Source organism: Calypte anna, chromosome Z, assembly GCF_003957555.1.
Source record: "Calypte anna isolate BGI_N300 chromosome Z, bCalAnn1_v1.p, whole genome shotgun sequence".
NCBI lineage: Eukaryota > Metazoa > Chordata > Aves > Apodiformes > Trochilidae > Calypte > Calypte anna.
In genome coordinates, this window is record NC_044274.1 from 13,254,828 (window position 1) to 13,376,723 (window position 121,896).

The 121,896-nt window shown below is 37.2% G+C and overlaps 1 protein-coding gene across 4 annotated transcripts; it reads left to right on the plus strand.

Annotated features, from left to right (window-relative positions):
- Window positions 1-62,834: 62,834 nt before the first annotated feature.
- SLC1A3 (solute carrier family 1 member 3) lies at window positions 62,835-121,406 on the plus strand. Of its 4 annotated transcripts, XM_008493454.2 has the most exons (9): window positions 62,835-63,044; window positions 80,436-80,573; window positions 104,407-104,611; window positions 106,026-106,068; window positions 113,528-113,823; window positions 115,647-115,880; window positions 118,214-118,408; window positions 119,811-119,945; window positions 121,202-121,406. In XM_008493454.2, the coding sequence occupies exons 1-9, from the start codon at window positions 62,864-62,866 to the stop codon at window positions 121,404-121,406; spliced, it is 1,632 nt and encodes a 543-aa protein (XP_008491676.1). In that variant the 5' UTR covers window positions 62,835-62,863. The 4 variants fall into 4 exon arrangements, with proteins under 4 accessions (XP_008491676.1, XP_008491677.1, XP_008491678.1 ...); XM_008493455.2 differs by lacking the exon at window positions 119,811-119,945; XM_008493456.2 differs by lacking the exon at window positions 80,436-80,573.
- The last annotated feature ends 490 nt before the right edge of the window (window positions 121,407-121,896 follow it).

Genomic DNA, 121,896 nt, shown 5'->3' on the forward strand with positions numbered 1-121,896 from the left:
GAAGGATAGACTCTAGGTCTATCCTAGGTTGCTGGATCACTGGGCAACCATCAAAGGCACAAAATGTAAGAAGATGAAATATCCAGATGCTGCACCTGGGGCACAATAACTAGGGGTGCAATTGTAAACTAGGAGAGTAGGAGCTGGAGAGCAGCCCCTGGAGGTGCTGGGCAGCAGCAGGCTCACTCAAGAGGAGTCAGCAGTGTGCCCTGGCAGCCAAGAAAGCAAACCCCTGGCTAGCTGGCCATGAGGTGATAATGCCACTGTATTTGGCACTGGTGCAGTCTAATCTTGAGGACTGTGTGTAGAGCTGGGCCCCACAATTTAAGAAGGATGTGAGTTATCCTTGCCCAGAGGAGGGAAGAAGAGATGGTGAAAGGGCTGGAAGGAATGTCCTTTGAGGAGAAACTAAGGACTCTGTGTTTGTTCACTCCTGAGGAAGGAAGCTGAGGGCTCCTCATGGCTCTCTGCAGCTTCTGAGGAAGTGATGTGGAGATGGAGGTGCTGAGCTCTTTTCCTTGGGATCTAGTGTTAGGACATGTGGGAACAATTCAAAGCTGCACCAGGGGAGGCTTAGGCAGGCCATTAAGAAGCGTTTGTTTACGAAGAGGTTGGTCAAACACTGGGACAAGCTTCTCGGAGACGTGGTGAAAGCCTCTCCTCTCCTCTCCTCTCCTCTCCTCTCCTCTCCTCTCCTCTCCTCTCCTCTCCTCTCCTCTCCTCTCCTCTCCTCTCCTCTCCTCTCCTCTCCTCTCCTCTCCTCTCCTCTCCTCTCCTCTCCTCTCCTCTCCTCTCCTCTCCTCTCCTCTCCTCTCCTCTCCTCTCCTCTCCTCTCCTCTCCTCTCCTCTCCTCTCCTCTCCTCTCTCTCCCATACTAAGAATCACCAAAGAAATGTGAAACACACAAAAGGAGAAAGATTTTTTAAATATTTAATATTAATCTAGTTTTACTAATCTTTCAACAAAAGGATTTTACCTTTGGGAGATTTAAAACTCACATCTGAGCTGTCCGTATGACTTTATTGTCATTAATAGTTTATAATTTCCTTTTTTGGTTTCTATGTCTAACCAGATCTACAGGGCTGTGTAAGAACCAACTTTGTGTATTCTGGAAAGACACATGAGGAAGTATGATTACAGATCAAAGAGTGTAAATGATAAAGAAGGCTCAGACTATATTTAAATTATATGTAATGCATTTTTATTTTTTTAAGTTTTGTTTTTTCTCTTTGTATTATTTAATTTCACATAGTTTTTAGGGACTTAATAGTCTACAGGTTGAGAATCCAAAAAATTATTCTGGAAGATTAATGGCAAGAGAACATGGTTTAGCATTCAATAGTTTAAACAGTGTGGGACACTGTTTCTTGTTACTGCAAGTAAACTTTCAAAAGCTGTTTGCACCTATGAAAATAAAAAATAAATCAGTATTATACTGATTTTGAGTCCAGGCTGATGTAGCAAAAGGGACAGCTCATGTAACAAAGCTGTGATGTATGGATATGGTAACCATTAATGCAAATTGACATTGTTGTTCCTCTACCTTGAAAAATAGCATAATAGAACTTGACAATTTTGGTGCACTCAGCACAGGTGATGAGACAGTTACTGCAGAACTGGAGGTTAAATGCGAGATGAAACCTGGAAAAAATTAGAGCTAAAATATGAGGGCTATGAGTAAGGGCTATGAAATTATGACTGTATGTGGAAAGTGAACATGGAATGAATGCCCAAAATTTCTCCTAATTAAAAAAGTTGCAACATATATAATTAAATTAGGCAGAAGTCTACACAGACAAAGTTTTCCATACAGTGAATAAATAAGTAATAGAATAATGAAACAATAAAACTGACTGCAAGAGGATTGCCTGAACATAACACTATAAATTATATTTAAAAAACAATTAGACGGAATGATGGAACAAAGAAAAGTCAAGTGAAAACTTCTATACACACAGATATTTTTAAATTCCTGTTGTAAGTCATAGAATCATATAATCACAGAATCATAGAATGGTTTGGGTTGGAAGGGACCTTAAAGATCATCTAGTTCCAACCACCTTGCATAGGCAGGGAAAACCTCCCACTAGCCTAGGTTCCTCAAAGCCCCATACAGCTTGGCTTTGAACTGTTCCAGAGTTGTCCCAACAACAGCTTCTGTGGCAAACCTCTACTAGTTGCTCTCTCTAATCTAAATCTCCCTTCTTCCAGTTTAAAGCCATTGCACCTTGTCCATGGTATTGCAAAAGGTCCCTCCCCAGCTTTCCTGTAGCCCCTTCAGGTACTGGAAGGCTGCTACAGTTCTCCCTGGAGCCTTCTCTTCTCCAGGCTGACCAAGCCCAACTCTCAGCCTGTCATCATAGGGAAAGTGGTCCAGCCCTCTGGTCATCTTTGTGGCCCTCCTCTATACTCATTCCAACAGCTCTATGTCCTTCTTATGACGGGGCTCCAGAACTATTACCTAAAGCTAGAATGGCATATCAGAGGAAACACCACTATAGTCCTGTCCTCACCAATTCTTCCCCTAAGCTTCCCTGCTTTGGCTGCCCACAGGGGCAGGACTCTGGACTTTCTAACTGACTTAGTACAATATAAAGATAATTATTTCAGCTTTTCATATCATTTGGTCATGCTGTTTATAGAATAGTCATCAACTCAATATGAGTAAATTAATCATTTCTCAAGATAAAAAAAAAAAAACTCAGGTCTACTCTGCTCATCTGACCCCACCTGGAATACTGTGTCCAGATCTGGAGCCTCCAAAATAAGAAAGTTATAAAGCTGCTTGAGCGTGTCCAGAGGAGAGCCACAAAAATGATCAGTGAGCTGAAGCACCTCCACTGTGAAGACAGCCTAAAGAAATTGGGGTTGTTCACCCTGGAGAAGGTAAGGCTCCAAGGTCACCTTATAGCAACCTTCCAATATCTGAAGAGGCCTACAAGAAAGCTGGGGGAGGGCTTTTTGGAGAGCTGTGTAGCAAGAGGACAAGAGGAAATGGTTTAAAACTTGAAGAGGGAAGATATAGGTTAGAGATTAGGAAAAAATTCTTACCTGTGAGGGTGGTGAGACACTGGCACAGGTTGCTCAGGGAAGCTGTGTCTGCCCCATCCATAGAAGTGTTCAAGGCCAGGTTGGGTGGGGCCTTGAGCAACCTGGTCTAGTGGCTACAGGAAAGCTGGGGAGGGACCTTTTACAATACCATGGAGTTATAGGACAAGGTGCAAAATGGAAGAAGGGAGATTTAGAGTTAGACACTGGCAGAGGAGAAGTATACAAAATACCAACACAATATGGGGTTGCAAAGCTGCCATTGCTGAATGAACCAAGTGATGATGGTTCTGGGACAAAAATCAATATGGGCACAAAGAGTGGTGTTCCATGTATGATCTCATGTGTCCCTGATACGACTTGTTCTCCCAGCTGGCATGCATTTGTATGTGAAGAAGACCTAAGTGGAACACAGGATGACTGTAATTTGGCCTGTAAGAAACTAACATTACACAATAATTACACCCAAGACACACAGTCAGGACATAAATAGACCAAATAAGTCCTCCACTGTAATGAAATTTCAAAAGAAATTGGCCAGATAGACATCTAACTTGAAAAATGCAAATCTTCTGCTTGGCATTAGTTCTATTGTTAGGAAATCGGGAAGAGTATTTCCATTCTCTTTCAGAACTGGTACTAAACATGGCTAGCCACAGGTTAAGGAATACATTCCCATAATACAGAAGTAAACCAGTGGGAAAGGAAGGTTATAAGTGCTGTTATAACTCAAGTAAGTCCTTCCCCTTGGATCATCATGTAGTGCCACTCTACATGCTTTTGCAAACAGAACTATTCAGGTACAACAAGGTTTCTGCTGAGAGACAGCAATGTCATAATCATATGTCTAAAGAAATCTGTGTACCTTTGGGTCATCAAGAGTTTACTAAGCATTTGGTAAAGTAACACATTAAGCCCTCTGCTATTACTAATGAGACTTCAACATTTTTTTCAGGTCACTTAGAATTCTGTCGTGTTGAGAAAAATAAGGCAGAAATATAGCAAGAAATCTTTGTGATGTGAATGCTAAAAAAATAGTAAAAATTACTCTAAACTGGTGAAAACAAAGGTCAGAAGACAACACTGAATTTCACATTGTATTTATGCTGTCAAAAGAAGAGAATGGATTTATTTTGAAAATTAACAATGTGGATATAGTCACTTTTATCTAAGATTAACCCTTCTATGTTTTGGAAATTGAGACAGGAACAAATAATTTGTTTTGAGTTCCTGGTGTTTGGAAGATCTAGACACATTGCACTTTTCTTCTTGAATGTGAATGCCAGGCCCTTGGTGTTCTACAGTATCTTTTGAACTGGTAAGATTTGTTAAAAACACCTGCAACTATAAGTAGAACTAAGATAATGGCAAATACTTCTAAGAAAAGATGCGATCAGCAACCAGGACACACACATACATCCCCCTTGGTAAAAAAGTTTTACATTAACTGTAAAAATCCAGATCTCAAGAGAGGTGCAGTGACAGATTCTAGTTCACACTGACATTTTTATCAAAAGGTCAGAGGCAGACAGGGTGTTCGGAGCTAGGGCACATTAGAAACACTAATTGCTTGTGGTAATGACAAAAGCAATATCCAGTGGATGCACTTGAAGTTGGCAAATATGTCTACTTGGGATTAGGTTTTTCAAATCTTTAAGAAATTCAAAAGAAGCTATTACAAAAATGCCTTAAAGGGTTACACCTGAGATGGTTTTTAAGAGGTCACAAGCATCTGATTTACCTGAAGTAATTTGCCCTCACTGCAGTGACTGTTCAAGATTTGTATTGGTAACATTGGTGTTATTCATTCTGATTTGATCACACATGCTCAAACATGTTCCTGCCGTGACAATGGATGACTGACACCCAGAGGTCCTTTTTGAGCATCAGCGCTTTATTCCTGAAACATCTCTATTTTTACTCTTGTCATTATCTTGTCCACAAGTACAGGCACAGTTCGTGCTACTTTATAGTTGGTCATTATGAGCTGATCATACATACTTGTTGCAAGCTCATAGGCTACAACTACTTTGCTTATGAGAAGCAGAGCCTCCTTTAACAACTTAATGCAATCTTCCTAAAAAGCAAATCGTGCTACTCTGTTCTTTTACCAAGGTCTTGTTATGTCTGTTGCCTACATTCCTCTTACCCAAAGTTGCCAATTGCTTTTGCTTCAAGGGTAAAGCACTAGTACATCTAGGTCAAAGTCTTCAGAACTTAAAACATGATTTGATACGTGTTCCACCCCTTTCTGTTAAAGAAAGGCTGCCAGATAGTACCATCTTTTTGTTAATTCAGTACATGCTGTGACTATGAGCATCTCTCACAAAGGGTCACTTTGCATGTTTTTATTGTTTACTGCACTGAGTGGCCATAAAGACAGTTAAGAGTTTGGAGTTTCTAAATACAAGGAGATGCTGAGAGAGCTGGGACTGTTATCAATGTGTATAAATACCTGGGGAATAGGAATGTTGGACTCAAGAAGATGGAGTCAGACACTTCTTAGTGTTGTCCAGTGAGAGGACCAGAGGCAATGAGAAGAAACTGAAATACAGCAAATATTGTTGAAACAAAAGAAAAAGTTTTTTACTGTGAGTTTGATAAGGGAGTAGAACAGGTCACCCAGAGACATTGCAGAGTCTCTATCCTTGGCAATATTCAGAACCCAAATGGACCCAGTCCTGGGCAGCCTGCTCTGAGCAGGGAAGCTGGACTAGACAATTTCTATATGTCTTTTCCAACTTCAGCTTTGAATAGTTGATTCTGTTGTTTAATTCATGTCATATATCCCTCTGAACAGGCACCTTACTGTCCTCTATATTAATAAAGCATTGCATGACTATCTACATAAAATTCCAGTGACTGATTCAATTACACTCTGCACTGATCTAGAGGTCTTCTGTCAAGTTTCCCTAGTGGGATACTGGAAAGGGCGGGTTTTTTGCTCCCGCTGATATGCTTTTTTTTCAAAGGCTGAAGAGTTATTACCACCTGCAAAACATTAACTGAATAAGCAACACCAAATAATTTAAAACATCTGTCTTTTGTGAGGAAATCTGAAAAAACAAACCAAAAGCTTTCTAATAAAAATGCTGTCTATCAGGATAATCTTGAAGCAGTCTGAAAAGTTTCCCAATTCTTTCATGGCTGGTGCCTTTTAAAACTACTCCCTGTTGTGCAGCTGTTTGCTGAAGTTGCTGAAGTCTGTTTTGTCTTGCCAGAGTTTCTCTCCTTGCTCACAGTTCAAAGACATGCCATGCAAAGCACAGCATTTTTATGACATTAGCAATTAAAATTGTTTATTATTTTACCTTGCCCTGAGTGTGCTAGATATTTCTCTGAAAATGTATCACAGAAACACTTGGGTCTGCCTTTATCCCTTTAGTGATGGTCTTTATGGCTAATAGGGCACATATTGTTTTTGCTGTGTTGGATATTTGGTGATACAGTAACAGCAGCTTCTTGTGTTCATGAAATAATTTCCCTTATCAACTAGTAAATTCAGGACCACTTCAGCCCTCTCCCATGAACAATTGCAGTCTGCACACAGAGCTATAGACTGGAGCGATATAGTTCTTTTGCCCCATACATGACTGGTAGCAAGCTCAGCAGACCTGAATTACTGTGTACCTGGGCATCACCTTGGGCTCAGACTTAGTTCAGGGAGGCTTCGCAGTCTTAGACTGAGGCTATGCTTGATTGCCACTGTTTCTGTTTTGGTTTGGTTTGTTGTTTTTTTTTTTTAAGAAGAAAAGATTCCCCTTCTCCTGGATAGCAAAATTCTTCAACCTTTATTATCACCTTTCCTGCTGATAATAAAAAAGCTTTTCTGCCTTTTTTGACAGGTGCTATGTTGTCCTGCTCATGTGTATGAAGAAAAAAAAAACTTCAACTTATTTTAGCCCCAATACAAGCTTCTGAGACATTTTTTCACTGACATTTCTTTCTTGTTCTTTGGAAAATTAAAAATATAATCCATTGTCCTCTTTCTAAATCTCTAAGACTCTTCTGGGCCCACAGTCCTACCTATTATTTCCTATTTTTACTGGGTTATTTATTTCAGTATTCCATCAACTACCTACTCTTGGAATACTTACGATGCTTATAAGCAGGACTCCAAAGCAGTCTTCACTAGATTGCCTGCAGAAGCATGATAATTCAGTTTGTGGTTTGTTTATCATACTGACCAAGAGAATCTCAATGTTCCCTTGTACCTGTGTGATGGTAATTAATGTCACTTGTTTTATGTTTTTATATTTTTGACAATGTATTACATAGCTGACTGCTGGACTAAGAAACATGTTTATTGGCATGAAAGTAATGATGCTTATTATTATAAAATCCCTTTATCCGTGAGATAATTTCTAACTATCTATGAGATAATTTGATTAATTAGGTAATAATAGTGATTACAAATACTGTCATTATTAATACCAAGACCTTTATTTAAGCTATTCATCTTGCTATAGTGTAAAACGTGACAGTGCCGTATTTCACTGGTAAATACTATTTTTTACCAGGAGGTGGTGCCAATGTGCCACTAAATTAAAACGAGACAGTCCTTCAATTGTCCACTTCGTAGAAATGAAAATAAAAACCATCATTCATGATTTCTGCGCTTCTTTTGGAAAAGGTGTATTGAACAGTCAAGATAAGGAACCAGTATTTTATAACATAGAAGGTGTTTTAAGTGTAGATTATCAGCTTTTGTATACCTGATGAGAAGCTGTGGTTTTGATAATTTTTTTTTAGTATTCTGAATGAAGAAGTTTTTTAAAGTCCCAGAGGGAAGATTAAAATATATTCACAAAAATTATCTCAAAAAGGATGCCTTGAAATTAAACTCTGAGTTTTCTGGGTATAACTAGAATTTATAAATAAGCCAATTTCTTTTAAAATATTTTCAATTATGCTGTATCTTTCATCTTGTTGGAACACGAATTTTTTGTGTATGCCTTGGTATTTAGTATTTGGAGTCTCAGCATATTTTTGAAAATCAGAATTTAGACAGTTGTTTGAGAATATTTTTCTTTCCTTATTTTTTCCTCTGGAGAGCCTAACGTGATTCAGCTGTCAGCACCTGGGGTGAAAGGACTGTATCCACACTGACTGGATGTACACAGGACAGAAATGGAGGTGCTGTCCTGCTTTTTCTTGACCTGGGAAATTTACTACCTCTAGCTATCAGTCACCTTCAGCTGCAGACCAGGCATAGGATGTACTTAAATTGCAAACAAAATAATTGCAAATGTGGACCTGAGAAGAGGGAGAGAGGTGCCTGGCAGGGATGTGGCCCTGCCTCTCATCCCAGCCTGCCATCTAGATGCTGGAAGTCCTTCAATAGTGAGCTGTAGGGATTTCTTTCCTGAAGTTTCCCAGGAAGTGTGGCCTGCATGGTCACTGTCCTTTCCTCACAGCTACTTGATCTACCAACATAATGGGATTGTAGCACTTGTTCCTCTTTAAAAACATGGACTGGCATATATGCAGCTTCTGCACAGCAGCACCTCAGACAGCAGAGTTGAAATCTCTGGCCAAGAGGTTGGCATCATGCATTGTGAGGTGGTTATTGCAGAGCTGCTAAAAGCAAAGACGTGTCTGCACTGGAGTTACTCAGCCCACACAGAGCTGAGGACATGCTGCCTCATATGTGGAGGCCTTTTGGGGTCCTTTCTAAGGAAAGATCTGAACCACAAATCTTGATTTCTCCAAGTGTACACACACACCACTGCTGACTAAAGCAAAAATCATAACCTCTGCCTTAAATAAAATACAGTATTTTACAAAATAAGGGCTCTTCCATGGTATTGTACTCTCAGTAGAAAAAAATAGATTAAACATTAATATACATCCTGTCCTTCTTTAATTTCAAGATTCTTTCATCAGTAGTTCTGAAAGGAATGATAGCGCTATACATTCATGGAGCAGCAACATGAAGGTTACAAGACTACCCTGCATTGGGCAGTTATGGATCCCAGTTTGCCAAACACCTACTTCATGTGTTTACATAGTACTTTATATATTTTTTACTGACTTCAAACATCTAGTAATACTATATTTACATAGCACTCAGAATTCTTTTTCATCTTCAAGCACTCTGCATATGTTGACCACCCTTAACTTCTTAATGCTCTTACTAATCACTTCAGTACTTTTTGGTCTTCCCCTTCCCTAAGAAATGTTAGAAGACCTGGCTGAAGAGTTGCTTCTACAGCATTGACTCCACGTCTTAAAGAAATCAGCACAAAGCTCAATAGCATTCATGTAAAACATCTGATTCTACTGCGGAAAGATTGAAGGGTTTGCATTAAACCAGTGAACATCTGCAGACATTGAAAAAAAAGATTTTGTAAGACTTCTTAATTTAATAAGTTTTCTTACCACATACAAATAATGAATTTCTGAGAATAGGTTGTCATTGTAAAAGACTTAGAGAAATTATTTTTAAAATCTCAAAGAAAAAGCCTAATACTTACGGAACACTGGTGACATATGCAAGCATATATCCAAGGATTTCTTTTAAATTATGACTGCTGTATGTGCATCACCCTTTACACCCTACTTCAGTATTGAAAACTCTGAATACTGAAGAAATAGGCTCATTCTGTAACAGATGTTTCCCTCAGAGGTAACAAAGATGAACATGGAGTTAAAAGAGAGAAAGGACAAGTACAGTTGCATGGTTAATTAGGACAGGCACAATTGCAGGTTTTTCTGAAATTGTAACTTGAGCTCAGATAAAATGGATTAATCTTTTAAATACAGAGCAGGTTTGATTGAAGAAATTCACTTGAGGAGAAAACGATTTTCAGAGAAGTCATGTGCTTGGGGAGAAAACAAAACAAAGCTAAATCTAAGAAGAGTTTGAAAGGTGAGAAAAGAAAACCTGTCTATTTTAACAATGTTGAGTGCTGGCAGTGGGAATGTTAATTTTCTTCTGCTTATAAAATTTGGATCAGACTGGAAAATTAAGTGCTTGGTTTTTAAGGACTGAGTCAATCTTTAGAATATTTTCTGCAATTATGTTCTCCCTGTAATTCCTTCTTGAACTTTATCCTGAGTAATCTTCACATGCGTGCATTGCATTCTAAGTCATTAAGGGTTTTTTTTTCACCTTGTTTTGAATGGACCAAGGACCTGCTCCAAAGAGCAACTGCTGTACTCTAAATCACCAGCTCTCAAACTATTGTTTGCAGTCATCCACAGAGAGCTGGCTTGTCACATGGTGCTGGCTGTAACCTTGTAAACATAAATAAAAGACACTAAAAAGATGTATTAAATACTTTCCCATGACACGGTCCAAGCAAATAAAACTGAAGTGACCATGCAGTGCTCTAAGAGAACTAGAAGTGTTCTTTGACAAATCTTGGATGCTGGATGTGATTTTCTGTACCTCTAAACATTCAGAAACCTTCCACTGCCTTCCTTGGAGTATCAGAACTACTTACCACAGAGAAGAGAATAACAGGAGAGAGCAATGAAACCAAAAAGAGAAAGGCAAAATAAAACCAACAAACTTCAGGAAGGTTGATTCCAGTAAACTCATGAAAACACTGGTTAACAAATTATGGCAGGCGAGTTCATGAGGAAAAGGGGTTAAAGAAACCTGGCAATTCTTCAGAGGAGAGGTATTGAGGCACAAGTACAAACTGGCCTGAAGCAGAGGAAGGATGGAAAATGTAGAAAGAGACAAGTCTGACAAAGTCATGACCTTGTTATTAGCCCCAAACACAGGAAGAGAGTACAGAGAAAGTGGAAATCAGATTGGAATGCTAGGGACAAGAATTTTTCAGAAGATACAAAATACTGGCCAAAGTACAAACAACTCCAATTAGCAATGGGAACCCTCCAGCAGACCAGGTTGCTCAAAGCCCCATCCAACTTGGTTGTCAACATTTCCAGGGATGAGGCCTCCACTAACTCTGGGCAACCTGGGCTTCCCAACATCTAGACGAAATCTACCCTCTTCTATTTCAAAAAACCCCTCCCCAGATTTCCTTCAGGCCCTCTTCAGTTGCTGGAAGGGTTCTGTAAGATTTCCCCAGAGCCTTCTCTTCTCCAGGCTGAACAAACCCAACTCTTTCAGCCTGTTTTCATAGGAGAGAGGCTCCAGTCCTCTGACCATCTTTGGGGCCCTCCTCCAGATTCATTCCAACATCTCCAGGGCCTTTTCATGTTGGGGGCTCTAGAACTGGATACAGTACTTCAGGTGGGGTCCCACCAGAGTAGACCAGAGAGGGACAATCACCTCTGTTGACCTGCTGGTCACTCTTCTTATGATGCAGACCAGGATATAGATGGCTTTCTGGGCTGTAAGCACACATTGACAGCTCATGCTTAACTTCTCATCAATCAACACTCTCAAGTCCTTTTCCTCAGGGCTGTTCTCAAGCTATTCTCCACACAAACTATGTTTGTGACCCCTATCCAGGGTCATGACCTTGCAGGTGGCCTTATTGAATTTCTTGTGGTTGTCATGAGGGCACCTCTCCAGGCTGTCAAGGTCCCTCTAGATGGCTTCCCTTTCAGTGTCTCAACCACACCACACAATTTGGTGTCATCAGCAAACTTGCAGAGAGTGCACTCACTTCTACTGTCTATGTCACCTGAAAAGATGTTAAACACCAGTCCCAGTACTGACCCTTGAGGAACACCACTCATCACTATTTCCACTTGGATGTTGAGCTGATGACCACAACTCTTTTAAGTGTGACCATCCAACCAATACCCCACCCACTGAGTGGCCCATCCATCCAATCCATATCTTTCCAATTTAGAGAGTGGGATATTCTGCAGAGCATGATTTGCACAGGTCCAGGTAGATGATGTTTGTTTGTAGCGGGAGGAGCCCTTCTTGCTCCTAGGGCTGATCCTGAGGCCTCGGGGTTTAGCCCATTCCTGGACGATGTCCTAGGGCTGTTCCTGAGGCCTCAGGATCTACCCCTTCTTGCCTGCTCCTGGGGCTCCTCGAGCTGTGGGCTTCTCCATCCTCACTGAAGAGTGAGAGCCCCCTCCGTGGGTGTCAGCTGCTCTCTTATTGGCCCCCTGCTCCTGCACATGCTCAGGAGGGAGGCCAGACACAGGTGAACCCACACCCACTCATCAATAACTCAGGGCACCTGGTCCTGTCTCACTACATTTGTTGCTCTCCCCTTATCCACAGATGCTGTGAACTCATTGTAAAAGGCCACCAGATTTGTCAGGCATGTTTTGCCTTCAGTGAAGCCATACAGGTTGCCACCTCCACATTTTCCATGTAGCATAGCAGAGCCTTCAGGATACTCTGCTCCATGATCTTGATGGGCAGAGAGGTGAGACTGACTGGCCTGTAGTTCCCTGTTTCTTCCATTTTTACCTTTTTGAAAATGGGGGTTATGTTTCCCCTTTTCCTGGGGCAACTTCACCAGACTGCCTCAACTTTTCAAGTATGATGGAAAGCAGCTTTGCATCTTTATCCACCAGCTCTCTGAGGAGCCAAAGATGGATCATCTGCCATGGACTTGTGCACTATTGGGTTCTTTAGACTGTGCTAATGGAAAATCTATCTGAGTTGACAGATTTTTGCAGCTGGGCTTTTCCACTGTACAAAGACACTGAACAGCCAGGTTTCATGCAAGTATAAAGCACTTAATAGTACCAGATGAGCTGCTTTTTACAACATACTATTCTTCAGTTCTTAAAGTGTTTTACAAGGCATAACTCCAATAAGACATCTAATCAAGGAGCTCACCTGTGCAAAGCATAACCCTCTTATAGCTGAAGGCTAACACCTCTTTTGTATATTAGTGTGAAAATCCCATTGATTCTCTCGTTAGGAATAATGCTTGGTGTTGTTGTTGTGGGGTTTTTTTTTCCACGAGAGAATGAGAAAGAAATACAGATCTGAAAGACATTACTCTTGCAGCCATTCAAGTTGAATTACTTAACTTCCACAGCACCTAGGCTGACAAAGTCACTGATACATTTCACAGAGGATGCAGAGAAAGAAATCTTGGAAAGACACTTTGATTCATTACTTCTTTGAAACACTATGGTCAGAAATGGTTCATATTTCATGGAGTCAGCACTAGAATTAAACCAGAATAACTTATACTGTGTTTTGGCCACTGAGACTGAAATTTTTCATTCTAAAAATGCCAATGCTAGAATCTGAAAGAGATTTGGAAACTATTTAGAAGAATATATTTTTTAAAAAAACTGTTAAAACATTTATTGCCCTGTTAAGAAACCAAGACTCTCTGATCTCTGCTACTACCTTTTGAAGGGTTTATTAACAGATATTGAGCTGGGTACTACAGAAGAATTTGTGATTTTAAATATTGCATAAGCCATAACTTTTTCTGCTGTCACCAGCGGGTAGTATAAATTCAGCCTCTTACAATATGTAAGTGCAAGGGTACATACGAGGGTAGCAACATGAGTAAAATAGGTATAAGAGCACAATAGAGCCCTATTCATTGCATGAGTGCATGTTATTGTGTTCTTGTGGACAAGGGGCTTTAAATGCTTACAAACAGTACCTAAACAATAAGATAATGGGTTAGACACAGGAAATAGCTACAAAAAACTTAATGTTCCAAAAATCATGCACAGAAAAATTAGGAAAACCCCTCTGCAAACTTAGTTTGTACAAGTTCACACTGAATACCTTCACAGATATCCTGCTCCAACATATGGCATGTTCCCCGTCCAAAATGTTTTTGAATTTCTGTAATACGATGTGATAAATATGTCTACAGTTATTTTTGTAACAGCTAATCTGACACTCTTACAATAAATTTCATCCCCAAACACCTAAAGTTGGGAAAAATTCTGAGCATTGAAAAAAAGATTTTATATAGTTTTATGTGAGGTGTAACTATTAAAAACATTTCTGTAACACACAGATGCAGGCACAGACAGACACACACAATTTTTCCAGATTGGTCTAGAGGAAATCATTCCATTCTGGCAGTTACAATACTACTAAAATTTGCGAAGTTATTTTTTGTAATTCTATAAACATCCATGAAGCACCCCTAACATAGACTTGTTGACTTGTTGTCATGACACTTTAATTTTGATTGGATATAATTATTTTTTCCGGTTTAAACCCATGATACTTTTATCATGCAGTGATGTGCATAATGCAGTTCTCACATTATTTTTTGTGAGGGATTATATCTTTTCTTTTCCCTGTCAATATCTTTCCCTTCTCAGAGCACTGTTCACTTTTTCATGATGAATCACTTGTAAATCCCCTAGCAATGCTACATCTTGCAACTAACTGTGGCCTTATGTGCTACCTCTTGTTTGGGGGGTCTCTAATTTGCATTTGGTGCACAAGGGATGACAGTAACTGCAAACCCAACTGATTTTTTAAGGGCACACTTACTGATTGCCTAGGAAAGGGTAAAATCACATAGCTGCTAGTAAGTGGGTCCTGATAAAACACAATCTTGTTCTCCTTCAGACATGAGAACAAACTGCAGCCATTTCTAGTCAACAGTAACTGAAGAGAATAGCAGGGCTCATTTGAAGTTTAATGCAGGAGGATCACAGTAACGACTCCAGTGCGCTGGTAGTGTTTCTGTCCTCAGAGTGACCCTGCAGGGCTCCAATTCCTTGTCTCAGTGTCAATGCAGGCAGTCCCCTGAGGATAGACACTCCCTAACTCACCTTCAGGAGGCTCGAAGGATTAAATAATAGATGTAAGATTTACTTACAGTTAACTGGGATGCTGCAGTGTTACATTTCTGTGTCACATCTTTCAGAAAGACTCACAAAACACCAGATGATAAAGCTGGTAATCAAGGGAGGCAACTTAAGTAATTTATCTTAAAACGAAGTAAATAGCTTTTTTGAGGTCAAATCACAGTTTCTGCAACATCAATTGATTCAGTAAGATCAGCTATTCACTCTTGTAAGGTAACTTTAGTTTTCTGTAATGTTAGCACTAGTGCGTATTTACAGATTGAATAAGTACAATTGAAGTTCATATTCTATTGTTTAGAATTTTCCCACTGTCTGGTGAACGAATACACACACTATTCCATTAGACCCAATTACTTTATCCATTAAAGCACATTTTTAAGATAAGAAATACTTCATTTTTTCAGTAGAATTTTATATACAAAGACTTCTCTTCAAGTGTACTCATAACAACATAACAAGTACAGAAAGTCTCTGAGCTGAAAAAACACTGTGGGGTGGCAGAGAGCATGTTTTCTTGCATTTTCCATCCTCCTGGCTTTCATTTGTGACGATTGCTGGAGACAAGAGTTTGATGGACACTTTTGGTGTAGCACAAAATCTCCATTCTTATATTCTGGTGTGGTGGTCCATCCTGTACAGGTGCAAAGAAGGACTGATGCATTTAGGTGCAGTTTAGTAGATGGAAACTGCATGACAATTTGCTGGTGTTTGATTCAGCTCAGATATTTCATCTCGCCTTAACACTTCTCTTAAATCCTGTTCTATAACAATGCAGATTATATATCTGGGAGGCATAATTCAATTAATTGTATGATCACAAAAACAGAGGTCCTGCTGGTGGTTTCCTCTACTGTTGCTATAAAACATAACTTGCCATAGGACCACAAGTTTATATCTGTCTACACAATTGAGAAGTAAAAAAGTCTGTAATACACACAGGAATGTTGATTTATTGTATCTGCTTCTTGTGGTGTCATTTTAGCAACATACTTTTGTTGCACAACTGAGCTGAAGATTTTAAGATAACTATAGGTAAAAAAGGTAGAGTACAAATTAATCCTTAGAAAATAGATCTGAAAAGTTCCTTAACACATGGGTTACATACCCACCTTTTTCTTAAGAGATTTCTGAAATATTTACTCCATTTATTTACATAATCATTGGAATTTAGAGTGCATCTGTAGACATACAAAGTTATCTGTAATGCCATTGAACACTGTCTGAATCAGAAATGTTTAGGAAAAATAAACTAAAGAGTATAACATAGGAAACGGAAGACTACAGGAAGCTTTATAGAGGTAGGCATCGTGAAAGCAATATAGTCCTAGTGCCTGAACTACAGGTGGGTTTAGGAAAATATTTTTCAGTGCAAAAGGAGTGTACTGCTTCATATCCTGACTAGCATGTCTAAAACTTCCAGTCCACAAGCAGTAAGAAGAAATACCTGAAGGGTCCTCTTTGTTTGTCTTGCATAACAAGTGAGAGACTTTTATCATTTGTTTGAATGATGTATTTGAGTTGCTTTTATTGCAAGCATTTGATGCCTACAGGATTCAACTTCTCAGTTCCCACGGTGCTGTGTACTTTCTTAAAAGACGTTTCACACGTACAGCATCAGATGTTTCTGTGGTTGCTATGGTAATGAAAATACTTGTCTTTTACAGAATTACAGAATGAAAAACAGAGATGTAAAACAAGAAGACTAAGCAGCAGAATTTTAAGTTAATTTCTGAGGTAGTTTTGGCTAATTTGGTAATTCACATACCAGTGGGCTGTCCTTCTGTTTCGATATTAACGTAAAAGTGAAGTGGAATAATCAAAACCACTCCTTTATCTAGTCAACAGAATTTCTGCTTATTTGATTTTTACGCTATTTGCACAAGTGCACACTTGAATGTGTACCTTTGTTAAAAATGTGTCAATAATGAATCAGAAAACAGGTATTTAATTATTTCTGTGGTTTTGTGTACGATATACTCCATTACTTTCTAACACAAATCATTATCAGCAGTTTTACTGAACAAATGAAATATGGCTATCTGTGTCCAAAGATAGAATAGAAAGCAATCTCTGCACTGTAAAACTAGCATTTTGAAGGTTAAATGCCCCATCCAGTCTCATGTAAAGAGGGCAACAGAGTTCCCTGTGCCAAAGGTTACCAATCTACAGAGGAAGAGAATCAACTGGGATGCTCTATTTTGCAATAAATCCAAATATCAAAGGTGTCAGGGAAACAAAGGGCAGGGACTCTGAAAAAACAGAAGTATAAACACAAAGTGACAAAACAAGATCGACTTGGGGAAAATAATAGCTGTGGAAATGATTCAGCCTCTCATACACATAGTTATATCCCTTCTATACAAACTCACACAGGCACATGTAAACATAATACTCTACACACAAAGTATAAATGCAGCATATACCTGGGAAGGAATGAGAAAAAGTGGCCACACATCCAAATCAGATAACAGATAGGAAATAATCTATGATTATGCAAAGAGGTAATGCATAAAAAAACACTTTAGAAAGGGTTATAAAAAATTAAGCTGACATTAAGCAAAAAAGGACTATATACTCTCTGTGTAGTTCTATTGCAACCATGCCTGTCATATTGGATTCACCACATTTGCCTAAGTAGCACGTTAAACCCCTTTTCAACAGTTGGAAACATATATTTCAAACTGTTAAATTCCTAGAAATGTTTTCAGTGGTCTAGAAATACATTACCTTACACTTAATGCTATCGCATTTCTATTTCTTCAGTCTCAAGGCCATTCAGATCTTTCTCTATGTCCGTAATTAACGTCGATGCCTCCCAATCTTATGGTAGTGCATACAGTTATTATAGAGGTTCTTGCCTTGAGTTTATGGTCTGAAATTACTATGTATAAGAGGAAAGAAATTACACGAGAAACCAGATGAAAACTCGGGCCACTGAGTCGATGTGAGTTAATTATAGTGTCATACAACATGTCTGTAACCAAGCCAAGACATGATCTCAGATCACCAGGGTAAGTTGCAGTCTTCTGTGGGGGAGAATAATGCTAAACCAGCCAGATCCTAATATCCCTAATACCATCACTGACATGAAAAGCATGTTTAGCTAAGGTTTTTTTTTTGTCTCAATGATATCAATGTTAACAATTTAATTTGCAATAAAACATGTATCATTGTTTATGTCAGAAATATTTTTTCTGCTTGTTCAAATAATAAGGGGAATATTGCTTGCTTAGTAGTAGTAGTTCTAGAAATTATTTAGCATATACTATTAAAATTGTGCCTGACAACAAGAATTATTACTTTCCATCCATGTTTTTCTCTGGCATTTATTAATATAACAAACAAGCTGCTAATTCCTGTTAATTTATCTTTTACAACATTTGTGTGAAACGAAGGAGGGACGTATGACTTTACAGATACAGTAAACTGGCTAAGCAGATTCTAGGCACAGATGATCTTCATCTTGGTTTGCTCACTCTCACAAGGAGCTATATCCTAAATCTTACTTGTATCTGTGTACCTCAGCATTTTCCTGCCATGTTTCTTTTGCATTCCTTGCCCATAACACTGTGTCTCCTGTGTGTGTCCCCCACCTCCAATCCAGAAATCTCCTTGAGTTTCTGGCCCTAGCAGCTCCCCATGCTGCCCCCAGTTCAATCCTTTTCTCTGCTGCACTGCAGTCAGGTTTTTCTGCTCTGTCTGCACACCCAAGTGCAGGAGAGACCCTACTGCTCCTGGGTTTTGCTCCCACCAGCAGCTGGGAGTGTCTGTGCTGAGCAAGGTTTTATGCCTTGGCTACTGCACAGCATGCACAGCTGTGTTTTTGGAGTGACATGTACAGGCTGGCCAGGGTTGAGAACTGAGAGAGGCCATCTCCATCAATCTTCAGACCAAGGTGCTGAATCCTTAAGAAGTATTGGAGCATATTCCAAGTGAGAAAATTCGAAGTGTAACTCGGCTGTGTGTGGGTGGAGCTCCAAGGGAACAGCTATAAGGACGCTCCGCCAGACTGCAAATACCATGGTACAGAAGTGGCAGGGATTTTTCAAATAAAAGGTTGATAGGTATCTTTTTTTGATCTGACAAGTTTTCTTCCATCTGGATGGAATCATTTCGTACAAAAGCATTCCTCAAAACAATTGGTTTATGACAGACATTCAGTCTGAGCTGTCAATAAAAGCTCAGAAAAGTTATAAGCAACCAAAATTAGATACTTCATAAAAATGTCAGTCAGCTTTCATAAAAGAAAGTGCTGCCCAGACCTACCTATAAGTATTGTTGTATACAGTACGGCTACAGGGATGTATGTTTTCCTACAAGTTTATACAAGTTACAGACTATTTCTTGTAAGTTCAAGGAAGTAGACTTCACAGAATTATCTGATCGGAGAAGGTAATTCCACAGGAATTAGTTTAGGCAGCACATTCACACAAATTAAAAACAAAACAAAACAAAACCAAAAATAAAAAAAACACCCAAACAAAGCAAAACAACAAAAAAAAACCCCCAATGTAACCATGATGTTTTTCGGAACATACAAATTCTCAGTAGAAGTTTCCAGTGTTTGTAGTGGGACAATATGATAAAGACTGTGCAGATTTTTCATAACTATTAAATTACGAAGGGCCTGAAATGTGAGGACAAGAACTGTAGATGATGAGCAGAAGCCAGCTAATGACTTATCAAAAGGTAAGTAATACAGTCAGACAGTGAATTAGAAAAGTTTCATTAATTTCTTTGAATGCTGTAAAGAGTTATACTGTATGTACTTAAAAGCCTTGGTTTATTACCAAAGAAATATAGCCTAAAGCAATTTATGTAGCATACTAAGACAACAAGACTTTTAGACCTCCTTAAAACCAGACGTCCCTCCAACTTTTAATAGCTGACCTTCAACATGATCTGGCAAACCAGCCTTGATATGTGAAAGCTTAACCTCTCCTTTTGCCTTGTTGCTTTTAAAGGTTGTTCATCCTTATAGATGAGTTTATGAACACTAGACACCAATGACAATATTTTTACATAGGCATAAATGAAGGCAGAATTCCAAACAGATCTCTAAAAACTGAATCAAAGTGACTGATTTTTAATAGCATTGACTGATTTGTAAATTTTTTTCAAAACCGTTTATAGTCCTGGAATGTTTTTTTCTTACCTGTCTGGCAGAGCTTGTCCTTCCCCATCATGGCATAAGGTCAGTCTGTCGGAGTGAGTGAGTAACTGATCTTTTGGTTCACTGAACAAACAGAAAAGAGAAAATTTTGGATGGATCAAAATGATTTGTTGCCTAAAATAAAATTCTATTGCTTTCCTACAGGTGTTTTACTTTTTTTTTTCAGCTCAATGTATGTGTGAGGTATTTCAAGCCAATTAAAAAAAAATACAAAATACACATATAAAAAATTGTATTTTGTTTTCAAAATCCCTGAAATAACTTCTTTAGTTGGATAAGTTGCACCTGAGACTACACTTTCAGATTACATTTTATTTTCAATTTTTTCCTCTCTATAACTAGTTGTCCACTTATGTTTAAGCCTTAGTTAAGCTGATCAATTGTAAATTTTACAGATTTCAATGAATTCTATTTGGAAAATATTAAACAGTAAATTTTTTTTTTTACTGCTTTAAGAATTTTCTTCACCTGCAAGCAGTAATAAATGTAGTAGATGCAATCCAAAAACATCTAAAGAAAACACAAAAATCCCAAAATATTGCAAAAACATTTGTTACATTGATTATCTTAGTTCTGCATATCTCTGAAGAAATATATAGTGAAGAAAGCTAACAGAGACAAATACAGGCAGGCATTTTTTCTGAAAAATAGCCAGCATTATATAGCTGAAATTAATTTTTAGTGACAAAATCAAAAGCTGTATCATTATAATGTTTTTGGTCATGAACTATATCAAAAACCATAATGTGATCTAAATTGGTGCAGTCTTTTTCACATGAAAGTGACAGACGTACTCAAATGCATAACATTGTCTGTTGTGGCCAGAGTATATATGTTGTACAAATTCTTTTGAATTCCTATTTAACAAAACAACAACAACAACAACAAAACAAACAAAAACAAATCCACAAAAGAAATCTCCACAAAACAAAACATGATGGCGTGAGAAACTTCTAATGTTGATGCATATTTTTAAGTTTTAGTTTTTATTTAAAAAATAGAATTTATAAGGAGGCTCAGCTTTTTGAATGCGGTATGGCCAAACTATAACATGCAATTCCTTGCTCAGAAGCGTGAGACTGTCTTTCCAGCCATCATGCAGAATGAGTGTTATGCTCTCTGATTTCTTGTATGCATATGTTTCCAACATCCCTCTGCTACAAATATTTCTAATACTTAGACACCTTCATCCTCACCTTCCCTTTTATAAGGGACAGGACACAACAAGTACCCAGAATCTCAGGTAGTAGCTAAAACCAACTTAGTCATTAGATATTAAATGGGGTATTAAGTCATCATCCTTCACCTGCCCAGTAAATATCTCACACTGCAAAGCTTCACTGAGGAACAGCAAGGGAAGCTGGAGTCCATGCCATACATTAGCAGCATTTATGCTTGACAAATCTCCGGCAAACTTTTTGTTACTAATCGAGAAAAACCAGAATGACCCCGTTTACAGATGAATCCAAATAATTCTCCTGCTTTTGGATGATGTCTCACTCGTTTTAGCCACCAGTCAAAGAAGAGTAACTGTATTTGCTTTCACATTTTGACTGAGAGAGCAGCACCTGACACACCTATCACCTTTTGTGAAGTCTAAAACTTCCCTGGATCAAAGCTATACTTAATAGCAACCATTCAACATGTAGCAGAACAATTTATTTTCTCACTAATGAGTTACAAGCAAAGCCCCACCTGAGTGTTGAAAAAGTTAAAAGCCACAGGAAATATCTGAGAGAAATGCAGACTCAAGGTGATCCAAGTAATTCAATTGCTTAGGCCAAAGAAAACTTGATGAGAGAGAGAGACCCAGAGATGCTCAGAACATCTAGGGAGAAAACAAGTGACTACTGAAACAGAAGAACCCCTCTGTTCACCTCTGTTTCAGATCAGACTGATCTTTGAGACTGAATTGACATCATGGAGACTGCATGGGCTTGAACACTACTGCAAGTTCAGCCACTGACATTTTGTTGGATATCAGCACATGCTACATATCTGTTGTGCCACAGCCACAGAACAGCCTATGTGAGAAGATGGACTGGTCAACATACAGGTTTCTCATACAACCTCCTGTCCTGCAGCAGGACACAGTCTGATCCAGAAGAAAACTCCACTGCAGTGGTCCCAGCTGGCAGCACACACAGAATGGATGGTGCTGCCTTGTCCTGCAGGCACCAATAACCTTCAGGCACTCCAGGAGCCTTTTAGAGGCCTCTGCTGAATCTACTCAGCAGACAGGATGGAGAACACCTGGCTCTGATTTGTTCCAATTCCCACATCACCTGCAGATTGGCTGCTGCCAAGCTCAAGGGCTACCCTTCTAGAAGATTCTCCACATGCCAGCCAGGTCTCCACCTCATTAGGGAGGCAATGTGAGTGACTGGAAGGCCATCAGCGTTTGCACCTTTGTGCTCACAGGCTTCACATGAGAAGTACAGACTCTGAACTGGAGGGTTTGGGTTCATAGGTTTGAGTTACCTGAGCAAGTCTCTGCCCATTATCTAACTGATGGCGAGTGACCATTGTATTTCAGGCTGGTTTATAACTAGTTTAGTCATATTTACCACAATAAAAAAAAAACAAAAACCAAAAAACAAACAAAACAAAAAACAGAATAACTGCATTAGGGTATGCAATGCACTATGGATGAGGTGACCTGAGATCCACCTGGGCACTCATTAGCCTGGACATTATTTTTTTTTTTGAGTCATGTTCAATAGCACTGTTAGACTTTCTAGATAATATTTGTTATTCAATATATATTATGAACTGTCTTATTTCAGCTGTAGAAAATACAACATGCTTTTGTTGTATGCAAAAGTAATGCTTGCGGATTGTTATATTACTGTGTAACATATGAGAAACTTCCAAAACAATAAACAAAACAGTGGGTAATAAATTGCAATTCCTGTTGTAGGAAGGTGAACAGAAAGCTTTCGGACCAAGACTCAAAGCCAGACACTGTACTTCCTGTCTTTCAGATCTTCTAACATGTAAATCGACCATTACAAAAAGGATTAACTACGAGAAGTGTATGACTGAAGCCCGACATTCAGCCCTGCTCTTTATTTGCTGCCAGAGCAGACCAGGTGTCCAGAATCCTAATGCTCCACTCTGCAGTTGGGGTTTATGTGATCTGCACACTAAGCACAAGTCACCATTATTTTCTGGCTTTAATTTATCGGTGTCCTTAACAACTGGCTATTTTGTGTCTAATTGTACTTTAAATTGCTAGTACAAAATCAAACAGCAGTTGGAACTCAAAACACTCACTTTCATGAAGTACAGTTTTTTTAAAAAATATTTTATCTTATCAGAGAATTAAATTTACACTCAGAATCTTCAGGCTTTCTCACAGAAAATTACCTTGCGGTATTTTACTTACATTAGGGGCTTAAGATTCTCATTATTTTCTTAGGAAATCTTTATTATATGTACTAGAAATGGGGTAATGTTATAAGAAAGTGTTTACAAAAGCTGGAATAATAGTATCACAGGCATATCTGTGCCTTTGCAAAATGAAGCCTTGGGCATCTGAGAATCTCCCCTCTTAGCACCTCGTGCAAAAGCAGACCCAAGTATTCTGACAAATACCATTTTTGAAGATCTGTCTTATTTACCAAAAGTTATCTCATATTTTCAGTTCATAATGTGGGACAGAGCTGAGGGCTGTCAGGGAACACAGAGTCTGTAATATCTGACCACACATTTGTTAATCTTGTACAGTCCAGACCATGTCTTGTAAGAATACATTTCACCTGAAGGAAGTGAATTTAAACTACATTACTTGCCAAATATTTTGCAATCTGCTGTGCTGAAAGACACCATGAAATAGTAATAGCTAGCTTCTCTCCCTGGAGCTAAGAAAATTATACAGATCTAGAAGGAGATGTCTCTTATTAGCCCATTTTTTTAGATGAAAAACCCTGCAGGCTTAAAGATTATAAAGATTATAAAATCCTGGGACACACTAAGCAGCCTTTGCAAAGCTGGAGGCAGACATTCAATCTCTCATGTCTATCCCATGCTCCAATAAAAAGACCCCAATTTTTCAGTAAAAACTGAGGGCCTTCTTGACCTAGACAAAATGCATGGGTTGTCACCCATGCAAGATAGAAGCAAGATCCTTTCTACAGAGTGCAAGACTACATGCCTACTTTTCCAGGGTCTGACTTCATTTTTCCACTTCAAAATTATGCCCAGGCAGAGCTGACAGAGTTTTTCTGTTGATCTATGATCACCAGATGTGCAGTTGCCCATGATGAAAGTATAAATTCTAATGTTATGGGCATGTAAGCTCAGAAAAATGCAGTGAGAGCTATGGCAGCCGTATAGTCAACTCTCAGTTATGTGTATGTAGTTATTTGGGTTGCTCTGTATTAAACATTACTAAGCAAGTTCTGCTGTTAGAATGTATTTCCATCCTGTGAAATATGGTTCCCATGTTGCCAGCCATGGATTAGCCTGTGGTGCTTCTAACAGTAATGAAACAGTTTTAAGTGCTTGGAAAAAAAGAACAAACAAAATGAAAAGGTAAACACATTTTGCTGTGTTTAACACATTTTGCACATTTGTTTAACAGCAAGAAAAAGAAAACACTAAAAAAAACCACTGAAAAATTTGTTTTTAAACTCATATCATAAAAATAAAACCCTGGTTGGAAGTACCACTTTTAAGACTGTAACTTCATTACAAAATATTTTAGAAGGATGTTTAATGAAATTCATAAAAACATTAAGCGAGCATAGAAATCTATCAGCATTTGATGGGGTTTAATATATTATAAGCAGTAGATACAAAATTCTCTGGGCAATATGTAAGCTCAATTATACTCTGCTTTTTTTAAGTCCTGGAACTGAAATCCTCCCCAAATGCATTGGAATCTCTGTAATTTACTCGAATGAACGCACCCACTGTTGAAATGCAGAGCTCCCCCTTCGTGCCCCCACCACATGAAGAGGCACGCAGTGGTTGGTCCATGCCATGCAGCAACTCAGCAAAGATAGGGAAAAACTGCAGGGCTACTTCTATAGATAGTAATCAGGCTGTATCTTTACACAGATGTAAAGAACACTCTGTAAATATTTTTAGCATTTAGAAGAGGGCAGAGGCTTTATTAGTTCTTTCTAGCAGTACTAGCAGTTACTGTGCTACAACATTTACAACATTGCTGAGACAGTATGTAAGATAATCTGTAGCACAGAGAAACTGCTGCAAGCTGAAATGCTAAAGTTCTAGCAATTGCAGAGATACTTTTTCCAAGATATAGCATACCACTACTGAATTATCAGATACATTTGAGAGACCTATTTAGATTATAGACTGACACTGGATTTGGTCTATGATGCACCTACAGCATTTTCTCTGAGAAAGATTGCAGCTGCAACTTCAAACTAAATAATTGGAAAATCAGTATTAGCCTTGAAAAAACTTATTAGCCATTCTTTCTGCTACTTCACTTTCAAAGCAAGACAAATTAAACCATCATTATGTATAAGCCCTGGCAAATGTAAACGAAGTAATGAAACTTTACTGAACTTTATGTTTTCAAGATTGCTGTTCAGTTTTCTTTAGAAATTTGATACTGTCATGTGAGACAGGCTTGGCAGAGCTCTGCCTTGTGCACAGACATTCTTTTGTTGGTATCTAGAGCTGAATTAAGTTGTAAACACCAGCTTATGATTCTTTCCCATACATTTAAAGTGTATTGTGAGAAATTAATAGAAAAGCCTGGAAAAGGGCCTGTGATTCAACCTGCTAAGATTGAATGACACATTCATTAAATGAGTGCTTTATTTTAAAGATTATATCCATACACCACGTATTTACATTGCATATCAAGAGTTGGGCCCTTTGTCAACCTGTTCTACAGATCTGGGAAAAAAGGTTAGATTGTCAGTCTAGTAGATATGCATACATAGATTTATATTTTGATGGTGTTGTCACTTTTCCTGTTCTGTGTTCCTAACTTGCACCCAGAAAACCTTTACAATTCTTATGTCTAAGAAATACGGAAGAGATTTCTGTCTTTATAATATAGAGCAATACACATTTATGTGGTATTTCCAATGGAATAGAAGGGTCTAAATGCTTTTCCAATATTTGTGAGCTGAGATGAGGAAGACTTTTCACTTTCATTTTGTTAAAGAATGAGGTATAGAAATACTGGACTTCCAACACTTTCCCAAGTAGCTCTGAATGTTTCATTTTCCAGAAAACTTACTTGAGATATTTGCAGTGAGATCATGATGCTGAGCCTCTACCTCATTTCTTTGAGTGGTAACTGACTTTTCAAAATAAAAGAGCTCTCTCAAAAAATGTGTACAAATTTTGGGCAGTTCTCAAAATTTTGAGCCATACTGTATCTCAAAAAATACACACAGTTCTGTAAAATGTTCAGGATCAGAACATAGGTCTTCTGAGCATGATTCTAGCCCTAGTCCCAGAATTCTCCTCTACTGCCTGTTTATTTTTCTCAAAGAGCTTCTAAATTTGCTTTCTAATTTGTGGTGGTCATCAAAAGGTGCAATGCACCTGACATATACAGCCCAGCTGTTTTAGTGGGAGTCCCTTCTTTCCATTGTGACTTTGGGATTTTACTGCCAAAGACTGAGGGAAGAGCCTTCTTCTGAAAAGATGTTTTGTTTAAGAAGTCAAACAAAACAGAAAACATTTTTTTTTCTGTATATATAAATCACTTATGAAGGACTTATGAAGTCCTAGCTCTCACCAGTCAGTTCTAAAGGATGATTTCTCACATCTGCTTTTTGCAGCCCAGCAATAAAGCCAAGTCTATGAACATGGTAGTTTTGATAGTGCATTTGAAAGTACTCTGAAACGACCTCACCAGGAAAGTGTCTGTCTTATGCTTGTGTTATATGCATGCCCTAAGTTATTTATATGGTTGGGGTTAGCCCATATCTCATAGAAAGAAATAAAAGTATTCTCTCTTTTTTCATTCTCTAATTTACTTGACAAACACTGGCAGACTTCAGTGGGAATCATGCATTCATTCACACATGGAAGATCAAGAAATAAAGAATAGAGCCCAGAAACATAAAAATGGACTATATCTATCTCTATTTAATTATAAAGAATTATGTTAATAGTAGTCATCTCAACAGAACACTTAAGTGGGGAATAACTTAATAGACTAGCTAAATAAATGAGAAATAAATAATGACTGCAGAGATGAAATCTAAGTTTATTAGGGCCCTGTTGGATTCTAAGATATATGCATTTTAGTGTTACAGCTGTAGCTTCTATTTCACAACAAACTAAGCTACTTATGCAAGAATGTTATAATTCAAAAGCTTTGAAATACTGGATATTTAAAATAAAGAGGAATTCCTGATTTCCATAATAATTCCCTCCATGTAAATACTATTTCTGATTATTTTCTGGTTATTTTCTAAGCTGAAACTTCTTCTCCTATTTACACAACAGAAACAATCTTTGTGACATAAAATAAATGAAGCGACCTACACTAGAAAGCATAAAGAAATGCTAAGAAATAATCAACCCCAATTCTTTTCTCCTCCCTTCACTGTTGTTTCTCCATCTGTAACATGAGTAAAAGTCACTAAATTACTTAGTGAAATACTTTCAGATCTGCAGATGGGAAGCTTTATGTGAGACCTAGGTATAATTTTTTATGACTAGTGTTAGTAATATTGAGTAAAATCTACATTTGGGGAGACTAGCTTACAGACATAAATTCTGGTAATTTAAACATCCTACAGAGGTGCAAGTAAATGTAAATGTACATTTATTTCAGCATCTCCTTTCACACCAGAACCTGTCCCAACAGTTATGCACTAAGTGAGTATCTGACAAACTGAGCTTACAGTAACATTCTTTGAAAATCTAAGAGGAGGCAGGATTCTGGTATGTGATGAAAGACATTAGACAATCTGAAAAAACACGCCCGAAAGTTTGAAACCTTAGGAAAATGTTTACAATAATGTGGATGATACAGGCAATACATGTACACTTCTTTGCTCTATATGTGTCCCCTGACATCACATTGAAACTAAAGCCCTAATAAATGTTTCCAGGTTTCCATAGATAACACCACCTTGCAGTAGACTACACTTACAATACACTTGTAGACTACACTTACAATATTCAAAAAAACTCTTTTTGCCTTTTTCCTTTGTACAGATATCAAATCTCTTTATTTAGTTCAACCTACCTTTCACTAGAAGCAATCTGGTAGTAGTGGGCCACTGTGAAGGGATACTGACTCATGGTCACATCTGAAAACAAAATATAAATTAAAAAATTGTAATTCAGTCACTAGGCTTCCTCCATTCCACTTCTTGAGAGATGTCAAAACCACTACCTTTGTTTTAAACATTTTTTGATATATACTTTTTTGAATATACTTTTATCTGATTAGTACTACTTAAACTGTTCTCTCAAAATAAAATTAAAAAACTATAAATAACATACATCTCATTCCAGGTTCAGATTTAATTTAAGTCTATGATTGCAGTGAAATTTAAATTTATTTCATTAAATGCTTTTGATTCATTTAAGAGTTCATGCTTTGTTCTTTCTGAAGATCAAGAATATTTTTTCACCATTAGGTTGGTGAAGAATCTACAGCAAAACCAACACTGTAGTTCAGACCTCTCCTGGTAAGAATTATCTGTGAAGGATAAGATATTAACAGATTTGTTTGATGTTTTAGATACTAACCTCTCAGTTATTCTCAGGATTTCAAACTCATTGTCCACATGCTTCTGATACTTCCTCACTAGAATGATTTTTGTTATTGGCTGGTACAGAAATTCACACTGAATCATTTATGGATGGATATCTATGCTACAGAAATGCTTATAGAAGCTTCAAGAATATTTTGGGATGTATACTGGGGGAAATTAAACTGGGTGGATATGAATCTTCTCACTACTAAATTTTTCTCCAGAAATATTCTGATGAATAAATAAAAAATTTATTTCATGAGCCTGGTCAGGTAAACAGCAATATGGATATTTCATGGTGGATATTAAGAACTACCTTGGCTATATAATCTGCTGCATATTTTGTGATATTTTCTTCATTCTAAGCTTCGTAGACATATAGCACTTTCCTCCCGTCTAGCTTGCTAGCGGACTGTGCTAGTAAAGGATGGAAACAAACCTAAACAGAGAAAAGCAACATGCTGTCTGAAGCTGTTCTATGGCAGACCAATGCATATTATATAAAATCACTTCAGGAATTCAGCCAAAGAAGCTGGGTTGCCTGCAGCTTCTAAACATGACTGAAAAACCATAAGAGGTAGGCAGAATGAAAGAGGAAAATGAGACAGGTATGTAACTTCTTTCTGTGCTCTGAAGTGCAACAAATACCAACAGAAGGGTGGGGATGTTCTCCAGTAAACTTTGATGCACTAACATTTCAGTAAAGGAACAAGTGTGGTAACTCTTAGCAGAATTTGTGTGCTCCAGCAATGCAAAAATGGGTACTTTATATCTGCTGTTTATTAGTTATCCAAGCAATCAAATTTTACATTATACAAAGTATAATATTTTTATGCATTATATAAAGTATAGGAAAGATTTTGGGCACCTCTCTTGAAACTATGGATATAAATGGATCTAAAAATGGGCAATACATAGGAAGAGGAAATTTGTCTTTATTAGACCAAAAGATAAAGGTGGAAAAACAGATAAGTATTATCCTTCATTAATTTATGTTTACTTATTCTGAAATTATTTTTATAGAACTGTATCTGTTTAACCTTTAAAAATTTTATTACTTTCCCTTACCAGTTTCTCCTTTAAATAAATGGGCTTTTTCTGAGATCTTGGCTTAAAAATTAAATTAATTAAGCTTCAAGAAGTCTCTCAGATTGAATAAGATGTGGAAAATCTTGCCTGTGTGTGTATCTTCCAGATTTCTCTTTTTATGCTGACTTTATCAATTTTTATTGCGATATTCTGAAACCTTTCCTGCAATGTCAGCCTTATGACTTATTTCTTTAATAATTTTGTATGTAAGATTTTCATTTCAGCAGTAGGAAAAAAAAACTGGGACAGAACCATTCTCTATATGTAGCACTATCACTTGATATTAATATTCAGATTTGTGGGTCAGCTTCCCTTTTTCTGAGAGACTTTAATTCTGAGAGCAGTAGTTCCTGTTCCTGGCATGCTGGAGTGGGGTTTTTTTGATCCTTCTGAACTACAATTCCATGCAGACATACTTGTCTGCATTTTGCTGGTGAAGCAGGCACAAGAATCCACAAAGAATTCAGGTGTCTGGTTTACGCTTCTCCTCCATTCTAGAGAGGCTATCCAGACTGAGCAGCTACCCAGCTCTCTTCCAGTCCCTGCAAGACAGGAGGTTGAGGGAGGATGCATTGTGTTTGGATGTTTTCAGGTGCAGCTGTGATTCCTTGTAATTGATTTTTTTTCCTTCAGTTTAACTAAAAACCTTTTCATACTGAAGTCTGTTGTAACAGATTACATCTTTAATATAATAAAACCCTGGGGATTAAATGCATCTAAATTACCAAGGAAATGTTAGGTCTTTTTAGCTGTTCTTTGTACTGATAGAAATTCCAACTTCTGAATGTGAACCTTACAATCCCTAAAAAGAGATAAAAATGGAAGAATCATACATGGAAACATTTGGGCTACCCTGTCACACAGAGCACTACCACAGAGCAGGCTCTAAGAACTATTATTTTTTTCAGTGTACCTGTACATTAAAATCAGGCCTCAAAAGTAATTGCAGGAAAATGCAGTAGCAGAAATTGTGTACCATTTCTTGTGTACTATGACCAAAATTTTGACTATACTGCATTAAAGTGAGAACAGAGAACATCTATGCATTTTTTTCCCTGCCACTTATATATGGCAAGTACTCAATTCTTTTTTAAAAACACTTTCTTCACTTTCCAATAGAGACAGGAACTGCCCACAGGGCTGCTGTTTGTGTGCTCTACCACTTCCAACTTTTGCTCACAGAATTCATTTGTTTACAGTCACTGTGGCAACACGGACTGCTATGCCAACTAAAAATGCCACGGGAAAAGAGAGAAAAACAAGGGAAACAAAAGTGGAAAAAATAAAAAAGGGTAAGAAGGGAAGGGAAGGGAAGGGAAGGGAAGGGAAGGGAAGGGAAGGGAAGGGAAGGGAAGGGAAGGAAGGGAAGGGAAGGGAAAGGGAAGGGAAGGGAAGGGAAGGGAAGGGAAGGGAAGGAAGGAAGGGAAGGGAAGGGAAGGGAAGGGAAGGGAAGGGAAGGGAAGGGAAGGGAAGGGAAGGGAAGGGAAGGGAAGGGAAGGGAAGGGAAGGGAAGGAAAGGGAAGGGAAGGGGAGGGAAGATTTAAGCTAAAGCATAATACTAATCATGGAGAAGAGTGCAGAAAGAATCAAACTCCAGGATTACCCCATAAGCTTAAGTTTACCCTTTCCACAGAAGTCTGTTCAGCTTTCACTGTACTGCTGACTAAAAACCTTCTATTAAAAACAGAAAAAAACCTGCAACCTTATATTAAAATTTATCTTAGTTTAAAATCAGACATTATCATTATTATTACCATGTACATGGATCATACATGTAAGTACCAGACAATCCTTAATGTTCAAATGAATTCCAAAAAGCTCCTGTACAAAAAGCCCAGCAATCTGGGCAAGCATTTTGCAAGAGATACAGAAAGGGTAAAATATCAGACACTTGGCCAGGTGCATTCAGTGTAATGAATTGCAGTTGACAGCACGATACCGCTGCATGCATGCTCCTAGCCGTGGCAAACATGATTTAAGTGCATTACGTTACAGTTCAGAAATGATATATAAGAGACCTCATGGTATCTTAAAGCTTAACTTAAAGTCACAGAACACAAATCTATTACAGGAATACTTCATTACTATGATGTTCAGTCTCAGGATGTGTATAACCACACAAGTGTGTTATTTTTCTTCATATACTAGATCATTACCAGCATGGCCATTTTTATAAAAGTTCTAAGTTTCAATTTAAACTTCACATTTCATAGCAGATTGTGTCTGTTGCTCAGACAGAAGAATTTTCAACTTAAATAGCTACTGCTGGCTTTAGGTTCATTACACATTACGTGTAAAAAGTGTCAACATCCTGTTATGTTCTCAGAAATCCTATCTGAGAAGAAATAGGTGCAGATTAAGTCCAAGTAAGAAAGCAGTTTGAGGAAAGGGCACCACATTCTTGCGAGCCCTGCAAACAGGAAGGTCGGATCCTTCAGAGAGGATATCAGCAAAAGTCTTAAGGTTGCCCAGGAGGTAACAGGAGGATTCAGCCACCTTCATCGGCAAGCTGGAGGCTGCAACACACGAAAGGGAGATCTGTAGGTGAGTATACCAGCAGTTCTTTGGCATCTGTGTGACAGCAGGGAAAGTACCAAAACTCCAAAAGTGTGCAGTGGGTGATCTCTCTTGGATACAAAAATAGAGGGGGGGTTAGTCTGTCAAACAGGAAAACAAGAAATGTTTATTTTTTTTCTTCTTATAACCATTTTCAATAACTCTTTGTCTGATTTGAAGAATAAGCAGCTCAGGATTATCACACAAAGCTATTTCTAGAAGCACAATATGCAACTATTAAGAATACCTGTTTTGATATTGTATTGTTTAGTAGGTCTCTCTTCAAAAGAATATACCACTATGAACTAAAAAAAGAAAGCAATTTCACAGTCACAATTGATTCTAATGAAATTATAATATGTAAGGTGTCACAGAATTGCTTGCAAATGCATTACTCTCTGAGTTCCCAGCATTTCTGCAGGATGTCAAATCACACTGCCCAAACAGATGTTTTCTTCATTATTTATTTTATGTAAAGAAGCTAATGTTGTGAGAATAAGAAGCCATACAGAAGTGTGAAGTTTTCTTTCTGCAACAATTAAAATCCCTTAATAAAGATTGTCATTACGCATAAATCTTGTAAATTAAAACCCGTGTGAATGTGAAACAATTTTGCTGTCATTAATACCCACTCAGTGCTCAACAGCTAGTGTAATTCAGTCAGACAAGATCATCAGAAGAGCAAAGGTGTTTATGTGAGACCAGAAATGAAATCTGCAGCCTAATGCATGATGGCTGAGTTAATGCTGAATGGTGATGCAGGAGAGATTAAAGGCACAGAAACATGAAGGACAGAGATGTTTTATCTTCATGAAAGTAATTTCACCGTAGTCATGGCATCTTCAGAAAATATCTGAAAGTAGCTGAAACAAAATACTAAGTAATACACTGCAGGAGACTGCCCTAGATCCTAAGTGTGCATGCTCAGTATATATGAGAAAGCAGAAAAAGGGAAGAATAAAGAGTTGCAAATGAAAGCTACTATCATTACTTTCCATCTTGCAGAGAAGTACTAAAGCTGTAAAAATGGGGGCCCTACATGGAGCAGTCTTGTCAGCCAGACTGACTCCTGCACCTGTTGTGTCCTCTGAAACTCAACCAGAGGTGGGGGGGCATGGAGTCATGCAATCTCCATTGAGTCTTCCGTCTGTCCTTGGGTTTCTGCCATCTTCAGGGAATAGGCACTGTTCTCAATTTTTTCTCTACTAGGGAGCAGCACTCTCCTACAGTCCCTAAAGAAGAAGGGTTCATCTACACACATTCTTTTTCAAACTCTCCTATTCTGCCACCTTCTTTTGTAAGAGGATCATCTAAGCAAAAATGTCTCTCTTTGCATCTCATCTTTTAAAGTAATTTCTAGCCATTCTCCCCAGATTGCACATTGTGCCTCATTCACAGCTGGCTCCTATCAAATTATTTAAATGCTTAATATTCATCGCTTTCTTCATCAAAAGTATATACAAGCATCAAAACATGTTGCTTGCATATACTTTAGCTTTATTAGTACCACAACCACCACCATGAAACACACACACTACAACATTTTTGAAGGAAAGCTTGCATCTTTCCAGCATAATGCCAGGTACTTTCTGACTCTTCGAAGCTCTCATAAAATAAAAGGACATGTTACGTAATACTTAACATTTACCACAGGAAAACAAAACGTCAGAAGGCAAAACAATAACTGAAACTAGGAAAGTACCTCTGGCAGAATTGATTCTAAGACAGTGTAAGAGCTAGACAGAGAAAACATTTTTTACTCTGGATCTTCTGCCTTTGAACAGCTACTATGCCTTTATCATTTCATATCAAAAACTATTGGTGGCAAATACTGTAGCAAATCTTTCATCTTCACATCAAAAAAGGTGTTTCTAAGGTGTACTGATCAGAGAAGGAAAATCCAACTCTTTATACACAGGTTTCCAGAATGCTTAATTTATTTACCTAATTACATAAATTGAACATTGTTTTCCAAAGCCTTGTGGCTAAGGGGTTAAATCAGAACTTGGGATTTATGTTTAGGACTTAGGAAAGTCATTTAATCCACATACATTAGCAATATGGTTTTAGCAAACAGAGAAGAAAGAAAGAAAGAAAGAAAGAAAGAAAGAAAGAAAGAAAGAAAGAAAGAAAGAAAGAAAGAAAGAAAGAAAGAAAGAAAGAAAGAAAGAAAGAAAGAAAGAAAGAAAGAAAGAAAGAAAGAAAGAAAGAAAGAAAGAAAGAAAGAAAGAAAGAAAGAAAGAAAGAAAGAAAGAAAGAAAGAAAGAAAGAAAGAAAGAAAGAAAGAAAGAAAGAAAGAAAGAAAGAAAGAAAGAAAGAAAGAAAGAAAGAAAGAAAGAAAGAAAGAAAGAAAGAAAGAAAGAAAGAAAGAAAGAAAGAAAGAAAACCCAAACCTACTTGAGAAATGACTATGGTCAATAAGGAAAATGAGTTTATGTTTTAATAAATATATATATATGACATACCACATACTGGTATCAGTTAGCATTGTTTCAGGCCATAGGCTTATGCCAACAACTGTTCTCTCAGAAACCTGTAAGTGATGTCAGGTCTGAGCCACTATAATACAAATCAACTGAACTTCTTTACAGGCAAAAGTAATGACACAGAAATATTCAATTTCTTTTCTCTATCCCTCAAAAAGAAAAGAATCACTAAAGCTTTGGAATACTTTCTACAATCTTTCCTAAGCTGCCCTCTTATCTCATTCCTTGGGTAAGACACAAAAAAATGAGTTCAATATTGAGATGATTATTGCTTCAGTGCCTAGAAGTAAAATTCCATGATGTTGATAAATGCCCTCTATATTGACTGGGAGGGAGTCACATACGTAGACAGAAGCCAGTGTGAGTAGGAGGCAATCCCTATTCCAGGTGGTAGGAAATGCTAGGGAAAAAAGGAGTCTGGAAGGAAGTCCCTTGACTGTCTGAAAGCTTCAGTTGTGAAACTTCAGAGCTCAGAGCTCTGGGATATACCTCTGGCATTTCTGCATTTCCCTGGGGAGTCACTACCAAATCAAGGTGGTGACTGAGCTGGAAAATTGCAGTTCTGTTGTTGATGCCACAAAGTTAATTCTCAGCCTGATCACTTCCCAAAGCAGTCCAACTGTTTAGCTTGGCTGGAATTTTCTATTCTGGAATTTTCTGGATTTTTCTGTTCTGGAAAATAAGACTTTGGGCAGCAGCTTAGCAATGGCTTAATGAAATCAAGAAGCCACAGCCTAAGGATAGGAAATGAGGATTAGGTAGGGTAGCGTAGGGTAAGGTAGGGTAGGGCAGGGTAGGAGAACCAAGTGCATCTAACAGATAACTACTGCTACAGGGCAAAACACCTCTCCTGTTGGTCCCTGCTGGGGAGGGTTTCCACTCCTTTTTCCCCTTGTATTGGCAATGGTGCTTCTTTGACACTCCAGTGATCTGGGTCATGAAATTAAGCTGATTTACTGTAACTTTAAGGGGGGGGAGGGGATGGGGCGTGTTGTATTCCCGTCATATCTCACCACACTTCTCTGCATCCACTTAGATACTGTGCAAAACCATACTGAGGAGTGTGATGGGGCTCAGAGAGCTGAGGTGAGGGCAGGACACACGGGGAACAAAGTAGAGACAGGACGGAGTAACTGCTTGTGTGGCCCAAACTCTTTGGTGTAGGTATTAGATCACTTCAGATGGTAATAGCAGAAAGAAAAGTCATGCATTTGAGTACTGGCACACAGTTGGCTGCTTTCTCCTAGCACTGTGAATCTAAGCAGGGACTGGTAATTTGAGAGTTTTCCATGTGATTAGAAAGTGCTGGTTTTTCGGTCTCCCTCTGTGAGATACTCCGCAGTTGCAGGAGGTTTTATTTTGGCCTAACATCACACATTAAAGACAAATGTGAAACAAAAGCACATGAAATATTTATTTTGGAGTATTCTAGTAATAGTTGCAACAGTAAAGATATCTGAGTAAAGCATTCTACTGTTCATCAGAAGGTAAATGAATTAACTATGTGGGAACCAGAAATTAGATTTTTCTAAATGAATAAGCTTTGTAAAGATCAAAGCACACTCTATAAAACAAATTCTCTGTTCATTGAACTTTCTGTCCCAGTACAGGTACAGATATATATAAACAGATTTTTTTGTATTCTGTCCACTCCATGCAGCCAGCTACTTTATCTTCCTGTTCTTTGGTCTTTTTCTTTACTTTGGATACACAAACCCCTGAACAGTAGGTACAAAATAATGTCTCTTTTTTCACTTTCCCTCAGTTTTGCTACTTAATATGCAGCATTAGTTAGCCCTAAAAATGTTTCTCCACATTTCAAAGGGATTCAGACCACTGCCTTACTTATTGTTTGGAGTCTTTACAGACATATAAGTGCTAACAAATGCAAAATAAAAGAACTTGGTTTTCATGTTGCCAAAGGAAAGTTTCAGACCAAAGAAAAAAGCGGAAAAAGAAATATCTGTTCAAGATTCTCAAAACTTCATTGAAAATATGAGTCCTACTGTGTGCTAATAATGGTGTTTCCTGCATTTTTACACACATCTGTCAACAGAAAACTATGTAAGTGTAGGTAAAAGTATAGTTCCCAGGTATTGCTAATGTTTTAATCATGTTATGCAGATCCAAAGTCATGGCTGCTGCAATTTCTTATTTTACCCCTTCAGAAAAACAAGCAATACAAATACATTTCAAACATTAATAATCTCAGCTTTGGTTGTTTTCTGGGGGGAATTTTGCTTTGTTTTTTTTTTTTTATCTCTCATGACTGCAAGTGTGGTTGCAGGAAAAGAACTGTAGCTTTAACAATGTTGGTGAGGGCCAGTAAAACATTTAAACCTCTCTTCTTCTTAGTGTCCGCCTTTGGCAAAATCAAAACTAGAATTTAGGCGCTCAAAGTCTAATATTTGGAGAATTTAAAAGCTTATGTTTGCGACAGGCAACATCTGCAGTATCAAATGTTTCAGGCCAAAACCTTGTACCTGTCTAAACTTGACATACTCTGCATTCCAGATGCACTGTCATCTATCCAGCTCTCACCTGAGGCCACCTGGAAACTACCGCAAGACATCTCTGTGGCTAAGTCCTCAGAAAGAAAAGACAAGGAAAAAAAAAGTGTGTTCCACAGTAGAAAGAATGAAGCTAACATTTGCCCTTAGCTAGAAATACTGAATGAAGAAAAGAATTTGTCCTGAGGGTTTATGCAGCACAGAAGTAGGTGTAAATTGTCTCATTCTTAATAGTCTTCAAATTGCCCTAGTGATAGTAATTCCTTCTGGACCACTGAAGTAGGATATCGTAGGACTTATTCCTGCACCTTTCACAACTAATTTCCTAGCTTCTTTTACTCATAAGATCAGACTTTTCCTATGTTGTGCCATGATAAAATGCTTACAAAATACAAAGACAGAATAGAACTCTCTCTCTAATTCTGGCTGCTAAAGACCAATATTCTCCAGAAACTTTTAAGGAAATACAGGTGCGGAAGTTTTCTCTCTAAATTCTATTGCAATTTGACTTGTTCAGAGCATCCATTTGGTATATATCTTGATTAGTCTATTAAAAAATTGCTATAAACTATGCAAAACAATTATGATGTTTATGAATTCCATGTACTATTTCAATCTCCTTTGCACAAGTGGCTGAAAAGGATTCAGCCACATAATTTACTGCAAGAAGTTACCAGGCAACTGAAGATGTTGCACCTAATATTTGTTGTCTATCTGATGGAAGAACAGAGCAAAGAAAAAAGATGGTAGAATCACAGAACCATAGAATGCTTGGGTTGGAAGAGACTTTAAATATCATCCAGTTCCATCCCCCCTGACATAGGCAGGGACACCTCCCACTAGACCAGGTTGCTCAAAGACCCATCCAACCTGGCCTTGAACACTTCCAGGGATGGGGCATCCACAGCTTTGCTGAACAACCTGAGCAGTAAAGAATTTCTCCCTAATCTCGAATCTGAAGCTACCTTCTTCCAGTTTAAAACCATTACCCCTTGTCCTCTCACTCCATGCGCTTGTAAAAAGTCTCTGCCCAGCTTTCCTGTAGCCCATTCAGGTACTGAAAAGCCGCTGTAAAGTCTCCCTAGAGCCTTCTCTTCTCCAGGTTGAATAACCCCAACTCTCTCAGTCTGTCTTCACAGGAGAGATGCTCCAGTCTTCCATGGCCCTCCTCTGGACTCTGTCCAACTGCTCCATGGCCTCCAGGGCCTGTGTTCAGATCTCCAGACTTGGACACAATACCACAGGTAGGATCTCATGAGAGCAGAGTAGAGGGGGAGAATCACTTCATAGTAGTTTTAAAAACTGAGATCTAAAAGTTTGAGAACAAAACTGACAGGTCATCTGAAAGAAAGAGAAATATATTAAACTGCCTTACCATTTGATAGTGACGGGAAATATGCATAAATAACAAAGAAAATACTGGAATGTAAGGAAGAAGCCTGAAGCAGAGGGTGAATGTTAAGCACTGAATGGACATTTTCTGAAAAGTGGCAAAAAAACAGAGACATGAATCTATATATAAATATTTCACATATTACAGTTTTCTGTCTCACAAGACAGCTGAAAAATCCCCCATCCTCTAATTCTGATTCACCACTAGCATATAAGAATGGATGTACTGGGTCAGACTGAAGATATCTTTAGCACAGGATTTTGTTTTCAGTAGCTGTCAAAGCAAGAATCATTAGGGAAGACTATAACAAACCCTAAAGAATAGAGCAAGCACATTGTGACATCCCATTAAATTCATTTAGGACTGCTGCCTCATACTTGTTCCAAGTCTTAGAGAGTTATACTAAAACCAGAACACCCAAATGCTGCACCATGAGCAGGGGGGTTTTTTTTAAGCAAGCCAGGGAATTTTCAGGCTGTTCAGCCTTCATTACAAATTTCAGTGGTGAAATGTAGGAATCTCAGGAAGGTGTCATGTAGCAAATTTGTGCACAAGAAATAAGAACAGTAACCAAAAAAAAGCCCTTCCAGACTTTTAGTCATTCAGGATAATTTTCTGCATTTCCCTCAGAAAAGGAACACTCATTAAAAGCCAAATGAGATGGGTAATATCCTTTGAGCTTTCTGAGTCCTAGGCTTAGTCACAGACCTACCTTGGTGGGAGGGAATCTTACACAGTTACTTGACCAAAGCTATTTACAGCTGGAAACTGAACAGCTAACCTGTTGAATATGAGGTTTATTTAAATATACATAGTTGCACAGCTTCCATATAAGTTAGGAAAAGATGAGAGTACAGATTTGTACTGTATAGAATTTAGTGTAGAGAAAGCTAGCAAAAGTCCATAGCAAGTTCTGCAGGAGGAAAACAACCAGCAGACAGCATCATTCCAGACTCCTGCAAAAATCTACCATAAATCAACAACAGAGAAGTGATAAAGAGACAAGATCTAATTTGCTGCATCGTGCCAGACCCAGTAAAGGCCCATATTGTCTAACTGCTGTCTCCATTGACTCACTACTTAGACCAGTGCAAGGAAGGTATGGCACAAAGGTCATATAGTATCCCTGCACAGCTCTCATCTACATGACTAATTGTCTATCTATCCCTCTTAAAACAGGGCAGTAAAACAGTCCCTGTCAAGTTGTGCATCCTGACCTGTGCCCAGCCACAATATACAGAAAAGCATGAGCTGGTCCATAGCCAAAAAAACACCAGGTAGCATGTTTCAGAAGAATGAATGGATACAGGTCAGTTCTGCCACTCATACCATGTCTTTGCTCCATTTCTTAGTGAAGTGAAGACGTTGTGATACCTACGTAGTGATCATTTTATTAAGTTGTAGGCAAAAAAGAAATCCAAATTATGGGGTGATGTTCCTTGCACTTGAACTGCATTCATGTTATATTGATTTATAGCAATGATGAAAAATTATTATTGCATCATTTAGGGAGGCAAAGAGCAACCTCTGTCACACTGTGACAATAAACATATAAAGATGCAGAAAAGCATTTTAATTTTTCCTTTGAGAAAAACACATACAAAAACTCAACTGAACAACGACAACAAAAAAAAATTAATGTCATTCATGATGGCATTACAGCCAGTACAGGATATACTTTCTTGCACATGTGATGCTTCTCTAATGTTCTCCACAAGTAGATAGAGAAACCTCTGTACCTACCCATTTCAGTTCTTACCTTTTACTTCAGATTAATTTTGCACAAGCTTTCATTAAGAAAAAACATTTCCAGGTCAATTTAATTCCATGAAATGGGGATGATCACTAATATTGTATTGCATAAAATATATCTCCCCTATTAAAACTCTTCTGTTATTTTAGAACCAAACTGACTCACTCCTAGTGTCAGTCACACACTTATATTCATTTCAGTTTACTTTCACTGTGAATCCTGTAACAGTAACTGACATACAGTGGTATTGATGGAGAAATGAGCATCTGGAATGCAAGAAGCTAAATACTGGCAAGATTTAAGTATTTTTTCTCCTTGTTTTAATAATAAGGGCTTTGCTTTGTGTATTCCTTGTGTATCACTCTTTACATTTTCAAAAAGTACTGGGGTGAGAAATTCACCCCAGCACAAATACATCCCTTGTAGGCTGCACCCTAATGGCTCAATCTACCCTGCTGGAATTCAATAGCAAGAGAACAGAAGGAGCTTGGGGTCCATTTTACGGTGTTGCACATCTCAGGTCAATTTTAAATAACGTTACATTAACTTCAGCAAAATAAAAATAATTCAGTAGCTGAGGGCAGTTTTTATCCATGTCACTCTTTTGAGCTGTATTATGGCTTTTAAATATTGCTTCCCAAATTATGTCCTACTGTGTCAAGGTGGGTTTTGAATATTTCAGAGACAGAGACTCCACCACCTCTCTGGGTAGACTGCTCCAGTGCCCTGCTGCCCTCAAAGTAAAGTTCCTCATCATGTTTAGATGGAATTTCCTGTGTTCAAGTTTTTGCCCATTACCTCTTGCCCTGTCACTGGGCATCGATGAAAGAAGACTGTCCCTGTCCTCCTGGCACTCACTGTTGAAGAATTTATAAGCACTGAGAAGATCCCTAGCTTTCCTTCCCTTTGCTGTATCATCTTCAGAAGTTTCCTGTCCTTCTTGAACCAGAGAGCCTAGAACTGGACACAATACTCCAGATGTGGCCTCACCTGGGCAGAGGGGGAGGAGAAACACACTTCTTGATGCATCCCAGGATCTCACAGGCCCTCTTGGCCACAAGCGCACATCTCTGCCTCATGATCATCCTGTTGTCCACCAGGATTCCCAGATCTTTTTCCACAGATCTGCTTTCTAGCAAGCTGTACCTGCATGGTTTTTTTCCCAAAGTGCAGCACACAAGACCTGACCTTGTTGAATTTCAGGTTTCCCTCTGCCCAGTTCTCCAGCCTCCCCAGGCTGGGTGGCAGATAGGCGCTCTGGTGTGTCAGCCAAGCCTTTCCATTTTGTGTTGCCAGCAAACTTGCTGAGGGTACACTCTACTTTCACCATTAATTACTATATTGAACAGAACTGGACCCAGTACTGACCCCTGGGGATCACCACTTATTTCAGACCTCCAACTACACTCTGTGCCACCATGACAACCTTCTGAGCACTGTCTTCTAGCTAGTTTTCTACCCAACCCCCTGTCCATTCATCCTACCCACACTTCCTAAGCTAGACTTCAAGCTAGACAACATCCATTGCCCTTCCCTCATCTATCCATATACTCATGCCATTGTATAAATCATGCCATTAGTCAGATATGACTTCCCCTCAGTGAACCCATGCTGGCAACTGATGACCTTCTTATCTTCCACTTCCTTTGAGATGATACCCAGAACAAGCTGTTCCATCATCATTCCAGGGATGGAGTATGTCCACTGATGGGGAGTCCACAGCACCTTTTGTAACTGCTCCAAAGTCACCTTTGTGGTAAAATAAGCATACTCTCATATGAAGTCAGAATTTCCCTTACTTCAGCTTGTGTCCCTCTTGTCCTTCCACTGTGAACCTCCAAGAAGAGTCTGAATCCATTTCTCTATACCCTCCCATATTGTAAATATTTCAAAACAGCAGTAATATCTGATGAATTTTGCCTTTTTTAAAGGCATACCAGTCCCAGTTTCCTCCTCATATATCCTATGATACAACAGAATACCAGCTTCATAGCTCTCTGCTGGACTTACTCCACCATGTCAGTGTCTTTTTTGTAACAGGGAGCCCAAGACTTGATGCAGTACTCTGACTGAGGTATCACTTGTGCCAGGTACAGGGGAAAAACATCTACCCTTGACCTTCTGGCTATAGCCTTAAAGTCATCATGTTATTGCAGCTCACCTCCTGCAAGGGCACACTGACGTATCTGTGAAAATATGTCACTCCTAAAAAAGGTGAAGATCATAGAAATAATCATAGAATCACCACGGACAGAAAGGACCTTCAGAATCAACAAATCCAACCATCAGTCCTACACCACTATACATACTGAACCATCTCCTGTAGGGTCACCTTAATCTGTTTCTTTAATACCCCGGGGACAGTGACTCCACCATCTCCCTGGGCAACCTGTTCCAACGCTTCACCACTCTTTGCTTGCACTCATATAGATACCTATGCATTGAGTTACACTAAAAACAAAGGTTCTGTTTTGATTGTAAGCTAGAATGTATCATCAGGCTTTTCTTATTCCCATTTCAAATTAAAAACTTATGCACCTCTTACACTTTACTGTTCAGTTTGTGAGACATTCTCCACTCAAAAGGGCAACTTGTTCTTTAGCCCATAATGGAAACATTAAAAAAAAAAAACCCACAAAACACAAAAACCTAAGTTTGATCCTGATGACTACAGATTACAATACAAAAAAATGGTTCAAGGGAAGAGATGTAATGAGAAGCAACGAAGAGGAATAGTGGCATGGGGAGAAAGGAAGAAGGACTAATGAAAGGGCAAAATTGTAAAAGGTAGTGGAAAGGGCAAGAGAATTACTGTAAAGGTGAAAGGTAGTGAAGAAACAGTCTTTAGTCTTTTGAAGAATCTGGAAAGTCTGGCAACACTAGCAAAGACTTTCTCTCAAGCTCCAGAGCTTACTGCAAAAACAGACCCTGCTGACCTCCTCTTTCAAACCCTTTTAAAGTTTTAAATGCTGTAAAATCTATCCTAGTGTTTCAAATAAACTGACTGACTGTTTGCAGTGTGTGAATCCTTGATCAGCCATTTGGCTCCACACAATCAGCTTTCCACAGTACACTGAGACTCTGGCATTGCTTCTCAGTGGCCAATGCCAGCAGCAACCTCAGTATCAACCATTTTAAATTTGGAAGGATTAAGAGTTTGAATCGAAATCCAGTGATTTGTTTGGCCTAAAGGGATATTTTATGCTTCAATTTTATTTTTTTACAAAATCACTCAACACTTCTAGCGTCAGTATCTAAACCAACTGGTTTTGTTCTAATTTCACTTTTCAGCTTTCAAACTTTGTGTTCAAACTACCCTTCCTACTTTTTAGCCATTTGCCCCAACAGGATCAAACAGGGAATTTTTGTGTAATGAACTCCTTTCTCCATGACCACAGCTTTCACAGTGTACAGCAAAACCATTGCAAATAGGGCTTTATTTATTTATTGTATTTGTTATATAACACCCATCCCCATGTATCTGGCTGCCCTACAAAAGTTAAAGGCACAAAAAAATAAAAATAAGGCAATAGCCAGTGGCCAGGGAGAAGCAGCTGTTCTGCCAAGAGAAGAGCTAAGAAAAAAACAACTCAGAAAAAAAGAGTTGTTGAGAAAATCAAGATAAAATGATCAAGGATGCACTGTCCTGAAAGGTCAGCAGAGTTTATTATCCAGGCTTTGGCATGCCTGCTTGATTGCCATATAGAAGCATTTTACAGTCAGCCCTGGAGGTTAATGCAAGTGGAAATGTTGTGTAAACCTATCAATGGAACAAAGAAATTATCTGCAGCTGTCCAAAAGTAATAGCAGTGTGAAAAAAAGAAAGAATTGTGACACTCAACTGTAACTTCTTAACAAAGATGGGTACAGTTTACCTTCATCTGTTAGGGTCACCACTGTAAACAGTCATGTAAAAGTTATTGTGACTGCATAGCAAGAAGCAAACAAAAGCAATCTGAATTATCTTTTACTACTAAAAATAAAAGTCAGTATCAAAACTACTGTAGAAAAGGAAGTTACTCATAGCACAAAAAAGACACCTAATTTCCAGAGAATTTAAAATAATTGTTAGCACACCATTTATCTGCAAACCTGTTGATTCTCTTATGCAGCCATGAGTAAAATGTATCTGAGATATTTCACTTCACAACACAGTAGGGGAGGGGGGGAGGAGGGGTAATGGAGGGAGGGAAGCGGGGGAGTTGTTCATTGTTCAATTTATTTAACGCAGCAAAATGCAGAAAATGAATTAACTTTTAGTCTCAGCAGAAGAACAACATGATCTTAAATTCTTGGACAGTACAAATGCCAGCCAGATCCCCCCAGGTTTTTAGTCAGTATGAGTACATGTAGATGTTGAAACCTGCCTGGGAGATGAGCTGACAGGTTCAGTGTGCAGCTGAGATTAATTATGTCACTCATACTACTGGGCAGGTGATGAAACTATTTTGCTCTCTTACTTTTTCCTCACATTCCCTACTGACATGGCACATTGCACTGGAGATACCTCCTGGTACAGAAGCAGAATATGAGTATTTTAGGAGATGCATGGGGTATGCATCCTTTCTGGTTATAGCTGTTCCAGCTCAAACAGATACAACTCCTGTTCCTCCCTGGCTTTTCCCAAGTGCAACCCTTGCAGTGTTCACTATGCTTTCTGTCTCGCCAGCAGACCTTCTCTGCAAGCACCATCTAAAACATTTCAGTCAAAATGAGACAAATTCACAGGATTCAGTAGAAATCTTACATGCATGCCTACTTTCTAAATACATCCTAACAGGTCAAAGTACTGATTTACAATAAATAAAAATCATAAAAGTCCATACAGGCATTACACCATAAATATTACCCATTTTTATAAGAACCTTACATTCTCTTCTTTTTCTCTTTTATCACCAAAATCCTAAGCACAATTTAAATTCCTTCCATGATGACACTGTGCTTTAGAAAGCTTTCCTCTTAAATTTCCAATAAGTAATTGGAAATTACTTTATTTCCACCAACTCCCTTCATAAGCCCTCAAGATCCTGGCAGAAGTCCAGCTATAAATATTTTGTGTCTCTTTCCCATCGTTGTATTCCTTTCAATTCTCCTTCCTTTCCAATCTCCAGACTCAAAAAGAAATACAGCAACTCTGACAGAAGGGCCGATTCTCCAATAAACTGATTTTTTTGGTACAGCCTACCCTGATTCAGTGTCTTCAGATGGAAAGCCCTCCAGGGCACAGTCTGTATCTTTTCTTTGCTCAGACACAAATGGTCCAACCCTGGATGAGAACCTGGATGCTATCTGGATGCTAACAGATGCTTTGATCTCCCTATCAGCCCATCCCCAAAACACATCAGCCTCAGCCTGCTGACACGCCTTTGTATTTGTCATCAGAGATTACATCCATATACAAACTAATGTACATTTATTCTTTTTTTGAAAAAGACTTCTTGTCCTTATTCTCCCTGTATGTGAGCCTGAGCTCAATGCATCTGTCCCTTACAATCTCTGAACCTGTGCTCACAATTCACCACTCACAGGACTCTGTGCTTGCATGCACCCCAATATGAATGTCTCACCAGTCAGAAACCAAACCTCCTAATACCTATATTAAAATATAGATTTTAGAACATGCCAAAATTGCAGATAGTAGTATCAGTAAGTACATGGAACACTAATCCCTGTGAGTGTTTTCACTCCACTGTCCACATCATCATGCAAATACAAAAGGTGTTTTCTAAACTGCTTGTCATGCAAGGCCCAAACTGAACACTCACAGGGGCTGAATCACCTCTTTTACATGAAGAATATATTGCTTTTGATTGCAGGGTTGAGGTTTTTGGCAGGGTACAAGGCAGCTCCCAGTGTGGCTGCCTGTATCACACAGAACTGTGTATGGCTGGAGGGCAAATATAAGATTCCCACTGTGCCAACATATCAGCCTTCGTAAACAGGAATATGGAATGAAAAATAAGAAGCAGCAAGACTACAAGATGCCAGTAGTACTTGCTGTATTTATTATTCTAGTGCATATGCTCTGAGTAAAAAGATTCCTGCAGGGGTTTTACTGCCATCCTCCTTCAAAATTAGGCATTTCTAAGTGTGCAACAGCTGATAAAAACACATTTCAAGTTTAAAAAGATTATATTTGGAGAAATGTAATTTAGGAATAACTATATTTTTCTTACAGACTTTTCAGTTTTTATTTTCTCACTAGAGTGCATCTCAAACCAGTGTCTATCAATGAATTGTACCTGAACTGTACCCTTGCAATACAGTGTTTAAGAACAAAAGGTTTCCCAGCCTCTTCAGTAGACAACAGGTCACAATAAAGATGCTTATTGTAGGAATAGAATTTCACATAATCCACCTCTGACAAAAGAAATTTAGTTAAACTTGATAACTTTCCAGAGATATTATTCAATTAGAACAATTTGGATTATTCCATTTTTTAATTTTGATAGAATGGATCATGATAGGTAATATTTGGATGGCCACTTTCACTTAACACCTAAGTTCTATATGAAATTTCTTCACAATAGCCCTGGGAAGCAATTCATAACTCTTACTATACTATGTGAAATCCCTTTTATTTTGCTTCTGAGTTGGGTCGGTGACTGCACATTTTTCTGAAAACAAAGCAGCCAATTTCTGTACTTCATCTGAATCACAACTCTCACATTATCATGCTTAGATATCAAGCTTAGAGACTCCACTTTTTACTCTTAATTCACAAAGAACCCACAGGCACCACCAGAATGAGAGCAGTGCCAGGGTACGGCAGCTTCAAGATCAAAGTGCAGATTTGTCAAGAAGATAACAAAGAATAGGAAAACAAAATCCCTTCAATTATACAAAGTCATCGTGCATCAGTACCAAGAAGATTCCACTCATTACCACACTAGTGAGCAAAAGCAAGAAGCAGACATTAAGAGTAAAAGCAGAGTGACATTAATGAGGTTGCAAAAATGTAGTTGAGATATTTGTCCCCTGAGTTCTTTATGTGTGGAATATGATCAGTGATGAATTAACATGCTGGAAGTGAGAGGTTTGCAAGCTTCTCTAAACCCAGAAGAATGTCTAGTTTAAAATAAACACTACAGCTGTTTGGAACAGTCTCCCTCAAAACTTTTAGACTACCAGTGGAAAAAAATTTGAAACATTAAATATTTCTTAATAACATTTTTGTTTAAATTTTGGTAGGATTTACAATAAGGAAATAAATATAGGAGTGCCTACAGAGTGAAGGATGTAGATGTTTTCCTGTCTTCAAGACTCTTGTTCAAATATGCTAAAGAATGTTATACATTTCCCAAATGTTCCCAACATTTCCCAAATGACATGATCAAGTCAGTTTAACTGAATGATCTAGAGTGGCAGTAAAACTAGAGAAGTAGTATATAGTGGTGGTTCTAATGCATTTATTCTTTGAGGTTCACTTTGAATACTTCTCTGTCCCAAATCCTACTAGTGCAGATAGGACTTCTATTTGTAGAATTGCTGGTCAGTTTTGTAGTTTGCACAGAACCCCTGTCATTCAAAATCCAAAGCACGTGCTGACTTTCATGTGTCTGAGTATAGGCAAACGACAGACAAATTTTGTCACATATATTATTAGAAGAGGTGAGAACATTATTGGTACAGGGCAGACTTTTTACTTCGTTGTCTAGAAAAGGCCAGGCTATTTGTGATCAAATTCAGGATGAGAAGAATATGATTAGGATAAAGAGGTAGGCAGGACATAAACTGCTCAGGTCTGCCTGCTCTTGTTAATTCCAAATAAAACTGCATCAACATTCTCTTCTCTGTGGTAGCACCAACATTGCTGTCCAAGCAGTGAAAAATTTAAAGGATCTTAGCATGAGAAAAGTAGTTTTTAGATTAACATGTCTTATTTAAATATCCAAGCCTAGGTTTAGAATCACAATGTTTGTACTCTCCCTGGCAGCACCCAGATTTCACTATTTCTCTCACTAAGCTATTTGATCTGATTATAATAGTAAAGAGGGACATGTAAAGATATAGTGTCGTCATCAACTAGAAAAACAATAGCCAGGTACCTCTTCATTTTCAAAAATGTTCACAAGATCACTTAGTGTTAAGAATATAGGCTGATAGGTCATTGTCAAGTTCAGAAAAATACACATTTCTGTTCTAGTGACAACCTTTTTCCAAAGCGTTCTGACTCTCTGCTGCTTAATAGGATTGTGATCATCACTGTCTTCTCTTGTTGTCTGCTTCTGCCAAACACACATATCAGCAGCTACAGCCTGTCAATCCTGCAGCCCTATGTTTGTAACATGTCAGCCTATTCAACACAGCTTCTCACTGGCTCTTTGGCCTCAGCCACTGCTTTGGGCTGTAGTTCCCTTTGGTTCATAAAGGAACATCTGACTATTCCTTCATTTACCATCTTTTGTAAAACCGAAATATATAACACTGTAATTTTCTACTATTGTAGCAACCACAGACATTATCTTGTCTATGACCAAAAAAAATAATAATCAGGATTTGGCATTTACAAACATGGTAGTTTCAGCCCAAATGACAAAAAACTGTACTAACACAGGATATTAAATAATGAATGAACTTATACATATAATCAGTTGTTTACAACTTTGAAAGACAAGTTTAGTTTGTTTTATGCACTCCACCAAAGATGGTTTTGGCATTAAGTTAATCTCAAAATTTACCTTAATAGAATTTCAGAACTTTCAAAACTAAATCTTTGACATGAAAGCATTTAGTAGTATACTCAAGGACTGGTACACAAATAATGAACAGAAGAACAGTGCTGTGAGTATAACCACGTGCTTAAACATGCTCTGTTCTTTCCCTGGAAATATTGCATAGCCTATGGCAGTTAATTTCCTACAATGATGAGACCATCAAGCTCTTCCAGGAGGTGATCATCTCTCAACTCTGCCCACCTCTCTAATACCAGCAGCTCTGTCTTGTCTGTTTTTATGTACCTGACTCTGATGCTTGTTGCCTCTTTTTATGATTTAGGTTACAAAGCAACAACAAATAATTCCTAAACAAGTTCTATGTGACTTTCTAGACCAGTTTATATTCCCTTAATCTCACTTGTTGGTCAAGGATTCCTTCAAAAGCCACATATAACTCTTAATACAAATTTGCAAGTTTTGCAGGCTCATAAAAGGCAAATACAGATGTCAGAAAAGTCTTGTCTTCTATGGGCTGTTCCCAGTAATAATGTGATCAAACAGCCAGCTACAGAATATTCATGAGGGTAATGGTCTTTTTAAAAGATTTTTTACTTAAGAAATATGCAAAGCAATTGATGGATACTTTAATGTGTTATCTCAGTCTGAAGAATCTGTTCTTAACAAGATAAAAATCAGCTAACAAACAGAAGTTTCACAAGATCCTCCACAGTTACACCTTTTCAAAACATGTAGCTTTAAATGCAGTCTAAGACAGACTTAGACTAAGGACAGTTTAAATCATAAGCTTTTATTAATTTTAAAAACATAAGCAAAGGATCTCAGCATTGCAGTCTAGGGAGAAATTGATTTCTCTGTACTGGCATGGACAATTTCTGCTACTTTTATCTTTCTGAAAAATGACCTTAAAACCTTCTCTCATGATAGTTTAGAATATAGTAGAAGTCAAAAGGTTAATTTTTCTTGTTTTATATTTAAAAAGGAAAAGGTCTTTCTGTCTGAGGGTTGAATAATATACATTCAAATAGTTTAAATATTTTCAGTCTTCACCTCCCTGATTGTATGTGTCCTATGTCTTTTTGTTCAGAGACTTGTTGAAATAGTGGTGCCCATGGATAGCCTCATATATAAAATATCACTGCTAATATTCCACAGTAAGTCATGATTTCACCTTGCTACTTGATTTTTACAAACTTACGTAGAAAATTTATACTGGTTTTCTTTTTAAGTAGTTATTCTAAAGTAATTATCTTATTATCGTACTTAATCTAAAAGTCATTATTTTATTTAATCCAAACTTTATTTTATTTAATTCAAACTGCTGTAACCTGTTACAGGTTTTAAGGTTCAAATCTGAAAAAAAAAACACTTGGAAACACACATTTCACAATTATTTTAACAACATTTTCACATTTCTATTTCACAAATTATGAAGAAAAACCAAGCCAGTTTTCCATCCCAGGCTCCTTTTTTGGCAATAGTATTTAATTATATATATAATGAGACCTAAAACCTACTGCATTTGATTCTGCCTTCAAGAATGTTCTACTGTGTCAAAATGTACCTGACTGGTTTATAAACATCTTTATTACTGCCAGCTGTGAAGGGTTCATGAAGTTTTACTGAGTGAAAGATTCAAAAAATGCCATAAATTGAAGTTTCATTTTTTTTATATTTAAAAAAAATACTGAAATTGCATTACTATTTGTTATAAATCTGTAGCAAATAAAAATTAAAATAATTTTAAAATAGCAGAAAATTTATTTGCTATTGCTATATTCTGATGTACCATAATATCTGATATCATCTACCGTCTGTTACAAACAGAATTTTCAAAATCACTTCTGAGATTCTATTTTAAGTGTATACTGCACACATTCGTGCTCTTACTTATACACAAGTTTCCAAGGAAACCAAACACAAGTAACATTCTCTCATGCCCTAAAACAAATTTTCCTTATACAGGAATTAAAAATTAAAAAATAAAAACAAACAAAAAACCCAACAAAAGGACAAAAGGTAAAAAAAAAAAAAAAAAAAAGAGAGTCAGAGATTGCTTCTTGAAGATTGCACTGGGTGCTGAGACCTCAGCTGGCAGTGTATGTATGTATGAGGATTGAGGTGTATGTACAAGGGCTCTGCAAATTCTCTGATATTGTGCTGCTAAAAGTACAAGAACAGAGAGAACAGGTCCGAGATCCCAGGACTAGGAGAGGCTGTTATCATGTACTGATACCCCACTGACACAGCCAAGTGTGTCCCTTCTCCAGGGCTCTTATCTGAAGCACTCAGACAATGAATAGAACTGTAAGTTTTTCTAGCAGGGCTTAGAAGTCCAGAGATAAAATCTCCCTTCAGGAAGCAGTTCTGTAATATTTCTTCTTAAAAATTAAAAAATCAAGAGGAAACTAGCAGCTCTCTTGCATGCTGCATCAGTTTGCTCATTGCAACCTACAAAATCACAAGGACAGAAGAAAGTAATTTGAACATTGGAACACACCAATAATTTATGAAAAGAGGCATGATAGGCCCTTTTACATTTTCCATTGTGATTTCAGAGGAAAACAATTCAGGAAACTGTTTGACGAAGATGAAAAAAAATTAGTTTGTATTTACTTTTAAAGATTATATGGAAATGTGGGCTTCTATGGAGATGAGTTTACCTTTACCACAAGGAACTTGGGGAAGCCATTATTTGGGTTGGTTAGAAAGCCTGTGATTACTCTATACCAACACTAGCCAAAATTATAGTTTGAGCAACCGAAACAGACATTAAATGTATAGAAATAATTTTTTTTTAAATATAGAAAAATGCCATGAAAAATATAGAAAAAGCACCTGAAAAAAATCTGGTAAAATAAGTAAAAAAATCTACAAGGAAAAGAATCTTTGCTTGATGGAGGAAAAGTGTTGTAATATTCTATATAAATGGTATGTCTAAAAATGACCTTATACAAGATCATAAGGTACCTAAAGGGGAAAAGGAAAGGACCAGAAGGAAAGCAAAATCCTGACTGATTACTGCTGATGGAAATCTGATCTGTAGCTGATCTCCACCCCAGAACCCTGGGCAAAATGCCCCCCCCAGGATAATCTAAATACTCCTATTTAATAAATTCCCCACAAATATATGCATCTGATATACGAACAATGTACGCTGTGACTCCTAAACTATGCTGTGATTTTTGAAACTTCAAAGGGCATTTTTAATGTAAGCCAAGGGAAGCTCTGTGTTTCATATATTTTTAAAGTATGAATTTGTAGAACATGGTGAGTGTGTAAAAAACAGCCTCTATTAAAAATGTTTACAGAAAAAATATTAAGTACGGACAGCCTACAGAAGAGTCATATTGGTGGAATTAGTGGAAAATTAAATTAGATGCATTTTACAGATCTTTTGCACTGCATTTAGTGAAATTTTAGGTATCAGTGTAAAAGAAAAGAGATTAAGCTTTTCATACATCACAAAGAAAAGTGGGGGGGCTTTGAAATAAACAATTTTAATCTGAGGCAAAGCATATTTGATTTGATTCACATAGGACAATCAAAGTATGGTATGATTCCTACAGTTCAAACAAGATTTCAACTGCTCTAACTACATTTTTTGTGTAATCAGGAGTTCAGAGTTCTATTTGTTACTGCACCATTGTAGAAATTTAATAGCTTGTGATTATACAGTTTACATAACTCGTTTTAAGCTGTTTGAATGCAGCATGACAAAACCAGCTGAATGTGGTAATCTCATTTCATTCATCTCATTTTATTCTCCTGTTTTGACCCACTAAATCACTGAATTCTCTCTTTAATAACTATTAGGAATCTGACCAAAGAATTAAAAGCGTTCCTATTCCTGAGCATAAAGGAAGTCAAGAGAAGCAAATGCCTTTCAAGAAGTACTCAGATCTCAGAGAAAGCACTTTTCCCAAGATGACACAGCCTTATAGGTGATACATTTTAATGTTCGGACTAAAACAAAATTTCTGGATGATTCTACAAATAATTTGATAATGGTTTTACAGAATTAATGAATCATCAGGAAATTAATATCAAAGCACAGCTGACCAGGTTCCTATTCAGCACTTCTGAATCACTGCTCATTGAGCAGAGCAATCACTGGACAACTGAGGTTTTGCGTAAGCAAAATGTGAGTCAGGAAACCTGGACTCCCATTGGGAGTTTTGCCTGGACATGGAGTGAGCTGGGACTTCTGGTGAATGGGGCCATTCACAGAGCAGCTAAGTAAAGCACCCAATACATTAGCATTTTGAAGTTAACACTTCAAAACTTCTGAGCGGTAGATATAACTGGAAGAAATACAGGCACTTCTGGAGCCATGTGAAGGGCTTCTATAAAGCAGCACTTCAGATGCATTATATCTTATTTCCCCCTGTTTTGGCCTAAACATTTTTGTTCTGGCTGTTTGCTCTGCTATTCCCTCTGGTTTAACAAATTAATTAAAATAATTTCTTTTTTGCATGTTGTCTGTGAGCAGAAGACACATCACCATTCAGACAGGAAGAGGTGACATCCTTACAGAAAAGAGAAATCTGTTCCACTGTTCATACACTGTACTATTGTTTAGCTGCAGGGAGGAAAGATTTCTAACTAACCTGCTCTCAGCATGCTGCTGTGTAAGTGCATAAACAATGATCTACAGAGAAACTCCCATTATTGCTTTTTGAAACAAACTTCGCCATGCACACATCAGTATGAGTGCGACCTTCAGTCCCATTTTCTGACCTAACTGAGAGCTGGTTAAACCAGCAGAACACCAGGAAAAGCCAAGAATGAAGTAGAGAACGTGAGAGAACAGGGAAATAGAGTGTTGCAGACTACACACAGTCAGAGCACAAAATAAAGGGTTGCTTTGGAACAGGTGTCTAAGAACCAGACAGGGCCAAGATCTAAGCTTTCCTCAAAACTGATATTCACTGATTCAAGAAAACCCCAAGATCTGCCTTTAATAATTTTTCTCTGGCTGACAAGAAAGAAGAGGTGGACCAAGGAGCAGAAAGCAAGACAGACATAATGGAAGTGAGGAGAGAGATGTACCTGCAGAGACAGGGAGTATCTCCTTTGTCAGGTAAAAGCAGACAAGGCTGAAGGTAGTTGTCTCTTGGGAGAGAAGTTCAGAATGGAGCAGAAGGGATGGAGTTAAGTGACTGCATGAAGAAACAAACCTAAAATGTATTATATAGTGAATCTGTAATTATATAGTGAATCTGTAAATGAAGGCTAGGACACTATACTATGGCTAGAATATTTGATTTACAACTCTCTTTTAACAGCTTCTGGTCTGAATGAAAAGACTGTTCTTTGTGTTCTTTCTACAGATGCATTAATGATGTATGTCAGAAGTGCTTTCTTTGTATACCAAATAAATCTAAATAAAAACAATGTACATTGTATCAATCTTTTGTGTTGTTATAGAATAGACAGTTTTAAATGTAGACTCAACACATTTTGTTTCTTGATTTTTCTTAACTTTTAACACCAGTTTCTTTAGTACAGCTGTAATATTCACAACCTCTCAGTCACTCAGTGAAGAATCTAGTCCTAATGAACAGAACAAATTTAGCTAGTGTATCACACGAGTGATATTTCATCTTTCCTTTGAAATATATTTGTTCACCCAGCTATCAAACAATTAAATTCTCTATAGATCTCATGGCAGGCATTTGATCATGTTTCAAGAAGAAAAATGGGAAACAAATATTAAAGAACTGTTCTTGTTTTCTTTTAGGTAAATTACAAATTAGCAATGAGTTCCTCAAGGCCTGGATCCCAACAGAGAATGGAATTTCAGAATGAAAAACATAGCACAAAAATAAATACTGAGCACCACACAGTCTAAGTGTCTGGATGCCAGAGATACTATGAAACAGGGATATTTTGACATCTTCCATGGTATATCAAACAGAGATTATCCAGAAGAATCTAATGACTTTAAATCATCTCAGCCTATGTGGAAAGATAGAAACACAAATAACTTTCTGCCATTCTGCTTTCCAAACGTGATGCTGCTTTTTTCCCTAGCTGAAAATTTGCATGTGTTCTCAGAGCCTGTTTCTTTCTCACAATAAACAATGAAAGGCCCTCCTGCCAAAAAATGTCCAAATGCTAAACAGTTACTATTATAGTCATTATTATAACAGCAACTTTGAGCTGTGTGCTTTTAAATTATAATTATTTTTACAAAAGATTTTTATGTGTCTTCATTGCAGTAATTATGATTCCATAGTAGTAAAAATGTATTTAAAAAGTCATATTACTGCTCCAAATAAATGAGTTTCCTTAAATAAACTTCATACAAATGAGTGGTTTTCCTTGTATTTCTCTTACTTTCTGTGCTAACAACAAACTAGAATTTTATAAACAGCTGATAAACCATTGTTTCACTATGAATATGACTATGGACAAAAATGTCAAATGAGAAGCAATGTTTTATTTGAAATTTGTTTCATACAGATCATACCAGATTCTAGTTCAGAAATATGCATATCTTTTTAGTCGTATTTCTTACTTATTTGCCCTTCATTTTTTTTGAGGAATTCATATCAAGAAAGTAAAGAAACGAAAAGGGAATCTGCGACCATGTGTATTACATTGGCTAGCCACTGTATTAGTGATAAGCCTGTAGCCTGTGTAAAGAATAAGCAGTTTACAGAGCATCACAAGATCCAAGAAAACAGCTTCTTCAACAGCCAGTCTGGGAGGGAATAGAGGCAGAAAGCAGTTCAGCTGGTGGAACACTCACCAACAAATAAGATGGGATCATTGCTCTGGTGCTACTGTGACCATCAGGGATTGGAAGTCACGACTCAGGTTGTGCTTCCAGCCAAAGCTTTCCCAGGGATTTCTCAGTAGCTCAGTCGATTCACAAGCTAAAATCAGGAAGAGGAAATAGAGAGAGACCTGAGAGAAAGAGGATAGCAAGTTTCTGGCTCCAGTGCCATGCTCCTTTGTAACTAGCCACAATGCTCTATTAACTTTTCAAATGAACCTGCCTGTCCTTCAGCACCCATTTAAGTGGTTGCCACTAGCTGTGGGAAAGCCAGTGAAGCCGTAGGATACAGGGGTTTGCATCTGAAACACCATCAGCTATGGAAGAGATCCCATTAGATTTCTTACAATAACACAATCCCATCCTATCTCCCATCTTTCCTACACAACTTTGCCTATTCTTTGATGAGAATTGGTCCATTGTAAATCCAGACTTTCACATTCTTGATAAGACAGGCAGGGGAAAAGTTCATGAGCCACATCCTCTGCTGGTTTAGCTTCACTTCCCTTCCCCCTCCCAAGAGTGAGGGGGTGATCCGACTCACTGTGCTGAAAGGAAACAAGGTTGTCTATTCAGCTGCAGGCAGACATACAGTGTGTGCTAAGGCCCAGACAGCCTATGATGCTGAATGGAGATACTAGAGGTTCATGTTTCTCTGCTGGGAATTTTCACAGAGCAGAAAAGGAATGTTGCGTTTTTGTTGTACAACTTCCGACTGACAATTGACAGATCTCGAAAGCATAAAATCACAATTATTCTCATGGCACAAGACTCCGAAATGTAGGAATAAAAAGAGACCAAGAGGATTTGTTGGCTGGTTTGAGTCAGCAATGTAATGACTGTAATGGGACACTAAGTAGAACTGTAGAAACAGATGACTGAAAATCTGAGTCCTGCAGATTACATTGGGCATTACTATGACACATTCTGACTAATCTCAGGCAAAAAAACTTTGCTTTTGAAATGGTTTGGTTTGTTTTTTGTTGTTGAGTTTTTGAGGGGTTTTGGGGGTTTTTTTTTAGAGAATAGGATTATAGTATTTTTATAATAAACATTTTATCTTTACTATCAACATAGAATTTTGAAACATAATTTTTATTGGTAATTCTGCTAGACCAATGATTTGCAATGCATCAAACATAAACTGAAGTGCAGCATAACCAGTAGAAGAATCAGTCAGCAACATCCCCGTGTCTTGATTCATACCATGGAATGGTCTCAGAAGGTGTGAACTGGATTCCTTTAGGAGAAACAAAACCAGATCATACAGTCTGAGCACTGGTAGGTGTTTGGGCCACACCACAAGGTTAGAATAACCCAAAGTAACACTTCTGCAGTGTGTACCCTGCAAATGTGATGTTGTTAACACCAAATACAGATCTACAGATCTCTTCATGCAACTCTTAATATTTGAAGAACATGGCATGAACATAACATGACAGAACAGAGCTTATGTCTTTTTCTGATGCAGGCAGCTCACATGCAAGTATCTAAATTACAGTACACCTGCATTCCCTCTGCCTTCAATAAAGCAATGTCTTAACCTTCATTACATCAGACCTTAATAATAAACAAAATATACTTTTAACTGAGGTATTTGTCAAATCTCATTGTAGTAAATAGGTTTGGAAAAAAGCAAACACCAAATCTCAATTTCTCATACTCATTTTAGAGTGATCAAAAAAGCAAGAGCGAAGTATCTTGTGGAAAAAAAAAATAAAATTGTATCATGGACCTGGGGAAATACTGAGGAGCCTGAGGCTGTGTGTTAGCTCTGCAAAATGATTTCTAAGTTGTGTAGATTGAATTTGACCTGTTAAAGACTTAGTTTCTGCAATGGTACAACAGGCTATACTGATAATTCAAAGCTCTAAGATGCATTAAAACTTGCAAGGGAGTCATACATGTTCTTATTTTGTACAACTTGATTGAATACTGGGGACTTACCCACATACTATTTACTATGAATAAACATTCACTCACAAGACTTTTATTCCAGTTTTGCCATTGTGGTTTCAACAGTACTTTGCTGAACTTCTACCTAAATTAAAAAATTCAGAGATTCAGGTATCATTAATTTATAGTGTTGATTTCTTAATGCAAAGACTGAATTATTTTTAATATTAAAAAGCTTATTGTAGCTAGGATCCATGCAATCTCATACTAGAGTTATTGCTATCTGGGATTTGATACGGTTGTACAATTTGTTGCTTCCTTTCCACTTCTTGAATTTGGTATAACTGACTTCCCTGGGGTTTTGTCTGATCAATGTAGACAGCTGAAAATAACAATACTTTATGTTTGAACAGCAGTTTCCACTTTAATACCTTTACTTATTTTTCAAAGCCTCTCAGATACTTTGCTGACATGCAAAGTCCATTTACTGACTGACTTTTTTAACCATGACCCGAAAGGACTTGAGCTGACCCTGACTTGTGATTTCAGCTGACTAAATCCGCAATGCCCCTGAGGTTGAGGTTCAAGTTAAAGCCAGTCCCTTATGCTATACCTGCACTTCCCTGCTTTACAAGCCACCTGGTGTGTCATCAAAGAAGGGCTGAAACTGAAACCCAAAGCAAAATTAAAGTGCTGAGCTAGTATGACAATACAGGCAGGCTCATTAAGGCTTTAGGTAATTCTTTGTCATTTTTTATAACAAAAGCCCTGTAGAAATTATTTTAGCAATGTTAAATTGGTGGTAACACCAATGACTGCTGCTCTGTGTTACTTTTCAAAACATACCAATCCTTTTGTATATTCTTCGTGTTGGCTGATTCAGTGTAAAATCTACAAGCTTTCCAGTAACTTAAGTTGCTCTTGCTTAAAACTAATACTACTGAAAGACAGAGGTAGAAACACTAAACCTTGTGTTAAATACCATATACAAGAGCTGTTAAGTCTGTGTTAAATACCATATACAAGAGCTGTTAAGTCTGTTGTACATGTAAAAAGAAATTCCACTGCACTGTTTTTTAATTGTAGGGTGGTGCTGTACTGCACATGAACAGTGGTTCATTTGTTGCTCTCCAGGAATATCTAATATTTATTGTAAAATTAAAGATAATGTTCTTTGTGCATACACATATGCTTTTATAATTACAGTATATATAAGTATTAACTATATGAACATAGTTTCCTCATTTCACCATCAGAGGCAAAATCAATAAAAGAAATGGATGTCAGGAAATAAAGGAGAGAGGAAAAGAGAAAGGAAGTAAAATTTGGCCAAGAACACTTGTACAAAAATCTCTGAATATTCAGTTTTTCTATGCACTGTGTATTAATGGACGCAGCTCACTGGGAGCTAATAGAAGTATCAATGCTGACATTAAGATAAGCTGCATGGCTTCTTATTATCTATTTTCACTCTATCTCACTGAATAGCTAATTCTCTCTCACAGGATTATCCTAATTTCTCATAGATTCTATTATTAATGGAAGCATTAAATGATGACATACCTTCAGATCACCTCATCTGGGGCCTGACCTCTGTTCCATTAAGGCAATTGGAACATTACTATTCATATGAGTAGAAGGCAGAATGAAGCCCTTATCTGGGAGGTTTCACAGAAAGCATACCATACTTGAAAAAGAAAGATCAAACAAGCAGATCACTGAAGGCCAAAGGGCGGTTAAGAAGTCAGTTCCCATCTCCAGGCAAAACGGTGAAGGTATTTAAAAACTACACTACAAAAAGAAAGAGTAAATTAGGCATTTAAGCTGCCAGGTGTAAGAAAATACAGCACATGTTTCAATCTTTGCAACACAAGCTGTCAACATTTTTTCTTGCTTTTTAAAAGTCAATAGTTTAATTTAGATGCTTACTTAATTTCTTAAATTAGGTACCCAAGATAAGATTCCACGATACAGAGTTCAATCCCAAACCCAGATTAATCATGAGCAAATGTGCATTAAAATGTAAGATTCTTTAACTCTACACTATATATCTTTGTTTAAAGCACATCTAAATGAGAAAACACTTTATCAACACCATTACTGTGACTACATGGAAGTAACATTGCCCTTAAATTTATTTTGTAAACACCTATCACAAAAGATTATTTTTGCACACTTAGAATGACCTTTCGGGATAAATATTAAAAGCCACATTATGTACAGACAAATATCTTAAATTATATGTTTAGCATGAATTCATATAAATTCCCTTTTACAGCATTTTTTCATCTTATAAGAAAATACACTTTAAAGTTTAATGAAAGATGCACTGAAATATAATTATTGAATACTTTAAGCAGACTTTACCAACATTTAAAATAGAAGTGTTCCTTTAAAACATGAAAGGTTTGTTGGAATACCCCTAACTCTCCTCTGCAAATGTCTTTTCAAAAGTACAAACTCTTAAATGCTATAAAAACTGAAGGCCATTTATTTCTCAAAAGTGGATGTTTTATTCTTTTCCCTTCATCATTCATTCCACGCTATTGAAGCAGGCTGAATGGGGCTTAGTACCAGTGAGTTTGAATTGCTAAACAAGAGGCAAGTCTCATCATGTGTTCTGAATATCTATAAGAAACATACAAAGAATTATAGCTGATTATGTTTTTCTCTTTTCCCGATAACACTCCAGTTGCTTCTGAAAGATATGCCCGGTTCCCCACCCTGGGAAGAGTAGATCATGAATAACTGTCTGTAGGAATTAGGAAATACGTGATAGCCTCACACCGTGCCTCTTTTTTAGAACAAACTAGCTTGCTCACATATTTTACCACTTATTTTCAAAAGCACAGAAATAGTGTTATATAATTATGTTTAGGCTTCCCAGGCTGGAATACCTAATGAAGCAGCACTCCAGCTTCCCCTGCTCTGCGTGTGCGTGCGTGTGATCCTTCCAATTCTTCCCGGGTTCCGATTTTGCATTTCTAACGAAGCTGAACTGACAAAGCGTGAAAGTGGTCTAAAAAGAAAAACAAAGAAAGTGACCCTGCTTTCACTGTGCCAAGACTAATCAATATTCCAGAAGCTCAGCTTTCTCCTCTCTTCTGATGTGTTTTTATTTTTTTGTGTGTGTGTGTTTTGGTTTTGGTTTTGTTTTTTTTTTTTTCAAAGCTGGGCTGACAGTCTCCTCCCCTTTCCTTAAATTACAGCGGTAGTAAATTGCTGTACTCCAGAGCACATGCGGATTGTCAGTTTTGCCTCCTGCTCGCTCAGCTCTGCAGCTCTGTTGTCTTTGCTGGGAAGCCCCTACCTTGCCTGCCACCACCCTGTTCCTGGAGCACAGATCTGAAAAGGTGAGCTGATCCTCTCATTTGGTGGGCTTGGAATCCGAAGCCTTATTTTCACTCTCTGCCTTTGAGTGTTACTCAGTATACTGATCCTTTTGGCTGTACCCCGTATGGTTTCTTGATCTTCACGTAAATTGTAAAGGACAGATTAGCTGCATTAATTGCATAGGCAAGAAAAGGTATTGTTAATTAATTTCTTAATTCTTTTTTATTATTATTATTTTAGTGTTTTTAATTGGTTTTTTTTATTTTATCAAAGTGCTGAAACTAAGTGTTCTGAAAAAAAATCCTGCTCACATACAGTAGTCGTGTCCAAGACAGAATACTTACTAGTTTAAACATAGTATCTCAGTCTCAGAATGTTTCCAGTCTGTAAAAAGGACAGCATTTAGCATTCTGTTTAAATTCAGAGAGGATATTGCACTGAAGTGCCAATCTGGAAACACATGGTAGAAACAGTGGTCATATCACACCAAATTTTTTTTTTTTTTTTTTTACAATATGGTATTTCCTCTAAAAACATGGTGTTTGAAAGCCTGTTGTATTTATATGTTAAGTGCTTTTTAAAAATAGCTATTCAGGCACTAGATTTATTAAAAGTAGAAAGAGTTTAATCATGTATAAATGAAGGAAAATTTCAGTGGAAGCAGCTAAGTCTTTCATTTTTTTTTTTAATTTCTTCATGACAACATGGCCGTGCATTGAGTAAGATTCTCAGCCTGCACATATTAGCAGGCTCCCTTATATCACAAATATACCAAGCAGCCACAAAGAAAAAAAAAAAAAAAAAAAAAAAAAAAAAAAAAATCCAAATGAAAATTAGTGTCTTAATGAAGAATTAAGGTTGATTCAGTGTGTGATTTACTAAAATCAGATTATATCGCTATAATTGCTGTCAGGCCAAGCGCTATTTTGCAACGTGAACTTTTCAGTCTGAGGCAACAAACTACGTGGGATATAACTTTTGATGTTTTACACGTGTGCTCTGAATTGTTTAAACACTTCAAAGATTAATGCTATCAACATAAAAGTGTCAAAGGCCTATCTTCTAAATAGTGGTTGAGGGATAAATAAACTATTCCTGCTGCTTTTTCCCATATGAAAAGGAGGAATTCAGCCAACACATCTACCCATTTAAAGATATCTGAAATGCAGAACATTTTAAACTTTATCAGTTCAAGTAAAAGATTTCTCTCCAATGGTTAGTTTGAAGGTGAGATAGAATTTTTTTTCAAATAAGGGCCTGCTAAACAGATGAGATGCAAGCATGACAGATAGTTTTAAACACTATTGCACCTCAAACTTCTACAAATAACAATAATTTTACATAGGTGGATCTCTAGCAGCTACAAACACAAAGTTACTCTTGGGTTTTACAGCTTGACAGCAATTTAGATTAATTTCTGCAGACATATGAAACATATCTAGTCAATCCATATGATCTGTCTTTCAAAGAATGTTTTAAGTCAGTGAGGCTGTTTATTAAAAACTGCAATCAACAACTTATATATTACAAATAATATAAGTTTTAGTGAAACATGAATATTTACTTCCATGTAAACATTCAGTCAATAATTTCCCTAAAATCTTACTGCAATATTTGATGTTTCTTATCTTGCAGGATTCTCCAGTAACATCCACAAAAAAAAAAAAAAAAAAAAAAAAAAAAGAAAAGAAAAAAATCATCCATTTTTTCTGAGGGGATATTGATAGAAGTTATCTGTAAAAGAGAACTTTCTGCAGGATAGATGACTAAAGGTAACGGAGAAGATCCAAAAACTGGAAGCAAGATGGAACGCATTCAACAAGGAGTCCGGAAACGTACACTTTTGGCCAAAAAAAAAGTGCAGAGCATAACAAAGGATGATGTTAAAAGTTATTTATTGAGGAATGCCTTTGTGCTTTTCACCGTTGTTGCTGTGATTCTTGGTGAGTGATATGTTCAATAGGAATATTCTGTTCTACAGTGCATTTGACAATGACGATTTGCCTGGGCAATTTGCATTACAAATGAGATCCCAAATTCTGCACTGATAAGAATGTTCTGGGTTGGAAAGTTTTGGCTTTGACAGTTGCATGCTGAAGTTTAAGAGCCATTTTATTTACCTGATCTATCAAAAAATAACAACTTGCAGTGGCAAACAGAAGTCGTGATGAATGAAACAGAGTGACATTTCTAAGCAGAAGTATGTATTAGAGCCTCAGTCTTCAGTTTGCCCTTGATAAATGCAAAACAATCAAACCTAAGTACAACTTATGGTCCCTTAGTCAGTCACAATCTTACAAATGCATCATTCAGATGCAATAGTGACAATAGTAATGCAATTTATTCGAAGGATTGCAAGTTAGCACCTGATTAAATACCTTTTTTACAGTATACAGAGAGGAACCCTCAACATCACGCAGCATCTGGAATGCACTGAAATGTAAATATCAAATATTGCCACACATTTTGAATTTATAATAGAAAGAAGTTCTTCTGAGAAAAAATAAACTTTAGTACAAAAAAAATTCTTTTATATAGTTACACGATAAATTATTGACAATTTCCTTAACCATGCACTTTCTAAATGAAACTATATGCTTCATAAAATACCATTCTTTATAGTACAAACAAGATCATTTTGGCTTTACTGTACTACTTACATTTTTGTTTTTCTAATTAGTTTAAAATATGAAACTATGAATCTTGTCATGAAAACCCAGATGTTAGCTCTTAAAGATAAGAGTATATACCCTACACCCATGTAGGCCCTAACATCCTTGATAATACCGTTTTATATAAATCTGCTTACTATGTTTCTATGATTTTGGGGGGGGGGTTGAAGGGAATTAAAATGTCAGACCTTTACCATTATTGTCGCTTAATACCATATTTTCAGATATATTTTAAATCAGTTTCAGGTTTGATGGTCTTTTCCTGCAAGACAATTATATTACTTTGAATATTGGTAAAACCAAGAGCTTTTTTGTTATGACAGAAACGTCAGTCTCTCATATGTATCAACAGTATTGGATCACAAATGGCTTTTATTCTTTAATAAGAATTTGTTCAATGCAAAACTCACATCAATACCAGGGCTGAAAAATTTAGGCATTTTTTCTACAATGATCATAAGGGCACAATGAATTAAGCAGCTTTTGAAACACTGTCCAACCTTGAAGGAATGCAGATCTTAGATTGTCACTGGTCTATACTGCAAAAGACCAATGCCCTCTTGCAATTTTTTTGCTGTCATCTAGCTCCAGTGTGACTCCCATAAAATTGGCAATGTGGGAACAGAAATGTGGGCTGGACAAGTGCTTTTACTGTTATTGCATGTTCCAGATCAATAATGACAAATGTCTGCCAACAGCGCCGGTAGAGTAAGGCAGGAACACAAGCTGAACAGATAGTAAAAATGTGTGTGAACCCTAGGACGTGCCAGCTGCTCTAGTTCTGCCTAAAGAACCTAAAAATACATAGCGTAAGGTGTAGTATGTGGAAAATGTCTTCTCCTTACTGTGATGGAATATTCAAAATTTTTCTCATTTTTGTTATTTGTGTTGTAATTTCACAGTATATATCCAACTAGAACAGAAAGTTCGCATTTCATAGCTGATAAAAGGGTAAGATTTGGTGTTTTGGAGAGTTTTTTGCTGTTGCAGAAATATTCAGAAGGAGGGAACAGTTGGCTAAGGAGTTTGGAAAACAGTGTTTTAACTCCATCTGTCTAGTCTGTCAATCTAGATAATAATTGCTCAGATGCTTGGTGTCACCAGTTAGCATTGCTGACTGTCTCATCAGCGATGTTTGGATGTGAGTGTAGGTGGAAACCAAACTATTCTCAGGCCAGGGTTAAATTGTTTACAAGAAATTGTGCTTCATATTCTCTGTAATCTAAACTGACAGGTGACATCAGTTTTCAGCGCTGTTAGTCTAGCAATTTTCATAAAGACTAAACTCAGGAAAAGCAAAATTTTTACTTCAAAGTGAGCAACACAGCTTCAGAAACATTTCTTTCAGGCCTCTCTTATCATGACATGAAACAGACATGAAAAAGCCAATTTGATAGAGTATTTCCAGTTTCTTTGCTGAGAAGGAGTGATGCTGGTGGAGGTTAAGTGGGAAGGATCATGTGTCTTATTCCAGTTTCAGGACTGCAGTATATAACAGGCACTTCAGTTTGTGTCTGTTGAAACATACATTTTGTTATGAAGTGGGTAGCTGCAACACGTTTGTGTTGTATACTGATATTTTACAGAGAGTAGAGATTTACTGGCTAGCACATAATAAAGGGAAATACCATGATTTACCATAACTTCTGTTATAACTCCTGTTCTGAACAGGATTCTAACTGAATTCACCAGCTACTACAATTTAAAAAAATCCTTAAGAAGCCTGATGATGAAGTTGGAAGAAGTAATAATTTGTGTTGAGAATTCCTTGGGTCTGTCATCCAGTGATATTTCTTATCATTGTTTCCCAAAAACCTCAAGAGAGCTCCTTCTGACTTCACGTTCTGCATAGATAGAACTGCACATTGTCATTTGCAAAGTTGTTGCTGATTTAATTGAAATCAAAATTCCAACTTCTTTGACCAAAGCATGGTCAATGCTCTGAGTTACAATGCAGTTTTTCGGATTCTTTTGATATACCTAGAAATATTAGTTTTCTGCAGTGGATGTTGGCACAATCCAATTGATGAGAACAAGTATGAGAGGTGAATGTGGGAAGGTGACCACTGGAAAATTCAGTGTCACAATGACCAGGAGCAATTTAAGGTAGGCCAGGGGTCATGGTGGCTCACGGAAAATCTTCAGCAAGTTTTGCAAACTTTGAAGTGCTAGCCAAATTACTGGCAAAATCTCAGGCAGTGCCCTCTCTCCCACGCTACTTAGTTCCATCATCCTGTCCCCAAAATGCCTTCCTTTCATATACCCTTCCTTCAGCAGACTCTTGTTTCTCTGCTACTTACCTCCCATTTCCAAAAAATGCCACAGGAGTCCAGACTTTACTCTGGCAGAATTCCTGAGTGCCAAAGAATCTCCTGTGGATTCTGAACATGTACTGAAGAAAAGATCAAGACATACAGAGCTTCTAAGCAGAGATCCTGAGAAGCTTTTTCACTGAGAAATACTATTTTTATTGAAGAGCTAAGATAAGTGGAGTAAGGTTGTGAAGCAAGTACTATAAAAAAAGCAGTTTCTGTATAGGTGCAGAGCTGTTATAGCTCCAAATCATTAACTAAAATGCTCTTTACAATGATGAAGTTATATGCTGCAGTTGTCCACTGGGATATTCACATGGGACAGAGATGGATTAACCAAAGGGAGTGCAGGACAGCTGTGTAGCTGTGTCATTGAATCAGTCTTCTGTAACTGTGGGCAGTCTTACTGTAGATGTGAAATGTAAATAGACCCATACAACATCTGTTCAACAGCAATATGGACCATATATAAAATTCCAAAACTTCACAAGGTCTTTATAAAAAACACTAGTTAAAAGTATAGGAAGAAGACAAGAGAGATTAAGGCATTGCCAGTGTGCCCTGTGTCCCTGAAAAAAAAATAGAGAATAAAATAAAGCCTGCAGGCTTTATCCTTCAAAATACCTTATTTTGATCCTTCAAAATACCAAAGGCAAAAAACCCACAAAAATATCTGAACAGTGAAAAGCTGTGAAGAGATTCAGATTCTCTGATGTCCACACACTCCTGCTCTGAGGAATCATCCAAAATGATTCTGAAGAGGTAAAAGTTTGTAATTCACAGATAGACATAATCCTGTATAGCACCCACAAAAAGACAGCCACATCTTCTCTGATACTGCAGATCCTCTATACCCATTGAAGATTGAGGCTGACATACCCAGAGAAGGTATTTGACCCCACTGCACACTGACAATGAACGTGATGATCACGTTGCCTAAGGCAAGCCTTGATAAAATTTGCATGACAAGAAGGCAAAAATCCATCACTAGAGGAGAAACAGCTGTGGGAGGTGAGTCCTATGTAAGAGAATATGTTAAAACACAAAGGGAGAAATGTGTTACCATACAAAAGATTGATATGCACATGAAAATCAAGGCAATATGGGGACAGCTGAAGATAAATTTGTCATATTTATGCCAAACTCTACGGTTGCCTCTGTTGCAGTGCTCTCCTAAAGAACCTATCCAGTACAAATGCTTTCTTGATGAATGGCAAAACCACCTGAGATAAAAAAAAATTACTAAGCAAAATTTTAATTCTTTTTCAAGTCAAGAAATTGTTACAGTTTTGGGGAATAAAACAAAACAAAAACCCCCCATAAATAGACACTATAAGATCTATTGACATTTAAAATATCAAAGAAGATTATATTTTTCAAAAAAGAGTAAAAGTATAGAAACACAGACTCCAATTCTGCTACTAAGTAGCCACTAATAAAAATCAGACTGTGAAATATGAACATTATGACAATTACTTTCAAAATAAAATAATGTTAATTTATTATTACATTCTTAGTTTCTTATCATACTCTCTGGTGTTACTTAAATGAAACTGCACTGGTTTTTGGACTGTCATACATGGCACAGAGTAACAACAGTAAACCTGTCTACTTTGTGAATCACAACTGTGCATTCTGGAGACAGCAGCTGTGCATATATGAACAGTAAAAATGCAGAATGTGTTAAGTACAGCCTTAATACTTTCATTTGCTCTAAACTGTTAAATCAGTGGACTTGCAAAGTGGTGCTCAAGAGTAGTACGTATGAGTGGTCATAAAACAATCCAAAGAAATAAGCTCATTGCACTCTTCATACAGCTTGGAAAAGGAAGGGAAGATTCTCAAAACACACTCAAGAAATTAAATTTAACTTAATTTATGTAATACCACTTCTTACAAAGCAGATCTCAAGCCTACCCTGGGTGGAATGCAGGACAGTGACTTCTTGAGACATCTAAGCTGTCTACATGGTTTCCCAGAGATTTTACAAGAAAATTCCCCAAATGCCAGTAGAATATGTCAATCACACTTTGAAAAGATGTCTTACAAGAGAAAGAGTGGTGACCTCAAAGACTGTCAAATAAAACTTTGTGTTGTGCATCAAAGAGAATAAAATACATTACAGCGTCTAAAGAACTTGTATTAGTGATTGCCAGTCCCTTCCATTTTTCAGTAGGCATGCACTGCAGACACTATTGTGACTGCAAAGCAGTGCAAAATCATGCACAAGGTGCCAGCAATTTGTATGCTGAGTAAATGTTTAGTGCTGTTAGATCCTTACTAGCACCCTATTACAAATAAGCTGTCATGTGAACTGGAATGCTTTTCAGTTAGCCACAATGAAGGTGTAGCTGAAACTTTTGTTCATGTGGATTAAGTTCCTCACATAATTTCTTGGCATTAAAAAGCTTCCAGGGATTATATGATACTGAAGAAAAAATAATTTTATAAAATACCTATCTTTTAAAATTAATTCAGGTAAAGAGTATTTGAAAAACTGCACAAAGAAACCCAGTGTTAAAGAGAGGTAAATTAAGATACTAAGTCTTCTGGATGCAAATAAGGCTGCAAAAAAGAGTGAGATTTAAATTCATGTATTGTGATAATTTGTACTTTAGCACTGTCTTCTAGATCAGCAGCTGAGAGTTACAATAATTTTAACTGTTTTAACACCTTGTCAAAAAAATCAGATGTTCTGGAACCTCCAACTGCATAAAATACTACATTCAGTCATATTAGTTTTCTATATTTTTTGTCCGTCCTCCTAATTCCTTTCATGTATTGTGCATTCCCTTCAAATTTTGTATTTAATTCAGTTTAAGATTACAACTCAGCTTCTTTGAGATTTAGAATATTTTGGCATATATTTGTTTCTCATCATATTACAGCTCAATTCAACTTGGAGCTTTGGAACAGATAATGCAATGAAAAAAATAATGAAAAAAATATTACAAGCTAAGAGATTTCTTCTTCCCATACTAATTTTTCTAGCTGTGTTGTTCAAAGAATACACTATGGTCTCTACAATATGTATTCCAAAGCAATTGACTCCTGATCCAGGAGTTTTAAATTTGTCATTGAACAAAGTGTAGAATAGGGAAGAAACTGTGGAAAAGAGGGAAAGAATAAAAGGAAATTATTCTAGAGATTTATTACTAATAGCTCTATTATTCCATAGATTATGTCAACCCATCAGAATAAAAGTTAACCAACAGGATGAAACTATGGGATGTTTTGATTATAGGTTATATAAGACTTTTTTTTAACAAGTGAGGAAAATAATAGGTCCAGTAAACCATAAAACAGCAAAAAGAAAAACAGTTAAAAGTGGGAAGAGAGTAAAATAAAACCAGGATAGCAGGAGAATCATGAGGATAACTGTGGGCTTCTGGGCTTTGCAGAACCTGGTTTAGAGGGAGGTGTTCCTGCACACAGCAGTGGGGAGGGAAATTAGATGATCTTTAAAGTTGCCTTGCAGACCAAACCATTCTGTGATTCCATGGTTCTGTGATAACAAAGTGCTTCTGTTACTCATATTTTGTGGTTCTCCCACGCCCTTTCTTTTAGCAGCAGTTATATCAACCTTTTGAATTCTTGTTCAATTCTGTACATTGAAAACATGCATTTTATTTCTTTAAATTTGCAGTGTGCACATATATTTTTTGCCATGGAGAGATGATCATAAATAGAAATAAGCTTGACAGTTACAAAGTGTGTTTGGTTTTCCTGTTTACTGTAACCTGACATAACTGAAAATACATTTATTCAAAAATCGTCTATAAAAGGTTGGGCTTAAGTGTTAAGCATTATTACAGTGCTAGTCGTAGCTAGTGCTACTCTTACACTCATGAGGGCAAAATTAAAAAGGAAGAATAAAATGGCAGTATTATGAAGTGAGCAAGAATATTAATCAGGGAATTCCTGGGAGTACTAATCAAAGTTGCTAAATAAGACTACTGATTTTGTTTTGATGTATTTTTAAATAATTTATGTTTAGGTATACATACACTAAACAATCTAGTCCTCCAAAGCCAAAATATAAGCAAAGAAGCTGCATACAGAATCCTAATCTCAGAAGTGGGTATCTTGTTGCATGAGTGAGAGCTATGAGACTCAAATGACTAACACTACAAAGCATATAGATGCCTAAAATTTCCCAGAAGTTACAGAAGAACAACAACAAACAAACATACAAACAGATTTGCCTTCCTGCTCCCACATCTTTCTGAGGGAGTCAGGACTGTGACAAATATTTTCACCCAGTCAAAATCACAAAGAACAAGAGGTGTTACCTTGGGAATGGTAGCACTTGAGGAATTGGTTCACTTTTCCTTGCAAAAGGCAAGGTAAGGGAAGACGCAACTCCACAATTTCTTTCAAAGTTGTGGCATCAGGCAAAAGGAAGTGCAAGGATTCTAAAGGCAAATACGTAAGCCAAGAGAGCAAAAGGCAATATGGTGTTTTAACCTAATGGCTAAAACACTCATCTGTGGCAAGGAACTCTAGGTTGTGAAACTTAACCCTTAGATCAAAAAAAGGACCACAGGGCATCCCAAATCCAGGTGAGTGTATGAGTCTGTTGGTTGTGTTCAGTTTCTAGATCCTGATATCTTAGCCTGAAATTAGGAAAATAGATGTTTAGGTCATGGCAATTCTGAGAAAAACGCAAGCAGAACAGTGAGAAGTGAGGGGTCTTCCAAAACAGAGAACTTAACTTTATAGATTTCCAGCACTGAGGTTTTTTATCTAGAGGAACTTTGAAGGTCACAATTTGGACTGAGGTACTCACTGTGTTATTAAATATTGTTCCAGGTGTGAGTTTCCCTTTGCTTTTTTTTTTTTTTTTTTTTTTTTTAATTTTTGTGACCTTTAAGATAAGGAAATTCTGCAATACTGGATAACACCTAACAGTGAGAAAAAAGGTACCATAATGGAGCCTAGATCTAAATTAATCCTCTATGCTACAACATATCTGTCAGATGAGATAACTCTCACAAAATTAGGCATGAGATCTCTTTAATCAACTGAAATAGGACACTTTTGGAAATTCCCGTGTTGGAAGAGGCTATTGACCAGTGCTACCAGATGGAAGTTTCTAGTTATTAATACTTCCATAGTGAAATTGAGTTTTTAGGTATGAAGTGGATGAACTAACAAAAACAAACAGGTAGGGGCTGAAAGCATCCTAACTATCTTTTAAAAAAGATGATTACATGATTCCATGAATTCCTGCCACAAACCTTATTTCTTTATTGAAAGAATTCACTGAATGACAAATCAAATGTTAATAAAGTATAAGCATTTGCCATGCTTAAACTTGGTATGGAAAAAATCTTGTATTCTATAACAGAAAATGCTTCCCTTCAGTCTGTCCAGGTTTCTTGCATGTGTCAGCAGAATACTGGATAAAAAAAAAGACCCCTTAAGATCTTTTAACAATTCAGCTACATGTGTTATGTTCCATGACCCAAACAGTTCTGGCATAGGCATATCTTGATTCAACAAAATACTTTAATCCTCTGTGGCAAACATCTCAGTTACAGATTTATACTATCAGACCCAAGCTAAATTAACAGGTGGTTTTGCAGGAATGAAAAGTTGGGCTAGGTCCATAGAAATGTGAATACATAATTTGAATGTCTCACACATGATCGTGAAAAACTGCATATAAAGGAAGCCAAGCCTACAATGAACTATTTGTAGTGTATGTCTAAGGTGGAATTTAAAAAACAAATAAAGGCAACTATTAAGGTCTAACCTCTGGCTCTCTGTTAAACTACACCAGAAGTTCTTCAGGGCAGAGCTCTGCTTTCTGAGCATGTTTGCACAAAGTTCTTGGCACTGGAGGATCTCAGTCTCACTGACTGCAATTTCTCAGTGTTACTATACTGTGAAAGAAACAAAATTATAGAGACGGGCAGCTGGAAATGTAGTAGCGAAAAACAGGATTCTGTTCTCTTAAGGACCATGTCAGCTTCTAGTTGAGGAAAAATGGGGAAGAAAAAAGTGTAGGAAAGGAACTATGTAAACGGTAAGGGAGCAGCTTTCTTATCTTTTGATAACTATGCTTTATGTGCCTAAAGACATTAACATTAGTCAAGAAGGTAAAGCAGAAGGTAAACTCAGGCCTGAAAAAACAATTGCAGTAACTTTGTAAAGCACTGATTAGTACCGCATTTTAAAATAATATTTCAGAAAATATAATCTGGCATATATGTGAATGCCTAATCTTTTTAATATGCATAGTAAGAGAGAATACTTGAATTTTGATGGGATTATTTTTTTGCAGCAAAAGTATTTTTTTGTCAAAAATATTTTTCCTATATCTGAGAGACTAATAAGCATACATAAACTAGGAGTAGTTCACCTCTCAATAGAATCTTTTGTCTGAGAATGTAATCAGGAATAATGTCCCTATTCCCTAAAGAACAGTCTGCTTCAGTGCCAGCAGTGAAAACTCTTCTTCATTCAAAATCCTCTACAAAAGGTCTGCAACTTCTTGTCTAATAAATAACAACAAAAGAGAAATCAAAGGTGATAAACAAATTCCAAAAGAGTTCAAGGAAAATGAGGGGAAAATTAAGAAAACTTTGATGGCAAATAGAGAAGCAGAAGTTGGATAAAAGAACAGTCTTTGGACATGTTCTCAAAGGGAGAAAATTACCTCCTAATTGGGGAAGAAGGGCAATGAACCAAATAACTAGAGAGGGAAGGGAAAAAAACATATGAATGCATCACTGGAGCCAAGAAGTAGCAAAGGAATGATTTCAATGACTGTTTTGAAAAACTTTTTACCACCTTCTGATGCTGTTAAATCCTCAGATTTGGTATAAGAAGCATCCTGGTTTAGGCAGTACCTCATAAAGCAATGTCTTAACTCATTCCTTAGTTATATCAGTTCTCCCTTACAGCTTCAGCCTCCCCATTTCAGTTGTATGTATCTGTCCACCAAATCCTAGGGGGGGCTGAGCCCAGCTATAGCTATAATGGTGTTTCAGGACTACAGACATCTCCAGAGTTAGGTGGTGGCAGGTAGAGGTTTTGTCCTAATTTTGAGCTGCAGATTAGGTAGCTATGTTTCTGTGTTAATTCAGCTCTAAATGCCCACAAAATACAGGCCTCTGGAACTCTGCTAGCTTTAACTAAATAGTGATGTTAGAAGTGTGGTGTGATTTTTTTTTTTTTTTTTTTTTTAAGGTATCTCACAGGATAAAGCCAATCCTGAGGGTCAGGCTGGTGTTCTTGATGCACAGAGATTGCAGCTCTGGGGCTCTGTCCCTCCTAGGTGTAGCCAAGAGCACCCTGGCAATCCCCTGACGCTCGAGCAGAGGCAGCACTACAGCTTCTCTTCTGATGCAGAGAACAACTCTTTGACATCATTGCAACTCTTACTTAATTATAAATTTGCTTTTCTCTGGACATGTCTCTTTTTACAGCCTTAGGATTGGGTTCAGGTGGAACTGGAGGCTTTTTTTGTCTCATGTTTCCAGATCTGTCACATCTTAATTGAGACAGGAGTTTCAGTTAAATTGCTTTATGTCTGGAAGTCTCAGAGAGTGCCAGGGTGCTCAGGAGCATCCTGAGCACAGGAGCTCAAATGAGTTGGTGCCATCCAGGACTACCATGGGTAGTCCATTTGGACACAGTAAATCTAGCACATCCTGACTAAAGTAGATATGTGTTTTGTATACAGAGAAGCTAGGTAGTTCATTCTTCCCAACAGAATTAAGTCAACAAGTTGGAAGGTACCACTTTTGCTGGAACCATCCCTTACCACAATAGAAGATATTATTGAGATCTTCTGGATCCAAATCATGTCTGGGATATCTAGCTCTCCCACAGTATCTCTTGTATGATCCCTTCATGATATCTCTCAAGTAAAAGAGAGATAACTATTTCTGTTCAAATTAACCCATATTCCACTTCAATATAGCCACCAATGGGAGCTCTCAGTAGTACAGGTGCTTAAGCTCTCCAGTGCACAAGCATCATCCAGTTAAATGAGAAAGAACCTACAAACAAATGTATATACACCTATACATGTGAGATTCCTGGGGCTCTGCCAAATGAGAGATGTAAATGAGTAGCAGCTAGTTTATTAAGCTAATTCCTGGGCTTCTTCAGGCCTGTACTAGAGAAGCAAGTTTATGAGGAAAATATTTGCTCTTAATTCAGCCTCAGAAGAAGAGAGAATTAAAAGAATTCTAAGTTTCCTAGTAGCTCCAATTCTAGATTGCCAAGGATGAGTAACTGGTTGTTTAAGGGTACTTTTCAGTGATTGACTAAACCAGTCGTACCTCTGTCTGTGGCTGCCTATTTCCACCACAAATATTTGCTTTCCTCCCTTGCCCATCACACCAGCAACACCATCACCTAGCACACCAGTACACCTGTGCAGGGAACTAATCTAGCAGAAAACTAAAAGAAGAAACAGTTCCCCCGGGTTTAGCTGTCAGATGGGCTAATCTCAGTATCTAATAAGGACAAATGCAGTCAGGAAAGGACTTCAGTTTATTCTAGTCTGGCGAAAAGAAGGCTGTGGAGTGACTTTATGTCTCTGCAGCTTCCTGAGGACAGGAGGTTGAAAGGGAGCTCTTCTCCCTGGTATCCATCAGTAGGATGTGTGGGAATGGTTCAAGGCTCTTTCAGGGGAAGTTTAGACTGGACCTTGGGAAGCATTTCTTCACCAAGAGGGTGGTCAAACACTGGAACAGGCTTCATAGAGAGCTGGTTGTTGCCCCAAACCTGCCAGTGTTTAAGGGCCATTTGGGCAATGTCTTAAATAAAATTCTTTTGGTCAGCCCTGAATTGCTCAGTTGGACTAGATGACTATTATAGGTCACTTCCAACAGAAATAGTCTATTTATTCTCTTCTGTTCTGTTCTATATTATACTATACTATACTAGTCTATTCTGGATAATTATACATACCATGGAATATCCAATTCTGGATATTATACATACCCTTCCTTACCTTACCTATCTGTCCACTTGGACTAAAGAACCTGTAACAGTCTTTCCTGAACCAAGGGCAGATCTTTTTCTCAGAATGAAGACTCATAAAGCACATTTTAGGTTATCCCAAGGGCTAAAAGAGGGTCAGAATCTTACAGCTTTATGATAAAAACAGACAAAAACATAATAACGCAGCACTTACGACTGTGTAATACAAGAGGTAGTTCTCAAAAACTTGAGAACTTAAACTTAAGTTAAATTAAATTAAGCTTAAATAAATTAAGTTTTAAAAGTAGTCTGGTACTAAACAATAATTAGCATAATTAGAGCTAATCTTCAGGTTAAAATTAGGAAAAGTATTTATGTTCAACAAAATGGTTTCCAAAGGAACATACCTCCCCACCTACATAAGGAAAACCAGAAAGTAAGGAAGGTGTGTTATATACACACATGGGGTGAGGGTGGGGGAAAGATTCAATACAAAATTATGGGGGGAAAAGATGAAAATCAAAAGCATGCAAGTGAATTGCTGAGTCTTTGGTTCTTGTGGCAAGTAAAGAAAGAGATTAAGAATGATTGTGATTTTGTCAGCAGCTTGAAGTACTTCTTATCACTAGAGAAGTTATTTACCTGTTTGTCTCAAGTAAATACAGTTGCTGCCTTATCTAAAATTGGTTGTTGGAAGAAAAGGTGACAGAACAAAATGGTAAATTAAGCAGAAACAAATGACCCAAAGAACAAAAGCATTCATTCCAGAGCTCTGCAGGAACATAAGAATGAAAAGGCTATGCAACTAAAAAAAAAAAAATATAAAAAGAAACAATATCCCATTAAACTGGTAGAAGCCTAAGTCTCCTCCTGGCTTTAACACAGTTTCTCTTGCAGAACAAAATGTTATTTGCTTGATGGTTGCAAGGTTTTCTGGAAGAGCACTGTGAACAGTTGTTGCTTTTGTTCACCTTTCTACCTGGTTTAATATATTCTTTTCCACTTATTCTGAAGTTTTCTGCTTCCTGCCAGCAAAGGAAAAGTCTGCATCTCATCTGTTAAAGAAAAGGATGTTGATATTGACTTCATTTAATAGCTTTTTGAGATTCAGTGGTAAAAAACAGGTGTGTACCTCTTACTGGTGTGTTCCCTTTGAATTGGCAAGCAGTAATATGGAAAGGAAGCTCTTGCATTGTGATGAATATACCACCAAGCAATTTCCTCTCTAAATACACCTGAGTGATTTCTGATCAACGAAAAAAAACACTGCTTGATTTTCCAGTTTCTGCATGGAAATACAGAAAGCATGAATGTTTAAAAAAAAGATTAGCTTGAAATAATGGAATGGTCTCAAAGTAAGAGTGAGATCAGGAGTAAGATAGAGACCAGAAGCCCTAAGGATTAATTTTCAAAATGGTGAATTCAGTTATTTAACAAATATTTAACACACATGTAACAAATATGATGCTATTGTTTATTTTAAGAAGTTATGACAATTATGAATTTCCCTATTCTCTTAAAATTATGAAATTCTGAAGTAGTAAAAAAAAAATCGTCTCTATTAAATCTTTATGTCTAATTATTCTTGGTAGCACCATGGTGGAGGATAGACTTAAGGTTCCCTAAAGTTCTTGAAAGAGCATTTAGATCTGAGTAAAGGCCCACTTCTCATCTGCTAAGAGTTCTTCTTTTTTTTTCTTCTAAGAGTTATTTTCTTTATTTCTACACACACTATGTGTAGGTATCCAACCTATTTCATCTATGCAACATGACTCATAAGAATAAAGCTTTCCATCACTGTGAGATAAAGGCACTTTCTAACATAATTAAGACTTCATTTTCTCCATGGAATTTTTTTTAAATAATTTTGAAAGTCAAGTTAGGAAATTATGTGTAAGTTGATGATACTCTGGTAGATCACTACAACAATTTTAATTTCTTTTTTTTAAACTACCAAATATAAACAAACCATGTCTATGACAGATCCATTCCTAAAAACCGGAGTATTACAAAAATATTATTTTTTTCTTTTGCTGCTTAGGCCCTGATTTTAATGTTCACTTCATCATATTCTGATGTTAATGCATTCAAGAAATTTTATAGGGAAGTTTGTACGTTTCTTAGCAAGGACCCATATGTTTTAAAAACATACATGAAGATTACATTGTTTCCTTTCTGGTACTGGAGCCTAGAAGTGAAAATCCTAGGCCATTCATCAATGATGAAATTTAGGAATAAGCAATCCCAAATCCTATCTGCCATTTTTGCCACTTCCAACCCATTCCCATCAACATCATAATGATTCCTATCTTCTGCTACTTTTAAGTTTTATATCCTCTCTCCTCTGCGTTTATATGGATTTGTTTCTTTTGAACATCTACATTTGTATAAAGATACAATAAAAGGATTTAGTTCAAGGATTGTTCTGATTGTCATCAGGATTATCTGCATATCAAGTTTTCATAAATTTGACTGTATTACTAACATGAAAGTCTAAAAAAGTCTTTTTGTAGCTCTAACCTGATTTGGTTCTTCATTATGAACTGTATAAATTATTGAGCAATATGATTCTCTTATACAACTGTACATATGTATAGAATTCAGCTTAAGTTAAATAAGCATGACTGATTTTCGACCAGAAAAAGTCCAACACACCCTGCTGAGAAATCTACTCTTCCCTGCAGTGCAGAAATGGTGCACCATTTATGGTTTGAGAAGTCAGGCTCTGATAGCGTTGATTAGTTGTTATTTTCTGTTACAAAGGGTAGAGAAAAACCTGCAAAACAGGTTGTGGGAGCTTTTTTCACACAAGGCTTTGTTGCAGAATTAATCAGAAACTTGAAACTTTTAGTGACAAAGGCCAGCTCGTTTTTAATCATCTCAGTCTTCATCACAGCGGGTGAGAAGCATTTCAACTCTTACTACACACACAGGCATAGGTGGTTGTTAAAATACTGCACACCTCCCAGACCTGTGGTTCCCCCTGCCAGGTCTTACTTCCTGATTTTATTTTGGTACTTTGTCATTATGTCTATCTTTAAATCATAATTGTATGCTACTATCTCACTGCGTAAAACCTGTGAGTGTTGATTCTGAGAAGTGAATTCAAAGTCAAACCTCCTTAGACAAACTTCAAATTTGTATTTTAGTTGACAAAATATTGGCAGACAGGAAAATATTGGCAGACAGGATGGAATACATAGTATGTAGGTATTTAAATTCAGAACAGAAAATAAAGGTTCATCTATATATACTATGCAACTACGAGAGACTGGTAAAGTCATACTATTCTTCATTCATAATCACAGACCACAATGAAGAAATCAATTTCTTTGATTGCTTCTTGAGCTGCTAAGATAATATGTGAACACATTTTTGAGAAACATTGGTGAAGCAACTAGCACTATACCTATTTTACAGCTAGGGAAACTGAGTCAAAGAAATGTTCTTATGGCTTAGGCATTAGTATATATACATTAAGAGTAAGGGTGAAGAATAAGTAGCTATTGGGTGTTGACCCAGTTCATCAGAACACACTGCCAGGGCACATTTTTTTCACATCACAGAAATTGTCTTTGTAAGCTGCAGTGCAACCCTGTAATTATGCACAGAGTACTTTAGAAAAAAAAAAAAAAAAAAGAAAAAAGAAAAAAAAAAAAAAAGAAGAAAAGAAAAAGAAAAAAAAGAAAAGCAATCATTCAATCATTTTTGGCTCAACAGGTTTTTATGGAGCTTCAGAAACTTATGCTCACTATCAAAAATACTCATTCAAATGTCCATCTGCTCAGGCCCTGATTCTCTCTTAGGCCACTTTGTACTGCTTGTACATTAGTGGACTAGATAATCAGGCCCTTACAGCATAGCATAAGGACTAGTTCTTATAGCAGCCTCAGAAAACCTTACTAACTTCAGTGAGGCTTTGTACTAGTGCAGAGGTTAATTCATGTGGAACTAATTGCTGAACTGTGTCCTAAGTAAGAAACTGGTCTAGCTCTATTTACTTGTTATCCAGTTATCAAAATGTAGTGCTCATTAAGTGCAGAAACAAAGGGTCCAGATGGATTCTTTATACGTGAGAAATGTGTTTCTTGTATAAAAAGAAAATAATCAGTAGCACTGATGTGGAATTTAAAACCTTATTGGAAAGAAGTGAAGCACTAAAGCAGGTTTGTTTAATCAAGAGTAATTCCTTCTATGTACTTTACAATCTACTTTTAACCAGAAAAAAAGAGAAAAAAAAAGAAAAGCATTTTGAATACCTGAGTCTATAGAACATGAATGAGACTGAAACAAATTACCCCAAGGAACTGGCCTGGACAAAAATTAACCTAGTAAAATAAATTTTTTTATCATCAGTATCCAACTTTCTGTACAGCTACAGTTATTATAAATGTCAGTAGTAGGCAGTGGGGAAGAATATGGAGTCAGGAATGGAAAAGAAGAATAGGTGAGTTTCATCATTTGTATGGTTAAGGAGTGCTCCAGATCCTGGCTGGATATAAAAATTACATCAGATAGGCACCAAACAATTTAATATTCAGTAAATTGTAATTAGCTATGTCAATTAACCAAATAATTAAGCAAATAAGCAGCTGTTGCCAAGTACGGAACAAAATCTACGAAGATAAATTCATAGCTGAGAAGTTTGGATTGCCACACACCAACCTCTCTATGGCTTCCATTTGTAAATATATCTCAAGCACCATCTGTCTGTGCCCAGCAAGATAAATGGATCCAGACACTCGCTCACCTCACTCCCTCAAGCACTGAAAACCACCACATTAATCATGCACTTAAGAGCCCCCTTCCTCCATTAGCCGCTTCTTCCCAACTGCCTGGGTTTCTGACCAGAGCCCTGTGTGAAGCTGCCTACCTCCTGATGCCTTTTGTTGTGTAAAGACCTAACCACAAGGGAGTTCTCAAATGCATCTGTCCTGGCTATCTCATCCCATCTGAAGCACATCTCCAGGATCAGGCTCCACTGAGCAAACAGGCATGGATAGGATTTCTGATGGTTGGTGGCCAGCATGCACTCGTCATATGCGCATTGCTTATATGATGACACTCAAAATCCCACAAGTCAAAGCACTTGGCTGCAGTAGCAGGGACTGTTTCCCTTCCATTTGTGCTCAAGATGTTAATTTTACATTTACATTAATTCAGATATAAAAGAGTAGCAGCACGATGACCTTCTGAATCTGTTATAGTGAAAAAACATTTAATGGCTTTGGTAGGACTACTTATAATAGTAGCTGATACTGGAGAGGGCAAACCATAAGCACAATCCGAGATGTAATAAAAACTACCCAGTAAAATCAGATACGTCAACAAGTACTTTACAGATTTTCATGTTCAGATGTCACTAGTACTACAAGAATAAGTCATGATATCTTCTCCCTCTCTTCAGGTGTAATCCTTGGATTTTCTCTCCGATCATATAAGATGAGCTATCGGGAAGTCAAGTACTTTTCATTTCCAGGAGAACTACTCATGAGAATGCTGCAAATGCTGGTCCTGCCACTGATTGTATCCAGTTTAGTCACAGGTAAAGAAAACAGTTTTCTTATTTTAAATATTTGATAAAAATACACTCACCAAATAATAATAATAATTTAAAAAGCTATCCATGTCCTAGCAGTATTACAACCTGCACAAAGTGATGCCTTTACTGTTGCTGTTTCAGAGACAATGCATCAAAAGGTTTAAATTATATGCAAAAAACCTAACTTACACTTTTCCCAATTCCAAGATAGCCTAGCTGGGCAAGTTACTACATGTAGCTTCTATGAAACTAACTCTGTACTACACTTTCTTCTTGTACATTCTGAACAGGTATTTCTGCCACAATGACCGGTTGTTACCAAAGATAATGTCTCTCAAAAAAATAGTTCAAAGGGCCAAAAAATGTTAAACTCTTGATCATGGGCAGTAAGTCATGCCTGTAAACTCAAATCTATAAACCATCTATTTACCTTCTAACCTTTTAGCAAAAGAGGAAAAAAAGTAGGTGATAGATAGGATAGACTGGATAATTTGGAAGAAATTTCATTCTAACAGCTGTGGTGTCCTGTCTTCTGGTTAGCCACTTTATTAAGCTTCAAGTCTCTTTTACTAGTATGTACCTTGAGCTAGAGATATAATAATTAATATCTTATGATGACATGATTTGTCATTCCACCTAAGTATCATGGGAGAGTTCTCAGATTTTCTATTAATATTAAGGATGCACCTGTGATATATTTGTCATATCCGTTATTTGAAGAAAAGAAAGCATGGACTTTGGTCCATCAGCAGTGGAGAACTTGAGCAAATCAATGGAGAACTTAAGCAAATCAGCTGGGACAATCTAATCCAAACCACCCATTGTGCAGTACTAGGATATAAACACCTAATACACTGCCTTAATTTTCAGAAGATCTGTTATCTATTTCATTGATTTTCAAATATTTAGGTACTAAGATCTCCTCTTACAAATATAAATGAGTATACACTCGTCTTTCACAGATAGCAAAAATAGTATGTATACATGTATGTATATGAAGTGTTAATACCACAGCAGAAAATTCGAGCATTCACAAAACCATTTGCCTTCATGTGTTTTAAAGAGAAAGTACAGTTTGTTTCTATAAACATGTATTCTATGCATATTGAAAGCTTAATGCACACTCAAACTAGAGACAAATATCTAAATCTTGTAGGGGAAATGACAGGTCTTGTAACCGACTAGTATAAAATTGTGCTACATGTCATATCTCCTTGCTGTCTTCTTGTCCCTGCCACCAGCAGAACTCCCCAGATTGCCTGGAAACTGATAGAAGAATTGTTGAAAGTAGAAACAGAAGGAGATTTATCCTTCTTTAATGCCAGCTGGGACTGGCACTGCTGCTCCATTTTGTGGGATAGGTTACTGCAGGAGAAATTATGTGCTCAGTTCCTTGTAAATGCAATCATACTGTTTCTCTGAAACCACCAAGACAGAAAAGTAGGTATATCATTCTAAACATGGATGTGAATTGACTGTCAAGATCCTAAGCAGAAACACTTTGTTAGGGTAAAGATCAGCACAGCCAACTTAGAGAGTTGTAAGTGTCACAGGGAGCTGGCCTTGTGATAGAACAAGCTCATTTGCTGTGTCACCAGATCTCAGTAGAGGTTTTGTTAAATAGCAGAACAATTAGTTACCAGTTAATAATATTTTGAAAAGAATTTTCCATGTCTGGATTCAAAAAATTCCTTTCTTTTTGATAATTTTTTATTTTCTTTTAAATTCTTTGGAGCCCTTTATCCATAACAAACATTTTCTTTACTATATGAACATTTCTGGCAAAAAGAAATGTTATCTATCTGTAAGATTTGTCTTATTAGCATACAAGGGTCTTACAGCATTAAGGGGATTATTCTTAGAGTTTTCCTTTGAAGTAGAGCTGGTAATTTCCAATGCAAATAACAGTTTTCAGTCTTCTTTATTTGGGCAGAGAACAAGCAGTGAAAACTCAATGCAATCCACAAATTAGAGATTTCATTCCTTTAAAGAAATTGTTACATACAACAGGACTCAATTATTCTGTGATTCTGTGATTCTATGTCTTTTTTATAGGATTAAAAGATATTTTCTGGATTATTGCTGAAAACTGGAAAACGTTTTTTTACCCTGAGCAATACCTCATTTAGTATACAAGTAGTATTGTTTTGTTTTGTTTTGTGTACAGGTATTATTTCATACCAAAGTAAAAATGAACTCTTACCTTTACAGACATACAGCAATTGTGCACTACATACAATTGTGTACTACATACATACATACATTTTTATAAATGCTATAGGTTTCCTTCCTTTATACATTATGGGATAATATATTGGGCAAAAGTTTTCCAAAATTCAGATCTTAAGTCTTAAGACTTACGACCACTCTTAGCATCCATGAGGTGTCCATTTCTATTTTGTTGTATTTTCCTTGGCAAAGCAAAGTGGATGACTCTTAAGTAACCTCTAAAAGATTCCCACAGTTCTGTTACTTGCATCAAAGAAACAATTGCAGAATCACATACAAAGGTTTTTACTCACATTTGCCTTGTGACTTACCATTATTGTGTGCTGCTCATGTAGGCATGCAGCTTTCTCCATGAGAAGATAGAAATCTTCTGACGTGTGTGTTACCAGGCATGTACTAACATCTGCTTGGGAGAAAATAAAAATTTATTTGCATACCTTTCCCCATCTTTTACTGGTTTACTTCATCTTTTGCGGTTTAGACACAAATCCAACTGTATACTCCATACTGTTCTTTATTCTCTACAGTCTCTCAAATGGGAGAACTCCAAAGTCAGCATTCCCAAGAAGTATCTCTTACAAAGTCAAAGGCAAAATTATGCCACAGTATATAGGAGGTAGCATAAAAAACTAAAGAAGAAGGTTAAATTCCCATCTGGATTATCTCATAGCCAAATCTGTCTTGAGTTCTTACGCAGAGAGCTGACAATTTTACTCCCTTTCTGTTTCGAATTTTCTGCAGTTATAGGAGTTCTAAATATTTTATACCTCCTTATTTCATTATAACTTGAAGCATTTGACATAATTGTTTTAAAATATGCATTGTCTTTAAGAGATATATAAAATAAGTATACACATATGATGACAATTTAGCTTGTTTGGAACAGGCAGAGTGCAAGACTGGTACCAGCAGTAACAGTACTCTGTTACTGTATTAACATTTTTTGACTTGTTACAGCAGAATTACAATGAGAATTACAATGAATTCCAGACATTAAAACTGGCCCAGGAGTTTTGCCTGCATGTTTCAGCTATGCACTAAATACTAGGGCACCTCTACTTAACCAAACTATGTATTTCTTGAAACCATATTCACAAAAATCATTAATGACCACTCTTTATTAAAAAATGTAGTCAGATTATAACATCTGTGAGAAGTACTAAAGCTAGAGAAATTTTTTAGGGATTTGCAAAAATTTTGCACAATTCTTGTCACAACTCAATTTAATAGGCTGCTTCTCCTTTCCCAAATTTTTTGAAGCTTAGAATTTACTTGTACAGGGACCACTACTTTTAAATGCAAGTAAGCCAGGTTTAAATTATGTGCATTTATTCCAAATACCCGTTTTTTGGTAAAGCACAGGAAAGCATAAAAAGCTCAGATCTGAGACTAATTTTTTGCTGCACATTGCAGAAACTGTAAGAAAATAGTTTACATACTAATATAAATCAAGCTAAGGAAAGAGGGAATGTAGAAACAGTGAAACAGTGAGGTCTTCTGGCTTGCCAAAGATTATACAGCAAGTCAGTAATAGCAGAGTCAAGCAAAGATCCCAATCAGAAATGCAATGTACTGAATATTAGATGGTAATGCTTTTCCAAACTGGCAATGGGAGTATAATTAATATGGTACAAATGAACCTTAATCACATGCCAGTTTTTTTGTATCCATGATTCTTTACAAACAGAAAGACTGTGAATCTTCTTACACAAATGAAGGCTGTACAGCAAAACACTTCAGAAGACTGGGTTTAGAAGGTTTACCTCAGGGAGAAAAACATCTTAGATTGTGGTTTGTCATGTCTTAGTTTATATTCTCTCTGCTTTCTAATTCCAATAATGACATAAATGTCTTTCATGGATTCTGAAAGATACAAAAATTTTCCTGCCTCTGATGCAGCCTTTCAATGATTACAACACTGACAACTTGAAGGAGACAGAAATTACTTTCCTTTATGCAGACTCAGAGACTCAGAGTTACATCCCCAGATTTTTCAAAATGTTCATGGTATTTATCACTACAAAAACTATAGAAAGTGTTGACAAATGCAGAAAGCTGGAGTTTCCATGTGTGGATGCCCCTTAAATAATCTCAGCTGTACACATGACGCTTTTGATTTCAGCTATCATTGTCAAAGGAATGCGATGAAAGGTTAGAGGGTCTAACTCCTTACTGAGTTAAAACCCAAAGGCTCACAAAGTGACTCAAGTAATAAAACAAAAGAGACACACAGAGATCGCAATTAAAAAGCAAGATGCAGATGCAGATGCATTTGCTTGAAATTACCTACTATGAACCAAGGATAATATTCAAAGAAACAACTGAACTTGAAATAGTCTTCAAGATACTCCTTTACGTCAGTGAGGAAAAATGCAGCATCTAGATATGAACAGATTCAACTGCTGAGGAGCCGTATTTTGCCCAAAGCAACTTATGGATGTAGCATGTGAAAGATTAACGCTGTGACATGTTATATAACCTTAGGAAAACATTTCCCTTCGTATCTCTGCTTTCTTTCTCCTTCCAGATGTAGCAAAGTTTTTTTCTGTAGCTACTGGACAGAAAAAAAAATTACTATATATGATTGAAATCTTGATGCAGACATGTAGGTTAAGATGTCACTGCTCAGCAAATGGAAAGTGTATAGCTATTTTAGTTACATCACTGTGAAGATGAAAATAAACTTAAGCAAATAATTACAGCAAGAATGGTATATGAGACCATTATTAAGACAGTTGCTATAGAAATACTACAGTCAAAGTCACCTAGTACTTACAGCTGGCTATGATGGTATGACCAATAATCAGAAATGCATATGGACCATATTTTTTACTACATACAACTTTCTAAGAGGAATGTGTTAGCCCTGAACCTAAAAACAAGTTCTCCTGAAGTTAGCATATGCTGTAATGGACCTAAACTAGGCAGTATGACAAGAAACAGTGATATAACAGCACAGATGTACCCAGTCTTCTGTGAAGACATAATTCTAGAAAATAATACAGTCCCATGTTATTAAAATAATTGTTTTGTCATTATCTTTCCAATATTTGAGGCAGTAAACAACTCATCAAGAGTTATCGCTATTGAATTTTAACAAAACCCTTATCCTCTAGTAGATTGCTACCATTTTGTATGTCGATAATTGCAATGCCCCTTAGTAAAGTATTAAATTAGCGGCAGTAAACATAAAGGGCCAGAATTTTCAATCTGCCCACATCAGAACACACAATAGGAAGGTCTCATGAAGAGACCTGTCCATCAGCTCTTCATAAAAGAGGCTGTGAATCCATCCTGTGCCTGGGTGTGTGGAAGCAGGAGCCACACTGCACAAATTCTCTCTGTAGTTCCAGCGTTGTCCTGTGTACTCACTGACAAGTCTGCTGTGGAAAAAAGGCTGCCTTTACTACAAGGTCCCAGGTGCTTGCAGCAGCCATAAATGGCTTATGTTAATTTCAACAGATGGAAACTCTCTCATTCAGCACCATTGCAGAGAGAAGAACAGATCCTGTGGAGCCAGCATTGTCCTTTTCCCAGGAAGGAAAAGGCAAAGCTGGTATCAGTAACTCCCTTTAATTCACTCTGGCAGAACAGAACTATAACCAGTTCATGTGTAACATCTTGGGTGCTCACAGTAAAGCTGGAAGCCAAAAATATAAACAAAGTTCAGTCAAAGCTCTTCTGTGTTTCTGTTTTAAAATGCATTGCATTCCTTATTCAGTTCATATAGTTCATACATGAAAAAGTACAAAAACTAGGCAGTGTGTGCTCAATTTAACTCACTGGAGAAATTACCCCACTTTCCAAATTATAAAAATTGGAAATCTTCTGATCTTCAAAAAATTATCTGATTTTTTGCATGTGCTAAGTAAGTCAATTTAGAAGTCAAAGTAAGCAAAACCCATCAAATTGGTGAAAAGTTACATACTGATCTTGGGTGACTCTAGCTATAGGGAGAAGAATAGAACTGACAAATTCTCTGACTGAAACACCTTTTGGATTGTCAGTGTATTTTAGCTGCCTATACAATTGAATTGGAAGCTTTCTGCAGAGGAACCCTGTAGATATCTCCTACAGTAGTGAACCTGCTGTGAGTAACCAATCCATGAAGATCCTAGGACTGTGCTGGTTTTTCACTGATGCCTTTCTTTTCATATATAAGGTATTATTTAACAAGTAACTTACCTTCTTTTCCAGGCAACTCTTCCTTCTTCTTCCTGCTGCCCAACACTATGTAAGCACAACAATGTTGTAAAAGCTAAATTGCACAGCATATATAATTGTGCACACTTGCACATTTCATGCAGACTTCAGTTTATGCATTCGTATAGGTATTTACAAATGCAATTTGCATAATTGGAGGACAGTGTTATTTAACATCTACTCCCAGATACAGTTTTCTACAAATAAAGAAAAACTAATGCTATGATTTGTGTGTCTCTAAAGCCAAGATTGGCTAAAAATGTGGGTATGTAAGTTACTAAGTTTCTAAAGATCCAGTCATCTTGTAGAATGGATTCTCTGTAGGAACAAAGAAACCACTGAAGGAACATGATTAGTGTTGATCCATGCTTTGTATCTATTTCACCAAAGCTAGTAACTGTATAGTAGGTTTGGACAAACAGCAACTAAAAATATAAAGCACTTTGAACACCTGCTTTTCACTACTTGTACTCCTGGATACAACAAGTGCCTATCAAGTCTGACAGATAGCCTATAACAGATAGCCACTAAAAAATAAATAATAAAAAAGGTAATCTTTCACATTATTCCTTTCCAAAGTCTTTAATAGAACGTGGGCAAGATAAGTTTAATAATTATGTCATGTAATTCTGAAGTATTTTGAGCAAAAGCTAAAAAAAATTAGTTTAAGCAGCAAGCAGCTACATTTTTAAAAATCAGTAAGAGAAAAGGTGTCTTGGAATCTGTTCAGTATCTAGAAACCTCAGGTTTTGAGTCACTACACAGAAAGAACTGTGTGCAGGTTCAGTGTGTGTTGGCAGTCTATTTGACTATGATTTCCTGAATATATTTGCTGAACAAGTTTTTTGCACACAAGGTGCTTCAGAAAGAGACAAACTATACCCAGCTGTGAGTCAGAAAGCTGTGCTAGGAATGGATGTTAGGAAGTCACAATGAAATGTCATACAAATTTGCACAATAAATGCAGCTTTGAGTGGAACCTCTTACTCAGAAAATGTTATGTATCTTAATCTATGTAAATGCTAAAAGCAATGTGATCATAAGATGACACCACAAAGAATGGATCATAAAATGAAAATACAGCTCACTTTGAACCATTTCTCAAACAATTTTATAATAGGAAATACACAGCAATCGATCATCGCAAGAGTCTGAAAGAACAGTTCTAAGTGAACACAGCTCCCACTAAAAATAAAATGCATTCAGAGCAGAGATTAAATTCCTGCATATGACACTGTTTAAAATAAAATTTTATTATAACTTTTTAAAAAAACCTACAAAACTAAGCACGACTAAGCAGAAGAACTAAGAATAACTAAGCAGAAGTAGCTACATCAGCAGCTGTAAATGGAGAGCTCCTGGAAGTGTATTTTGTATAACAAAATGTCCAAGATATAAAACTAAGTCTCTTCAGCATTTTGGGAATTAGGGCACTGAAAGCAAGCATTTTATTGAGGATATTGCAGAGTCATATTTTCAGTAATGAATTGTTTTGTGATAGTGTAATGGATGAACCAGAATGGTACAAGTACATAGTAATACACATGGGGAAGGGGCACATGCTGTACATATACTAAGCCTAATAAAAATCTCTCCGTTTGCCATTAGTACATAGACAAGAGTTCTCAGACTCACAGTGAACAGTCTAGAGAAGATAAGAGGCTTTATCAGTGTAATGGAGTTCTAGTTAAATGTAAGGAGGGATTATATAGACTACAAGTTTTGAGCTTGAAAAAGATACTGCTATGGAGGATCACCATAGAAGTCCACAGAAATCACAAGCCATTTGCAGATGCTTAGGTGGACTAACTATTTATTACAGTATCCCATAAATATTTTTCATTAGAAAGATAATCTGGGCTCTCCAACGAAATAACTATGGAGCACATTTGTAATAAGGAAAAGGAAGCACTTATTCACGTAGCACAATATTACATTTTTTGTAACAACAAGCCAGAGATTATCAGTTTCAAAATTATAGATCTGTTCACAGATACAGCCATCATTCACTTAAATGGGGGGAACTAGAAATGTAGGAAGGCCCTAAGTCCTACTGGTGGCTAGATGCAGGGCAGGCAAGCAAAGGCAGTGAACATTCTCTCTTTTATGTTTCTCACAGTCTTTCAGTAACAAACTTCTGTCTGGTAGAATTGAAGACAAAGAAGCAGGTTGGCCAACCATTGGAGTAACTAATTTCCAGAAGTTTTATGTTATTGTTGCACTCCATAGAATTCCACATCAGACTGAAGTGGTCTATGTGTTCTCATCTGTTAAGATTCACTGCCAGTTGCTCTAAGGCAATGACTGCAGTCAGCAGTTTGAGTTTTCTTACACACATGGCTCTGAGAGACAGTTCAGAACCAAGGAAATTTTCTTCCAGTGTCTGTGAATCATCTCACTTTTAACATATGCAAATTCACTCCAGGGACATGAAATGAAAGAGATAAAGCAGACCATATGTCAAGAAGGAAAGAATCATGCATGACGAGATCAACAGCCCTAATTATGCCACTCTGGGGATGCTACAACAAACAGTGTAGGAGACATGCAAAAGTATGACAAAAAAAGCAGTCTGAAAACTTGTGAAGAGTTCCACCTGGAGATAGCTAGGAACACAGAAGCTTCACTTGGGCTTTAGCACCTTTCACTATCCTCTTTAACTCTACACCATGATATGCATCCCTATTTCCTATGAGTGAATGTAGCATAGCTCCATCATATTTGCTTCCTTGGCAGTTTGTCATTGGTGTAACTGCTCATAAAAAAATGGAAGAATCTAATCAAGCAAGTTCCTGAGGATGCATTTTGGGGAACCCAGGAAAATTATTGGGAGTACTTGCACACCAAGAGAAGTATTATCCTTTCATCAGTGCTGTAAAATCTGACAAAGTACTTCTTTTGGCTTCAAAAGCTACACAGAGCATTGCAGAAAGACCACCTGCAGACCAAACTACATGCAGAAGGTTATCTTGCAGAATCAGAAGACTGTAATGCTATCATTAGGTCCTCTACTTATGTTTTCACCCCTCTTTTTCCCCCCAGTGTTCTTATAAGGGACAGTTGTTGACCTATAAGGGATTATTTCCATTTAATTCTTAAGATTAATTGTTGGATCTGCTACATGCTGTCCTTCAGCCATGTATTTCCGTTATAATTTCTCTAAGACAAATCCATCACTACCATTATTCCTGGAGGCAGAGATGCTGAATATCTGTCTCTTGATGGCACTCAGTTTCTGAGCAATGGAGAGTCAGGAAAGACACTGTGCACTACGAGAGCTACAGGACTCCAGACTTGTGTCTGGGTTTCAGTAAGACATTGAATTGTATGGAAGAAGAAGAAGACTGCCCATGCTGGTGTCTGACTGCTTGATACAGCTTTACTTGGTGGTGAAGGATAAGGAGGAAAGAGACACTCAGGACAGAAATCTGAAATTATTTGTTAAGACTACAGATTTAGTTAAGGATCAGCAACATCTGGGATTAAAGATGCGTGTCACAAAGGAACAAAGCATGTCCTGCATCCGTTACAATTCCTTTCATCCAGACACTCCTGTTAGTGCAAGTTTTTTCTTTGCCTCAGGATACTTCACTTAGACCATCCTGATGACACTTGCCCCCATTTACACAAGGCCTTTTACCTTTGATTCTCCTTGGGACTTGATCTTCTCAGGTCTGACTGAATGATGCCACTGATCCATACCAGTCCTAGCTGTTACGCTGGAATGTAGCAAGTGGTAGTTGAATTCCAGGAACAGGGAAAAAGAAATTCCTACAGGCCCCTGCTTGCTCTCAAGGTTGACCTTTCTTGAGTCACCTCTCTCAGTATTTCTCAAGTAAACAAAAGTTTAGCATTTCTGGTCTTGGCCAAGACCTCTTCACTGTAAAGCATGGCATTTCCATCTGAAAGACAAACAATCAGTACAAACACAAATCCCCCAGCAGTTCTACTCTCAGTGAAACAGAGCAGTTTAGTACACCACAAAGTTCCAATTCCTGCTTTTGTGAAGACAAATCTAGCAGATTTGCAGAATCTAGCAGAATGGCAAGAATATTGTCTGGGGTGGCAAGCTTTCAGAATTTGATTCCTCAGCTCGCCAGATACTGAAGTTCCATTTATTCCTTCTCTTGACAGCATATTGAAAGTACCTTTTTCTCTGCAGGAGCCAATTAAAACTACATATACCAATGCTGATCTACAAAGAAAAGTAGAAGTTCCTGGGATACAGAAAGGCTTGTGTAAAATAAAAAAATCTCATTATTCATAACATAATAGAAGATAAGTTCTTTACAGTTTCATACAACTGAATAGCAATTAATTTCTAATACTGAGTAAGAAAGATACAAGTAAAGAAAAGAGTAGACTGCTCAGCTCTTGTGTCAACAGAAGCTTTCAGATAATAACATCATTCTTAAAGATCTACCATGTCTGGGAGTCAGGTACCAAAGGAAAATAAGGACCTGGGTTTTGAAGAAAAACTCAAAAATAGATCACTACTGTATTCAAGAGTTACATTACAAATAGAACTGATTTGAAAAAAATGCTGGGTTTTAAGGTACTTCAGTATTTGGACATCACAGTTGTAATTCTAAAGTCATTAGAGTTAATAGATCTGCTATTAATCTGTAAGCAATATTCATCTTTTCTGTTATACTGAAGGATACAAAGGGCTTAAAGCATATCATCAGTTTTTAAGTGTTTTCTACAGAAAGTATCTCAACACAAAGATTTATTTAGATGCTTCACTTAAACACATTTTCAGGATCAGCCTGCAGTTTGTAATAACTATATACTTAAACAGAATTAATTTTTTTTGAAACAATGACACCTTTTCATCCTCAGATAACTATACTTGGGTCCTTAGAGGTGGTTAATAAGAAAAAGAAAAGCATAATAAGCGCAGCAGCAGATATACACTATTTGCACAAAAATTAGCATATAGATGCTGATTCTTTCCTCCATAAACAGCTCTCTTATTTTCTCTTCACTCATACACAAAAGCTAAATACTTACTTTATTCTGACCACCCACTTCTAACTGAGATCTGAATGCTTAGATAATATCAGAGATTCTACAGTGAATGTAGTTTCTTTTCAGAGCTAGAGAAAAATAAGTTTTGGTCAAGAGTCGACCTAATGAGTGGCTATTTCATTTACAAATACGTTATTGTACTGAAAATCAGCTTTGTTCAGTAGTCCCAATTGCAGTTTGCCTTAACTCCCCAAACTCTGAAAACAAAGTTAGCAAACAGTATCTTATTAAGCTTGGTTAATATCTGTCTCAAAGAGAATGAAGCTGTGCAAAGGGTCTGCAGAACATCACAGTTCAATAACAACACTAATTTTTATTTAAAATAAAATCAAAAAAATAAGCAACAAAACACAACCCAAATCTTCCCTCTCATCTGTTTGATTTAAAATAAGCTGATGTTTTCTTTGGTACCTCAGACATCTCATATAAATTTATATCCTCAAACTCTCCTGCAAGCCTGCAACTGTATAACACTGGAACTGTGGAAGCCAAACCTATTTTTCAGCCACAGTTAGCATTGTACCAGTCCAGAAAAGAGATGAATAAAATAATTAAAAGCACTGATTGCTACTGTCGGGCATTCCAGGGGAAATCTTAACTTCTTTCCATTGCCTCCTACAAGTCTGTAAGCAGGACAAAGACAAAGTAAAAAACACACAGCTTTGATGTTGCAAGGCTGTAACTGAATCAGTGACCCAAAGTTCAAGAGGTCACTGAAACAAAGGAGAGAAAAGGAGGAAAACAAAAGCCTCTTCACATGAAACTCCAATTCCACACTTTCATAATGAGTTCTCAGAACAGCCTTAACATCATTACTGTATTGTGAAAAAAAGGAACCTAAATTACAATGATAATTTAAAATGTAATAGACTAATTGCAGCTAAGGTAATGACCTCTTAGTATTCATATGACATATTACCAGAGGATCTCTCTTAGGAAGTATTTTTTCCTAAATTTGATTTGATTGTTACCTATTAAATTCTTGGAGGGGATTAATATGCAAATAAATTATTACTTACTGCTATGGTTCTTGAAAAAAATTTTAAAAATACTCCTTAACTATTGTTAATATGTTAACTTATGTATTATAATTGGTGTTTTAAAAGACTGATGGTTCAGAAATTTAAAAAATGTCTGTATCATGTCTGCATCCGACCACATACTGTACTTAATAAAGGAAGTCTCAGATTGTTTCCAGTTTAGTAGGTACAAGATTAATTATTTTTTATGCCATGTAAAACTTTGCATGCAGGATTTTCCTTATCAAATCCAAGTTAATGTGATTCTTCAAAAAAAGAGAATCCAAAGGTACTCTGTATTGTCAAATTGGTTACTGTTCTTCAACTTATAATGCAAATAGTTACTTAAAGACATGCAAGAGTTCCATGCATTTCCTTTTGACAGGGGTAGATGATACTCTGCAGTGCTGCAATTTATTTGTAACAAAACTATTGGAAGGACTGGGGCTCCACTATAGTAGGTCCAGCTCCAAAGTCAATACAGTACTGTGGCCAACTTTCAGGACAAACTTCCCCAAGTGGAGAAGATGTTATGTTGACATTGCTGACTTCACTGTCATAAATAATTGAGCTGATTTTACATCAACATGGGGAGCAGGATAGCAACAACAGCATGGAACTCCATTCAAGCTAATTTAAATTGTTTCACGTGAATGTAGATAGCACTACAACTTGGTGGAAATTAAAATTATACTTGAGGTGTAAGGCAGTGAACATACATATTGTTGCAAAATAGTACAAACTGAAAAAAAAATACCTGGCACATGGGAAAGAATGTAATAAATTAAAAGGATTACAAGAACATTTAAACACCAGCAGGGTGTGGGTATCATAGACAAAAAGGAAAACAACAGCTCCATGAGCAGCTCAGATAAATTTTGTGGAGGATCAATGAATAAAACAGCAGATGAATAAAGCACTAGTTTGAAAGAAAAATGAAAATTTTTCACTTCTAAGTTGGACACAGATGAATCAATCAGTATTGTGTCAATGAAAAGATTTAAAAAAAAAAAAAGACGAAAAAAGAAAAAGAGAAAGAACAATTTTGATTATTTGTTAACTTGGATAGATAATAGCTACTACAAAAAGTTAATGCACAGAATTCTTTAGTGAGTGGTCAGTTACTGAAGTAACTTCAGGTAACTCAAGTCTTGTTAAACATATTCAAAGACAAAGTCACACTGTTTTTTGGTTTTGGTTTTGTTTTGTTTTAACTACATCAATATTGCTGAATTAGCAAAGAAAGAAGATCTTAGGTTTTAAAAATGTGCTAAAATTAAAATTCTAAGCAGATATCCAAAGGCCAGATTGTTGCCAGATAAATTAGTAACACGCTGGTTCAAATCTTAGTTGAGTCACATCTAACTGAGCAAAACTTATTTTCGAGTGATGACTGCTACATAAAGTCTGTAAATCTAATTTGTGTCAAATCCTAGTGGACAGTCATCCAAATAGAAGACAGTATCACTCAATAGACTCTACTACTGACAGTTTTAGTGAAGAATAAAAATACTGGATTACATTTGTTTCATTTGAGTGATCAGATCAATATAATCCAATACCTAAAATCCTATGTCATTTTGCACACAGAGAGATACCTCTATCTTTTTTTAAACAGGTGACATTAATTTTCCATTCTTTAAATATTGCACCTCTCTGACTAGATTTTTGTTCACTTTTCTAGCAATTCAACCCAAGTGTCTCTTCAGGCATGGCACACACTGAAGATGTAAAAGCAAATCCGTGTTTACATTAGATTGCATTATTCACTACTGTGTCTCAAATCCTTGTTGTCAAGTATGTCATTATTTTTTTCAGTTGCAGCTAAAGGAGATCAGGGGTGATTTAGCATAGTAAATAGTTTACAGCGTCATCACGTCTTATACAGTCAGTCAGATAACAGAATAACTGTACATTTGTGGAATGTTGTTTTATAAGTGCTACAGACACACAAAAAAAGCGTTTTTGAAGCACTCCAGGCACAGTCTGCCAAAGCTCAGACCAGCATTTCAGGAGATTAAAAGCTTCCATGTGTATTTTAAGATATTGAATAATGCATTTTTATGGAGCACTATGTAATGTGCTTCATACCATCGAGAAGGCAGAAGTATAAAGATTCTCTGCCAGGATACAGCATATTTCATGTTTGAAGTAGATATTTTCAGAATATGTTCAAGAATATATGAATATTCATATTTTAATCTTTGATGAAGTAGAAGTCTTACAATTACTAGTATATTTATTTCAGTTTTGTAACAACATGTCCTGTAGGAGTCAAGCTAACTTAATGTGCTTTGGTTTATCATCTACAAAATGAGCTTTTTTCCTAATTAGATGGAAATAATTTACCATGGAACATTGTGCTTTTTCCTGAGCAAATGTGCTCATTTTTTCACTCCTCATACAGAAAACAAGCAGCTTTATGCCCAACAGAAGAATCCCATTTTCAGGAAAGCTTAGTCCAAATATCTTGACATAAAAGAATGTCTTTTTAGAATTGCACTGTGCAGGTAGAAGCAGTGTTTTGTTACAAAAAAAAAAAATTGTGAGCTGCTATTTTCTGTGTTCCTGGGTTTCTGATTCTTGGCTTGAAGACAGTCAGTCCTTTGTACTCTCTTATTACAATGAGGTAACCAAAGAAAGAGTCTTGGTTTGAGACTGTCAGCTGTTACTAATCACTGCTCCATGGCTTGCTGTGAATCCCTGCTTGCCTCTCCCTCCTGCTCTGCTTAGCACACATAAAGAAGATAAATTACTCCCTGGTTTCCCTTCAAAAAGCATATTGTTTGGCACATTCCAATACTGTGAGCAAAAGATGGAATTATGGGAAGAGTTAAATGGGTATCTAAACAGACCCACAGCAGGGTCCTTCTCAGGCAGATGTGAGTTTCAGGAAATGTACTTTCCTAGTGCTTCTCCAAATGTGTTCTATTATCTTGCAAACCTGAAGAGTAAATCAACTATACTTTTCAGAACTGTAGAGTATATTCCTGCAAGAATATGATAGTAGTAATGCAAATATCACTGACACTCAATAAATGCAACATCTAGTTTTACCATATCTGCATACTTCATTTCACTGGGTGATGTAATACTTTGGTGTCTATAACTTGTCTAGCAACAATGAGCACAGCTCTGGGGAGTTTTATGGACTTGTTACCTGCCCTCTCTGACTGACACTCTCCTAATACATTAGGAGAGAATTTTAAAGGATGAAAAATGCATGGAAAAAAAAGAACTGAGCAAGGCTGTGGAATATCCAACCTTGAGAAAATTAGTCTGAAAATAATAACTGATTTCAACCTCAAGCTAAATAAATTCTTAACCAAGACTCTATAATATATTTGCCTGCTTTATCAGAATGCTGTATTTTATGTCCTAGGAAATACTTTCTGGTATACATTGCTGTGGCACTTTTTGTAAGATAACTAATTCTGATACACTGAAACTAAGCAAAGTTTCATAAAAGGAAGTTATTTCACTGAAAGAGTGAATCACCATCAGTGATGCATAACAATATAACAGTCTTTATTACTGTTGTCTTTGTTGTTGTTGTCCTATGGTTAACTGAAAAGTAAAAAAAAATATCACTGTAAAGCCACTAGAGATTATTTGGACTCTCATTTATACCAGTCAGTGATGTCCTGATATTACCATGGCTTCACTATTTCCCTCTAATGACTAAACTGTGACTAGGAGACCATGTGTTCGTAACCAAGAAGATAAAGGATGAAACAACATCCCCTTAGCAACAGATGAAAATGGACAGAGGAAATTTGAAGACAGCACACATTATACCAATTTCCTAGATTATTTTTACACTGTTTCCATCTTGAAATATGGGACCAATGGAATCAGAGAATCATAGACTGATTTGAGTTGAAAGAGACCTTGAAGATCATCTAGTTCCAAGCACCCTGCAGTGACATCTCCCAGACCAGCTTGCTCCAAGGCCCATTCATTTTACCTGGCCTTCAACATTTCAGGGATGGGGCAGCCACAACTTTCTTGGGCAACCTGTACCAGTGTGTCACCACCCTCACACTAAAGAATTCTTCCTAATATCTAACCTAAATCTACTCTCTTCCAATTTAGAACCATAACCCCTTGTCCTGTCACACACAACCATGTGAAAAGTCTTGCCCCAGCATTTTTGTAGACCCTCTTCTGGAAGATGCTAAAAGGTCTCCCCAGAGCCTTCTCTTGTCCAGGCTGAACAACCCCAACTCTCTCAGCCTGTCTTCATAGAAGAGGTGCTCCAGCCCTCAGATCATCATTTGGCCCCCCTTTGGACTCTCTTGAAGGGCTCTGTGTCCACCTCCTGTTTTGGTGGTCCCAGAACTAGAAAGTATTCCAGGTGGGGTGTCACAAGAGTGGAGTAAAGGGAAAAGATACAGTACAATGTTCAGTTTGCATCCCTATTACACATGCAAAAGCTTTCAGAATGGAAGTTCTACATTATGCAGCATCCACATTTAGGTAATTCAAAACAATCATTCTATGAATAACAGAAATAAGTTTGTATGTCAGGGTAGCATGTTCTCGAAAGGCATAGGGTTTTTTTTATCATATACAACTTTTCTCCTCACTGTAGTAGTGAAATGGCTTTCTTTAAGTACTTATGTGCACTCTTCTACACATTGTTAGGTCCCACCTTCCTGTTAAAGTCTGTGATTTCCCCGATTCACAGACTTTATTTCTGTGGTTTATTTCTTACATGTATCAGTAGCGTGTATATTTTCATAAGAGTATATATATTTTTGTGCTGTTTTCTTTTCCTAAGGCAGTGCCCATTTGAGAAGCTTTGGCCCTTCAGTGCTCTCTTGAGTCCAGGTGCTTTCACACATCCTTGTTCTCTCCTGGTCATCAAATGCTGGATGGTATCTGCTAAGCTACCTGGCTGGAACAGAACCAGCTTACAGTTTAGCAGGGACATATAAGGAACGCTTAACTTGCTTTAGTAGCACCGCCACCAAAGAGTAAAGAATGCAGTTTAACAATACAGTCAACTTGAAGTAATGGCAAACTGCTGCCAAAATGTTAGTTTTGTCCCTCCAGACATGGTCTCCTTCTGATTTCCTTGTAAAAGTTCTGTTGGTCAAAGGTTGGACCGGATGATCTTGGAGGTCTCTTTCAACCCAAATATTCTGTGATTCTGAGATTCACATGACATGATTCTGAGATGATTCACAATGACAAATTGACAGACTAGCTAACCCTAAAAAATTCATAGTTAATAGTTAGGAGATATTCTTAGCCATTTAATTGGCTTGTTGAATTGCATTACTATATTCCAGCCACAGGTTTCCTTAGTTAGCTTGGCTTAATCTTGGTGACACAATTTTGGATCAAAGACAGTTACTTATTTGACTGTGAGATATTTTCTGTGATTGTAAAAATTAATAGAACATTTAATTTCATTATTTAAATTTCCATATTCAAATAAAGATAAGTTCAACTGACATTAGGGGGCAGCTGGTCCCATCAGTTCAGGCAAAAAGGTGTACAGAGCTATATTTCAGGCACATATGTTACGTGGCTTCAGAAAGTCATTAGCTGTATTGATTTAACATTCATTAACTTCACCAATGCATACAGTTCTTTGAAAATGTTGTTTAGCTTTTTTTTCTTTGCAATTTTATTCTTTTACTGATATTAAAAATATTAATCTAGCTTGTACCTGACCTTTTGAATGTCTCAATTGCCAAAGCTTTTAAAATTATTTAACTTTTATTTTCCGGACACGCTCAGCAGCTGTCAGAATAAAGCTCTAGAACTTAATCATGTTAATTAAACTCGGGCGATACTTCCACTGTCTCTGCCTAACTAGTACTTTTCCTTAGAATTTTTCTGTCAGCATATTTTACCATGACCTTGCAGTGTTATTCATTTTCACAAATCCTCATCAACATACACAAAAGAGATTGTTCTCATGGTCTCACACTGAGTGTTTACTCATCACACAGTGCTTGCTGGATGTAGGGAGTAGCCCATTTAAGACTGCTTCATTAGGAGAGTGAGAGACAGCCTTAAAGAAACAAAATTAGGGCAGCACTCCTGAGTCAACAGTTACCATTATTGTTGTTCCACCATAGGAGTCCTTAACAAGCAACCGTAATTTCCTAATGAAGAGACTATAAAAAATGAACAGGAAAATAATCAGCATGAAAAAGATGCATGAAAAAGATGGTCTTTAAAAAATGTTTTATTTTTAAAGACTGAGTCCAAAACATCTAAAAGAAATTTATATAAATCTACATTAGGAAGAAAGTGGAGTCAATCAAGCTTTAATATATGGACTAAGGAAAAAAAATAATAAATATCATAAAATATCTCTTTTTTGTTTCCAGTAGTCAACATATATGATAACTAGAATGCCCAGTTTGTTCTACACACTCGTTCAGAACTGGTTCATCATTTTATATGTTTGCAACATCATGTCACTACATCTCTGCAGGGTTCTGACTTGGAGTCCTTCAGTCTTACTCCCACAGACGGCAGCCTCCTGTCACAGGCTCTTCACCAGGGCTCTGAAACGGTGGCTCCTCTCAAACTGAGCTGAGTTACTGCTATAGTGTGGGGAGCAGCTGAGGACTTTGGATGTGTCCAGTTTGGAGAAAAGAAGGCTGAGGAGTGACCGTAGGGCTTTCTACAGCTTCCTGAAGAAGGGAGGTGGAAAGGGAGGTGCTGAGCTGCTTCTGCTTGGGATGTAGTGATAGGACCAGTGGGACAGTTCAAAGCTGCACCAGGGTGGGTTTAGGCCATTAGGAAGTTTTTCTTTAACAAGAGGGTGGTCAAACACTGGAATGGGGTTCCTAGAGAGGTGGTGGATGCCCCAAGCCTGTAAGTGTAAAGAAGCATTTGGACAATACCCTTAAGAACATACTTTCTTGAGAGACCTGAAGTGGTCAGGCCATTGGATGAGATGATGGTTGTAGGTCCCTTTGATTCTATATTTAAAACTTTCATCATTACACATCAAAAGTAATCTTAAATAAACCAAAAGTTAAAAATATTGTGGGCAAAATGTTAGCCTTTTGTTACAGACACAAGAATTTTAGTATAGGAAAGCAAAAACATGAAGGTCTCATTTTTTCCAGAAGTTCTTAAAAGACAGCAAAAAATACTTCATATAGACATACACTCACATGTATGCCCCCTGCCTCCATGGTAGTCTTGTTTGACAAATTATAAAATCACTAGGTTTTCTTCTTGTTGTTTGTAGGCTTGTTTGTTTTAGGAAAACTAAAAGGAAATTAATCTTACTACTTGTAAGGCATCAGTGTGCCCTAGTTAAATTCAAGATTACACATAGATTATGATAGAATCATGAATGGCTAGAGTTGGAAGGGATCTTAAAAATCATCTAGTTCCAACCTCCCTGCATGGACAGGGACTCCATTATGTAGAGCATGATTGCTATGTCGAGAAAATGAATAACAATAGAAGAAACTCTAGATTTGTAAATTCTAGTATTCCATATAATCTAAGTGCAAAATAGTTTAAATGACACAAAGCTAGCCATTCTGAAAGCCATTCAGAAAAGTTGCTGCATTTTACTTTACAGAACCATAAGCAATTCAAATGAACAATCAGAACTATCATTTCTGATTCACAATTCACAATTTTTTAAAAGTTGCCCAAACTGGATTTTTTTCTCTTTTGCCTGCCTCCTTTCTCTCTCTTCTTCTCTTGCAGTCACACTACCTACTTTCTTGCTGCCTTTCCTACATCCTTAAAACATTTTCATTTCCTCTCCAATGCCTTTGTTAAAGAACAATGTAGTGCTCCGCTTTTTGCCCTGACACTCTTGTCACGTCTTTATTCAAGCCAGAGTGTGACTGATTCCTCACTTACACTTGAGAGAGGGGAAGAGTAGGTGAAGCAAGAGTACCGGGGTAAGGGCTTGGATTTGTTTTCAGTTTTACAGACTTACTCCTGCCCCCTCCTTTCTTCATTTCCCTTCCTTCCTTCTTTCCTGCCTCCCTCCCCATCAGTACTTGAAAAATCAGTCCCATTCATGTTATGTGCACACACACGCTGGGAGAAATTACAGGAGCTCTGCTCCAGGTTTCCTTGACAACTTCAAGGCATCCCCCGGCGTGGGGACCGGTGGCACAGCGAAGTTTCCCAGGCCCCCTGGGGAAGGGGAAGGGAAAAGAGAAGGCAGAGGTGCTGGAGCCAGCAGCAGTGTGGAGGGGAGACCAGCAAGCAGGATGAAAGGGGCACAAACATCTCCCGTGGGACAATGGGAGATTTTCTGGCTGACTGTGAAAGGACACACCAAGGGTACAATGGTCTGTGACACATGAAAGCTTTGGAGCAAACTTTATTGCCTCTCCATTACGGACTCTTCCAGAGACCCATTCAGCTCTAAGAAATCTCGTCAACATCTTAAAATGCAAAGAAAACAAACCACTTCATTTTCTCATGTTTTAAAAACAGATCTGATTTTTTTTTTTTTTAAATATACTTCTTCTAATTGGTGTGCTTTCGCACTTTTGGTCCTGCACAGTACCAAATGTCCCTCTTGAGAGTTCACCGAGTTCCCAATAACTTCAGTAGAAAGAAGGCTGCCTAGCAGCTCAACAGTAAGGGCCCTCTGAGGTGAGAACTTGCATCCTCCTCATAAAGCTTTTGTTCATATTTAGAACTATCAGACCTTTGAATGCTTGCTACTATACATGGCCCAAGAAGTAAAAGCTCAAAAAGAGACAAATTTCTGTTCCCTACTTTCAAGATGAGAAGTCATTTATATGATAAGGAAGAGCAGGAATGAGACTGAGCAATCTAAAATAAGAGGCCACATAGACACAACTATAGTGCATAGTAGGAAGCTAAGCTGGTAAAGAGCTTATCAAGAGAAAAGTATGACTTGCCCTCTGACACACCACTTGAACATGGTTCACCACTCAACCCCAGAATCAGTTAAATAAAGAAGCAGGGACACAGGTTCTAATCACTCAGTTCAGCAATCTGAAGTGCTAAATTGTGCCCTACACTGACTTGCAGAGATTTCTGGAGTGTAGAAAACTCAACCTAGACTTGAGTGTGGAGTACAAAGATCAGGCTTGTTTAGAACAGTAAGTGTGTTATGCCAGTGAGCCCTGTAGCCTGGCAGTGCTCAGCATCTGGTACTGAATCTGTTACCCAGGAAGGGCAGAATACTGGGAAATTACTGATTTAACATGCAGACATTTCTAAATTTTCCTATCTAACTTTACAGGTTAACTTTTTTAGGCTCATGATGTAAATCAAATTTAAAGATGATCTTAGCTAAAGTGAAAATATATACCACCCATTGTTGCTACCTTAGAAATGGCAAGTAAGAACCTAAAACAACAATAAAAATATATAAAGTTGACTGGATGAGTGTGCATGCATTCATTTTTCATTTTTTTGAAATTACACTTAATTTTAAGTTACAGATATTTTAAAAATATTATTTGTAAGAAATGCTGTCTGAGAAAAATTTTATGAAGCTCAGCAGCAGATCTTAGAGTCTCCAAAATTTATTAACTTTATTTTTATTGGTTAATAATATTGTATTGGTTAATTGTACTTGCATTATTTTGGGGACTCTGAAAAGTTAAAAGTTCTCCACCCACCAACAAGAAGGCTATAGGACTTTTTTCCTATTTGGAAAGATAACTATTTATTACTTAGTAGTATTTACCATTTTCCTCACAGAATTTCAAAACATAAATGTAAACTTACCACAAGCATTATCATCCAGTTTCACAGACGGAAAATCTGAGCAGAGAAATGATGGACCAAGTGCTTCCAATGCTGGATTTCCATTTTCAGTTTCTTACTGTTGTAGTAACATTTTGTTCTTCCATTAAAATGGCACATGAAAATCAAGCAGTTCAGAGTGCAAGTCTAGTGATCTCCCTTTATAATTCATTTTGTGGGTACAAATCTTCCTGGCTTTAATGGCTTCTGCTGAGAGGACAGGCAAAGAGTAGCTGAAATGAAAGGGTAAGTATGAAGCATGTGATTGGTTTTATACTTTGAAGATTTGATCAGAGCCTGGAACACTGCCTTGATCTCAATTACATCAGTGATTAACAGTACTTTCACTGTAACTCCAGTAGCACACATTTCCTCCTCTAGAATATGGAGAGACGTACCTGCAATTGTCTGCAATTATTCAAGAAAACATTTAATTCTGCCTGGTCATTATTCTGGTTTTATGTTTCCATATTATTTGTATTTGTGCAAACTGTTGCCTTTTTTTAAGTGTTTTTTTTCTCTCTTAGATAGGTACCCAGAGCAGAGGGTGATCAATTTTCCTATTTAATATGTTCAAAGATAGCATCTACATCTCTTTGGGAAGGATTCTGGATTAGATGGTGCCATACAGGGCCTCTCGGGGATAGATCATAAACCAAAGAGATCCTTTGCTGACCTTTTATTATATCATTCTGCACTTCGCAAGTTTGATTCCAACAAGAAGCATCAGTAGTGTTTTGAGGCAGAAGATGTAGTCCCCCAAATGAAGTATGGGGAAGTTATTGACTACCTGAAATTTTAAGGAGAAGGAGCAAAGGGGTATTTTAAGGCCTACATGGAAAGAGAAAGAGCATTTCCATTTATGACAGTCCTCATGAGACTCTGCTTCTCACAGATTCGGAGCTCTTTCCCTGGCTGAACTGCACCTTCTTTTAAAAAATACAGTGCAACCTGATGAACAAAAACTTAAGCAGATGCCATCGTGAGCACCCTAGTATTTAAATTAGATCAGATGCATTAAGATGAGCCAAGAATTAGGATTAATGGCTCAAGTTTTGCAAAGCTTGTAAAATACTCTGAATTCTTAATCATACAATAGTAAAGATTTTCTGAAATAAGCTAACAGCATTTAATCTGCTTTAAACTCCCATGGCTTGGGACAGAGGTAAACAGTTCATTGCATTAGGGATTGAATAAAAATTCTTCATACACATTAATTGTAGCAAACATTATCAGCATTTTTTGAGAGCACTCTGTTTTCTTTCTTACTATCACAAATCTGGAACAGCACATTTCTAAGGCACACTTTTCAGATCTCAGTAAATATGCTAGTCAAAAAATGTGAACCAGCTCTCTGGAACAGAGGGAGTTTCACACTGCATTAGACCAATAATCTTTGCTTTTAAGAGGGTGTTAAAGCACAGAAAGCTATAACTGTTGTAATAGCAAATTATGTGGTAAGCATTAGGGATGGGATGAGCCGCAAAAGAGTGCCAGCTTACCTTGGGTAGCTTTGAATGTACTGGTCATCAAAACTCTTCCCACAATACCATTTTCATTGTGATGAGTTTATACTCTTCACTGTATGAGGTGAATGTCCTTGTGCTTAAATTTACTAGGAATTGCTGCCCTGGATAGTAAAGCCTCAGGGAAGATGGGAGTCCGAGCTGTAGTCTACTACATGAGTACTACGATCATTGCTGTTCTGATTGGTATAATCATTGTGGTCATCATCCACCCTGGGAAAGGTACTAAAGAAAACATGCACAGAGAAGGCAAAATTGTGCAAGTGACAGCAGCAGATGCCTTTCTTGATTTAATCAGGTATGGCTATGATATTGCACATGTTCTGTACCAATAGCAATGATAACATTTAGATTCACACAAGAACAAAACCAGAGAATTTTAGACAGTAACTGCATAAACTAGCCTAATTTCTTTCAACTATGTGATACCAATAACTGTAACCCCTACAAAACTGCAGAATACATAGACTTATTTTCAAAACAAGCTGTTGCAAGGGAAGAAACTGCTTTTAATATTCAAAGAAAGATTCTTCTATGCACAAAAGAAACATTTCTGTTCTGCTATCTGCATGGGTCTTTTGCCCTCCTTCCATAGCACAATCTTTATTACCAAATTCCTCTGCTTTCCTTTACTTCCAGCTCTGGCAGTTTCCTCACTTTACTTGAATCCCTGATTCATCTTAATTTTTAATTGTAGCTGCCAGTATATGTGCATCTACTGACCTTGTTAAATTATAAGGATGTGAAATAAATTTCAGAAAAAGGTGTGAAATAAATTTCAGAAATAGGCAAGTTAAATGCTTGAAACAGAGGGGCACAGATATAAAATCATGTTTTCTCCTTGATCAGAGCCTCTGCAATGCCTCTTTTATAGAGCTAATATGTCACAGATGTATTCCAGGGAGTAGGGAAGATGAGGTTTTGAACTCGGGAGCTTTTCCACAGGTAAAGCCACCAAAATTTTGTGTTCCACTAACCCATTTGGAGAAGCCAGAGACATGGAGAAAGGCCTCCAAGAGTCATGCTGCCAGGAAGGGAGACTTCAGAAAGACCCATGAAGAGGTTTGCACTCGGATTCCTCAAGATTTATTGAGCTAGGCTGCTTCTAATTCCCTCAAAAATGTCACCATGCTGGAGAGCAATCAAACAAACCCTCACAGAAAAATTACACACACGCATATATAATTATATGTGTAAAATTATACTATTAGGAAATGGTCAAACTTCATAAGTAATTCTATTTTTTTTAATCTAATTTTTTAATAGGAGCCCAAAATTTACTAATGAATGTCCTGATGTACTAGGCTACATGACTGCAAAACCTATAAAGTACAAATACATTACATATTAGTAACTTTGTTAATCTGGATTCTGAAAGCATTAGTAAACACAAAATTAAAAGCCAGCACTGAACCACAGAGCTTTGCTCATTTGATAATTTAGAAATATTCTGCTCTATAACCAGATCTGCTATACCATATTGAATACAGGGATTGCAATTACCAAGAACTATTCAGCCCTACTACATTTCATCCTGACAAAGAACCAGACCAATCCTACATGCAAAGCTCTACTCACTGTACACATTATTACTTATTTGCCTTAGGATTCCTTCGAAAATTAGTTTATCAATTCCTTTATTAGCTGTTCCTTCTACTTAAGATATTACTAGAGTCTTATTACCTCTTATGTTTTTTCCTTCTTTTTTACAGAAATATGTTCCCTCCAAATCTGGTGGAAGCTTGCTTTAAACAGGTAAAAACGTTTTGGTATTTCCAACTGAAATATAACAAACCATGAAATTGTAACAGCATTTTCTTTAGGAATACTACTAATTATGCTTCCAGTAGAAACAAATCTTATGTATGCTGCCAGCTAGCAAAAAATCCCCAAACCAATCAAGTCTGTGCTTTGTTTTCAACCATATTGTCTCCATATTTGCTGTGGGAAGTGAAGACAATATCTTGCACAGCAAATAAAAAAATTTTTTTTTCAAAATGTCAGATTCATAAGTCTACAGCAAGCTTCATTAAAGTCAATACAGAACTTACTTTTCAAAAATAATATTATCTTAAACTGGAAGATGCTGATGTATGCATCACCTGTGCAAAGACTGGAAGATGTTTGAGAACGTCATGTGAGAAATGTGCAGAAGTTTGAAACAGGTGACTTTCTGCCACCTATGATAGGAGTGCATAGGAATATTTTTTCTATGTTGTTTAACAGGTTCTTCTATCATTAACCTTGTCTTGACCTTAACTGTAAACCATTACATTTTTTTAAACCATTACATTTTTTTATAGATCCAGTGAAATCTATAATGTGCATTTCCATAATCTAATTTCTTTCTATTGACCCCACAGACAATTTTGAACAGATATTATTTACCAGTTAGTGCTGCAGCAATTAGAAACAGCTGAAGCATGGAGGTCATGAAGGTGGACAATATAGTAGGAACTTTCCAAAATCCAGCTGAGTTACATCTTGAAGAAGAATTGAAACATTTTCAGTAACATTTTCTTTAGCTATATAAACAGAGACCAGTGAAAAGCAGTGAGTTCCTAGATAAAAGACTTGGTCAACATCAAAGATAAACTAGACCTAGGTCCAAAGGCAACAGATGCTATGCCTCTATTTTCACTAACAGTCATGATGAGCTCAGGACAGTTAAGCAGAAGAAATGGAAAGATAAAAGTCTATATCTAAACTAGAAATGTAATTAAAAGAATTTAATGTAATAAAGTCAGGGAATGATATAATCTTTATCTCAAAGTCTGGAAGAATGATGGCAATATGGCAAAATTACAGACCTAGCAGTAAGTATTTTTAGTAAGTCTCTCCAATTGGGAAGTTATTATCTAAAACTAGTGAAAGCAATAATAGTGCCTGTCAAATTGCAGTTTCAAAATATTTGGGAATTGATTTAAACTATTAAATAATCCATTAGTCTGAAGGGTGTTAAGGACCCTCAAGGAAAGTGTAAAGAATTCGTAATAAATGAAAATGAAAACTATATCTAAATAATATAAAGAATAACACAGGTTTCTGAAACCTAAATTGCACCAGAAAAAAATCTTTTTTTTATTATCTGGTGTTTTTTGTGAGATTGTTTTCTTTGATTTGGGTTGGAGGTTTTCTTGTGCCACAGAGGTGCAACAGATCTAGTCTCTTTAAACTTTTATAAAACAGAGTCTTTAATATGAGAAAAGTGAAACAGTTGAGCAGAGGATAATATTTTTTTTAAATATCCTAGCATTTGTGAAAATAGAAATGGAAGTTTCTGAAGGACTGGATGAGTCCCAATTGGTATTTTTATGAATGACATTGCCATAAGATGCACACAATGCAATTTGCAGGTGGCAAGACTGTCCAAATACTATCGAGATATGTAACAAATACTAAAGAAGGTGGTGTGCCCCTGGCACACTGTAATATTAAAAAGTCACAACAACAGAGTCAATTGATTGCAATTTCTAATTTGAGATGGGAAATTATCATCAGAAAGGAAAGGAAAAAAAATTAAATCCCTTAAAATTCAGCTCTGGGACATACTAGGTGACATAACTCCAAGAGAAGAAATAGAGGCAGAGGAATGTGACTGTCTGGAGTACTGAGTGTATTCTGGTCATTAAATTCATAGGAAGATTCATCCAGAGCATGTACAGTGGAGGTGGGAGATGCTGGGATATCAATAGAACACAATGTATAAAGGAAAAAGAAACTTGATTTAAAAACTACTCAGGTACAAAAAACAAAGTAGGAAGCAACTTGTATATGATAAATATTTACACAAGAAGGAATGGAAAGCACCATGACTGAATTTAAAGTGGACATTAAAAAGCTTTTTGGCCTTCATTACCCAAAGGGTGAGATCCTAGAATAATCTTCAATTAGGAATTGTGTGAAAAAACTACTTCATTGGCTCTAAGATACGGCTTGAAAAAATGTTTTCAATTAATATCCTCAGGAAAATGAAATTTCACTCAGGGACTAGCAGTTCTAAATATTTGGTCTTTATTAATGATGTCCTGTAGATTCTGATTACATCAAGTATAATGTATTTCTCATGTGTCTTCCAGCATAAAGGGATTTCTGAAAAATAGTACAAAAAAACAGGAAAAGTTTCATCAAAGTTTTTTCTGAATTGCAGTGGCTCTTCTTCCTAAGCCCCAGGATTTTAAATCAGTCATACTGGCACTATTACCTTTTGAAGCAGATACCAAATATTAGATATTTAAGTATAGGTTATTTTGTTGTAACAGATTTGTTAAACTGAAACCATTTCACAGGAGAATCAAATATGTGAGAGATTCAGAGGTATCCAGATGACTTTGAACATCCGACTCCATGACTTTATTTTCAAAAGTTTACACCTGTTTTTTCATATGCTACTCAGAAAACTCATGAGGAAGGATGATCCCTCTGGCACTGATCTGGTTCTGTAACACTGTGTTTGCTGGCCTAAACACAAAGCATACTACTGCCTTTAAACATCCACACTCAGAGGTGTAACACTGATCCACAGCTTTGCGCATCCGGAAAACTTAGTTGACATTTGCATTCCACATTCAAATCACATCTTTTCATATATTAGGTTCTCACATTCTGTTTTATAGCATCCTTAGGCAGATTTCTTCCCTAGAAGAGATATGCCTTGGAATCCACTGGAAGGTTTTTCTTTCTTTCTTTCCCACCACAGCCAGAAGATAGGTCCTCAAATGGCTGTGTTAGTACTCTCAGCAAGTCTTGAACCTATTATTTTCCCCATCAACAGCAAGCACTCCCAGAGCAGCTTTGTTAACACAAATGACCAATTGTAATTCCCAACGTTTTTAAGCTCAAAATATAAAAAATTACTCAAACTTCATAGCACAAAACACTTTCTTTCACACAATTCATTTCAGAGAAGCAAAGTTCATTTTCTGGATGTGGAATTGTTCTCCTGCAAAATGAAATGGAGCTGCATGGGAAGGGCATAAAAGGTGGAGAAGGCTGTAGGTCGAGTTAGAAAACCTTTTCTAGGTTTGTTGCTATGAAGGAAAACCAGGACCTTAGGACATGCTAAGGAAGGATCTTCCAAAATCTTCTACTGTTTCTCATTCAGTCTTCTGTTTCTTTGGTTTCCCAGTTCCATCAAATCTCTGAGGTCAGCAAAGCTGCCTCCTCTTCCTCCATCTTGACACATTCTCTTTCCCAAAAATAGGAAGAGTGGTGGGACAGAATACTCTTTCTCCTCAAAAAAAAGGACCTCCCATTGTGGATCACAGAAGCCACAAAGAATGTCTGTAGGAGAGAAAGAAAGTCCATGGAAAAGCTAAGGAAATCCTTTCATTCAAACCTTTCAACTGCGAATCACCAGAACCATTTCAGTCTTAGCTGGTGGGACACAGTCCCATCCTTGAGTAAATTGCTTGGACAAAATCCCACCCTTGTCTAACAGGTCAAGATAAATAGAATAACCTGGAAAATGTTGGGTTTCAGCTTCGGTCTGTTCTTCACTGTTTACTCACTCTCTCTCACTGGAGGCACCCTGGCTCTAGCAGGACTTCCACCAGTAAATCAGTGGCAGATAGGGATCACCAGAAAAGGCAGATTGTTAATCCAAACAGCACACTTTCTGATGCTGGCTATTGCCATGTGACATAGTTACTGTTGTCACTATGCTCTGATCATCTCTGGGCTTTTGTAATTTTTATCAGTAACAGGGGAATCTGAAAAGGCTGACTGCAGATAAGTATTCCATACTTTACCTAAAACTAGAATACTTTGTTTATATTTTTCTATATACCACAATACTCACCCCTAGTTTAGGGTATATCTAAAGAAATGTTCGGATTTATCTTTCAGCTCTAGCCATTATCTCTTAGTTTCTCTTCCTTAGCTAAATTAAAAAATTCTATCTAGCCTCAGGCTGAGCAATCTTAAGCACTCTGCTTGTTAGGCAGATACCGCTTTTTAACTACTGTTTCTTTTTGCCGTGCTCTGGGGATGTACCAAAAGACAGAAGAAACACAAGTGAATTTGGTACATCAACAGATACAGAAGCAGTTTAACAGAATGATGCAGAGAACAGTCATTCTGTTGTGAATAGGTGGGATGTGATGCCAGCCAAGGCATAAAGAACTGAAAAAGTGCATCTGATAACTACATTTCTTCTGAGCTAGTTTTAACTAAACATTCTATCCTGAACTCATCCTTACTAAGGGGACTGGAAGTGTTAATCACACATTCATGCCTGGACTTTTATATTTCTATACCTTACTTTCATATAAAATTTGAGGGAGGAAATTCTCAGAGAAATCAAGACTGCACTGACCGCAAAATAAGGGCAGTTTATGGCCTAGCTCTTGGCTTGTCCCAACAGGCAGCACACATCTAACATTAACAGACACATCACGTGTAGCTTTTCACTTAGTCAAACAGGTAGGGATGAGACAAGGATCTGAGGGTAATGGAGGAGAATCAGCAAAAAGTCAGTTCTGATGTGTCTAGGGAGAGTAAGAAATGAACAGGAAATCTGTTAGTAAATTAGGCTATAATTCCAGTCCTCATAAAGCAGCTTGTGTTTTTATGTATGTCTAACTTGTATGCCCTCAATTCCAGCATAATTATACCCTTCAGTTATTTGCATTATGGAATTTTTAGCTAAGGTTTTTCCTACTGAAAAACACTAATAAAATATACATGTAACACAATTATCATACCTATACACATTAGTAAAAAATAAATAATTAGAAATATGTGATAGACAGTGTATCTGTCTATACTGCAATGCAGTATTTTAGCATTCCTGTCAGGACATTAAAAACCCTGTGGTGGTATCTTCTAGAAAATTTCCTTTAATTCCTCTCTGTCATGTAAAGAAGCATACCTATTCCCACCTCCCTGGTTGGCTAGTTCCAGTCTCAATGTTTTTCCTTTTCTGGCCTTCATCAGAGGGTGATCTGATGCCCCCCAACAGCTTTAACCCAAAAATGTTGGGTTTCTTTCTTGTTAATTTTTCTTCTTATTTAGAAAGCAGAATTTGCTCACCAAGATATCAAACTAGAACTGACACACAGGAGAAATTATTGAAGGTTTGATGTGAGTGGGTGAGGGAGTGGAAGTGGGCTTTTCCACTGGTGTCCTTCAGGAGTCTGTACTGGGACCCAGTTTAATATTTTTATCAACAATGTAGACATCAGGATCATGTGCACCATCATCAAGTTTTAAGATAAATCCAAGCTCAGTGATGCTATTGATAAGCCACAGGGACAGGACGTCATCCAGAAGGACCTGAACAAACTGGAGAGGTGGGCCCAGGTGAACCTCATGAGATTCAACAAGACTAAGTGCAGGGTCCTACACCTGGGTCAGAACAATCCTCACCATCAGTACAGTCTGGAGGGTGAGGTTTCAGAAAGCAGCCCTGTAGAAAAGGATTTGGGGATGCTGGTGGGTTAAAAGCTGGACATGAGACAACAGTGCTTGCTTGAATCCCAGAAGCCCAGTCATTTTCTGTGCTGCATCAAAAGAAGCATGGCCAGTAGCCTGAAAGAGGTGATTCGGCTAACTTTGCTCTGGGAAGACCTCACCTGGAGTACTGCATCCATCTCTGGAGCCCTCACTCAGCACAGGAAGGACATGGACCTGATGGAAGGAGGACACAAAAGTGATCATGGGGTTGAACAGCTCTGCTGTGAAGAGAGGCTGTGGGAGCTGGGCTTGTGCAGCCTGGAGAAGAGAAGGCTCCAGGGAGACCTCACAGTGACCTTCGAGTGCCTGAAGGGGCTACAGGAAGGCTGGAGAGGGACTGTTTGTAAGGGTCTGGAGTGATAGGACGAGGGGCAATGGTTTTAAACTAGAGAAGAGTAGATTTAGACTGGATGTTAGGAAAAGGCTCTTTACCATAAGGGTAGTGATAAAATGGAACAGGTTGCCCATGGAGGTGGTTGAGGCCTCATTCCTGGAGATACTCAAGGTGAGGCTCCCACACCTTAAAACTTTTCAGCACATTTCATATAAACCCCAAGAATACCTGATTTCCATTGAGATTCATTCTGCTGCTTCTTATTCAGAAGCTTTCCATAAATCTCGTATGAGAAAGTTTTATTTGAAATTCTTAAAGACTTAAAGCCCTCAGGAGAAAACAGCAAATATGTGGAAGGAGTGCATCAAAACTCTTAAGGTGTGGAAATAAAACAGAAAATTAGGTCAGTGTTGATAGATGCTGATATTCCGGTTTTCCATCTTAGTGATAAGTATTCTATTTCACTCAAATATTTTTGAAATGTGCCACAGTCTCCAGATATTGATAGAAATACTGCAGGTCCTGGCAGGTCCTGGACTTAATATTTGTTTCTTGTTGGCATGCTCAAAGGAATAATAATCCAGATTTGCTGAATAATCTTGAAAACAGCATCCTACTGCTTTAATATGGTACTTAGCATTCTGAGATACCTCAAAAACCTTTGACTAGTGATATTTAGTATTCTTTCTGCTCATCAGCATTTAATCAGGATGGGTCTGCAGGGCATTTTTAGCCCAGACAATAATACTGAGGATGCATAATCCTCTTTCAAAAATCACTAGTTGGGGAAAGATGAGTTTTCAAAGTAGATATTTAGGAGTATATTGATATTTTGCAATTGATTTTCCCATTCTATACTGGAACCATTTAGGGTAGAAACCTTTTCTTAATTAAGAAAAATGACTTGTCACTGCAAAGCATAGAAAATTAAAGGCTTTGGGATAGCAAAGGAAAAAAGATCTGTGATATATCTGTTACTTTCAGTCTATTTTTTTTCTAATTAAAAAAGAAATAGTAAGAAAACACCAGAGCACATGAAAACATTTTCATTAGCCAAAAAAAGTTGTTGTTAATATAATCTAAAAGTTAGAAAAATGTTGCTAGGAAAAATAATAATTTATAAAAATGTAAACTAAAAATCAATTGTTTTGTTACAAAACTAATGAACATGACAGATCTGTTTTTGATTTGAACATATTTATCAGGAAATGAGTTCTGGAAGCTAAAGGTGAAGATTCAGCTTTGAAGTTGATACGGATTTTTGCTGCTTTCAGGAAAACAACAGTTTTTCATAACAGTATTTACCAGAAATATTACACAAAGAAATATTAATGATACAATAGTAATTAATAATTTAATGTACAATTTTTAACTTTGCTGTAATTCACAGAATTTCTATATTTCTTTTTTGTTTTGTTTCAACAGTTCAAAACTAACTATGAAAAGAAAATGTTTAAAGTAACTGTTCCATCCAATGACACATCCACAGTGGCTTCTATAATAAGCAATGTATCAGAAGCAATGGAAACACTCACTCGAATGAAAGAGGAAATAGTTCCTGTTCCAGGTTCTGTAAATGGAGTGAATGCCCTTGGCTTGGTGGTTTTCTCAATAAGCTTTGGCCTGGTGATTGGAAGCATGAGGGAGCAAGGTCGGGCATTAAAAGAGTTCTTTGATAGCCTTAATGAGGCTATCATGAGATTGGTAGCTCTAATCATGTGGTAAGTGCTTCTTTGATAAATTCTGTTTTAAGTTACTAACAATAATTTTTCATCAGAGTCAGGCACTGGATAACAGAGATCTGTTTGGCAGGAAATTAGACAATAAGATCTGTAGCTTTTTTCATTACTGAACCCAAGAACAGTAATTATTTATGTCAATAATTTGCCCAAACATACCTAGTTATTCAGACTCATTCGGTGTATTTCACATAATCATAAAAATCACAGAATGGTTTGGGTTGGAAGGGCCCTTAAAGGTCGCCTAGTTCCAACCCCCTGAATGGACAGGGATACCTCCCAACAGACCAGGCTGCTGAAAGCCCCATCCAACCTGGTCTTCAACACTTCCATGGATGTGACATCCACAAATTCCTTGGGCAACCTGTTCCAGTGTCTCAATACCTTTGCACTAAAGAATTTCTTCCATACATATAGCCTAAATATGCCCTCCTTCAGTTGACCAGGTTAAGCCATTACCCACTGTCCTATCACTAGACGTTGTACTGAAAAGACCATAAAAAGATTAGGTTTTAACATCAAAAAAATCAGAGTCTATGGCAGAACTTCCTAAGCTTAGACAGACCCATTCTATGTCTTCATATAGATAGCAGTCACAACATTAAGCTATATCAGTTCCCTTCTAGCCTAATCTGACATCACTAGAAGAAACCAACAAACATCTCCCATACTCTTTTGGCACGGTAGCTGCACTGCTTACACATAATTTTTCTGGTTTATTGTGTTCAGTAGTAGGTAAATAAAACCAATACCTTTCCTGTCAGACATTGGGTATGAAGAGTTTTCAACAATGAAGATTTATTATTTGTCAGGTAGAATGTTAATTAAGAAAAGAAATTATGTCTTGTCTCCTTTACTACAGAAAATAAACAATGAACTCCAAAACCCTACCCAGTAATACACACACATATGTTGCAGTATTAGATTTAAAACTAAAAATGTTTTCCAGTAACTACAGCTCTGTTCTACCAGGAAATATCTGTACAAAGTAAAAATCTTTCCTCCTCTTCACACTCACGCTTAAGGTGATAAAGGAGCACATGAGAAATGTTACTTCTGAAAAAAATTCAACACAAATTTAATGGCATAAAAGGCAATTGAGATATGCTTCATAAATTTTGTTGTCTGGTAACAGTGAGAAAAGATGAGTTGACATTTATAGAAATAAGACTATAAAAAAAAAGTCCAGTTGCAGGAGAATTATGCTCAGCACTAGATTTTTTCCTGTCTGTAGCTGTGCTTACCTACAGGAAAAAGCAGATCACACCAACTTCACTGCTGCCTCAGAATGCAGTTAACCTCTATCATACAGATGGTTTAATGCTAAAGTATTTATCCTATCCAATGTCTCACTGGATAAAAGGGGGACATGGAGCATCAGAATTTTTCAGCCTTCTGTGTGGGTTCCTTCCCCAACAACATGGGAAAGAGCACTGGGGGGGTACAGGAACTGGGAAGTTCCACCACCTGCAGCTTTATCATTTGAGCCTTCCTTCACACAGACAAAATTGGCTAAACTAGCTTTTACATGGCACTTTGATTCCAAAGGGAGATAATTTCCCTACATGTCTGACAGGCACACTACACATCTTGAAATCCTGATCAGATCCTGAGTCCAACAGAGCCTATCAGAAACATTCACTGCTGTGATTTAATCCAGCTGTTAAGCTCTTGAACTTCTCAAAAATTGCACCCATCACAACACTGAAATCCTACATTCCTGCAAGTATACAGACAGAAAAGGTATGGATGGGAGAATGAACTACTTTATTCAATACAATACTGATCTGATTTCTTATTGGCAGGTATGCTCCACTTGGAATCCTCTTCTTGATTGCTGGAAAAATTGTTGAGATGGAAGATATGGGTGTGATTGGTGGTCAGCTTGCCATGTATACTGTAACAGTTATCATTGGTTTGCTAATTCATGCTGTCATTGTCCTACCTCTCCTCTACTTCCTGATCACTCGTAAGAATCCTTGGGTATTTATTGGAGGCTTAATCCAGGCATTAGTCACAGCTCTGGGAACGTCTTCCAGGTATAATACAATATTTTGAGACTATGTTGTTTTTATACTATAACTGGTTTGTGAAACAATTTTGCCTAGTGTAACTGGTTAATTCTCCATTAATGAATTTACTTGGGCACTTTGAGTTTTGCTGCTGTCCAACAGAGGCATGTATTACCATTATATTGACATAAACTCTGTTTTTTGTAAGAATCCTTGAACAGATACAGAGTGAGTCTGTTGGTGATGCAGACTGTATGACCATAACCCTTCTGACATTAATTAGCCTTGATGTTTGAAATTTTTAAATAGTTTTTAATGGCTTACTGATAAAGGATCCAGATGGCAATGGAAGTGCATGGCAAAATGGTTCAGGAAATAGGAAAATTCAGGTGTGCTTCTAGGGGTGCTTGAGAGACCTTCTTGGCATCTGAAGTTCTGTGCTCAAAACTGTGATAACCAGTGATGAACCTGAAAGAGAACTGTCACTTCTGGTCTTTGTTGATGAAGTCATAGGTACATCATATGAATAAAATATGCATGTATGATGAAAGGAAATGTTATTGGAATACTAATTACATAATTACAATTAATTTTCTATACAATATGACCTTTCATAAAATACCTTTCATTTAAATAGATTTTAAAAGTGTTTTCTAAAGACAGTATTGTAAATCAAACATTCTGTATTATTAAATTCAAGTCCCTGATACTTGGGATTATTTTGAAAAACTGGGTGAGAAGATTTTGTGGCCATTATTGTGTCCAGTTCTGTGGCCATTAACATTGGAGTTCTTGGAGGAAGTCCAGAGAAGGGCACAAGTATGATCAGAGGGCTGGAGCACCTCCTGTGAGGCTGAGAGAGGTGCAGTTGTTCAGCCTAGAGAAGGGATATCTCTGGAGTGTCCATATAGCAGACTTTCAGTACCTGAAGGGGCTACAGAAAACATGGGGAGAGGCTTTTTACAAGGGCATGAAGTGATAGGAACAGGTTTAACAGTTTCAAGCTCAAAGAGAGTAGGTTTAAATTGGATATTAGGAAGAATTTCTTTCCAGTGAGGTTGCTGAGGCATGGGCACAGGTTGCCTGGAGAAGTTGTGGATGCCCTGTTCCTGGAAGTGTTCAAAGCCAGGCTAGATGAGGCTTTGAGCAACCTAGTCTAGTGGGAGGTGCCCCTGTCCATGCAGGGGGGGTGGAACTGGGTGATCTTTAAGGTCTTTCCACACCATTCTAGGATTTGGTGAACTCCTGGGTCTTGAAAAACCGCTTTGCTTTGGTTTAAAAACCTTTACTTTGGTACAGATACATCTTTAAGAACAAAGACCCCAGGCAGCTCATAATATGGCTACCTTAACCTACTGTTTGAGTCAGTGTCTCAGAAAGGGAATTTGTTACAATGAGTGCTGAATTGGCACTCCTGTAGCAGACAAAGCCAAAATGTTCAGTTAGGTTGGTCTGTAAATGAAATTATGTTATATCATGCTTGCATGCTGCAGCAGTGGAAAAAGATTAAATGTACTGGACCCAGCTCTGATTTTCTTCATAGCAGCTTTTAGGAGACATGTTTTAGATCTGTGACCAGAGATTGATCAAACACTGATGAACAGGATTGCAATGCATGAAGACCTTCTCTGTTTCTCATTCTGCCACCACATGGGTAGGAAGAGGCTTGTGAAATGGGTTGGGAGGGCAGATGACTTGGACTAACCAAAGAGCTATTCCATGTCATCTAACATCACGCTTATCAATGCAAAGGAAAAAGGGGATGTTATGGGGGTGAGTCATCTTTTCCTCAGGAATGGGCTGGGCATCCATCTACTTATGTTGACTGATTGCCCCTGTGGTGGGGACAAGTAAATGAGTGGCTGTGAAGTGTTCAGGTGCCTACTGATCTTAACCCACAAGTTGTAAAGTAATGAAATTGTCTGTCAAAATGCCCTTTGCAGGTGAGGTCACAAATAAATCAGAGAAAACATGAGGTTTAGTGAAGGTTTAAATAGATCAGTTTTCATAACTTCAGGAAAGCAGTGCTTAGAGATGACTCAGTTATAACTTCATGACATTAAAAAAAGAAGTGGGTATTTAAAAAAAAATTTTAACTGACAAAATACTGAAGTTAGATACATTCAGACTAGGGATGATGTAGAAAATGACGGTAACTAACCATAGGAAAAATTGTCCACGATCATTAGAAGAACCCCCAACATCAGAAGTCTTCAAATTTTTTAAAAAATATTTTGGTAGATCACATAAAAACTAAGAACAATTTCTCTTATCATCACAATGCATGACACTATTTTCCTTCCCTGTTTGTAGAGGATACTTTATAATCTACCTTCTCTTTTTTTGTTTGTTTATTTCAGTTCTGCAACACTACCTGTTACATTTAAGTGTCTAGAAGAAATAAATGGAGTAGACAAACGAGTTACAAGATTCGTACTCCCAGTTGGTGCTACAATTAACATGGATGGAACTGCTTTATATGAGGCTTTGGCTGCAATTTTCATTGCACAAGTTAACAACTTTGATCTGAACTTCGGGCAAATTATCACAATCAGGTACAGAAGTCACTATTACCTACCTCTAATATAAGCATATTTATGACTACTCCTTCTTGCTGTTTTATGTGGGATTAAACAAAATCATTTAGAACTAAACCCAAGAACTGCTACTATAATGATTTACATCATCTTCACAGAAGAGGCCCCCAGGACACATTCTCCACTAGGTAAACCTTTAAAAAACTGTTACATGACACATCTACCAACATCCTTAGTAGAGTCACCCAGAATACATTTTAATTACTTAAATTTTCTTTCTTAAGAATTAATGCAGCCATTGGGACCTATAGATTTACAATCAGTACTGGGTAGTTTATTATGCATGCAGAAAGTAGTAGCATCAAAGCATCACAGTGCTAATACTGGTAGAAGTAGTGTTTCCTAGTCCTAGTTGTCTCAGGATACAAGTAGCGCAACCTGCATAAGGAGTAATAACTTTTAATTACACCAGCTGGTAGAGGTGGACAAGACATGTACGTTTGCAAGCACACAAGCCTTCATGTTTAAATCAGAACACCAAACAGCCCACTAAGTAGCACTCAATAACTGATCTGCATTGATTTCATTATGTTTCTCAAAGAGTTTAAGAGAAAAGGATGAGGGGAAGACATGATGAAGAAAGAGCTGTCATCAAAGGAAGAAGGGAACACAGTAGGAGAGAGAGATGGGTACTAATCACTAAGGAACACTGAATGGAAGACTTAAATGATGAGCTGGGAATGTAGATTTTTCTCTGTAAAAAGCACCAGTTTAATTCAATACTCATCAAGAGAGGGTAAAACTCTGCCTTCACACTCTGAAGCAATAGTTCCACACTTATTAGTATGAGAGCTGCTCCCTGCCAAATCATCTGGCAAAACAAATTCTTCCTAAACCAAGTGTGAACAAGTATATTTCTATGAAGTTACTAGACTGTAAATTCAGGGTTTCTGGCAGTTTTCTAATGGCAAAATTCCAACTGCTGGAGGACAGATACTTCACCTGGCATAAGGTTACTGAGATGGACAGAGAATAGGAGTTCTTTCACTAGATCTGCCAGGACAAAATTACCTCCTCAGCTTTTATTATAGCATATTTGAACTTGTGGGGTCAGTTAGTTCAGAAAGTGGGGACATGTGCCTATAATGCTTTGGTCTGGTCCTAAGCATCTAGTAGGAGATTTACCACCTAATAAATCATGTGTCCAGAGTTCTAGCTAAGGGTTTAGTGTAAGCATCTGGGATATAAGACTCACACTCCCCTGCAGCTATGCAGTGTTCATATGAGGAACTGGGCTCATCTTTTTACTTACTGCTGAGCAAATGTATTCTTGCTTTTTATGTGTTTTTAATACTTGGCAGATGATAAGGAGAGTTTCTTATGGAAGTCAATTAATTGCTCCTGCCATCTCTTTGCACAGCATCACAGCTACAGCTGCCAGTATTGGGGCTGCAGGCATTCCTCAAGCTGGACTGGTCACCATGGTCATTGTGCTTACATCAGTAGGCTTGCCTACAGATGATATCACTCTTATCATTGCAGTGGACTGGTTCTTGTAAGTATTTTTATAAAGTCATTATGGGCTTAGGCAATATTTAGAAGTTCAATAGGAACATTCTGGCAATACAGCAATCAGTGGTGTAATTCTTTTGCTGTGAAAGGCAGCTAAAAAGAAATGTTAAAAAGAAACAGTTTCTCTAGAGCCAGAGATTTTCTTAGAGCAGATGGTGAGGGGTGTTACTTAATGATGGCTCATCTTGCATACTAATGTGTTACTTAGAAAACTGGATCCTTCAACTAAGAAAATTTTCAGACACACAAATGAGCAAAGAATTGCTTTAGTACTCTATTTTTGTAGGGTGATAATGAAAACCTTCCCATCAGTCAAGCTCAGAGCTGGTTCAGATTTGTCCCAGTTAATTGCGGGCCTGCTAACTATCTAATCTAGGAAAGGTCCATATGGTCCTCATAGAAACAGAAATGAAAAACAGCTATGTAATTCTCTTCCACCACAATGCATTGCACCTCAGTTTTTCCATTCTTCATCCATAGAAGACTAACTGACACCTGTAGTTATATGGGGAAATCCCCTGGGTCCAGGAACAAGATCAAAGGCAAAACATTTCCTCCAACACGTATTGTGCACAGCCTCTGCACTTTTTATACTTTCCAGAGGCTTTTACTCTTCAGTCTTCTCAAGTGATCCCTGTAAGAAGTTGCCCATGCTATTATTAGAACATAATGTTTTCAAATGGTTCTCTAACCACATGCCCACAGCCTCCTGTTGATGGAAGCTTATTGACTAACAGTCCCAGTCACTCCTCATCAAGCTGCCTCCTGGCTCTTCTGGGCAGAAAACTCTAAGAGGGCTGCATTGCTGTATTTTAACTTGAATTACTTTAGCAGAATTCCACCATAAATTACTGACCATAGTTTATGATCAGGAGGAAAATTACCCTAAAAAGGTAGATTCTCGTTGGCTTGCATGTTCAGAGGATGTAAAGCAGAACCACCAGGCTAGATAAATGCCTCTGAGAAGCCTTTACCATATGGTCCCTTTGTTGTTCTTATCAGCTATTTCTTGCTGTGAAGTTGCCCGGGTTATGAATACACTTTGTGAGTGTAAATCCTAGTAAATCTGTTAATTCCTGTGGAAGAAATCATGGTATTAACAGTTCAGATACAGGAAAATATATAAACTGGCTGAATAATCTGGTAAGTATTTAATTTTGTTTGAACATTGCAAGCATCTGGTTTGCATGCTTGCCTTAACAAGTGGTGAAATCCAGGCTTTCTTATTATCCTCCTTAGGGATCGTCTCCGTACCACTACCAATGTCTTGGGAGACTCCATTGGAGCAGGAATTGTTGAACATTTATCACGGCACGAGCTGAAGAACAAGGATGCTGAAATGGGTAATTCTGTGATAGAGGAGAATGAAATGAAGAAACCATACCAGCTGATCTCACAAGAAAATGAGAGTGAGAAACCACTAGACAGTGAAACCAAGATGTAGGGTAAAGAAGGCATGAGTACAACACTACAAGTGTGTAAAGCACACTTTTTCCAGCCATTTTTATCCTGAATTCACCAAGTTCATTTATTTCTTATTTTCTCCCTTCATGCTAGCACTGAAAAAAATAATGAAAACAAATTCCAAATTAGCAGTGATCACTGTACATGTTGGCTTCCCACTTAAAAAAAAAAAAAAAAATTGACAGGCAACAACACTGGTCCTGCTAGACATGTGCTAATGGAGGTCAAAAAAAGAGATAGTCACCAAAATAAAAATAAAAACCAGTATATATGTTACTCAGTTACTCAGTCCTATGAACCTATTACTCTTATTTTTAAATTTTTCCCCCTTTTTTTATGAACTTTAAGCCAAAACAAGATAATAGAGCCTGAAAATTATTTCAGTTTTTTTAATACCATTTGCAAAATTCCTAACATCTACAAACACACAATCAATATTCTATCTTGATAACTGCATTCAGATAAGTAAA

What these genes read in the sequence shown, in the direction of transcription:
- SLC1A3 (XM_008493454.2), top strand. Translation starts at nt 62,864, where the DNA reads ATGACTAAAGGTAACGGAGAAGATCCAAAAACTGGAAGCAAGATGGAA. An exon ending in TTGGTAGCTCTAATCATGTG is followed by an intron (nt 113,824 to 115,646) that starts GTAAGTGCTTCT and finishes TCTTATTGGCAG; the next exon opens with GTATGCTCCACTTGGAATCC. An exon ending in GGGCAAATTATCACAATCAG is followed by an intron (nt 118,409 to 119,810) that starts GTACAGAAGTCA and finishes CTCTTTGCACAG; the next exon opens with CATCACAGCTACAGCTGCCA.